Source organism: Pleurodeles waltl, chromosome 2_2 (genome assembly GCF_031143425.1).
Source record: "Pleurodeles waltl isolate 20211129_DDA chromosome 2_2, aPleWal1.hap1.20221129, whole genome shotgun sequence".
NCBI lineage: Eukaryota > Metazoa > Chordata > Amphibia > Caudata > Salamandridae > Pleurodeles > Pleurodeles waltl.
This window is the reverse complement of record NC_090439.1, coordinates 291,484,169-291,628,347: the sequence shown is the minus strand read 5'-3', so window position 1 is coordinate 291,628,347 and position 144,179 is coordinate 291,484,169. Positions and strand designations below refer to the sequence as shown.

General features: G+C 42.6%; 1 protein-coding gene across 3 annotated transcripts; it reads left to right on the top strand.

The window, feature by feature from the left end:
• Positions 1 to 27,085: 27,085 nt before the first annotated feature.
• On the top strand, positions 27,086 to 136,718 carry NDUFS6 (NADH:ubiquinone oxidoreductase subunit S6). Of its 3 annotated transcripts, XM_069219718.1 has the most exons (5): positions 27,499 to 27,739; positions 44,698 to 44,754; positions 59,128 to 59,181; positions 129,098 to 129,220; positions 136,574 to 136,718. In XM_069219718.1, the coding sequence occupies exons 1-5, from the start codon at positions 27,590 to 27,592 to the stop codon at positions 136,640 to 136,642; spliced, it is 453 nt and encodes a 150-aa protein (XP_069075819.1). In that variant the 5' UTR covers positions 27,499 to 27,589; the 3' UTR covers positions 136,643 to 136,718. The 3 variants fall into 3 exon arrangements, with proteins under 3 accessions (XP_069075822.1, XP_069075819.1, XP_069075820.1); XM_069219721.1 differs by lacking the exons at positions 27,499 to 27,739; positions 44,698 to 44,754 and adding an exon at positions 27,086 to 27,214; XM_069219719.1 differs by lacking the exon at positions 44,698 to 44,754 and having other exon boundaries at positions 27,505 to 27,739.
• The last annotated feature ends 7,461 nt before the right edge of the window (positions 136,719 to 144,179 follow it).

The window sequence follows — 144,179 nt, the reverse complement described above, 5'->3', positions numbered from 1 at the left end:
TGCGCTTCCCGCGGGCTTAGTTAATACAAACATAAACTCGGGGGCACTGGATTACTCCATAGACAAAGGTGTTACCAGTGCTAAATTTAAACTGGTGGTTGCCGGTGATGCCCAATGGCATTTATTCTTCCTCATCAGACATGCAGCAAGAGAGATACAAGCACAAAAGGTGAGAGGAAGAAAGACAGAAAACAGTGTCAAAGGAAGTAGAGCTGAGAAACAGCATTTAGGAGTGAGATAAATAGAAAGGCAGTGTCTGGTGGTGAATTAGAGGCATGAGGTGGAATCAAATCTATACAGACATCCTATTTGGCACCCCAACATTTAATAACCAGGCCGAAGGCTTTTGAGTAAAACTTTAGGCCTTAACAGTTTCTCTTTAACATATTTAGCACTAGTGTTACCAACATGTTCAAATAGAATACATTTGGCAGGAACTGTGGTCTCCAGGTGACAAAGCAAGTGGCCATTTGACTTGGTGGGCAGCGTGTTATTCTAAATTTGTACCCGAAAGAAGATTTGAAAGAGCTTCAGCCTAGTGGTGTTAGCATGAGATACATAAGAATTTATGAAGAGAGTCTATGTATGTATGTACGACAGTGCTGTCTATGCATTATCTCTCAGGGTTGTCCTTTGTTAGCTGATTATGTAGAGAATGGGAGAAATGCCACTTTTCAGGATATATTTTATTTTTGTTTATTGTTGTTTTCTTCTTCTAATGAGCTGTGCACAGATGATAGCCTTGGAGTACATAGCATAATTTTGGGTGGAGATGCATGCTATCTGCAGACACAGAGGGAAGGTAATTTATCCATTGGTACTATGGGTTAACATTTCTGTAATACTGAATTAATCATTTGCATGTTACTTATTTGTATATTGTCTTTTACCATTAATAAAACCTCAAAGTTTTAAGGGTTGCATGCACAGCGACAAAACACAATCAAATTACAGCTCTGGGTGCTATGTACAACATCAAAACAATACTGAAGTAGACACCATGATGAATGCACTATTCCATCGATAGCAATGCCAATGCATGACATGCTTCCTGTCTGCAAAAACGCTTTGGCTCTAAATTAGGGGTATATACTGTCACATCAATGCAACAACAACACACTTTCTCCCTTGCTATGCAACATGTCTGCAAATTTTCAGACTCTGCAATGACAGCAAAACAATTTTCAGGAAGAACTTTGCTACTCACAAAATACGCTTTATTTGTAGGCCTCATTTGAGACAGCGCATACACTGATGCTTGTGAGATATTTTGTTAATTTTAAATAAAAAGGGGCTTGAAACCCTCCCAATGCTTATCATTCATCAGCTTTATTGTCACTCATATTTGCTGGCTCCTGATTGGTAAGCAAGTGACTGGTTTTATTTTCTCTTTGTTTGTTTTTTCTTCCCTGGTGCACGGGCCAAGTACTGATTGCTTTCCTCTTTATTAGTGTCCTTCCACTGTTTGCAGATCTTTTTCCTTCCCCCTTTGTTTTTGACATGTGTCGTTGCGTGCCTATCATCGCTTGTCCAACTTCCATGTCTATGCTTGCTCCATTCCTGTTGCTTTCCCCACCACCGCATAGTTGACCCCTCCCACCTATTGTTCTTTGCCCTGTCCTACCCACCCCATCCCACCTTCACCCATTGCTGCCTGCCCTTCTCACCCGCACCCCCCACCACAAGGCAAAACATTAACAAAGCCAAATAGCTCTTGCCTATGCAACAGCTATTTGGCTCTATCGGTGGGTTTTTAGCCATGTTGTAGAGCAGCATGGCTACTGTGCAGTATGGTTGAAAGACAAAAAAACGGTATGCCATGGTCAGCTTTGACTGTCATAGTATTTTTTATTTGATTTCAGCAATGCTGAACAGCAGTCACACTCTTTTACAATACAAAAACAACATTGACAAAGCCAATGCAAGCAAGGCCTATTGGATTTGCCACTGCTTGTTTACTCTTGGGATAACATGAGGATGTCTAGATAATGCATTTCATCATGTTCAGTTATTATAATTCCCCACTGTCTGAATACGTCTCTCTTTTTGAATATTCATAGTTCACAATATCCTCTGAAAGCCAGGTAACTATAGTAGATTTAACAGTACACCTTGACAATCCATTTGAATTTAACAACCCAGAGTGAGCCATTAACAGTTTTGCAATGTTTCCCAGATTGAGGATGTCATGCATTTCCTTAGATTAATATTTTGGATGGAAAAGAAATTCATTCTTTGGCATTCACATATTTTCCCATATGTTGTATGTGGGGGTCTTTGAGATTTCTTGATCGCTTTCCAACAATTGTTTCCATTTTCTCTTTTTTCTTTGTTGACGGGGAAGGAGATCAATTTGTTCCTTGTTGAAAGTTTTTCCAATTACTTTAATTTGGTCTTCCTCTTTCACCACTATTTGTGACATATTGTTGTAACTTAAACCTTGTTTGTGAACTCCGATCTTTCTAAGCCAAGCTCTTCTGCTTGCAAACCAGGTCTGGAGCTATTTTACTGGATACTTCTAGATGCATTAATTCAACTTGTTGAATTCCTTCCTTCTCTGGTCTTTCCTCTTCAGTAACTAGTTCACATTGTCAATTTCTCAGTCTCTACGTTTTACAGTATCTACTTGTTTATTTCTGGTAATTTACTAGACTCTTTACTCTCAAAAATTAGAAAAAAGCAATAGTGTTGGTGACATTTTCAGAACCATTAGTTGCTTTTTGTTATAAGCTTTTCTTAGTCTTTTCTGCTCCTTTTTGTTAAAGGGAGCAAGGACTCTCCTTCAGCCTGCCCTTGATCTTTTATTTTTGTTTGCTCATTAATGATGATTCGAACGATGGCGGAGATTTTAAGTCTTGAATCTCATGCATATTTATTGTGATGAGTTTGGGCTATATGCAATACTTCTGTAACAATGTTTCCTTATAGGTTTGCTTTGTGGAAATGTCTGCCTTTGGTGGCTTAAGATCGTCTTTATTTTGCTGACATAGGATCTTGACTTCAGATAGTAATGAGTCCAAGACTGGCTTTAATAATGCAAATTTATCTATTACTGGCAAAGAAGAAGTGCTGTGTTTAATTCAATTTTGTTTCCTATCTAGTGTTGAGGGAGTCCAAACTTTGAGCCAATCCCAAAAACAAAAATTGTTAGGGTTTTTAATAGATCCACTTGTATTTCTAGTTTGTTTGATTAATAATTCGGGCCATGGTTGTTGCCTCTAGTGCATTAAGCAGCCTGTTCCAATGCGGTTTGTACTTATACTCTTGGTGTTCCATTGATTTTCATTTTGTTTTTCTGCCACTCAACATCAACATGTCCTTCATTGGTATTACTACTATTACTGTTTGTTTAAATACCTCTTTCGATTTTTTATTTTGTAAGTCTCTTACATATTGCATTCGTTATATCCAAATGATGCACCTCATCATTAACCAAATCTACTGGACTTCAGTGAGGCAACTTTTCATCATGTACGAGTTGTACAGTCATTGAACTTGACCATGCTCGAGCTCCTGATTCTAGTCCTGGAATTGACTTGTTTTTCATTCAACTCATATAGTTGACTATCATTTCTCAAGGAAGCAGCATACTATGACTGATGACTGCAGAGTATGTTCATATGGGTCAAAATTTTGACAAAAATTAACTCTGTGACAGTAATTGCAGTGACAGAAAGAATTACAATTTTACCTATAGTAACTGATTGATTGCATCAATCAGTGTGTCCCCATTTATCATTTCTTTATGGAAATGAATCCTTTATTTCACTTTACATTTCACTTATTGAGCCCTGGTCCACTTAGTTGTTCTTTACACTTCAATTGACTTCTATTTTTGAGCCACAGCCCACTTGATTATACTTTTTTCAAAAAATCATGTCAGCTAGCCAATTATTGTGTCTGAACTTGAAAAATAAAATACATTTGACACTTACGGCTGTCATCACTAAGATTTCAGTTCAATTGAATTAAGCAACTCACTTCTTAGCAATGCATACTCGGTGCCAACTCAGCAAGTCGACTAACTTAGTGTTTTTTTGTTATAAATTAACAGCTCAGCATCTAGATATGACCTATTATTGCTGATATCCCTCTGTTGTTAGAATAGGGGTGCTGGTTCTGGTGTGGGTTTTAAACACTTAAGGGCCCGGCAAGCTGCAGCTTTGCCACCTTCCTCCCTATGTGGATCTTTTGAACACCATCAGCATCCTCAAGAATAACTACTTAAACATCGCAGTTGCCAGTTCTGCCGCTACCCCGAGATAGGGCTCAAGGAATGCCAATCTGCCGCTTCTGTAGTGAACAGAGTGTAGCCAATCAATGAGGAACCAAGACACAAGTACTCGCAGTATGATTAGCGAGGCTGAGCTCACACTTTCTTCTTCTCCAGAAGCCTGCAGTACTGAGCCAGGCCATGCCAAGCCAAATGGATGAACGGACCAAACGAATACAAAACAGTTGCCTCTGCCTCTTTCTTCAGTCTCCAGGAACCTCCTACAAGTGTGGGTATTCTCATCCAGAAGTAAGAAATTTTAGTGCCCCAGAACAAAGTCATTTATTAAATGAAATAGTTACTGTATGTAGATGACTTTAACAATGTGTTACATACGATAAGCATTGGCGTGTTCATTTCTGCTGCTGCACAGGCATCTGCTCCAGTGCAATTAATCCACAAACTAGTAATGCAGTTATAGGTAAAGCGCCCACAAAGAGAGACAAAGAACCATTTTATACGCTCATAAAACAATCAATTAAGAGCACTCTTCCCTCTCAAACTATACTCCAAGGTCCTCTTGGTATGGTTCCACCTGTAGAGCATTGTGCTACACAGGGAACTATTTTTTACAAGTATTTATACTATCAGGCACAACTCTTTGGCAGTGTTACCAGAGGTACTGAAACAAATACAAAATGAACTTGGAGCTGCTCTGAAAGTCTATTCGGGTATTAAGCAGATACGTTATTTTGAAACAATCTATTTAACAATGCTTACCAACGTTCAAAGAAAGGTTTCATTCTACGCTGCATGGCAGTGTTTGGGTTCTGTACCCATGAAAGATCATGAACTATCTAAAATCATTTCAGAGGTATCCTTTAGGTACCTGTGTCTCAAAGACACAACTCAGAATGTAAAATGAGTCAGAGTTTGGTGAAGGAGAAAGCACCAGAAACAAAGAAAAAAAGAGAAAGCTAGACAGAAAGACAGGACTTGATTTCCTCCATAGCATATGTCCATAGGGTGGATACAATTCAAGATACTGTGAAAAAATGAAAATGCCAAAATCAGTATTAGTATTGTAATAACCATTCTTCCCATTCGTTGCAGGATTCTGGAGAGAGCAGATTAACTTACGTTTTCTAAGAATGATGAGTAGATCACATTACAGAGTGGGAAAGAGCAAATACGTGACGATGAGGCTAGAGTGAAGAAAAAAGAATGGCATTAGAAGCTCATTTCAACAAAAAGAAATTGAGTGGAATGACAATGGAAAAGAAGTAAACCTCGGAAATTGAAAATTCTTCTGCCAAACAAGACATGGGCTGCAGCACTTTTCGATAATGCATTGGAAGTTACCAAAGTTCACCAGACTCTAAACGTGCATCTCGTGGTTACTCAAACTGAACAATACATTCAGAATGAAACACAGGATAAACTAGTAAACTCCCCCGTTTATGATGTAGAACTATAAATAGAGATGGCTATACTGCACAAAATAAAAGCTGCATTCTGTCCCATTTAACAGATGCCTGACAACATTCTCACTGAGGATGATTGTCTCCATCATTTATAAGGGACCAGACCTCAAAAAATCATAAAAATTTTACTAGACCTGCAGGTCAAAAAGTTTGAATAATCTACTCGACCTAACTGTAACGTACCTGACTCAGAAACAGGTCTCAAATTGTGTGATCCTAGGCAAATATTGTATTTTACACTCGCCTTTTTCTTCATTCTGACAAGTGCACCTTTCAACATGTAAGTTCAGCATTTCTGCTGCAAAAAAAACAAAATCCTCTTTTGTTTGATTAAATATACTAAATGTTTGCTCCATGTATAATAAATCTATCACTAAAGGATGATGTGGTAGTGCACTGTCATTTACAAACAGTAAATTTCCAAGAAATGCCCAAAACCTTTCCCACTAACTTGCAGCTTTACTGGTAAAACTATAGGGTGTATTAACAATAATATGTGAAAATTGGGTTTCAGAAAACATTTATCATTTGCACATCACCAAGTAGTGTTCTGATTTTTTTTTTCCATCTCACACAAGTACAAAATATTGGTCTTTCGCAGCTACTGTAATATATTTTGAAATGTTTGTAAAGTTGACTTAGTTATATAAATGTTGTGTGTTAGGAAAAACCCGATACCAAAAGCCTTTCATTTCCCATAGGTCAGACAGTTCACCTTACAAAATCCTGGAACTCTGCAGCCACAACAAAAAGTATTTGCACTGCAAGATGACAAACTGACCTTTGACCTCGGTCTCTGAACACAGAGCAAATGTGACAAGTATAAGTTTAAAGGAATCTTAATTGCTAATTCTGACTGAACAGAACACCTCTTCTTTGTCCACTCAACAAAAAGGTCAAGTGGAATCTAAAAATAGCTCGACCTCGTGAAATAAAACTCGCCGTAGTGAGTGGTTGAGTAGATTTTTCGAGCCCTGGGGACGCACCTTATAAAAGATGGGGACCAATTATCCTTGCCATATATGATTCCCCTACAGGTGCAGAGCCATATGTGAAGAGCAAGGTGAGGGCCAGCCTGGGTCAACTGCATTTATAGGTTACGATGGTGCTTTGTCATGCTACCAAGAACACTCGCCTCTCGTCGTTTAGTCTGGACTGGTGATGAATTTAGTTAAGAAAGAATATAAAAAGATGCTGAATATTTCTTATGGCTTCCTTAGTCAAAATGGATCCCCTTAATTTACGTTATCTAACTGCTTTCTCTTTCCATCAGATTCCATTATGCCTACACAAGATTGGCCAAAGAATTTAAGAACAGCCCAGGTATTTTTGTGACATAAGTGACACTTATCTCAACATGAATATAAAATAAATGTTCACAAATCAAAGGTTGCATATCTTAATGTGATCTTCATTGGATATGAGCTGTTCAGGAAGGTTAAAGGATTGCTACCGGTCATTCTCAAAAAGTGTGCTACCTTAGAACCTCCAAATACATTGATAAAGTTGGCAAGCCTTACTAGGTTCTTGAACTTTGTTGAGCAAGTAAAGCCTTTATCTGACTTGATGACTAACAGTTTCTGAGAAGAACTGGATGGACATATATACAGGTATCTTACGTGAACTGCAGGCAGACAGGACAGAGAAAATACCTACAGACACGGCACACCAAGACTAACCTAGTAATTAGGATTCTTCCTATCTCTTCAGGCTAACCTGGTTTACAATGATGGACAGACAAAACCCACAGCCTACAGATCACATTTGTATGCTACTGCGGAGGAACAGTTTATCCCAGCTGAGAACATTTTTAATGCAGTTCCGATGGCCATTTTGAAGGAGCATTCTGAGAGAGGGAGAGCACAATATCATAGTTTTCCATAGGCCCGCACTTGAGGTGGCTACTCAAGCAACTTTCACTAATGATATTATCTACCATGGATGCCATGGGTTGCAATGCAAAATTCAAATGATATAAAATTTGAGTATAGTACTACACTTAAAGACACTGGAATTGCTATAGTGTAGGAAAGCAATACAACAGACTACAAAGATCTTACCAATACATGAGTATAAGAGCGTGTCCTATATAGACACCTTAGTGCAACCTACAACTGGAACTTAGCAAAACTACTCCAAGGTGCTTGCTGCAGTGCAGTGAATTTTTGAAGATGGCGATTCAAGGTGCTACGTACAGACAAACTAAAGTTTTAGTTGATTCCACTACGGAGGTATCGGAATTCAGTGCCCTCCTACTTGCCCTTGGAAAGCTGATCTGCTAGTTCTTACTTATAGTACTGGGTTAGGCATTTTAAATAAAAGGTTACAATGTAGGCTTACCACATTGGTGTCTGAATCGGTTCACAGATTCAAAATGTAAATTGATATGAGTAAAAACCTGTTGACGAAAGGTGGCGGCTCTTTAGGAAAGCTATCCTTGGTCTAAGTACAACATATGATGGCTAATAAAACATGAAAGATTTACTCTTAAGGAAACTATGTAGTTGATTTAGCTAAAAGGCAGTGGTACAAACCTTTAAGGTTACTTCTGTGACTCAATCACAAATGAAGATCAATGCAGACATAACTGTGGCAAAACACACAACGTGGAAAAGCCCCCTAGTGGTCTACATTTCAAGTATTCATACAACCTCACCCCTAACAAAATTCCTATCATATTTACACCTGGAATTGACATATAACTAATGAGAGATCTAGATTAGATCTAATTGGGGCATCTTATGTTGCTTGAAGATTTTAACCTACATAAGACTTATGGGGCAATATTTGTGACACATTTTATAAGATGTTTTTACACATACATGAAGTGGTCTGATATCGTTCCAATGAAGAAAAAAAAATAAAAAAACACAGATTGGGGTATCTCATGACAGACTGGCTTTGACTCATATAGGCATCAGTGCTACTGCATCAATGTTACAACAATATTGTTGGCTATATCTACCAAAGAATGCAAACAATTAGGTACAGCAATGTAATGTGTGTCAATTAATGAATCATTCTACTGCTGTAAGACCAGCACTTACTCCTGTCACAATATCTGATAAACCCTTTGGATTTGTATTACTCAACCATGTTGGCCTATTGTCATCAATCATTATAAATATATATTAACTGCAGTTGATTCTTGCTCCAGATTCCTTTGATGTTGTCATATAAGACAGCAACTGACTTGAGCAGTCAAAAAAAAGACAAGGAGCAAGTAGTAGCAACGGGAGCAGTTCATACATTTCAAGTACAATGGTCCTACTTTCTCTGCTCTGTTGAGTTAAATTTGTTCCATAACTTTTTAAAGCTCATAGAGCACTCAATACCTTGCCTAGAGTAATATTTGGTAGCCGAACACAGTACAATATGCTGTTTGGCATTCCATTGTAAATACCTAATCTTGATATCCGTAGAAACATGGAGATGCCGAAAACTGTTTAATCCGAGCCGGTCTCATGATGGAATTTGTTGCAAAGTATCCCAGAAGTGAAAGGAAAAAGTCTTAAATATGAAAGACTGACTCCTCCACTGAAGAGCAATTTCTGTTCAAAGTTGCCTCCCAAACGTGGGAGAGCTAGTCCAGGATCAAATCCTTTACAATCAAGCCTTTGAACCATCTCACAGAATACCTATGCCAGTTTGTGGGGTAAAAGGCCCACACAACATAATCCTGACACCATTACCTGATGCGAATAAACACCGGAAGGTGTCAATTACATCAAGAAGCACTATATGGCTGTTTTCAGCAGCCTGCCGCCAATACCAAAGTGCTTCTAGATTCGTCCCTCTCCCTATTCTAGTGTTGCCCCAAAAAGAACACGGCTGAGCTGAACTAATTGGCCCCACTCCAGGGACTCATGAGACTGCTCTGTTTCCAGCTTTACACCAATCACCAAGTACTGATCCAGACATTTTACAAGCAACAGCTTCAACAGCTGGTCTTGCGCCAACGTCAATTAAGATTACTACGCCTGCAACTTAATATGCGCCACCGAAAACATACATGAACAGGTCTTTTGATGAAAGAAAAATATCAATGTAAACGTATAGATTTGGCACTTATGTTAGGAAAGCCCAAAACAGTAATGCACTGGAAATTTGATAAACAGCAAGGACTGACACAACGGATCTCTGAGAAATGGGCAGAGGTTGAAAAATCAGTATTAAATAGAATGAGCCAAGGGAAACATACCCAAAATACATATGTGGACCACATGTCTTACAGAACTGGACAAACTGGAATTCAATAATAAACAGCAATCAAATCTGATACTCATGAAACAAAGTTAAATGGCTAAGAGTACAGTACACACAAAATAGTGACTGCCACTTGCTTTAGTTGAACCATGAGGTGAAGTGTGAGGTGCATTTCAACAATCTAGCTGTCACTATGCCCACATCTTCAGAGCGCATCTCTGCCATCTACAACTTGTTTTGGAACAGCCTGCTCCAAAGACTGCTTGTAGATAAAAAACACATGTAAGTGAGCTTTAGGTATTATTGTTTGAACAGTTTTGTCATTTGTGCAGAAGATATATTGACTGGAAACGGCAATGTATCCAAAAGAATGTTCAATGCAACACATAACATTGAACACTCAATGCCACACATCTGTAAGTAAACATGTATTTTTTTTAAAGTATTGTTTTTCCTCATAAACAAAACAGAACATAGAATTTATAGAGAAAAAGTTAATTTGTTGAAATAATTAAGTTTGGGTTCACGCAATGAAATACCAAAATAAAATGTTTTTAATAACAATGTTTATTTCTAATATTAAGAATAACTCAAAGATCAACAGATAACATTTGACATCAATGAAATATTATTTTAAATGTGCAAAGAAAACTGCGAGTCAAAATCACAACTGACGCTGCTTATGTCTTGGATGTGTTTTACAGATCACATGCAATCGTCCACCTCTTCGAACAATGAAACAATCTTTGCAGCGCTTCTTTATAGCAGACTTGACTTTCATTCCAGCAGTTGGATATACCACAGGAAGCAGGCTACTGGCAAGAAACTGGTGACTTGGCTGGGGAAGTCGCAAACAAGTAGCCATTGATTGGTTTGCCTTCACTGGAATAGCAGATAAGTGATGAAAGGAAAATACAGCGAAGGAGGGAGGAGCTGCAGCGCCCCTCCTCAAGAGTGACATTGGACTCATAAATGCCACAACTGCCTTCTTCAGTAAAACAGAGGCCATGGTTTTTGCTCCTATAGGAAGAAAATAATATAGATTTAATTTTGCGGATGACTAATTTGACTTCATATTTCCCTAAACTGAGATTGCCTTAGAGAACTTGTGATGCAGCTGACAAAAGAATGAAGAAACCGAAAAATGCAACATAAATTCGCAACTGGTGCTCCGACAATCTGATGGCAGACAGGGTTGTTTGGCTGACATGATACAAAATATAAAGAGTTGTTTGGGTGACATGGGTAGAGCAAACTACAGTGGACTGTAATTGAATGTTTTACTACAACAAAAAGCATCAATCAAAATGCAAAACTTGAGCATGCAAATGTTATCTCAGATGTGCAGCTCTCAAAAAAGAAAGGTATAGTTTATAAGCCACAACGCAACACAATTCCCCTCCAACTCTACATCTGAAAGCAATATTTTATTTATGCCCACAAGTGGCACCTCTTAATACACACTCACCAACACTGCATGCTCAAAATAAATGTTTAACATGTTGTTTAAAGTAATATATTCTTATTTATTTGAACATCTACTATATTATTAAGCCTTTCTTTTACATTATTCATATGCTGTTAAAAACAAAAATTCAGCAAATGTTTAAATCATATTTTCAACACATATACTATATATAAAACTGTTGATGCTGTGTTTGGGTGTGTTAGCTGGTCTACACCACCTTTCTCAGGGCACATAGATAATAAAAAATCAATTCTGAATTACCATATAATCTCTACTTTACTTCTTAAATTTAATGTGCACATATATATATTCTTTCTTTCCAGGGTTTAAGAATCATTCACCATTTTTGAAGGGATAGTACTACACATTCAGGATTTAAAAGCCCTAACAGGTTTGTATTTGTGTTGAGAGGTTCTAAATGTTACAAAGCTAATGCAGGTCTAAGAACACTTCAGATCTAACATGATTATTTGGGTTATTTTATCTGGATCTTTAATAGTCTTAAGCCATTTTCAAATTTCCTCATAGCTTTCAATAGAACCACAGTTCCAAACAGGGCACTCTGTATTTCACTCAAGTACTTGCTTGAACAGTCTTATAAAATCATATATCAGAGTCAAATCCCCCCCGACCAGTTCTACAAGATGGTATAAAATATGGAGGCACTTAATCCCTTCTAAAGACATAAAGCTTTTAGTCTAGTTTGCGCCAATGGCACCCACTGAAAATGTGCATGTATTCTGCAAGGCACAAATATGAATCCTTGAATGTTTTAAATCAGTCTTGTTTAGGTTGATAACATTGGTTTGTTTGGGTAGTTTTACATATTTATTATTGTTGAAAACATTAACTTTTTATTCTGTGCTGTAGAAATGAGGAATAGTGTAGTTATCAAATTGTTATATAACTGTCAGGTAGCGTGAACCATTTATTCCTCATAGGCCTTGCATTCTGGCAGACTGCAGCTAAGCATGGTGCAGTGAAATCAAAGTATTTAAACCCCCCTGAAAGTGTCCCAGTGTCAGCACACAGCACTTGGCCATGTCTGGCAAGGTTCAGTGTGACTGGCCCAGATTTCAGTTGAGGCTCCGGAGTAGCTGTTGGAACTGTAATACTGTAGGTGTACACTCCATTCTAGCACTGCTTATACACAAATGATTACTTTAAGCACAATCTATAAATTAAATATGTAAATGCTCTTAATTGTGTGTCAGGAATTATTTAAAAAAAGTATAGTTTTTGGTGTGAAAAAATAAAATACACCACACAGAAAATGATTTTTTTCTTAAAAATAAAACACAGCACAAATATTATCTAGAATTTACATACCTTTCTTGGTGAACTTCATCATGACAGTTAGCACTGCACTGGGAATTAGGCCATTCCATATGGGTATATTTATAAAAGTGTGAAGTATAATAAAGAGCCCATGCCTTTTGTGAAGAACAGAAACATAACTACAACATGGACCCTATCTGCCTTTTCAGATGCTTTCTAGTTTTGACTGAATCTTGTCTTCTTAAGGCTAATTCCAGTAGGTGTCCTGATGCCACAAACCCCTCGATTCTCCATGGTGCAATCATGTTTACAGCCACACATTCAGCCTAGACAAGACCTGGCCCACAGTCGCTCTGCAGATCAACTCCCTGAGTGACAGGCACTCTGCAATAGTGTGCCACTTCATATCTTCTGCGACAGTAGCAAGGACTGTCGACAGGATTGGTTGTGCAGTCTACAGTGCTCTTCAAGTAGGTAGCGGTACAGTAAAAAGTGATGCAAGAGGCGAACACAAACTGAAAGAGAGTGAAAAGCTGGTGTTGAGGGAGAAGAGGTTGAATAAAGAGGTGGGGTTGATTGGTGTGAGATATGACATGAAGGACACCAGGAGAGATAAGGATAACACTGGGAGGCATGCTATTGAGAAAAGTAAATAAAAAGCCTGGGTATCTCTGGAGAGTTGAATAAGAAAGCCTGGGGAAGCAGACAATAAAACAAATAGTGGAGTAGCTGTCATACAAGTTCTGCCTCCTACAGGTTAGGCATTAAGTGCATCAATGTATCTGCTTCAATTATGAGCTTCCAACATAAAGGTCATAGATTCTGTTTGAAAACTTGTTTCTGGTTGGGAGAGGTATGCACCCTATCCAAGCAGGAACCACAATCCTAGTCATGGTAAGTCAGATACACACCATAAACTAATCTTAGCTCACCCTCGGTAGCTTGATACAGGGCAGTCAGGCTTAACTTAAAAAGCAATGTGTAAAGTATTTGTGCAACACTTAAAACTGTGCAACACTTCAAACAGTAGCACAGTGAAAACACCATAAAAAGGCTCCACACCAAGTTACAAAAGCAGATTCTATTTTTTTATAAATAAAACAAGACCAAAATGCCCAAAAACAATAAATAGTAACTGAATATGATTTTTTAAAGAAAATATGTGAAAATAGCATGTAGATGCAATAAACGCCTATTGTTGTTTCTGGGCGCACTGGATTGGGACAAAGTCAAGAGCTCAGGCCACCCGCAACGGAGAGCAGGCTGGCTACAAGACCCATGCAGGGCCTGCTGAGCAAACTTATCTTACTCCTTGTTGCAGCATGAGATGTGTTGATGATTCTCACTCAGTTGGCATGTTACTCTGATTTCTCCATGGAACTGTGGTGATGGGTCAATTCTGCTGAACGAAGCACAGGTTTGGAGTTCAATGCACTGAGTTAGTCCACGCTGGAGGGGGCGATGCACCGATCTTCTCCACACAGGAACAGCAATGCATTGGTCCCGAAGCTGTGGTTCCAGAGACAATGTGGCGGTTCCGAGTGTGATGTCCTAGGTTATTCCACGCAACAGCAAAGATGCGCTGTTTCCGATGAAGATGAATGGTTTGTGGTAGTTGTAGCACTTTATACTCACTTCCAAGGGCCCCGGACTGGGTTGGCACAACTTGGTAGAGCAAGACTTGCAGTAGCAATGTCCAGGTGCTGTTTGTAGGTTGAAGAGAAGTATTTGATGTCCCTGAGGCTTCAATACAGGAGGCAAGTCCGCAACCCCTTGGAGCCACTTTGGTTTTAGGGATGTAGAGATAATAGTCTAGTCCTTAAAACCTGCTGACGCAGATATGCTGATTAAAATTATTAATTAGAGTTTATGTATTTATGAATAATAATAATAATAATCTGTAGAGAAAATTATCTAGAAAGAAAAAAAAATTGCACGTTTGAAAAATTTGCCCACGAAGAGTGATTAGCAGAGTTCACGAATTATAGTAAAATGACTGAAAATATGTAATAATAATGAAGCGATATGTCATACTGAGAGATGTAACGTATGTTTTGCATTATATTGTAGAGATAACTTAGCCGCAATGTTATGGCCTAGTTTTGCCAGGCCTCATGCAGAAGCTGAATAATCGTGTGATGTAGAAAAGCTGATGTGTTGAACTGACCCTGAACCACTCGCATTAATAAAATATGCTTAGCTAGAATTTTCTGCAATGAACCGACGGACAGGAGATGAGAGAATCAAATTTGTATCAAACCAAGTGTAAAGCAGACGAGATATACTTTCCAAGGACTCTAACAATAGAGACAGTGACTGGAGAAGAAGATGCAACATTTTCGATACCTGATGAGCCGGATGAGGAGGACATCGTATAGTGAACCAATCGACACCCTGAGAACAATGAAATATTAGAATTCATAGATTTGTAAAATAAAAGTCATTGGCTGGCGTCATATAGGGTGATTAATTTACCAATTAGGAATTAGGGGATGGACTGAGTAACTTTAATATAATGTCATGACAAGGGGGGAAAACTTAAGATCTACAGGGAGAACTGATGCGGATGTTAGATGTCGGAGGTTAGGCGTGGATATTCGAAGAGATTCAAGATTCTGTCATTGGGCTCAAGCTCTTAAGAGCCTGATGTGATGCTGATCGATTGATGTCCTAGAAACGAAGTTTGACTTTGTTGCTGATCCATTCCGTGGATAGGTAGCTATGACAATGTGACTTAATAACTTTTGTGCCTTTTCTATCTAGGTACCAACTGCACTGTCTAAATAGTTTTTCTCTTAGCTAGATGTTTTTCCAAACTCATGTTATAAACTGTTATTTGCATGAAGTCCCACATGCTAATGCTAATTAGGGTTAGGAAGAGTTCCTATTTTGAGACGCTGACATATACGGTGACAAATGATTGATGGACTGTTTTGCTGAACTCTGCTACTAATGTTGATATATTCATCTTTGTTGGCTTATGCTGAAGCATTAGAGCTTATATTTTCTCAAGTTCTGATTAGGTTATGTTATTGGTGGTCACTAATGAATTAATCTTGAACTTATTGAATAAAGTTTGAATTAACCTTATGAGTTAGTATTGTAACAAATAGGGAAATAAAATTGATAAAACGTATATTGAGTTGTGGTCATTCATAAAATGTTGACAGATTTTACTAATGATAAATGTTTTCCTTAGTGGTCATTGATTTGTATATGGATGTACATTGGTCACACCGTAGCTAGGATACTTCATGCGAATCAAAAGGTTCATCATACGCGTGCCCTTGTAAGTTTACTTAGTAAGGATCAGGCGCGCTCACACACTCTTAGGTAAGAAAGGCTGCAGGCAGCAGGGCAGGCACAGCAGAGGAGGCATCCACCAAAGTCCATCAAAGTGACAGTCCCTTCAGCAGCCCAGCAGTCTTTCTTCCTGACAGAATGTCCTCAGGTCCAGAAATATAATGAAGTGGTGGTGTCTGAGGTCCAGTACTTATACCCAGTTGTCCCTTTGAAGTGAGGGAGACTTGAAAGAGGAGCCTTTGAACTGCACAGGTTCCCTGTCCTACCTACCCTGGCTCTAGACTCACTAGTGGGGGTATGCAGCCCTTTGTGTGGGGACAAGCACAGCCTATTCAGGTTTAAGTGTCAGCTCCTTCCCAGTATGGCCCATCAGGATGTTGATGGCCTATCAGTCACACCTAAGCTCCCTTTGTGTGTGACTGCCTGGAGGAAATTCACAAAGCCCAGCTGTCATGCACCTCAGATGTGCATTCAGAGGCAGACAGGAGGTACAGAATGGTTAAAGTAAGAAAAGGCCAACTTTCTAAAAGCTGGCATTTTAAGAATTACAATTTAAAATCCGACTTCATCATAAATTGAAATTTTGAATTGTGATTCCAGACACACAAAGCTTGGTGATCCCATCTCTTCTCAATTGCAAATTACACCTATTAAATTTTATAAGGTAATCCCAATGCTCACCTATGGGAGAGACAGGCCTTGCAGTAGTGAAAAACAGGTTTTACGAGTTTTTCACTACATAAACATGTAAAACTAAAAAGTACATGTCCAGTATATTAAATGCACTGCACCCTGCCCGTGGGCTGTCCAGGGCCCACTTTAGGGGTGACTCATTAGTACTAAAAAGGTAGAATTGGGTATGGCGAGAGGGTTAACTTGCCTGGTCAACATGGCAGTTTAAAACTGCCCACACATGCTCTGCAATGGCAGGCCTTAGACATGTTGAAAGGGCTACTGAAGTGGGTGGCACAAATAATGCTGCATGCCCAAAAGTAGCATTTAATTTACAGGTCCTTAGTACATGCAGTGCACTTTACTAGGGACTTATAAGTAAATTAAGTATGTCTATTGTGGATAAGCTAATATGACCATATTTAAGTAGGGTGCACATGCACTTTAGCTGTGGTAAAAGTGCCAGGAGTCCTAAAACCAGCACAAATTAAGTCAGCAAAGCAGGAGGTCAGAAAGCAACAAAAAAAAAAGAAAGGGAGAAACACGCCAAGGATGACAGGCCTAATAGGTTCCAAGGACAGTAAGCTTGCTCAGTAGCTTGTTGCACATGCTACTGAAATAGAAAAAGAAGAAAGAGATTAATAAGAAGAGAGGAAGAGAGACAGTGCATTCTCAATGACAGCTGTACCTCAAAGTTACATTGAGGGTTCTATAGGTGCATTGGTCCTATGAAGCATAACCAGCATGAGCAATGCATGTTGTTTTCTTTTTTGAAAAATGAAACACTGTTAGCAAGATGGAGGTGTACACAAAGAAGTAGCAAGACGTCATCTTCAATAGAGCACTGGGGCTCATGCCCCAGCAATATTTTCAGGTTAGGGGCAGCAATTGTGCCCTGTCAAGGTCTGAGTGACTCCATAGCCCTGGGCTTTGCTCTTGGAGAGAGTATGGTGTTACAAGTCAATAAAAAGAGATGTGCACAGCAAGGGAGTAACAAATGGAGGGGTGGTACCGCTGTACGAGTTGCTGCAATCGCAGAAAGCAGAGAAGCAGTGTCAGAGGGGGCAGAGTATGAGGAAAGAGGGCAGAATGACTAGGTGGCAGACAGGGCAGTGTGTGAGAAAATGAATAGTGATTTAGCAGAAGGGATAGACAGCAGATGGGCAATGTGTAAGCAGGGGACTGCTAGCAGCAGGGGCAAGGAGATGATGGCAGTGTGTGAGCAGAAGGAGCATGGGTAGCGTGTTCATAGAAGGGACACGCAGCAGATAGGCAGTGTATGAGCAAAGGATATTGTGTGAGCAGATGGGGCAGTGTGTGAGCATAAAGAGCATACAACAGAAGGTGTGGAATGTGCATTTTTGGCAGAGTAAGAGGAGATGTAGTAGGGAACAGAAAAAGCCAGCTGTGAACAGAAGAGAAGGGAGCAGGTGACGCAGTGGATAATTGTGAGAAGAGAGGCAGGAAGTATATGGGGAAGTCAGTGTGATCTTTTGTTTCCTTACTGCATACCTATAAGTACTAATTGGATTTTAGAATATTAATTCTTAAAACTGGACCAAATTAAATAAATATCACAAGTAGATAAAACACCCTCTCTCTGGACCACACCAATAATCTAGCTAACCTGGCTCCCACGGAGGTACCACGTTTATGGGTTGCGAATGTGTACAACCCACAAATAGCTAAGCTTCCACTGATGCTGCCCATTCTGTACCTTTGCTCTATGTTAGGGAAGCTGGTGAACACCTTTTCACTATACAAGGCCAAGAAGATTTCCACTGTCAGGAGGGAGAAGAGAAACGTGCCAGAGTACTGTGGAATTGAAGAGAGAGGGGAGTGAAGAGTTCAATGTGTGGAAGTGACACATTTGCGGTAGGAGGCACCACTTTCTTGGTACAAGCCGCCAAGCTCTGGAACTCATCAACAGATAGCATATGAAGCATCCACAAGCATATACACTTCATAAGGCTGTTTCTAAGATAACTACGCAAAAACAACAAGTGATGGACGGAATGCTGAACATTGTCAAACACTCACCCCCAGTCATAGATCTGGGTTTAATCCATCGTTTTTTTGCTCACCATGCCACCCCAGCTTGAACCCAGCCATATGCAAATCAGTCTTGACCCTGTTCCTCATGGGAACAGTCCAGACCGAACTGCCAAGCCAGGTCCTCACTGGACCGGAAACAAGCATCCTGGGACCGGTTTCGGAGTTTCACCCCTCATCAGCCAGGCTAGCTTGAATCCAGTGGCATGGGAAGCACGGGACCCACGTCTGGGCATACCCTTCCCACTTAGGGCGACAAAGCAAAAACAACAAGTGATGGACGGAATGCTGAACATTGTCAAACACTCACCCCCAGTCATAGATCTGGGTTTAATGCATCGTTTTTTTGCTCACCATGCCACCCCAGCTTGAACCCAGCCATATGCAAATCAGTCTTGACCCTGTTCCTCATGGGAACAGTCCAGACCGAACTGCCAAGCCAGGTCCTCACTGGACCAGAAACAAGCATCCTGGGACCGGTTTCGGAGTTTCACCCCTCATCAGCCAGGCTAGCTTGAATCCAGTGGCATGGGAAGCACGGGACCCACGTCTGGGCATACCCTTCCCACTTAGGGCGACAAAGCAAAAACAACAAGTGATGGACGGAATGCTGAACATTGTCAAACACTCACCCCCAGTCATAGATCTGGGTTTAATCCATCGTTTTTTTGCTCGCCATGCCACCCCAGCTTGAACCCAGCCATATGCAAATCAGTCTTGACCCTGTTCCTCATGGGAACAGTCCAGACCGAACTGCCAAGCCAGGTCCTCACTGGACCGGAAACAAGCATCCTGGGACCGGTTTCGGAGTTTCACCCCTCATCAGCCAGGCTAGCTTGAATCCAGTGGCATGGGAAGCACGGGACCCACGTCTGGGCATACCCTTCCCACTTAGGGCGACAAAGCAAAAACAACAAGTGATGGACGGAATGCTGAACATTGTCAAACACTCACCCCCAGTCATAGATCTGGGTTTAATCCATCGTTTTTTTGCTCACCATGCCACCCCAGCTTGAACCCAGCCATATGCAAATCGGTCTTGACCCTGTTCCTCATGGGAACAGTCCAGACCGAACTGCCAAGCCAGGTCCTCACTGGACCGGAAACAAGCATCCTGGGACCGGTTTCGGAGTTTCACCCCTCATCAGCCAGGCTAGCTTGAATCCAGTGGCATGGGAAGCACGGGACCCACGTCTGGGCATACCCTTCCCACTTAGGGCGACAAAGCAAAAACAACAAGTGATGGACGGAATGCTGAACATTGTCAAACACTCACCCCCAGTCATAGATCTGGGTTTAATCCATCGTTTTTTTGCTCACCATGCCACCCCAGCTTGAACCCAGCCATATGCAAATCAGTCTTGACCCTGTTCCTCATGGGAACAGTCCAGACCGAACTGCCAAGCCAGGTCCTCACTGGACCGGAAACAAGCATTCTGGGACCGGTTTCGGAGTTTCACCCCTCATCAGCCAGGCTAGCTTGAATCCAGTGGCATGGGAAGCACGGGACCCACGTCTGGGCATACCCTTCCCACTTAGGGCGACAAAGCAAAAACAACAAGTGATGGACGGAATGCTGAACATTGTCAAACACTCACCCCCAGTCATAGATCTGGGTTTAATCCATCGTTTTTTTGCTCACCATGCCACCCCAGCTTGAACCCAGCCATAAGCAAATCAGTCTTGACCCTGTTCCTCATGGGAACAATCCAGACCGAACTGCCAAGCCAGGTCCTCACTGGACCAGAAACAAGCATCCTGGGACCGGTTTCGGAGTTTCACTCCTCATCAGCCAGGCTAGCTTGAATCCAGTGGCATGGGAAGCACGGGACCCACGTCTGAGCATACCCTTCCCACTTAGGGCGACAAAGCAAAAACAACAAGTGATGGACAGAATGCTGAACATTGTCAAACACTCACCCCCAGTCATAGATCTGGGTTTAATCCATTGTTTTCTTGCTCACCATGCCACCCCAGCTTGAACCCAGCCATATGCAAATCAGTCTTGACCCTGTTCCTCATGGGAACAGTCCAGACCGAACTGCCAAGCCAGGTCCTCACTGGACCGGAAACAAGCATCCTGGGACCGGTTTCGGAGTTTCACCCCTCATCAGCCAGGCTAGCTTGAATCCAGTGGCATGGGAAGCACGGGACCCACGTCTGGGCATACCCTTCCCACTTAGGGCGACAAAGCAAAAACAACAAGTGATGGACGGAATGCTGAACATTGTCAAACACTCACCCCCAGTCATAGATCTGGGTTTAATCCATCGTTTTTTTTCTCACCATGCCACCCCAGCTTGAACCCAGCCATATGCAAATCAGTCTTGACCCTGTTCCTCATGGGAACAGTCCAGACCGAACTGCCAAGCCAGGTCCCAGGATGCTTGTTTCCAGTCCAGGGAAGACCTGGCCTAGCAGTTCGGGCTGGACTGTTCCCATGGGGAACAGGGTCAAGACTGATTTGCATATGGCTGGGTCCAAACTGGAATGGCATGGGCAGCAAAAAAACGATGGATTTAGGCCCAGATCACTGTACTGGGGGTGAATGTTTGACAATGTTCAGCATTCCGTCCATCACTTGTTGTTTTTGCTTTGTCGCCCTAAGTGGGAAGGGTATGCCCAGACGTGGGTCCCGTGCTTCCCATGCCACTGGATTCAAGCTAGCCTGGCTGATGAGGGGTGAAACCCCGAAACCGGTTCCAGGATGCTTGTTTCCAGTCCAGGGAAGACCTGGCCTAGCAGTTCGGGCTGGACTGTTCCCATGGGGAACAGGGTCAAGACTGATTTGCATATGGCTGGGTCCAAACTGGAATGGCATGGGCAGCAAAAAAACGATGGAATTAGGCCCAGATCACTGTACTGGGGTGAATGTTTGACAATGTTCAGCATTCCGTCCATCACTTGTTGTTTTTGCTTTGTCGCCCTAAGTGGGAAGGGTATGCCCAGACGTGGGTCCCGTGCTTCCCATGCCACTGGATTCAAGCTAGCCTGGCTGATGAGGGGTGAAACCCCGAAACCGGTCCTAGGATGCTTGTTTCCAGTCCAGGGAAGACCTGGCCTAGCAGTTCGGGCTGGACTGTTCCCATGGGGAACAGGCTCAAGACTGATTTGCATATGGCTGGGTCCAAACTGGAATGGCATGGGCAGCAAAAAAACGATGGATTTAGGCCCAGATCACTGTACTGGGGGTGAATGTTTGACAATGTTCAGCATTCCGTCCATCACTTGTTGTCACTTGTTGTTTTTACTTTGTCGCCCTAAGTGGGAAGGGTATGCCCAGACGTGGGTCCCGTGCTTCCCATGCCACTGGATTCAAGCTAGCCTGGCTGATGAGGGGTGAAACCCCGAAACCGGTCCCAGGATGCTTGTTTCCAGTCCAGGGAAGACCTGGCCTAGCAGTTCGGGCTGGACTGTTCCCATGGGGAACAGGGTCAAGACTGATTTGCATATGGCTGGGTCCAAACTGGAATGGCATGGGCAGCAAAAAAACGATGGATTTAGGCCCAGATCACTGTATTGGGGTTGAATGTTTGACAATGTTCAGCATTCCGTCCATCACTTGTTCTTTTTGCTTTGCCGCCCTAAGTGGGAAGGGTATGCCCAGACGTGGGTCCCGTGCTTCCCATGCCACTGGATTCAAGCTAGCCTGGCTGATGAGGGGTGAAACCCCGAAACCGGTCCCAGGATGCTTGTTTCCAGTCCAGGGAAGACCTGGCCTAGCAGTTCGGGCTGGACTGTTCCATGGGGAACAGGGTCAAGACTGATTTGCATATGGCTGGGTCCAAACTGGAATGGCATGGGCAGCGAAAAATTGATGGATTTAGGCCCAGATCACTGTACTGGGGGTGAATGTTTGACAATGTTCAGCATTCCGTCCATCACTTGTTGTTTTTGCTTTGTCGCCCTAAGTGGGAAGGGTATGCCCAGACGTGGGTCCTGTGCTTCCCATGCCACTGGATTCAAGCTAGCCTGGCTGATGAGGGGTGAAACCCCGAAACCGGTCCCAGGATGCTTGTTTCCAGTCCAGGCAAGACCTGGCCTAGCAGTTCGGGCTGGACTGTTCCCATGGGGAACAGGGTCAAGACTGATTTGCATATGGCTGGGTCCAAACTGGAATGGCATGGGCAGCAAAAAAACGATGGATTTAGGCCCAGATCACTGTACTGGGGGTGAATGTTTGACAATGTTCAGCATTCCGTCCATCACTTGTTGTTTTTGCTTTGTCGCCCTAAGTGGGAAGGGTATGCCCAGACGTGGGTCCCGTGCTTCCCATGCCACTGGATTCAAGCTAGCCTGGCTGATGAGGGGTGAAACCCCGAAACCGGTCCCAGGATGCTTGTTTCCAGTCCAGGGAAGACCTGGCCTAGCAGTTCGGGCTGGACTGTTCCCATGGGGAACAGGGTCAAGACTGATTTGCATATGGCTGGGTCCAAACTGGAATGGCATGGGCAGCAAAAAAACGATGGATTTAGGCCCAGATCACTGTACTGGGGGTGAATGTTTGACAATGTTCAGCATTCCGTCCATCACTTGTTGTTTTTGCTTTGTCGCCCTAAGTGGGAAGGGTATGCCCAGACGTGGGTCCCGTGCTTCCCATGCCACTGGATTCAAGCTAGCCTGGCTGATGAGGGGTGAAACCCCGAAACCGGTCCCAGGATGCTTGTTTCCAGTCCAGGGAAGACCTGGCCTAGCAGTTCGGGCTGGACTGTTCCCATGGGGAACAGGGTCAAGACTGATTTGCATATGGCTGGGTCCAAACTGGAATGGCATGGGCAGCAAAAAAACGATGGATTTAGGCCCAGATCACTGTACTGGGGGTGAATGTTTGACAATGTTCAGCATTCCCCTAAGTGGGAAGGGTATGCCCAGACGTGGGTCCCGTGCTTCCCATGCCACTGGATTCAAGCTAGCCTGGCTGATGAGGGGTGAAACTCCGAAACCGGTCCCAGGATGCTTGTTTCCAGTCCAGGGAAGACCTGGCCTAGCAGTTCGGGCTGGACTGTTCCCATGGGGAACAGGGTCAAGACTGATTTGCATATGGCTGGGTCCAAAGTGGAATGGCATGGGCAGCAAAAAAACAATGGATTTAGGCCCAGATCACTGTACTGGGGGTGAATGTTTGACAATGTTCCGTCCATCACTTGTTGTTTTTGCTTTGCCGCCCTAAGTGGGAAGGGTATGCCCAGACGTGGGTCCCGTGCTTCCCATGCCACTGGATTCAAGCTAGCCTGGCTGATGAGGGGTGAAACCCTGAAACCGGTCCCAGGATGCTTGTTTCCAGTCCAGGGAAGACCTGGCCTAGCAGTTCGGGCTGGACTGTTCCCATGGGGAACAGGGTCAAGACTGATTTGCATATGGCTGGGTCCAAACTGGAATGGCATGGGCAGCAAAAAAACGATGGATTTAGGCCCAGATCACTGTACTGGGGGTGAATGTTTGACAATGTTCAGCATTCCGTCCATCACTTGTTGTTTTTGCTTTGTCGCCCTAAGTGGGAAGGGTATGCCCAGACGTGGGTCCCGTGCTTCCCATGCCACTGGATTCAAGCTAGCCTGGCTGATGAGGGGTGAAACCCCGAAACCGGTCCCAGGATGCTTGTTTCCAGTCCAGGGAAGACCTGGCCTAGCAGTTCGGGCTGGACTGTTCCCATGGGGAACAGGGTCAAGACTGATTTGCATATGGCTGGGTCCAAACTGGAATGGCATGGGCAGCAAAAAAACGATGGATTTAGGCCCAGATCACTGTACTGGGGGTGAATGTTTGACAATGTTCAGCATTCCGTCCATCACTTGTTGTTTTTGCTTTGTCGCCCTAAGTGGGAAGGGTATGCCCAGACGTGGGTCCCGTGCTTCCCATGCCACTGGATTCAAGCTAGCCTGGCTGATGAGGGGTGAAACCCCGAAACCGGTCCCAGGATGCTTGTTTCCAGTCCAGGGAAGACCTGGCCTAGCAGTTCGGGCTGGACTGTTCCCATGGGGAACAGGGTCAAGACTGATTTGCATATGGCTGGGTCCAAACTGGAATGGCATGGGCAGCAAAAAAACGATGGATTTAGGCCCAGATCACTGTACTGGGGGTGAATGTTTGACAATGTTCAGCATTCCGTCCATCACTTGTTGTTTTTGCTCTAAGATAACTACACCACCACACATCCTGGAATAAGAACCGGAAAGACAGTCACACCTTCAAGCTCAATCTTCAGCTTACAACCCAGAGATTGGAACCAACCCAATCAGCAAACTACTTTTGATATGCCGGTAAGCTACCGACCTATAGTTAACTCAGGAATTATATAGTTAAGTAATTTCACACATAACATTTCTGACCCACATTAATACTAATACCATAACACTCAGCGACACTTAACTTACACCTCTTACATTCACTTGTACTCTCCCTCACCAAGGACCCCGCCAGCGCCAAGACCAACCTACAAGAGGGTATGAAGGACGTCGCAGATTGGATGAGGCTCAGCCGCCTAAAGCTGAACTCTGAAAAAACGGAAGTCCTCATCCTCGGCAACACCCCGTCCGCCTGGGACGACTCCTGGTGGCCCACGGCCCTCGGCACCGCACCGACCCCCGCAGACCACGCCCGCAACCTCGGCTTCATCTTGGACCCTCTTCTCACCATGACCAAGCAAGTCAACGCCGTGTCCTCCGCCTGCTTCCTCACTCTCCGCATGCTCCGTAAGATCTTCCGCTGGATCCCCGCCGACACCAGAAAAACCGTGACCCACGCCCTCGTCACGAGCCGCCTGGACTACGGCAACACCCTCTACGCCGGGACCACAGCCAAACTCCAAAACCGCCTGCAACGCATCCAAAACGCCTCGGCCCGCCTCATCCTCGACGTACCCCGCAACAGCCACATCTCCGCACACCTGAGACACCTGCATTGGCTCCCAGTCAGCAAAAGGATCACCTTCCGTCTTCTCACCCACGCACACAAAGCCCTCCACAACAAGGGACCGGAATACCTCAACAGACGCCTCAGCTTCTACGTCCCCACCCGCCCCCTCCGCTCCGCTGGCCTCGCACTTGCTGCCGTCCCTCGCACCCGCCGCTCCACGGCGGGTGGGAGATCTTTCTCCTTCCTGGCGGCCAAGACCTGGAACTCCCTCCCCACCAGCCTCAGGACCACCCAGGACCACTCCGCTTTCCGGAGACTCCTAAAGACTTGGCTGTTCGAGCAGCGATAACCCCCCCTTTCCCCCCTAGCGCCTTGAGACCCGCACGGGTGAGTAGCGTGCTTTATAAATGTTAATGATTTGATTTGATTTGACATAAGACATACCTGTCACAGGGTTGCATATAACCAGCACTGTAAAACCAATAAACCGGCCATCACCAAATGAAGAGGCATGGAACAACTGAAGAGATTATATGTCCAACCATGCCAGCTCAGGATCACAACAAAAAAAAACAAATTTCAGACTGGACATTCTATTATAGTAACCCGTTACGCAGACTATAATAAATTCCATAAATAAATGAACCTGCAGAGGCTACCAAAGCTCCCATTGCACTGACAGCCACAAACTGCACACCAGTCTGTCACATCTCATCATCCCCCACACTGCTATGCCCTGCATCCTATAACAAGAGATCCGCACTTTGATGGTCATCACACATAACATAGAACACTTTCCACATAGGATCAAAAAACGGAGACTACATCCAACCATACACCCTACACTTTGTAGCTTAGTATAGCACTTCAGGGATCCATATACTGGTAGTAAACGGTACATAAATGCTACACTATAATAGAATCCAATAAAGGGGTAGAGAAGCAACGAACTATTGAGTGGATGACAATACGTTAAACACCCAGGGTAGGGGTTGAGTGAGTGCATGATCCGGAGAATAGGAAGGAACCATGATCCAAGAGGTTGGGAACAGCACAGGTTCCAACACTTGAGCAACCAGGAACGGGGGTGGGAGGGATTTCTGGATGCCAAGTGAGTCCCCTTTCACAACAATTAATTCAATGTTACTCGCCATATAACAAACAACTCATATTCATTTTAAGATGAAAATCCATATATTCCTTTGTAGAACGTAGAAAACTGCAGAGCGACACACAACAATGATAAAAGGCCTAACCTCTAATGCCCTTAGATAGTCTCGAAGCGGACTAATAAACCCGTATCGGAATTTAAACTCACCTCTGCCCAACAGGGTCGAGCTTTTCTTTTCACGAATTCTTCCAGAAAACTGGACGGAAATAGTTTGTTCCGCACCAACGTATAAAATATGTGCTTCCTCTCGACCCCGGACGCGCTGATACGAAGAGACTACGCTGCCAGCCTAAGGTAGGTTTTCTTTACAACCAACATGGCCGCCAAAAGCCTTCTAGCATTACTGCGGTCTAGTCCTTCAGGAGGGCTTCATTTAGTCTAGCCCTTGAAAATCAGAAATGAAAGACGTACAAAGAGAAACAGCCTTTGAAGACTCCGACATTGGTAAACGAGTCAACGAGGCTTCTTATCGGTCTATTTTCAATTCACGTAGAACCGTATCAAAAGGCAGCGTAAGGAAAATGATCTATTATTTTAAAGATGATTATTCTGTAATACTGCTTTTATCAAATACCATCATTTAGTAAAGGTTTTTGTATATTTTCAAGAAAAATAGGTAGGCACAATTTAAACAAATTGGCGCTTTCCTGCTATTTAAAAGTCAACAATTAACGATTTGTAATACATCTACACAGAAACGACGGCTCTCTTAACTGACTACCGTGTATTGTATGGGCAGTGGCTTCAGTTGCTATTGGGTTTTCAATAATATTGTCCGCTTAGTGTTCGTGTAGCTTTTCGCACATGCGCTCGCAGCAATTCTCCATTCACTCTTTTCCCACTGCTATTCAGGTCACCTATCCGGCCTTCAGAGGCAGTGGGTTAGAATGTCTACAATCGTGCGCCCCGCTTTACGCGGAGTCTTTGCCCGAAGATCCCTCCCATCCGTTTCTCCACTTGCAAACTTCCCTGGGTCTCGCCGGCTATATGGGGTGCAGGTCAGCTCCAGTGGTGAGAAGGTCACTCACACCGGGCAGGTAATAACAGTACTTACATACGTAAGTCCGACCCTATAAGGTATCCCTGTCAAGCACCACGTACTTAAAAGGCCACTGGCTAGAGAGTGCAACTAAAGTTTAAAACTCTCAATTGGTTTGACCGATCAAGGGGAACTTTGTCTTTTTGTTTTTAATTTCGTGGCAGTGCTCAAAAAGTCGTGTAGTATCTATTCAAATGTTTTATGAATTACCTGTATATAGTAGTCAGTGGTGTTGCAGCATTTATATAGCACCTACTACTCCATTGTGGGGCACTTACGTACCTGGCTTCACGGGCAGCAGGCTACGCTTTGTAGGGTGTGTGGTTGGAAAGGCGTTGTATTTGTTTTTGAGCATGTTTGCTGAGTACCAGCCCTATTTTAATTTGCAGGGGTAATTGCACTTTTCAGCTCTGCTGCCATACATTTAATGAGATCCTACTTTTAATCCTCAGGAGCAAATAGGTACTCTAAATCGAGAGTACCAGCACTCATGTAATTCCATTTAAAGCTCTGCCTATAAGGGAACTTTTTCCATATGGTTCATGATGACCACTGAGGTGTAGATATCGTTGTCTGGGACGCAGCACTTAGTAGTGTGGTGGATGAAAAGGTGTGAGCGATATATGTGCAGTTTATGGTTCTCAGTAAGCTGGCAGCTTTCGGCAACTCAACAGGTCAGTTTATGAGATTTTGTATGAGCATAGTTTACTTAGCTAGCTACTGCACTGGTTGTCCAATCAGCAGACATGGTTGGAGAGAGATGGACTTTGTGACTGTCATTCCATATCTGAATGTTATTGTGAGATGTTGAGAAGCAGATATAGTATGTAGTTATTTGCGACCGTAGCGATAGACTAGATTAGAGTTCTCTGATTACCCAGCAGAATGTGACAGATCATTTTAGCTGTTCCTTGCTTGTTCAGTTGATAGTGGCAGATCTAATGGCTTTCACAGTACTAAGTTATGGACAAGACCCATAGCAGTTATGTCTTATGTGAGTAGAGGAGGATTAAACTGTAATTGGCTGCCGGCTAGTGAGTCTATTGTATTGTATTGTATTGAAATAGTATTTATATAGCGCTTACTACCCCTGACGAGTCATCGAAACGCTTTTCGGCGAGTAGCACGCTACTCCAGAACCCAAAAGGAATTAGTGTTGTATTAGTATAGGGAAATATGAATAAAGTTTTACTATTATTATGCGTTAATTTGAGCCGCGGACATGTGAGTTTGTTAGTTGGATTGACTGGAGTAACGGAAGGGTGGAGGAGAGAAGAATCCATAAGTGTTAATTGGGAGTATATGATAATAGGATTTAGGCTTGGGATGAGTAAAGGGGGATGGAGGAAGGAAGAGTCTGTGGAAAGGGTTAGGGGGATCGTAGTAGCAGGGTGAGATAAATGAGGGAGAATTTAGTAGGGTTGCTTGGGCGATCCTGGTAGTAAAGTGAGGTTTGGGTGAGTTGTGGAAGAGGAGGGAAGAGCTTAGGCATGGTTATTTAGGAGATGAAAGTAGTAGAATGGATTTGGGATGAGTCAGAGTGGAAATGGAGGATAGATTGATAGAGACATGACATATGGTGACGGGTAGACAAAGTGTGATATAACATGAGAGCAGGGATTCATAGGTATCTAGTACAACAACTTATCTAGGAGTTATGCAATGACCTATGAACATGTTAAGCACAGAATAACATACACATACATACATACACACACACACTCATATATGCACACATATATGTACATCCATATACATATTTAAACCATGAGTAAATATACATTAGTTAAACAGGTTTAAAGAGTATGTGTGCTGTTTATTGTTATGACATAGTAGCGATACATATTTTCTAAAGAACTATTTATAACTAGAATATACACATAATCAGATAAAAAATATTTATCAACATAGGCATATGCAGTCCCTGGCTGTTTGAATATGGTGGTTATGAAGGAAAGAGACAAATCTTGAGTAGTTTTCTGAAGAAAAGGTAGTTATCTGTGGCTCTTATAGTTGGGGGTAATGAGCTCCATAGTTTGGCTGCTTGAACGGAGAAGGGTGTAGGGGTGGTGTTCTAAGGCGGGGTGCTAATCTTGAGCAGAAGTTTCTTTGTTGATTGTATTTGGTTATTTTGTTTCTGATAAAAAGCAGTCCTGTTCCATGTATAGCATTGTGGGTGATACAAAGCATCTTAAAGTTGCATCTTCTGGCAACGGGTAACCAGTGTAGTGCTCTTAAGGCAGGGGAGATGTTGGCTTGTGGCTTTACATGTAATAGTTGCCTGGCTGCGGAGTTCTGAATATGTTGTAGTTTTTTCATAATACATAGAGATGATCCATGGTAGAGGCCATTGGCATAATCCAGTTTGGATAGCACAAGCGAGATAGTAGCTCGCACCTTTTGTGGAAACCCGAGGTGGGGTAAGATGCGTTGTAGAGTCTTCAAGGTGATGAAGCTTGTTTGTGCTAATTTGTCCACTTGGGCATTCATTGTTAACTTGGAGTCCATGCTGATTCTAAGGTTTTTAACTTCCTTGGATAATTGAGGTGGTGGTCCGAGATCGTCAGGCCAGACGCACAGTGGGTCATAATTTTTCCATTCACCACGTATGAGTATTTCTGTTTTGGAGGCATTTAGTTTGAGATGGCTCCAAGTCATCCACTGATCAACGGCTCTGAGGCAACTGAAGATTTGTGAGTTTTCAATGTTTTTGGGGCATTCTAATTTAAGTAGTATTTGTGTGTCATCTGCATAGTTGTAGCATGTGAGGTGAAAATCATTGATCAGTTCTGGTGATGATATCATGTAGATGTTGAAAAGCAAAGGTGAGATGATTGATCCTTGGGGGATGCCTGCTTTTGTGAGGTAGGGTTTGGACGAGAGGGGGCGAATAGATGATATTAGTTATTTTTTGAAGGTAGGATGTAATCCAGTCAAGAGCAGTCCCTTCTATGCCGGCTTCGTGGAGTCTTTGAATTAGTATGTCATGGTCAACTGTATCAAAGACAGCCGAGATGTCCGAGAGAAGTAGTGCAGCAACTCCATTGCTGTCGACTGTGTTTTTAAGATCATCCCATATTGCTCTGAGTGCAGATTCAGTGCCTCTTCCTGGGCTGAACCCAGTTTGGAAGTCTGAAAGTATAGAATTGTCTTCAATGAATTGTGACATCTGGGCGAATGCTGTTCTTTCTATCAGTTTGTCCAGGAAAGGTCCATTTGTGATTGGTTTGTAGTTGTTGGGGTCTTGCGGGTCTAGGTTTGTTTTCTTTAATAACGGTCATATGTATACCTTTTTCAGGTCTTCAGGAAAAGTTCCTGTAGTTAAAGAGTTGTTGATGATTCTTCTTACAGGTGTGGCAGCAGAAGTAGATAAAAGAACGTTCTTGAATATGTGTGGTGGGCAAGGGTCAGAAGGGCAACCCGAAGGTCTGCTTGCTTTGACCAAATTCATGAATTCACCTTGGGATATTTGTTTGAAGGTCTGTAAAGGTTGGGTTGGTTTATTCTTAGAGGGTATTTTAGGAAAGGGGTTGGTGCTGATGGTTTTCTTCTGTTTTAAATAGGAGTCCAATGTGTCTGCCTTGGTTGTTAAATGAGTTGCCTGTTTGTTTGTGAAATCTTGAGTAATGGGATGACTTCCTTCCATGCATGTAGGTTTTCGAAATCCATTGTGAATTTGATAAAATTATTTGGTTGCAGATTTAGCATTTTGAATTCTGTCTGAGAAGTACCTTTTTTTTTTAGCTTTTCTGATTGATGATTTGTATGTTCTGTTAAGTTTGTGTAGCTGCAGTTTGTCTTGACTGTTGTTTGTTTTGAGCCAGGTCCGCTGCAACTTTCTGATTTGTTGCTTTATCTTTTTAAGTTCTGTGTTTCTCCAAGGTGTTCGTTTTCTTTTGTCCTGTTTAGTTTTTCTGAGTGGTATTAGGATATCAAAAGCGTCCGGTGCCCACTCATAAAGTTTTGGAACACAATTAATTGTATCTAGATCTGTGTTGGCTGTTAGTTGTGTTTCTAAGTCATCACAATTGAGTTTGCTCCAAGGTCGATAGGTGCATGTATGTAAGTAGTTGTGGGGTGTGTTAATTTGTGGAGTTTTATGTTGGAAATTTATCAGATGGCGTTCTGACCATGTGATTGGCGTGATGCTATGAACACTAACTAGTTCTGGCTTAGCAAAAATGACATCTAGGATGTGACCGGCGATGTGTTTGGGATTGTGTACAATCTGATTTATGTTCAATGTGACTAGGCCAGTGGTGATAGCTTTTGGATGGGGCAAATTGAATTTGTCAAACCAAATGTTTAGGTCTCCAAGAATGCATAGGTTTGAGTATAATGTAATAAGGTTTGAGACTGTATCTAGAAAAGCATCTGGGAATGTTGAATTGTTAGGTGAAGGTCTGTAAAGGAGGAGAAAGTTACAGGAGGAAGTTGGAGTAGGGTGGCATCCGTTGAGGAGGACTTCACAACCTTTTATGGAAATGTTGTCCGTTTTACTGAGATTTATTGCCTGTTTGAATATAATAGCTAGTCCACCTCCTCTGTTGCCTATACGGTTTTGTGTGATGGTTTGATAGTCTGGAGGAAGGGCTTCGTACAACACTGGGGCCATGTCATCTCCCAACCATGATTCTGTTATGAATAGTAAGTCAGGTTGTGTGTCTGTGAGCAGGTCGTAGATGTGGTGCTTGTTTTTTTTACAGTGACCGAGCATTTATGAGCTGGCAGTTTAGGAAAAGTATATTAGTGGCAGTGTTGTTTTGCTTAGGAGAAGGGTAAGCAGTATAATTTGAGCTTGTAGCAGGTGTGTTGTTGTGATAACTGTGTGAGGGTCACAATAGTCTTGTTTTTCAATATAGTGTTCCTCTTCCAGCAGGTTAAGGAGGCATTTTGTTGGGTCTGTGTGTGTGGGTGGTGGACTTGGTGGCTGAGAGGGACATGAAGAGTGTACTGGTTTTTTTGTAGGGTAGCCTTATTATGTAATAGACAAGGGGATGCAAAATTGTTAAGAGTGGCATGTTGTTTATTTTGTTTGTGTCTGTTTAGTGGATGGAGTATGGGTTAGGGGTGCTGGAAGAGCATGTGGATAGTCATGTAAGGCTCTAAATTATGCAGTGGATGAGAGGCGGGTGAATGAAAGTTGTTGGGGTGCTTGTGGTAGGTGTTTGTGAAGAGTGAGAATGTAGGGGTAAAGATTGGATGGGATTTGTATTCTTTGTGTAGTCATGAGGGTAGTAGTGGGTGTGACGATAAGTATAATAAAAGTTTGTGTTCATTTGATGTGCTGATGTGTGTGGTCTGTATTGTTTTTGTGGAATAGTGAGAGGGGATATTGATGTAGTTGTTTTTGGTGAGGGATTTGTATGTGAGTTAGTGCTGGTGAGTGGAATCAAAGTATTACAGGGGGTGTTGATGTGTTTTGGAGATGAATGTATGAGGTGTGTAAGAGGTGATGGATGTGTGTCAGGGGAGTTTGTGTTAGTTGTGATGTCTTGAAGAGGTAATATGTGTGGTGGAGTGTGAGGGTTGTATGGATGAGCGTAATTGGTGAAGAGAGGGGAAGGGTGTTTGTAGATGGTGTGTTGGAAGGCTGGGTTTGGAAATTGTTATGATGAAAGGTGGTCTGTGTGGAGCAAATAGAGGATAGTGTGTTGTTTTGTATGAACAGGGAGTGTGTAACTGGAAGGCTGAAAGTAATGCATAGTGTGGTTTTGTGTTGTGTGGGTGATGGCAGGATGTGTTAGTGGGAGTGGACAGAGTAGTGTTCGCTGTGAGAATGAAGGTGTTTGACTGTTGTAGTTGTGGTGTATATGTGTCGTATAAGGGGTATCATGTTGGATGATGGGATATTGCAATCTGTCTGCGGTCAGTTTGTGATGCAGGAGTTGGATGTCTTTGCAGATAATGGGGGTCATTCTGACCCTGGCGGTAAAATCCGCCAGGGCCAACGACCGCGGGAGCACCGCCAACAAGCTGGCGGTGCTCCCATGGGCATTCTGACCGCGGCGGTACAGCCGCGGTCAGAAACGGAAAACCGGCGGTGTACCGCCGGTTTCCCGCTGCCCTGGGGAATCCTCGCTGTGCCGCCATGGGGATTCCGACCCCCATACCGCCATCCTGTTCCTGGCGGTTTTGGCCGCCAGTAACAGGATGGCGGTATGGGGTGTCGTGGGGCCCCTGGGGGCCCCTGCAGTGCCCATGCCAATGGCATGGGCACTGCAGGGGCCCCCGTAACAGGGCCCCACAAAGATTTTCAGTGTCTGCCATGCAGACACTGAAAATCGCGACGGGTGCAACTGCACCCGTCGCACCCCTTCCACTCCGCCGGCTCCATTCGGAGCCGGCATCCTCATGGAAGGGTGTTTCCCGCTGGGCTGGCGGGCGGCCTTCTGGGGGTCGCCCGCCAGCCCAGCGGGAAACCCAGAATACCCGCGGCGGTCTTTTGACCGCGCAGCGGTATTCTGGCGGTCCCAGCCAGGCCGACGGCTTCCGCCGCCGGCCGGGTCAGAATGACCCCCAATGTGTTTACATGTTGATGTATGTGTAGGATGTAAAGTCCTTTTTGGTAAATGTTAAATTGGGCAGCATTTCTGGCCCTAGGCCCTACCAGTCCTCAACAGGCCCAAACAGGCAACTGCCCTTGTCCTCTCCACCCTTAGCCTCAATGCCCGGGCTGAGACGCCCTGAGCCCTAGGCTTAAATAGCCCTACTGGCCAATAGAAACCTAGTCCTAACCCTAATCAATCAGATTTGTAACCCTAATTCAAATAACCCAGGCCTAATCAACAATCATACCCCTAATCCTGACAACCAATCACAACCCCAACCCTAGAACCAGGAACCAAACAGAATCTCAGCCCTACTACCAATCACAAGCCCAGCCCTAGAACCAGGAAACCAATCAGAATCTCAGCCCTACTACCAATCACAAGCCCAACCCTAGAACCAGGAAACCAATCAGAATCTCCACCCTACTCCCAATCACAAGCCCAGCCCTAGAACCAGGAACCAATCAGAATCTCAACCCTTCTACCATTAATAAGCCCAACTCTAATTCCTAAACTATTAGGAAGACCAGTCCCCAACAGCCTATCACAACACCATATGCAACAACCAATAGAAACTTATGTATAAGGGCCGAGTTAACTGAAGCCCAGTCCCTGTAAGAAGGGAGGAGGCAGCTGTTGCTCTATTCAGAATCTCCTTGGATACAGACAGGCTGAATCCACACTTCCAAGCTAGCAGATTCTACTTTCCAGGTAAGGGAGAGATTGTTTAAAAAAAAAAAAAACACTGAAATACTGCTGTCGCGCACTCTGAAATGTGGCTTTTTTTAAGGCAAAAAACAGGGGATGCAGACAGTTTCTAAACACAATTTAAATCACAGAAATAGATTAAGCAGCAGTCTCCTAAACACACTCTGCAAGATGTTTGTAGCCTTTTTACTTAGAAAAGAGGGTGGGGGCTTTTATGCAGTCTTGTGCCATAAACTAGAAGGGAAATTTCACACAGTCACTGCTAAAAAATACCACTTTAAAAGGCCAAGCTGCCTGAAACACAGAAAGGCTGCAGTAAACACGGTGTATGGTATTAGTTTTAACGTGGGCCAGAAGGGTTAGGTTTGAACTGACATTACTATATTTTACTCATGCTCTTCCTAGCTTACCTGGATTTGGAAATTAGTTTGCTGGTTGGGTTGCTCCCAGTCTGTAGGCTGTAAACCAACCTTGAAGATAAGATCATCATTCCAGGTTCTGCCCCGGAGGTGTGGAATGATGTAATTATCTTGGAAGTAGCCACGTTTTCAACTGTCTTCTGAACTGTATATGCTCCATGGCGCGTCAAACCTTGGCTGGTAGTAAAGTTAAGAACTTGGTGGCTTGTTTTGAGAAAGCAGGTTTTCCTCTGTTACTCGTATGACAAGGTGGAAGCAAATGTTTGTGCAAGCCTGGAGCGTAGTATCCTGTTTTGTTCATATTGCTTGAATTTATTTAAATTGTAGGTAATGTCAGGGCCACTGGAATTATGCAACTCTGTGACTGCGTCGTTTCTGCATAACTATGGATTTGCCGCATTTGCCACACCGTTCTTCATCTGCTGCATGATTTACAGAGTTACCAAAAAATGTTTCTAGCTCAAAAGAATGAACATTTACTAAAAATGTGGCAACGTGTTGCTATGCAGCGGAAGGCCCCTTGCAAAAGTCAGCAGGACTCTTGAATTACCTGTCACTGTATTTGTTTGCTAAACTTTCGAATGAGACAGATTCTATGCCCAGACAGTGTTAACACGTGCAAAAGACAAAACAACGCTGTAATACTATCACAAATTCTGCTTCATTATGCCACTTAATTGGCCTTTTCTTCTAGCATAATTCAATTAACCCTGCCACATAATGTGGTTGTCTTCTGTCTCTTAATTCAAGTGGCCCTGGGTATAGTGGTCCATTTCCTTGGGAGGGTCAATGAACAATGCAGAGTGCCTTAGACATTGCTTTTCTGGCTATCGGTATCCAGTGGAGTGATTGCAAGACTGGAGTCATAAACATGCATAACACCAGTCAAGCATGTTGATGGTGTAGAAAGCATAAAATAATAGTTTGAGGGGTATTCACATTCAGGAGTTTCCTACACCTCAGCCTGTGAGCATGTTGACCAGACCTAACAGTTGTGATACATTTAAAAAAAAAAAATCATGATAAATCATTTCCGTCTTCCGATTTAGGTACACCATAGAGGTGGACGTTATCTTGTCTCCCCCATCTTCAAACTCAATTACTTTCTGTTTGAGATTCCAAATATCTGTCCCCAGTCCGTGGCCTCTTGTATCTTTGTTTCCAAAACAGAAAGCCTAATATCTACTTTAGGAAACTGCCTCTTTTTGACATGGTTGCCCCCCCCCCCCTTCATTTTTGCCTGGTATCTGATGTGATTTCGACTGAAAGTGTACTGGGTTCCTGCTAACCAGGTCCCCAGTGCCAGATCTCTTTCCCTAAACTGCACAGTTGTTTCCCTAATTGGCGACATCTTTAGCACCTTCCGTAAGTCCCTAGTAAATGGCACCCTTGGTACCTAGGGCCTGGGGTACTAAATAGGTCCCTAAGGGCAGCAGCACGAATTGTACCACCGTAAGGGACCCTTCACCCAGCACACAACAGGCTGTCATTGTAGGCTGCGTGTCTTGGTACAGACCAAAGTGAAAACATGACTTGGCACATAGCCTGTGTGCCATGTCCCCTAACACTGCATGCAATATATGTAAGTCACCCTACTAGTAGGCCTTACAGTCCTAAACAGGGTGCATTATATTGCATGTCAGGGCATATCTGCGTGAGTAGATATGCCCCTGCTATGTCTTTGTCGAATCTCTGACATAGTAACTGATATGGGAAGCCATTTTAAATACATGTGCTGAACACAGGTCAATTCGAATTCCCCAGGTACATGATGGTTTTACTGAAGTTAAGAATGCCTGGTATCAAACATCTGATATTGGTGAACCCACACTGATGCCCATGTTCAATTTAGCAGTACATGCACCCAGAGGGAACGTTAGAGGTGCCCCCTGAAATCCTACCAGCCTTTGGTGTGCTCGCTGACCAGTGTCTGCCAGCCTGCACCTGAGACACTGTTCTGGGCCACTAGGGTGAGAACCCTCTACTCTCAGGAGGTCCAGAACAAAAGCATGTCTGGGAAGAAGGTGGAACACATCCTCCCACAGGGATACCTGCTAATTAGCCTTACTAATGCGGCAAGGCTCAAAGGGCAGCCACATTTGAATTGTGGATCTGGCTCCCCTCACCGGAGAGGAAGCCACCCCTCCTGCCCAGAGCCCATTTGGCACCTGGATAGATGGGAAAATTAGCTAATCAGGTATGCGTGCTGCCCCCAGGATAGTACCACCCCTAAGGTGAGCTTCTGCGAGGTGGATATGATTTTTCAGAAGTAGCTATCTTGGTGATGGCAGACTTGGGAATTCTGGGACAGGGTTATGCCCACTTCCCTGAACAAGTGGTTGTAGACGGGGTTGTAGTGACCCCAATGGTCAGTAGCCCATTGGCTACTACCCTACATGCCCCTAACACTCTGAATGCAGTATTTAGGGGAGCCCCTGCCATCAAAGAAACAGATCCTGATGACTTAAGAAGACCAAGGACATTGAATAGCCACAACAGCAGAAGAGGAGAAAAGAAGCAGCTGACCTGGTACCAACTCCGCCGGCCTGTTTGCATCACTCAATTAAATCTGTACCAAAGTTGACTCGTCGTCCACATGCCTCGAAAAATTATAAAAATGTTACTAAACCTGCAGGTCAAGTAACTTGTGTAATCTACTCAACCTAACTGTAATGTACTTGACCCATAAATGGGTCTCAAAATGTGTGATCCTAGGAAATTAGTTTAGAGTTGCCTTTTTCTTCATTCTCACAAACAACTGCACCTTCAAATATGTGAGCTCAGCATTTTAGCTGCACAAAAAACTCTTTTGTTTGATTAAATAGACAACATTTCGCTCCATGTATAATAATAATCTAGCCCACATACAGGGCATAAATGATCCATGACTTGCCTCCTAGTTTACTAACAGCATTGCAATAAAGACAGGAGTGTTTCTCGGATTATGTTTAAACATTCACTTTTACTAAATATATTTACTAAAGCATACTGTCTTTTACAGACAGTATATTTCCAGGAATTGTCTAAAGACCTTCCCACTAATTTGCAGGTTTACAGATAAAACCATATAGAGTATTAACAAAAATCTGTGAAAATTGGGTTTCAGAAAACATATTTATCTTTTGCACATCACTAAGTAAAGAGTTCTGATTTTGTTTTTGTCCTTTTTAGATTATTGTTTTCATCACACATAAGTACACAAAATGGGCTTTCTTCACTACTGATATATATTTTGAAATGTTTGTACAGTTAATTTACTGTGAAATTAAACACTGTATAGTGTCAGGTTTTTCGTAACAAACAACATTTAAATAACTCTTTTCACAGCAGGTCAGGGAAGTTCACTTTACAAAATCCTGGAAATCTGCAGTGAGAAGGGAAATTAATTGCAAGACATACTGACGTTTGACCGCTGTCTCTCAACACAGATGTGACAGCATAACAAGATTTAAAGCGGTCTATATTGCTCCTTTACTTTCTGACTGAACAGAATACCTGCTCATTGTCAACTCTTCAGAAGGGCGAGGAGGTCCTAAAAATAGCTCGATGTGATAAAAAAACATGACTCTTCATAGGGAGTGATCGAGTACATTTTCGAAGCCTGCTCCAGCTGTGACTCCAAAAACCAACGAGGACTGCCTGACTTCAATAAAGACTCAAGACCTCTGGTGAACAGCGGAACTGTTCTCCAAAGAAGGGACTCTGAAGCCTCTGGAACTGTCAAAAGCTGACACCTGAAGTCACCACTCTACCTGCCGTCCCTGACCTGAGGTGAAGTGGACCACTGGTGCCAACAAGGTTCTCCAGCTCCCCAGAGTCCGCGTCAATCGCGGTTTCACCCTTCCTGGTCTCCCCGAAGATGCCTGCAACCTCTGCACACGAGCCCCATCTCCCACGACTTCTGTGGTGAGAGAAACCAGATGCCTAAAACAGCCACTGCGCCCTCTTGCCTCAGGCCCGAGTTGAAGTGGGCCCCTGATGTCAATGAAGTCCTCCAGTTCTCCCGAGCTCAAGTCCACTGTGGTTTTACCCTTCCTGGACTGCAAAATGATGCCTGCAAACTCAGACCACATGGCTCCTCAACTGTAAGTGTTCCCGGACACAGAAACCCGACACCAAAGGACACCTCTGCACCCATCACCCCTTACCTGTGGAGAAGAGAACCAAAGGTGCACCTTCGTCCCTAAGCACCCCACATTTGTAACCTACCTGTTGGTTGACCTCAGCTGGCCTCCTGGCCAGAGCCTTTTTTCACAGAGACAGATCTTCTTTGAAATACATTGGGCACCCAACGCCATACTGCACCTCTGCCCCAGTGCCGCCGGAGTGACCTGCTGGTATGATACTGACCCTTGCCCAATATTCACCATAAGTTTTGGAGATTGGTCCTGTAAGTCGTCAAGCAGTACCTGAATGCAGAACCTGTTTTTCCTCCCATAGGATAACATTGTTGAACTCAGAAATTGCACTGTCCACTTTTTAAAGTGAAAAGAATTCTTATTTAAAAAAGTACTTAACTGAACAAATGTTTTCTGATGCCTAAACATATAGAAGGATATTTGCTGTTTTTATAAATTGGTGTGGATCTCCTTTTTGAGTCATGTGTCTCATTTATTAACTATTGTTTGTGTTGGTAAATGTCTCGCCCTCCTCCTTGTTAAGCTTAAGGCTTCTGTACTACACTACCCCTAAAAAGAGCACTTTAGGGTTGCATAGCAATCCCTGTCTACTCACTGGGGAATCCATGGACCCTTTACACTAATCATATACCACATAAAGGGCCAGCTTCCTACATCTGTGGACGCAAGTTTTTTGTCAAAAGGTTGACATTTGTGCTCACATGGATTTTAGTTCTCGCATGGTCTCTGAGATTCATTCCACTGTTGCAGTAGAGGTCCTAATGCTTTGTAGATCCTGCATAAACATATCCAAAGTGGTGGTGCCATTTCTTGTTACGCGGGCTTGCTCTGTTTTTTCTTTTTAAAAATGTTTACCCCTTTATGATGGTTAATGCTTCGGAGAAAAACAATTGTTTGGGAAGTTTTGTTCCACATGTATGTGCATGGGGTTGTATAGGGACCACATCCAGAAAGCTGGAATGTCACTTACCAAAAATCATTTGTTGTCCAATAAAGGCAGCAGGGTGACCTCTAACTTTGTGCAAAGTCACAGAATAAAACCAATAATGATAAGAAGGGTTCCATGAAAAAATAGTCCACATTCCAATGTGGCCGCCATACTGAAGTACACAATGAGAAAATCAAAGGCCAATTGTAGGTTATTTCATTCACTTTTTAAAGTAAGTAAGATGTAGGGAGAGTTCCTTGAATGGGGGATGTGTTGCCTTAGGTACTTCCCTGCCATTCCCAGGCAAAGGGAACATGAAGTGTTCCGTTCCCAAAAGCCAAAACAAATACTCAAATCCAAAATGGTGTCTATAGTTAAACTCACAATAAGAAAATCCAGTGTCTATTTCAGGCCTTTCTGTATTCCAGTGTGATAATAAATTAGAAATAGGAGGACTCCTGAAGCAGCGAGTCCGTCCTTCAATATCACTGTAAACCTAACTGTCCCCTCAGAGGAAATACAGCTCCAGATGGTTGTTGGGGTGGCTTCTCAGCACAATAACCATCACACAGCATTGGCACCACTGCAGATTCCAATAGTAGGTAGATAACAAAACTTTGGTCAGTCTGTAAGAGCAGCTTGATTGCTGTGAACAAATGATCAATAATAGTTATAGATGTGATCTAGCCTGTAGCTCTTGCCCAGAAGTCTGAAGGCTCATTTCGATATACCTGATCTGAACTGTGTAACTATGGGAGTGGCTTGTTGGCATAAGAAACATGCAAAGCATCGATACCCCCACTAGAACAGTTGCCTGAAGGTAGGATTCTTTATAGGAAAAGTTACTTTGCCAATGCCTGGTTCTTTCTGATGCTGGGTCTTGATTGCGGATGCGGCCTTTTCCGCAGTGCAGGCCTCCGTTATCCTGTAATAAGTCTAAAAGCTGAGGCTCCTCAGAAACAGATAGGTTTGTCCTGCAGTATTCCAGATAAGTTGTATGCTCTGTGAAATAGGAAGAGGGTCCAAATCTAGCATAGTCAACCGGGAGCTTCCTCGTCCGGTTCTATATAGGAAGCAGCCATCATTCGCCAAGGCCCAACTCCACCCTATTGTCCTTTTTTTGCAATGTGAGTCAAGATGACAAAAACTGAACTAATCCTTCCACAAAATATGCGGCATAATGGCACACTGCTTGTACTTTATTGCTTTAAAATCTTATCAACTTTTCTGCAAAAAAAAACAAAAAAAAAATGCATAAACTCGTTGCCCATTACTGCATCATTCATGTGGCCAAGACTATAGCTGTTCTGGTGCATGACTATATATTTTTTTTGTCTGTAGATATGGAGAATAAACAACTGGTAACCAAATTAAGGGCCGATAATGTCAGAGAGGGATACAAATGACAATGAAGTGTGGCACGTCTGTGTTAGCGCATTTGAAGAGGCAGTATGTCAATTTAGTGAAACTGGATTTCTATGCAAGATTAATTTTTCATAAGGGTACCAAATCCAAAGTTTTGCCATGCTCCGTCATCTGTTTTTTAGTTCCTTACCACAGACACGGATGAAATCTCAGTTGTCCTGTCTTTTGTTGAAGTTATTTTTTGGCAGTGCAATTGAGAAAATTGTTAACATATTTCCGGATTTTGGAGAATTGTGAAAGGTACAAGATTAATACAGATAAGACTGAGCTGCAGGTAAGAAATATCTAAAAGGGGTGAGTGATTCAGTGTTCTAAAATAGCAATAAATACAGAACAAGATACCTTGTATTACAGATATCACAGAAATGTGAAGATTTGTATCAAGATAACTCCACCATGGCTGGTTCCATGCCCAGCTGTGAAAGGTCGAGGGTTATGTGTAGGGCTAGATACCCCACCATGTAAAAAATAAAAATCCTAGCTGCAGAAACGTCAACTAAAAAACATGCTGGTCTTGGGGTGAGAGGAATTTCCTTCACAGGGGCTGTGGTGCTTTGTGGACACATCCTTGGACACCTGCTGCTGCTAGAGGGACTCAGAGCCCCATAATCACCTACGGACTCCTACAGTGGAAGGGGGCAGGGCTGCGCGCATCGTCACTCCTCAAAGCTTACCAGCTGATCCCGCTGCGCCAGATACATCTGTGAACACCTGCTTCTGCTAGAGAAACTCTGAGACTCATAATTGTCTACGGATGCCCGCAGTGAAAGGGGATGGGGGGATGCCCACATCGCTGTGCTACAAAGTGCACTAGCTGATCCTTCTGCGCGAGATATATCCTTGGACACCTGCTGCTAGCGGAACTCAGAGTCCAATAATCACTTACCGACGCCAGCAGTGGAAGGGGGCGGGGTTGCCCACATCGCCGCTCTACAAAGGGCACCAGCTGTTCCTGCTACTCCTGGGCCAAGACAAGCCCATCTTAGCCCGTCATGTCCCTTCATAGCCCAACAGAGGCCAGGCTGGGCCTCCTGTCTTGGTTTCTGGCTTTCTGGTCTTTGGATTTTTTATTGCATTAGTGCCCTTTGTGGGCTCTGATGGACTGGTTTGTGCCTCTATCTGAAAAACCTTTTCCCGAATTAAGTCTTTGTGAGCCGTGAGTTTATTTTACTTTCTGCCTTTGATACTGAAATAGTGAAGCTATGGTTACAAGGAAGGCAACCCTCGCAAGAAGTACAGATTCTTTGTAGAAAAGCCCATGCACGACTATTGACAATGTTTTGATGAGGGCTGTGGACCTGGTGGCAAATGAAATAAAGTTAGCTGAGTGGCACCTTTCACTGTCGGGAGATCCTCAAGTAGACCTACCTGTGGTTAGCCCTATAACAAGTTCTGAAAGAACAGAAGTCCAATCCCCAATTCATGCTTTCAGTTCTCCCAGTGATGCAGCAGGTCCTTCTTTAAGGAGGAGGAGGTTATCTATTACGGTTCCTTTGGAGAGACCAGTCAGCTAAGAAATCTGTTCTCACCCTGAGCCTCCTGAGCCCCTTAAATGCAGGCCCGCTTCCTAAGAGAAGGAAAAGAGTGTTAACTTCCAAGCAGCCTAAGTCTAAACAAGGGCAAAGTTCTGTTGGTATACCTGATGCACATTTCATTTCAGTCTCTTCAGCTGATCCATGGATGGTTCTAAAGGGCTATTTTACTGAGCCATTGTATATCAAATTGCGTCCTTTTTTTGACTACCTTGATGCTATTGAGGTCAATCTCAAAGCAAATTGGCAAACTAGATTGGGGGCATTACAGAGCTGAGGGAACAGTCTTCTGTCAAAATGAGCACGCTTCACCCTTAGCGCAGTCCCCTGCCTCTTTGGCCCACCCAGCCCCTGTACCTGTGAGAAGGTTCCCCATAAGTGTCACTAATCCAAATGTAAGAAATGGCCCAGGAATTGCAAATGTACTTTCTTCTTCAAATACATTATCATGTCCAGAACAATCTTCTTCTCAAGAAGCTTTGCCTGTGATTACAGAAACCGGTTTCATATCTGCTCTGGGGGTGCAGGGTGAAGGTGGTGCTGCTATATCAGTTATGCCAGTAGTTGACGACCTACCGCTTACCTCCAGCCCATACGTTGTAATTTTAGCAAACGTTCCTAGATTGCCTACAGGTTCGATTGAAACAACTTGATCTCTCAGAAATAAGGTTATTTTCTGGTTAAATGGTGCAGTAAATCTTCATTGGGATCTGAGTAAAGAGATCCTTTTTGTCTGACGAGTGAATGGAATTGGGCGATTGCAAAAGGATTATTTGGGTGACGCTGTCATCATAAACTTTCGTAAACCTAAAACAGTTGGAGACATTCTGGCCCAAGTTAACACCAGTAGGGTCATATTGAGCCCAGTGAAGATTCTGCCACTTGCATATTGTTATAGCCATCTGGGTCAAGCCACTTCACAGGTTATTTCAGTGAATCGGGCAACTCAACATTGTAATATTTTCAATCAAACTACCCTTTGCCACTGAGGATCAGGTATATGGCACTGTCCGGTATGTATGAAAATGACTGAGTGTGCCCAAGAAAGGATAATGGGACCTAATCTTCACCGAAGTGGGGGAGAGCTCTCTTGAGCCAACTGCTTAAGCCGTTTCTAGGTTAGGTCGAAATTCCCAATCTCCACCTATTAAAGGATTACAATTTCTTTCTTCAAATATAGCGGGGATTCAGCATAAACTTTAAGATGAGGATTGGTTATCTTTCATTGATAATTTTGACATATTTTGTTGGCAGGAGACCTGGGCTTCTGAAAATATTGTACAACTGCAGTTCCATCTGCTGCTGGCAGAGGTAAGAAGGGTTTGGCCACTTTCGTGACATGTTAAGTAAATAACCTGGAAGTCAAAATTACGGCATCAAATCCATGTTATCAAATCTTACATTTTCAGCGTAATATACTTTTAATTAATTTTTATTTTAATTTCTTCTTAGGACATTCAATATGTATCTTTGAAGAGTTGGGCAAGCAAATTTTTGAGTGTTTTGAAACGGGTGAAACGTATTCATCGGTCAGATGGGCAGGAGACTTTAACATCTCTAAATGCCCATACGACCTGGGGCGGGTGTATGGTTTCACTGTCGCCCAAGACGCTGACTTGGGCCCTTCTATACACTCACCATATGACGATGCACTTAATAAATTAAGTATAACATTGAATTTAACCTTTTCCTCAGATTTACATGGGGCTAGCTAAGGTAATCTGCCCAGTTTCACAGGTAGAGGTAAAGGCTATTAACAAGGGTGCTGGTTGAACTTCTCCTGGATTATGAGGTATGTTCACTTCCTTTTAGTGACCATAATCCTTTGTGTTTAATATTTAAACCAACTTGGTTTGAAACCAAATCTGATAAGCCTACATGTCCTGTTAGCTATATAGCAAACAAGCAGGTGCTTCTAAAGTGGGGCGCAGTTGACCTAAGTAGGTTTTTAACAATTTGGTCACTACAAAAAGCTTTTGGATTTTCTCTCTTATGTAAATAATTCCACCAAAATCCATATAGGGTGATTTCAAGTGCTTTTCGAGCGGGCTTGTTTCAAATAGATCTTCCACAGGAAGATGTGGTTACTCATGGTTTAGCCATGAGTGTACCACAGCCTAATATCTTTAAAAGTAGCCACCAATTCCCTCCCATGTAATATCAATGATATCAAAACGGCAAGGCTAAATTATAGAGATGGTCTTTGGCACAGAAAGGATGATATTAGAAGTAGGGCTTTGAAGGACATTTCAAAAGCAGCTGATTTAAAAGATCCTAGTTTATTCTGGTAGATAGTCTGCAGAGGTCGTGTGCCATATTCCCACACAAGAATGGGTTAATCATTTTACTTCTGTTTTTAATTTGAATAGGAGCGTACTGAAGATAGTCTCAATCCCTGCCCCCTGGAAGAAGCTTGGATAATGAATCTTATAGTTTTACTATCAGTAACCAATGCTATTTTGTATGCCAAAAGTGGAAAAAACCCTGGGACAGCCGGGGTCCCAAGTGATGTGTTTAAAGCAAATATAGTGTTTTAGGCTCCCTTGGTCACCAGTGTATTGAGGGCTGCAGCAAAGTATAGTCTGAGTGCCCCGTGGAGAGAGTCCATCATCGTTTCTATTATTAAAAATGATGTGCGGAACTCTCCTGTGTGCTGTTAACACATTTTGCTGATCGACTCAACAGCAAAGATTCTAGGCTGTGTAATTTTGGGTAGATTAGAATTGTGGGTAGAGGCCAATTCTTTGTTCAGCCCAGCCGAGTATGGTTTCCACCCTGGCCTGGGCACTGTAGAGCAGGCCCTAAATCTGACACATAGCTTTTTTGGACCTCTCCTGTGCCTTTGATCTTGTGGATAGGAAAATATTATGCCATTTGACGAGTCAGACTGGGATTGATACTCTATTGGACCGAATTAGGATCTTACACTGGGACATCTCAACCAGGGTGCGTTATTCACATTCCAGTCAATGTACTGTTCCAATAAGGGTGGCTGGGGGAGTTAGGCAAGCTATAAACTAGCTCCTTTTCTCTTTTTAATTTATATAAATTCTCTGGAATCACTCCTAAAACACATGTAGTGAAGACATTCCTAGAATTGGCACCCTGGCAGGCCCTATGCTTCTTTGCTCTGATGATGCTGTTCTTTTAGCTTGTACAGCAAATGGACTCCCAAAACAGCTACAATCCTTTACTGTGTCATACAAAGAATTTCTAGAAGTTTTAAATCAAAAGTTTGTTTTTATTGAAGTGAGATCTGTCAGCAAAGTGTCTATTTTTAATTATTTGGGAATTTTACTGGGCTCAAATGGATGTTGGGACAGATTATTGGCCAATCAGGAACAAAAGAGTGAGGTACTTGGCAATGCCATTTTTAGGTTTGCATAAAGGCTGGGCCAAAAGCCAGTACCGGAGTTGGCTCAGCTGTATAAAAGCAAATGTGTAGCAATGGGTACATATGGTGCAGGAGTCTGGGGATACGCTGTAACAGGAAAACTTCAGGCAGTAGAAAATACTTTTCTGTGCAGGCTCCTGGCTATCACTAGAGCCAATGCAAGTTTTATTATACATATGGAACTTGGACTTAATTTTATAGAGGACCAAAGGAATCTTGCAGCACTTCACTTATGGTTAGGAATATGGAACGCACCGAATACAAAACCCTTGCGGACTATGCAAGTGTGTAAAAAATGTCTGCTATTCCGTGGCTATCCTATGTAAAAAAAAGTACTGGGCTGCAGACACCTTTTTGACAGTCTAGACCCTATTGGCCCCAAGTCCAAAACGCTCCCCAAAGAAGCTCACGAGTCGTATAGAGATGTAATGAGACTCATGAGCATTCTGGATATGTCTTCAGTAACAAGATACATGTAAATAACCATAACCTCAATCAACATCCATCAGTCAGTATTTGTAGAGCGCGACCTGTCACCTGTGATGGTATCCAGGCACTAGGCGCAAGTCTCAATCAAAGAGCCAGGTCTTAAGCTCTCTCCTAAATTTGGTCAGCGTAAGTGGTGTGTGGAGGTGGAGGGCGTTTGAGGCCTTGGCAGTGAGAAAGGAGAAAGAGCAAACTCTGTTGGAGTTGTGGGCTGTCTTAGGTAGGTCGAGGATCAATCTGACAGCCACGTTCTGTATTGACTGGAGCCTTTGCTTGAGTTCGTTCTTGGTGGCCGCATAGAGTGCGTTCCCTTAGTCAAAGCGGCTCATAATTAGGGCATGAGTAACTGCCTTCTTTGTGTTGATGGGGAGCCACGTAAAGATTTTTTGGAGCATACGAAGTGTGTGGAAGCAGGCCCAGGTGACAGAGTTGATCTGCCATTTCATGGAGAGTTCTCTGCTGAGGATGATGGCGAGTTTGCGGGCTTGGTCTTTTGGCGTGGAAGTGGAGTTGAGCCCCGATAGCAACCAGGAATCATTCCAGAGGGCGGTGTTTTTACTGAAGATGAGAACTTCCATCCTGCCAGTGTTCAGCTTTAAGCAGTTGTCCTTCATGGAGTTGTGGAACTATGTCATGGTAGCGGTGGGGCGGCAGATAGCGATAGGACGAATTGTGTGTCATCGACATAGGAGATTATGTTGATGTTGTGCGATATGTGAGGACTTTCATGTAGATGTTGAAGAGTGTGGGGCCGAGGGATGAGCCCTGGGGAATGCTGCAGAAGTTGTGTTTGGCTTACTATTTGAAGGGGAGGAGGACGACTTTCTGAGTGTGTCCCATGAGGAAAGATGCCATATATCTAAGCACATCAACAGTTATTCTTGACTGGTGCAGGCGGTGGATAAGTGTGTGGTGGAATACTGTGTCAAAGGCAGCAGAGAGGTCAAGCAGGATAAGGGCGGCGGATTCTCCTTTGTTGAGTATTGCACGAACGTCATCTCAGGCCGCAATGAGAGCTGTCTTGGTGCTGTGCTTAGATCTAAAACCTGACTGGGGTGAGTCAAGTAGGTTGTTTCTCTCCAGGTGTTCGGTGAGTTGGAGGTTGCCTGCCTTCTACAGGATTTTCAAGGGGAAAGGGAGCAGTGAGGTGGGTCAGTAGTTTTGTAGTTCCTTGGGGTCAGCAGAGGGATTCTTGGGAAGGGGTCTGAGGCGTCTGATTTTGGCATGTTTCCAGATATCGGGAAAGGTGGCTGAGGTGAATAAAGTGTTGATGATGGTGGTGAGTTTGATCTCACCTCTTCCGAGGTTGAAGAGTCTGTGGGGGCAGGGATTAGTGAGGGTCTCTGTTTTTGCTGCTTTGATCTGTCAGTGGTATATGTTGAGGGCTGATTTATAAGTGGCTCTGTTGGTTTATTTCTTGCTGATGCGCCAGCTTTTCTCAAGTTGTTTGAATCTGCGTTTGGTTTTGCTGACTTCCGGGGTGTACCACATGACTTGCTTGGGTGGTTTATGGGCTTTGGCTGGTTTAGTGGGAGTGATTTGGACAGCGGTTTTAGTGATCTAGCCATTGAAGTTTTGTACTGCTTGTTGCAGGTTGGGGGGAGGGGTAGTTGGGACGAGTGGTGCTGAGGGCTTTGGTTCATTGTTGCTACGAGACCTTGGCCCAGCTGCTGAAGGGTGCTCTTTGGAGGCTAAGGGTGGCGCAGATGTATCCGGATATGGTGAAGTGTACGATGGAGTGGTTCGACCAAGTGAAGTCTGATGTGTGGGTGTAGCTATGTCTGTTGCTGGGTGAAAAAATGGTGGTCTGTAGGCCAGGGTTCCTTTTATGGTGGTGTTATTGCTGATGTGGACCTGGAAGTTCATGTGTTGCATGACTGCGGTAGTCTGGTAATCGGTGATTGTGCAGGTGATCACCTCCTAGTACATGACAGAGATGCTGCCTCCATGTTTGTTGGAGCGATCGTGGTGTTTCATCTTGCAGCCGGAGAGGTTGCTGTCTCGATGTCCGGTGAGGAGGCTGGGGTGAGCCAGGTTTCACTGATGATTACGTTGGAGTGAGGGAGGAGACGGTGTCCCAGATTTCGGTGGCGTTTTTGCAGAGCGATCTGGCATTGAGTAAGATGCAACTGAGTTGGCCCGGCATGGTCTGTGCTGTCGACCGGATAGCGGATGCTGCGGTGGTACTCGATTCTGGCGAGTAGGAGAAGCCGCAGTTGCGGCAGTTGAAGGGTCCTGCTATGGAGCAGGGTGACGCTAGGTAGCAGTTGTTGTCGCGACCGGGGTCTAGGGTGCGGAGATTGGCTGTGGACTATCTGAGGGGGTCTGAAGGTCCAGGGTTCCTGGCGCTGGGAACGGTCCAGGTGCAGATGGGCTTGCTTTTGGGGTGCCTTTGGCATACCTGAGCTGCGGCCTCTGTTAAATAGATTGTGGGAGGGGTGGCGGGAATGCGCGGGTAAGTTCGAAACCAGGAGCGCGGCAAATCGGTACACTGATGGCAATGCTGCTACAAAACTCCTGGAGATAGGGGACCTTGGTGCAGCAAAGGAACACCTGGCCAGGGACCTGTCAAGAGGCAGGTCTCAGCCTCGCTGGGATCTGGCTTTGGGCAGAGAGCGTGGCACTGGGGAGAGCTGGGAGGACCTGCTCACTGGAGCTGCGGGGTGACCTCCATTAAATTGGTCATGGGATGTGGAGAAAGGGCGCTGGGAGGCGGGTGAGAACGCATAGGAACCAGGAGCGCAGTAAGGATGGGAAACCAGGAGCTCAGGGGAGCGGTACCCCGAGGGTAATGCTGGGAATAGGAGACATTGGTGCAGCAAAGGAACACCTGGGCAGGGACCCATCAGGAGGTAGGTCAGAGCCTGGTTGAGACCCAGTGCTGGGCAGAGAGCCATCTGGCTTGGAACCATACTTAAAATGGATAGTTACACCTCATTATAGATTCTGTCTTGCAAGGCTTAGACGTAACACAGTGTATTTTAGTGGCCTTTTCGCATTGCAGCTCCCTGGCACTCCTCCCGTGTTGCCCCTGTGATGTTGTCACCGCCCAATCAACTACATATTTTTATGCTCCTTTGTACACTATATGAGTGTTTACGTAAGCATTTTTGTTGCGCCCAGTTCTTTTAACGAGACACTTTACTTCTTATAAAGATGGTTTAAATTATCTGCAGTCCCTTTCTTCCATCGAAATTTGTACTGCTGTTCTTAATTATATTATTGCTGCTATAAAATTAAGAAACAGTTACACACTATAGGCAGAGCTGAGTACAACTTGTTAAAATGTTGTATCTTGTTTACAATTGTTTGTTTAAGTGTTTTTTAGCGGTTTCTATTTTTTATTTGTTTATTGAATCTGAGGCTTTTATATATTTTGGTTTTAAACTAGCTTTTATGGTCAATATTATTGTCCGAATAAAGATTGTTTTGACTTGACCTTGTGGTGAAAGCCAGATATCCCTGGAAGCCACAAAGCCAATCCACTTGCTTTCAACCAAGGCCACTGGCATTGGGTCATGGAATGTGGGGACTACATATGAGACCGGCAAAACAGTCCAAGTGGCAGAGATGAAAAAAATGCAACCTAGCCTAGCTTGGTGTCAGCAAGACCAGATGGACACAGTCCAGACAGAAGACGCTGGCTCCAGGAGGAATGCTGCTGTATTCTGGACCCAAGGAAGAGCACCCTCCACACGTTTAAGGAGTAGCACTGATTTTAATGCCAGCAGCTGACAGGGCTCTGATTGGATGGGAAGCCCATGGCCCCAAAATGATCACAGCAACTTTTTGCAAAAATAAAAAGAGGACTGATATGAATGTTAACAGTGCTGTGCACCTACAAATGAAAGCAAAGAAGAGGAACAAGAGCAGTTGTCCATCCTTGAGAAATATATTGAGAGAGACATCACCATAAATGATGAGGGACCACAGTGGCGAGATTGGAAGCTACAACGCTGGGTATGATGAAGTCATAGGCAACCATGACCTTGGCGACATGAACAAGAAGGGCGAAAGGCTCCCAGATCTCTGTGCCCTGAACAGTCTGGTGATACGCAGTACTGTATTCCCACATAAAAGAATCCATAAGGCAACATGACTGTCACCAGACCATTCAACAGAGAATCAGATTGACCATGTCTGCATTGCCAATACGTTCGAGGTCCCTGCAGGATGTGAGAGTGATGATAGAAGCATATGTGGCTTCAGACCACCACTTTGTCATAGCCAGACTAAAGCTGCAGCTGAAGAAAGCATGTATTGAACCGACAAATCAACACCAGTGATATAACACCCCCTCCTTAAAGATGCAGGACTGAATACTCAGCCACCCTCAGTAACAAGTTTTATGCCCTGCAAGAGCTAGAGGATGAAGGAGACCCAGAGGAAAGTCAGTGAGAGAATATCAAAGAAACAGTGACATCAACCAGGAGGTACTGGGTCCCAAGAAACACTAATATGAAGAATGGATCTCCATCAAGACTGCAAAATCCAAGAGAGAAAGGAAAAGAAAGCTGCAGTCAATACCATACGAACAAGAGCAGAAAAAACAAAGCTCAAGGCGAGTACACCAAAATCAACAAGGAAGCAAAGAGAATCTTAAAAGCAGACAAGTGAAGATTCATCAGTGGTCTTGCCACAGAAGGCCAGGAAGCAGCAAACCATGGAAACTTGAAAGAATTCTACAACACAACAAGGAAACTACGTCAGATACAGCAAATCAGAAAGACCTGTTAAAAACAAGGCTGGATAGACAATCATTGGTAATGAAGGCCAACAGTGAAGAAGAATGGAGCGCTTTGAAGAACTTCTGAAACAGCCTGTGTACAGTTTCCCCCAGACATACAACCAGCTGACAAGGACTTGCCAATCGAATGCAGCAGACATCTAAGGAAGAAATACTGCAAGCCATCCAACATTTGAGAAAATGGGAAGGCAGCAGAACCTGACAGCATTCCTGCAGAGACACTGAAGCCAGACATTGGCACACCAGTAGACATGCCCTACCCATGTTCGGAAGGATCTGGGAAGTTCGGTCTTGGGAGTGCACCTTGGGATGTGGTGAATCTCTAACGTGCTCTTTCAACACGGACTGGTAAAGCCAGCGTTTGAACAACAACTTACAATATGGGAGGGAAGAGTTTCTAGAATTCTCCTCTCCAGCTTATTTAAGAGGGAAACTTGACGACTGGGGTTTGATCAATCTCATCGGAGAGGGACGCCTTTGCCCGATTCATTCCCATTGAGGGTGGTTCTCTCTTTTGGCAGTCATCTAGGTTCTCGACTTGAAGTTAGCAAAGAAATGATGCACCTACCTCGCCCCATGGTAATGCATTTTTAATTCTTATTTTTAGCTTTGCGTTGTGAATTAATGTATGATCAATGGATATGTAGATATATTATCCATGAATAAAGTAGTGTAATTTCTTTGTTTCAATGATCATTATTATTCTACTGCTTTGATTATTTACAGAAGTTTATTCATGTTTCTGCATTTGACCTGCACGCTTTCCCTAAACAAACCATGGGAAAGTGCTTTAATAAATTTATTACTCAGACTGAGAGTGCTAAATTGTTGGCATTCCTTTCATTTGGTCTTGTCTCAGTCTGAAGGAAAGCAAAACACCAACTATTAGAAGGCATTTGACTGCGTGGACAGAGAGACCCTTAGGAAACCCCTCCGCTACAACGTTGTGCCAGATAAACTCTCAAAAAACATCAGGAACTCTTACGAGGGAATGACCTGCATGACAGTCCAAGGAGGACAACTAACAAAAGTCTTCCAAGTGAGGTCTGGAGTGGGCCAGGGTTGCTTTCTCTCGCCTTTTCTCTTTCTGTTTGCTATAGACAAGATCATCAAGACTGGTTGAACGCAGCTCGACGATCTGGACTTTGCAGACCACCTGGCTCTACTCTTCAATACCCATTTACAAAAAAAAAGAGAAGCTTGCCAGTGTTTCAGTAAAACAAAAACAGTAATCTGAGATCATAACAATTTATTAATAAACCCTGGATAAATAGTATGTTTTTTTTTTTTATCAATGGTTCGGGAGGACTAATTCTAACATTAATGACCTAATTTTGACTTAACTATATTATTATTGTTCTTTCTTTACTAACTGGCACATTGGTAACCTGTTTGAAAACATAAAAACTCTCTGGTATACTTTAATAAAGGCACTAGGGTTTTCTGTCCTTGCATCCATCTACTTTTTACTCTTTATTCATCTATTGTTTTGGTGGATTCTTCTCCTTTTCATGCTTTACCAGAGAAGTTACTGGACAACCGTGGGATTTGATGAAATTAGGTTTTAGGATTAGGTTATTAATGATAGTGGATTGGGATCCCACATAAGTGTCACTTGGAATGATCTATGTCTAATTTATGCTTCTACTATACGGGTGTGGAATTTAATAAAATATCTACTTGTGAATGGGACAGGTTGCTTCTTAAATCCACTTGTCCTGTAAAAGAACCTACTTGTCCCATTGGTGTCATGTAGTGTGGCGACAAATTATGGCAGCAATCTCATTATGTAAGAGCTCTGATAATAGCCTTTCTGATTATGCCAGGGCTAACAGTATAGTAGGGCATGAATACTAGCAATTCCAGGCCCTACTATGGTGGTTTTATTATTTTGCCACCTTTCTGCAGATCTACATATTGTGGCTGAAAGACGCAGAAAGCAATAGTTCCGGGTTGGAATGCCTTTGAGTCTGTGCAAACCTACTAACTTGCATGTTTTAATGATTTTCACCACATCTTCTTTAATCTTTTCATATACTGAGAAAGTTTGGAAATGTAATCCTGACAAGGGCAGAAGTAGAAGTTCTTCCAGGGTTTGGAAAATGTGGTTGGAGAGAAAGTGAACTTGTAAACTCTCACTAGATTTTCACATGAACAAATCCACACATGCATATTTGCTTGTGCTAAAACACACTACACAAATATTTTCTAGGAATACAATGTCTTGGTCTACTTCTGTAAATTCTTGGGAATTCATGAAAGACAGATACCATGGGTGCACGTTTGGACTTTCTTTAAGAATTGGACCTCTAATTAGGTCTGGCATTAACCAATACATTATGTTTTTATTAAATGTTCCTCTCTCTCTCTGTCTATCTATTGTCTGGCTTTACTGTGAGTGATGGCATTCTGCTCTTCCACAAGGTACATATTGGCACACAGAGTAGTTGTGTTCAGTGCCAGGAACTACTGTGGCATACAGTAGTGTAATGAAACTGGAGGGGGCCCCTGCAAAGACCATGGAAACCTCCCTCCTCCCCCCCCCCGGACTCACTTAGGCCAGGTGCTGTGCTGAGGGAGGCCCCCTATAGCTCCAGGCCCCCCTACAGCTCCAGGCCCCCCTACTCTGAAGGGATGCAGTGGCCTTTGTTAATCCACTGGTGGCAATGTTTGCTTTTTGAGACCAAAAAACATCTTTTGCCATTTTTTGTTACTATGGTGCGGGCCTGGCAGCTCCCACAACAATAAAGTGTTACAAAAGCCATGTCAAAAAAAGGCACACATTGACAAAACCAAAAGGCGGGCAACCAATGTTGGATCAGTGGCTTTGCCAGTGCTTGTTTATTTTCATGTTTCCCATAATCTTGTTGAAAATGGTTACACTGATTTTTCTATTGTGAATATTTTTGAAAATACTAGGGTGCATCAACACATTTTACTAAATGATGCTTCAAATAAATAGTACCTACAATTTCACAGTAGCCTCACTTTCTTTCCTACTTGCCTTTTTTTCCTCAACATTTTATTTTGAAAGTAAAGAATTATCACTCTTGCTTACAAGCTTCTGCAAACATTTGCATCTTATCAAAATTGGATAGCATTCTGGGAGCATTATAAGTAGCCTCATATTGTTAAACTTTTCAAACGTTTGTACACACTTTTTTTTAAAATGGAACCACAGTTACTAGTGCAGTGTAACCTTAAAACTTTTATTTAGAGCGCTCACCCTAATAACAAAGGCTTTGCATGAATTAGCCATAAATACAAGTTCGAACAGCATTAACATATGGACACATATTACCTCAACTGCAGACAGTTCCCCTCCCTGTAAACTGGCAGCCAAAGGGTGTGTGCTGTAGGGGTTTGGGCCTACTTGCCCCAAGGACCAAATACACATGCAAACATGTTGTCCTTGACCCCAAACAATATTTCCTGGGTGTCAGGCTATAGGAATTCCACACCCCTGCTATAGCTGTATGAGGACCAGAAAAATGATTCATTCTATCCTATGGAAGGATGCAACTGGCATTACGTAACTAGTAAAAGACTGCTTTGAGATGTCCTTCCACTGAGCAACCTGGCTTGGGTGTAATTTCAGTGGGTTCACTTTTCGAGAATCCATGGCATACAGGGGACCCAAAATTAACTGCCTAGGAAGAGCCATTGCTTTAAATAGATATTCCCCAGCATTTTCCAGGGCACTCGTAATTGAGGCCTAAATAGTGTGTTGTGGTATTTCAATAGTGAGGGACCGTGGTTGTCCAGGTGGCTATTGCATTTGAACAAACCACCTTTTAGCCATGAAGCCATTATTAAAGCATAATCCCTACTGGAGTCCTGCCCTGGGAATATGATGTATGTGTGTTTATGTAGGTATAAAGTCAATGGTCCATCTCATCCTTCCTCGAAAATGCCCGGTTTAGCTGTTAGGCAGTGTGTAATCAATAGGGGTATGGACCAGTTTACCCCAAGTCCAAAATGAAAATCGGGAACCCACTTTAAAGATATCGGCGTTATTATGGTATTTCAGTTCATATTCAAGAAATAATGCATTTTATTTGCAGGTTCAGTTTTGGTGCATTTATTAATTTTGTGCATTGAAGATTTCTTAGGGAGTACAAGAAGAGACAGCCGACACTTGTTTCGCCCCCTTGTGGAGAATTCACCTGGGGCTTTTTCAAGGCAAAACGTTGTTCATCAAGGGGAGTCCATTTTTAAATCAAATAGTCTGATTTGTGGCGAGAGGTCCTGGGATTGAACCTACGATCGGTTACACGGCGTCCTTGTCGGCCACCATATTAAGTGAGTGGGTTCTCGATTTTCTCGGATTTTCATATATATATATATGTCACTTGAAAAAACAAAGGTTACAGGAACGTTATAGTTAGGCTCACATTTTAAAATGTATGAAGTACAAAACCGTAGAATTTCCTTGTCCTCCAGCTAAGGCCTGATGCCAACCCACCTATGAGCATCCAAACTTGCAACATACATGGCTTTCACCCGTGCACAGGGGAGATTGCACGCAAGACCTGGCCTGCAGCCAGATTCTGTGGCCAACACCCCCCCCTACCCCCCCACCACCCAACCCCATGCTGTGCCGTGCGCGACGGGAGTTGCTGCAGCCTCTCAGGGTGTGACAATATGCTATGTGACTAACAGTCCACAATGTGCCCCCACAACATGCACATTCAACCCAAGTGCCCACCCCTACCAGTATACTCTCTGCTGTCATTAACACAGCTCTCATTTACAATGCAGGCTATTATTTTTGTCACATTTTTGAGTGCCCATGGTTTACACATTATTGAGTAGTGGTTATCTATGCCGAAGTCATTTTAAGGTAGCATATCTTGCTAGTGTGGAAACAAATTAAAAATATATCTACTGCTATTGTAAGGTTTTATATGAATGTATAGCTCTCAAGCAGTGTTTTCCCAATGCATATAAATGTATCTGGTGGGTCTCTATTAGTTCCTTAATCAGTCAATCAAATAGGATTTGTAAAGAGCAACTAATCACTCTCAAGGGTATCCAGGCTCTTGCAGGTCTCAGCAGCACATTCTAATTGCCAGATCATAAGGGCTGTACTGAATTCTGGATGAGAAGTGATGATCTGTAAATGAGTGGGGTCAATGTTTGTGTAAAGGTTTGTGTCCGTGGGTCAGCGGCTTGAATATGCGCTTCTTCTGCACGGGGAGCCAGTGGAGTTGTGTGGTGTGATGTGGAGTCACGGGGGAAGGTCGAGGTTGAGTTTGACTGCAGTGTTCTTTATGGTCTGAAGTCTTGCGATGCGATTCCTATGTAGAGGGCATTGCCGTAGTCTAGTCTACTCGTGATGAGGGCCTGTGTCGCGGTGCGTCTCGTTAGCATGGGTTGCCACTTGAAGATCTTCATAAGCATGCGCAGAGTGAAGAAGCCGACAGAGGATATGATGTTAATCTGTGATTCCAGTGCGAGCCTGTTGTCAGTGATGATTCTGAGGTTTCTGGCGTGTTCAGGAGTGGGTGCGGGTCCTAGTTCTAAAGACCACCAGGAGTTGTTCCATGTGTTGCTGCTCTTGCTGAAGATCAGTACTTCATTCTTGTCTGTGTTTAGCTGCAGGCAGTTTTCTTTTATCCATTCGGCGAGGCTTATCATGCATCTGTGGAAGTTGGTTTTGGTGGTGGCGGTGTCGTTGGTGAACAAGAGGATGAGTTGGTTGTTGTTTGCATAAGAGATTATGTTGGGGCTGTGGGATCTGGTGATGATGGCTAGATGGGTCATATATGCGTTGAAAAGTGTGGGGGCTGAGGGATGATCCTTGGAGACCCCGCCGGTGATGTCTTTTGGTTCAGAGCTGAAAGGAGGTAGGTAAATCCTTTGGGCTCTTCCGGTGAGGAATTATGTGATCCATCTGAGTGCGTCCCCTTGGATGCTGATGTGGTAGATGTCTTCTGATCAGCATGTGGTGGAATATGGTATCATCTAGTTCCTTTAGTTCTCTCAGGCTCATATGGATGGGTCTTTGAGATTAGGACTGGTAAGTAGTTCTGTTGTATGTTATTCTCTATAACCCGCTTCCTAACAATATTCACAATGTAACATAGGTTAGTTCATGATGTTTTGTGCTACTCTTTGACATAATTGTTTCAGACTTAAGTAATAGCAACTGTATCATTTTTTATACCTGTGTAGTTTAAATTCCATCACTAATGCTGTAGTAGCAAGAATTGTGAGCATATTCTTACTGAGGTTCTCACAGAAAGCAGTTTACCTAAAAAAAATGTGTATTTAACTTCATCAAATCCAATGTGAAGGGTCTAAGATAGTGTAAGTTTCCATTCTGACAGCAACACAATAGATAGTTGAACAAAATCCACTCTTCACCCCAGTTAACCAGCCACTGCTGTAAAGTGAAAGGTAAGGGAAAATCAATCTGGAATACTTCATTTCTAAATTCCTCCCTGCCCTCTGTAACACTAATGTGTTCCCTCATCTTTCCCCAGAACCTAATGAATATCTTCAAAATAAGATAGTAAAACCAAAGCAAAACCTACAAAAAATATACAATAAATTTGATGCTTGAAGAAATAAAATGGCGTTAATGCCTAGACAAAATTAAAGGTAAACTAGAAAATTTCAGACCAACCTATTAACATTGGGAAACCTAGAAAAAGACAAAATAAACATCAATATAGTGTTCTATCACTGAGTAAATGTCTTCTAAGTCATGATTTGCTACTCAATGATGGAGGCTCTTCTCCGACTTGTAAAATGAAATTCAAGTCCATTGACTTTGTGGTTTAAAAATAGGTTGGTCAACTGACTTGCGCTCGTGCTTTTGTGTCATTAATCATAATATATTTTAGGTTGTATTGTGTATCCTTTAAAAATGATTAAAATGTTACTAGAAAAGCTTTTGACAAGTGGTATTCAAAGTCCACCTTAATGAAACTTGCAATTTGATCTAAATGTGTTTGTTGTCCAACACTGGTTTCAACTTTTCTTCAGGTTTGTGGTGCAGATGGTTACCGTAAAGTACTGTCTAACATTGGTTTTATCTTTTTGTTTTTAGGCTTTTGACGCAGATGATTACCGGAAAGTACGATTTGTTGCCCGTCAGAAAGAAGTAAGATCAACGGTGGCTTTGATTTTTCAAAAATATGTTAAAGCACACATCACATTTGTCCAACGCCTTTTTTTCACTAGGTTTAACAATATCAAATTCCACATTGTGACATGCATTGCTGAACAAACAATTATGGTTCAGTAATATTTTCTTTGCTTACGTCAAAGATTAATGTTTCAAATCATTTTTCCATTTGCTGGTTGGAAATTGAATACCCACCACTAGAGGATCTCCACGCTGCTAGTACTAGTTCTGATGGTGGTAATTTGTGGCCTCGTAGTCTTCGGCTGCATACCGTTCGGCTGCTCTTCACTTCCTTCTGTCACTTTATTCCACATTGCAAACGTCTTCCACTGTGTACTGTGTGCTGAAGTAGCAATGTAGTTAGAACTACACGTGGCTCCCCTGTACTGGTTGGGAGAGTGATGAGAGAAAACCATGGTTAACTTTCAGTACAGGTACACTGGGGGAGAGCAGCAGATGAAAGTACAATTTAAGTGATAAAAATGTGTCTGAATATGAACACAAAACAATTACTCTGATCTGGCAGGAGGAAAACTTCAACAGTGTAAAGACCTGCCTCAATCTCCTACAGTGGCCTCCCGTATTCTTTGTCGAGCATGGCGTCTGGTGCAATTAGATTACCGCTGCAGTGTGCATCTAGAAATGCCCTAATGCACACTTAATTCTTGTGATGATCCTTCTGGGTTTACTGAGGACCTGTCACGAGCTGAACCCATGGGTTCCTAAGTTGGGGATTGCCAGTGGTTTTCAATCGGTTGACAACGAAACAGTATACAGTTATGACCATTTGGGTTAGGATTTTATCTCTCTTCCTGAAGATTAAGCTGAGCCCTAATTCTCACTACTCGTTAGACTGATGCCAAAGATACCCAGTCCCATTTACCTCTGTGACTATTACATACGGCTCACGCTACTGTGGTCCATAGGCTTAGGAGTCAAAAACAGCAACTAAGAACTGGCATTTCAGTAAGCCCATTCGGTTGTAACTATTTTTCAACTCTGGCTGTAGCGGCTTAATATGACTTTTAAGTACTCTAGCTATCATCTTAGGTGTGTTGTTGCCCAGGAATTACTGTGTTAACGCGTCCCTTTATGTCAATTTTATACACATTAGGACTCGTTTTAGGCCGATGAATCTTTTGACCCAGTGGTGAGACACCGTAGAACGAGATAACTGATCAATATGTCAAGCAATATGTCAATGACGGTATCAACATATATCACCACAATATACTTTACTTTGGATAAAGACATTTATTAAACTGTCGGCACAACCATGACCTTTCAGCCATGAATAACCACACCTTTATTGGAGTTTTGTGAATTTTATTCCCTATTGATTACAATCTAATAATAGAAGTGTCAATCTCAAAACCAAGCAGCATAAGAGCAAAGTCACAACACAACAGCTATGATAAGACTTCAATAATGCAAAGATCACAAACATAAGAGCACCAACATAAGATATGCATAGATCAGCGTGCATAGAATATCATATACGTCTCAGTTCAGCATAGCACAATGTCAGTCACGTCTATTTGCGTCAGTCAAAGTGATCACCTAGCCTAACCACTGATTAGCATCAGCATGTTGGACTTCATGCAAAATAATTTTGAACACAAATTTGGAAAACATCTGACTATGGTCTCTATCCAAAAATACAGCAGTTGGTACCTAGAAAGGAAAAGCAAGCAGACAAATTACAATAGCATTGTCATAATTACTCTCCTCGGAATAAGTCAGCATACAGGATCAGTCTTCGTCTTCAGGACATCAGTTAGGTCGCCAACAGTTTATTTCATCTAAGGGACGGGGGACACTTCCCTCATAAGGAGGAGAAGTGTAAAAGGGCAGTCTATGGATGAGGATGGTTTTGTCTAAGTCTCAAATCACCAAACAGAGTGACAGAGTTTCTGGATGCAATCAATATCATTTCCTACCTAATTCTAACGACCCTTCTGTGTCATGAGTTTTTATCCCTTTTCACAATACCTTCTATTGGATATTCACTATACCCCACTATATTTAGCCTATCAAATTATACATTAGGTAATCCAAATTGTCACCCCACGATAATTTATAACGCTTTGATTGGTCTTCATAATTGACGTCTTCGTAGGTGGCACATCCGGGGTTACTTCATCCTTTGGCACGTTCTTCAGGTCAAAAGTTCTCTTTTCCATGGTTAAATGTCCTTGAATATTTCTACTTTTGTTGCAAAACGTATAAAACTTATACTAAGGCAGCTAGCATGCGGATGGGAACAGGGCAAATCTTGCAACATAAAACAAAGGAAAAGAAACACATGCTGGGTCATGGCCTTTTACGAGTCAGCACACTAGAAAACAGAAAATATGCTTTAATATGAGAGTTACACGGCTAAAACTTCAACTCACGCTAACTTAAGGCTTTTGGGTTTTAATACAAATGCAATATTCGTAAGTGTTAATATATTCAATTAGTCATGTTGCAAGCAATTATTTCTTATAATCGACATTAGTTTATGAGCACAATAGTAACTTCAGGCTTATAATCATGTTCAAAATACATTTAAGCAACTTATATTTATGATCGTTTTCCATATGAGGCATTGTTATGTATTAATATAAGCATTTTGCATTTAATATATGTAATATCTAGACTACGCTCTCTCAACTGGAGCATGTGTTTGGGAGAAGTCAAGATGTGTGGAGTTAAAAGTCTGGCGAGCAGATGCTGATGGCCCCGTGCTGTCTCCTACCCCCTTAGCCATTAACACATCTGACTGCTCATTTGTAGTTTGACTACGTCAATGGGAAGCAAGAAAAACATTCACCCATATTCAGCTATCAATCATGCGTAATTTCTTATATTCTTTCTATATTATTTACTTTATTGACACATATACAATGTTTTAAATGTTATATTAAAATGTATTTGAGCTTTTTTTTTTTTTATAAAATTCTGAAATTCATGAAAAACACTGTATTATTTGTGATTGGTTTCTTAGTATAGTTTTTTTTAAACAATATTAACAATCCTAAATAAACATTTTATACAGTTGTTAAAAAATCCATCATAATCAGTACAGCATCAGCCAGCATTGTCATACAAATCTATCATGGTCAATACAGGCACAGCCAACACATGTTCTGTGGCAGACACACTGCTTCTTCATGGCAGAAATTAGAATTATTTGTAACAAAGATAAGTACCACTAGTTATAATTACAGTTCTAATGCACAATAATATTTGATAGAGTAAGCGTATTGGAGACTGCTACTTAATCTCCCATACGCTTACTCTGTGCAATACTATCAGATTTTAGAATTCAAAGCTCTCTGGGTGCAGGAGGTGCACAGTGTCACTGGCCGACTTTGAACACGTTATGTGGATATGTCAGGTAGTACAAACCTTTTGGGGGAAGATACTACAGGAGGTGCAAAAGATGAACTAACAGTATGTCACTGAATACGAGAACTGTTTCAACTCCCGACTGTTTTTCCCAGCTGGGACTAGTTGTTGCCACACGCCGTGTCGCTATTCATTGGGCAAGCCCCGCACCACCAACAAGGAGTAAATGGAGAGCTGATTTATTGGATTGGGCGGTAGCTAAGGAGTGTCAGCTCGGATTGGCCGCTCACAAAATAATGCAGAGATGGATCTAGAGATCTGGGGCGCAGTGGTAGACCTGGAACAAGATGGTGGGGTGGTGAATGGTGGCTCTGCCTGGAACTCACCAGAGACGTCAGCGACAGCCACATAAACAGTAGTTGAGGATTGAGACGAATACCGGCTGACCCACAACAACCCCCATCCCCTGTCTCCATCTTTTTGTTCAAGACAGAGGTCTTCGGAGGCTAGAGAGGTATGAGATGTGCACAGACTGAGAGCTGGATGGTGGATCAGAAGATGCAGCACTACTGACCGCTCCAAGCCCCCTCGCAAAATGCTCTAACAAGTCAAAGTTTTAAAAACAAAACTTATAAATGTTAATTACTGGTCCAAGTTTCATGTAATGGAGAAGTAGCAGACTAACATAACAGTTCTTGGCAATATCTCAAACATTAACTTACCAAAGCTCACATCCATTATTATTAATTTTAGGGACACATTTAGATAGGCTGTTTTTAGTGTTGGTAGCCTTGGATGTTAGGTCCTTCAATCATCATCATCTCCTTGTGGATAGTTAGCTTGCACCACATTTGTATATTTATAAGCTGTTTATGATCTTGTGATTCTTAGGTATCAAATGCTTCAATCATCATGTCCTTAAGGGCAGTAAATTTAAAACCATTGTTATCAGTCAAGGAAATATTCTTAAGCAGAATTTCTCTCTAGTATATTCCCACCAAAATCCATAAAGGTGTGGATCTTCCATATGTAGCAAATATTTGCATCTGTGTCCTATAGTCCCGCTTTGTTCATCGTTTTATGTTGTAGGCCAAAGGCTTGTTTGTACATCAGTCTTTCAAGTCACAATTCGTATATAGCTAGTCTCTCTAGTAATGCAAATAGCATCTCACCTCAGAATTAATGTAGGAATTTTCTGTTCTCAACTGTTCTTAAAGTAAAATTCACTTAATTCTGTCTGGTCCTATACCAGTCTTCTTAATTTTCCTCCTCTTATTCTCCCTACCTCCGTTTTCTGTGGTGCATGGTTTTCCAGCAGCCTCAACACCAGCTTCTTACCATAGTGCCATGCTCATCTGGTACAGGGGTTTTTCCTGACCTCTACTTGCATGATTGTTTGACCTCTAGTGCTCTTGAAAATGGCTACTGAGCCATGTGTTTACATCTACATGTCCCTGGAAACAGGTGCACAAAGATAGGAATTGCAGAAAAGGGCACAGCTGTGCTCTAGTACTTTAAACAAGTGAAGCTTGTTTATCGCTCTGTATTTGTGATAATTCATTCTTCAATCTACTGATGCTTACATTTCTGCCTGCTTTCCTTTTAGGCATGACAGCTTTTTGAATCCACTTAACTGGAGAGCTTGCAGGAAGTTTAGAAATATTTCTGAATACAATTAGCTTTTTGTCTCTTGTTATTGATCGCCAAGTATCACTGAAAGTTGTCATTGACTTTAGAAAAACCACTGTTCTTGTATAGTCTCTCTGGATTTTTTTTACTTTTGCTGAACCATATTTTTGCTCGCTGTAGAACTCTGTGCACTTTCCCCTACTCGTCAGTAGAAAAATGCATGTGCCCCCTTTTAACATTGTTGAATTAGTATACTCTTAAATGGCAGATTTAACTTGTATGCTAGGACCTGTAAGTTAATTTCCACTAGCGGACTACAGCAACTATTGTACCATCCACTATAGTGGTACAGTAAACATAGTTTCAGGCTTACCATTGTTGCCTTACTGGAGCCTTTTAAAAACTGCAGTTTGACCTGTGAAAATATACCATTTTGATAGGTCTAAAACTTCCTTTTAAATATTAAGTTACATTGAGTAGGTCTTATAGCCCAGAAGGCAGGGTACATGGAATTTAAATGTTGGACATGTAGAAAGTCTGTTAAATATGTCCTTACAGTGACTAGCACTCAAAAGTTATTTTCACTGTAGCAAGGCTGGCAGTCCCATAGAGAAAACAAAGAGATGCACTATTACAATTAATAATGCTTTCTTTGGCTAGGAAACAGCTAGAAATGTCATTCTTGGAGTCTTTGTAATATTTATTAAAAGAGCAATTCACTAGTGAAGTCAGATTTTCAATTAATATTAAGGCATATGTGCTTTTAGATAGTTAGCTTGTCCCTTCCTAAAGTCTCTTGAGGCCAGTTTGCATTAGCCTCTAGCTACAGCACTCTGAGTGCTTAAGCCCTGAATGAGGTTTGAAAACTGCTCTCAGAGCAGAGACAACAGCCTAGGCGAGGAGAGGTGTTTCTGTCCCTCTGGCAGGATTACTATTTGAGTAGTGCCCAGGAACTTAATTTTACAACGGCATTGTCTGTCACAGGCAGATTGTCAGATGACACCTGGACAGTCCCCTTCCTTTATTCCCCATGTCAGACAGGCTCCAGTCCCAGTGGGGAGGGAGCTGCCCCCAGAACTGGTTTGAAGTAAACCCAGGAGAGGAGGGGTTTCTCATTTCCCTGGAGTGGGCACAGAGGCTCTTCACAAGGGGAGAAGGGTTTCACCATCATGGATTTAGGCCCGGAGAGGCACTGTGATATTGTTTGGTATAGGGCAGACAGGAAATGCTGCAGGCGTTGGAAGTTGGTTGGGTAAATCTTGGGACCTTTTATGCCATTGGTTAGGGAGGAGCCAAGAATCACCAGCCCCTCAAGCTGGTGCCAGGCATAAGTGTGAAATCCCCCAAACCCTCCTCAAAACACATATTGGGCCTGAGGAAAATAGGAAGAAGCCTGAACCTGCTGACTGAGACCTGAGAAGATGCCTGATGAAGTAGACCTCCTTTCTCCTCTGCCCAGGACAAAGAAGTGGACTCCAAAGGTCATAAGGCTGACATTTTGTTCAAGACAATCCATTTCTCCAACTAGATTTGCCCTTAACCAATTCCTGAGGGTCTGGAACCATTGGCTGTGTCTTGCTAGACTTCTATTACCCCTGAGACTTAAAAACCTTTCGGCCAAAGATCTCCTTAAGAACTCTACAAAACTACCAAGCCAATACGACCAAGGTGTGTTGCAGCTGGGCTGAAGATTTAGGTTTCTCTCAGTTTGAGCTTAACTACAGCAGCAAATCGGATTCCGTGGTGCTCGTGCAGCCATCTTTGTCTACAGTCTGCCCAATGGAAAAATTTGAGCTTTGAAAAAGTGATTACATTAAAAAGAAGATGTCTTAATGCACCAAAAGTATCCATTCATTTTGGACCTTGTGTGGAGGTGAAATTCAAATTTCTCTCACTCTGAGCCTTACTGCCAAAAACACAACAGCTTCAGCCGGACTTTTTCCGAAAACTACCTGACCTCGTGGAGCCTTCACCTGCAGACTGCTGCCTTGCCCCACTGAAGATTTTGGACTTACAGTTTTGAAACGAATTTCCAAGGTAAAATTTAATATCGGGTCTAATCTGAATTATGTATCCGACCCACGCTCCATCCCAGTCTGCTTCAAATTACTCCTAGGTCCCAGTCTTCCATGACCAATTGACTGTGCTTGGTCCTAAAGCTTTTTGGCACTATTTGTATTTAAAACTTCAAAAAAATCTTATCTCCATTTACCCTTACTGAATTTTTGTAGTTGGTGTCATTTCATTTGTTAGAATTTACTCTCATTTTCTAACTTGATTTGGGATTTTTCTTATGTTGTGTTTCAACTTTATTGCTATTTTGGTATTGCATAAATGCTTCAAATATTGCCTTAAGTTAAGCCTGCACGCTCTGGGCCATAGCTATCAGGGGATTGTGCTCGGATTAGTTTAGTGACTTTAGTGGTTCACCTTGAAGAGGATTGTACCTATTGCTTAAGGTGGGTCAATATCACCTTACCTACTAACTGCTAACCCAATTTCTTAAGTATTTCTTATATTTATTTTTTCCACAACAGTTCAATTTTTAGACATCTGAGAAACATGTTTTTAAGGTTACCTTTTTCTTTAGCACACCTCCAACATTTGTCTGTTGTATATAGATTTAACTTTCTCATTTTTAGGGCACCTAGTAAAGTCTGAAGCAGAGATTTTTGTTGCATCATTTCAGTGGGCATGTGTAGCAGACAGTGTTGTATATAGGTGATAGGTATGTGTTACATTCTGAAGTTGTAATTTCGTAATCAGATTCTGCAGACCAGCCACATCTGCGTCATGCTTGTTTGACCATTTTTTCATTGTTTATAATTGAAGTGGAACATAAATTCGTATTTCATTTGAATATGCATTGTTTTAATTTCTGTAATTCGGTCTATCTGATTCAATTTAGCTAAATTTATTTAATATTTCAGAGAAGGTTGTGGGTTGACTTCCTTTCAGAAAGTGCCAAATTTGGTTTATACCTTCATAGTTCAATTTTATACTAATAGAATAATTTGTGTTCTAATTTAACTTTTGATTTGTTTCAAATTGGTGAGGATTCTGCTTTTCTTAGTGCCCTTCCACTCCTATGCCATTCTTATGATTTATGTTGCGAAGTACTTGCCAATTTTCCATTAAATGTGGAACCTCACAGTTTTTACAGTGATGTTTTTGCTATCATTCAAGATCGTTGCATTTAATTTTGGAACATTCTGCTTCTCTGAGGATGACATTTTCATAGTATGTTTGCTATTTGGTAGACCAAAGCCCCCTCTTGCTGTTGGACTTTGTAGGTGAGACAATGAGATTTAAACTTTTTCGTATTCTTGCAACAGCTCAGAACTTATTGTGTCTAAGGGCAAAAAATGTTTCACAGGTTTAATTGGGCTCATTCGCCAAGATTTATTTGGTTCGTGCTTCTTCTTTCATCACCCTTATCTGAGAGTTTAAGTCCATATCTGTCAACTTTCGTTTGTATTTTGTTATTTTCCACATATCTAAAGCTGTGCACTGTTTCATCCTCGTTAACTACAACCAGATGCTATTTCAAATATATCTAAGGGTCGTTGGTTCACTTAGCTTGATATGTATGGATCAGAGGTAATTAATAATATGTAATCTGTTTAAAAGCAATGTTTTAATAGTTTATTTTCCATATTTTATTCTTTTGAATTTCTTTGTCTTTCTTAGTACAGTCACTGGAATCTTTAATTCTGCATTGACTTGAAGAGGAGAAAAAATGGATGCCCCTTTTCAGTAGTCTTTTGCATCTTATTGTACTTCAGAAGAGATTGATATTATCCCATTTAACCTAACCTGCCCAGATGAATCTGTGCTTAGGGAGCACAGATTGTTCACAAACCTGTTTTCATATCATACCTGTACAAGCACTACTAATAAAAAAGGCTTGTATTACATTTTTAGAAACCATTACTGCAAAAATGGAAACTACAATACGTAGGAAGCTGGCTCTTTACATGATATATCAAAATGAGATACATTGTGCAAAGAGTCCAGGGGTTCCCTTACTAGTGGGCAAGGGCTTGCTCTAGTGATCCTAAAATGCTCTTTTTAGGGGGTAGTGTGGTTGAGCAGCCTTATGCTTATCAGAGAGGAGTTTTAGACACCTGCAAATACACACACAGTCCTAAAATGAAACACTACTCAAGAAGAAGATCCACACCAATTTACAAAAATAACAAGTATGATTATATATGTTTCAATCAATACGATCAGGTAAGTATGTTTTGCAAGAATAATACTTTCAGGTTTTAAACGTCGACACAGTGCATTTTTCAAAAGCAGCAATGTGGAGAGAAAAACAAGTACTGCATTCAGGTATAGTACAGCGAGTTACGGGGGCAGCCGTGTGCACAAGTGTTGTGCGCTATCGAGTGCTCAGTGTTCGTCAATGAAGGTCGGTCCGGTTGGATAGAGGCTCCTGGTTTGGACAGGGAGTACAGTCAAGGAGAACCAACAGGTGAGTTCATGTCTTTAGATGCTCGGGAATGGATTCTCCAGAGGCGACTGGTGCCGAGGTGTCCTGAGGCACCGGGTTTTCTCCACCGGGAGCACTCGTGGTTGAGGGGGGCTGTGGGCAGAGGCTGCAGCTAGCAGCAGTAAGTCCACAGTGGGAAAGTCCAAGGTGGGCTCTGTTTCTGAAGAGCTGGGAGACCAGGTTGGCACCATTGGCCCACTTCAACTCGGGCCACGCAGCACAGGTGCAGTGGTGCTTTCTTGTGTCTCTTGGGGTGCTTGCAAGATGCAGGGAAGCAGCTCCACAGGAGTTCTTGGGTCTTTGTTGAGGGCAGGAAGACCTCCCAGGCTTTTGGAGGCATAGCATCTTTCAGGGCGAGTCAACTTTGGTGTAAATTGGCAGGAAGAGCTGACAGTGCTGGGGCAAAGTCAGTTGCTTCTTCCTCAGGCTTTGCTTTTGCGGCTCTTAGGTGTCCGTAGTTTTTCTGGTGCTAGGGTCTCCCCTAAATACTGAATTTTAGGGCATTAGGGGAGTGTAGGATAGTATCAAATGGGCTACTCACCCTTGGGGTCACTACGCCTCTATATGACCACTTCCTGAGGTACTGGAGGTACTCTTGGCAATTGACTCCCTTAAGAAAGCTAAGGCCCAGGGGGGAGAGTGGGGGGGGGTAGGACTGCCAGTACAACTGCTCCAAGACACTCTATCTAAAGGCTCTGGCGCGGGAAGTGCTTCTGGGCTCCATGCGGGAGGTCCTAGTCGACCCGGTACCAAAGCCTGGGAAAGAGCCGCTGGGTGTGATTTCCTTACGCCTCCCTCTCTATGCTAAATGTGGATCAAAAAATACTCAGCCATGTTCTGGCAGCACGCTTGCTTCAATGTCTCCTGAAACTGGTCAATATTGACCAGCAAGGTTTCATTCCTCATAGGAATACCATATGTAATTTGCTGCAGCTGGCTCACATCCTCCATGACCCTTGCTTAGATCCAGATCAATATGTCTTAGCCTTCCTAGTCATAGAATAGGCTTTTGCCTCCATGTGCTGGAAGTATATATTTGGCACGTATTAGAGAAAATGGGGGTGGAACACAAGTTTGTCATCTGGATTCAACTGTTATAAACGCAACAAACTGCATGTGTGCGGACTCGGAACTATGTTTCTGACAAGTTTCTTTTGCAGAGAGGTACGTGACACGGTGGCCCCTTTTCCCCTGCTGTTTGCAATGGCAATGGAGCTTGTGGCATGAAGACTGTTTCAGGTACTGCATGGTGGGGGGGAGGGGTCCAGGTGGGCCAGATGGTACATGTTGTGTCATTATACACGGAGAAAGCAATGAGATATCTGCGTCAGCAGGCCACTTCAGTCCAGATCATTCTAAATGTCATCAGGGAATTCGGGGAGCTGTCGGGACTACACGTAAACCAGTCAAAATCTGTACTGTTTCCAAAAGGACACCTAAAAGGACCAGATGTCAATTTATTACCGGAGGCAGGACTGCCTTGGAGAACAAATAGCGTACTATATCTTGGGCTACAAATTGTGCACTTAGTGCATCAATGCCATACACTGAACCTGGGAAGGATCATTACCAACCTTCGTCCTTCTTTTAAGTTCTGGAAAACCTTGAAGCGCTCCCTGATGAGTAAAATAGCACTGATAAAAAATGGTGATGCTACCCCGCTGCCCTTTAAGTGCTGCAGGGCACTATGTATGAGATCCCTTTTAGAGTGTTGCATTGGCTCTCATTGTACCAATGAGGCTGCTGGATTTTGGACGGCAACATCACCTGAATTATGGGGAACTGAGTCTGATCCATCCCCATCTGACAACTGTCGACCCAATCTTTTTCCGGCCAGGTAGCAGAACCTCACCTGTGCCAAAGAGCAGGAGTGCTCTGTGGCAGCTGGGCGCACAACATTGTGACCTCTCTTAGATCTTATCCCTTTCTCCCAGTTACATTCGCCTCACACATGAAAAGACAAACAGAAGCAGAAAATGGTTCAGTAAGTTTTATTGAATGAGCCGTATTCTAGATAAAAGGGCACGGACTGAAATAATTATGATGATAAAACATACTAAAAACAGAACAGTGACAAGAAAAGTGAATAAACAAGAAAATTCCCACCAAACCGTCACTATGCGAGATGTAGGATTCCTGCCTACGCCACTAATGTTCTATGTTAGAACACAGCTGGTTACACCCTAAACCGCCCTTCAGGACCCCCAGAAAAGACGTCATTCCCCATACCTGAGTATGGCAGTAGTGCAGAAGCCTGTTGTCTATTGAGACACCTTCCCTCTGTAGACCAGGGAACCGGCAGTCTCAGCAAGCAGCTGTAGCGAAGTCAAACAGCATGCAATGGCAGTCATCTGGCTGGATCCTCCCTCTAACATATAGGGGGCAGAGTGATGTTTTTATAATAAAACAGCTAGTGTTCTGAGAAAAGTGTCAGCATGTAAAAATACATATGTTTCTGTGAAATGTTAGAGATGCGATGTACCACTTTGTGCCGGCACCCTATCTTGTCGCAGCCTTGAACAAAGCACAGAGTGAAAGAATGTTGTGGTAAGAAATGTAACTGCATTCCTAGGAAAAAGAATATAGCAAGTTAGAGGAAAATAAAACATCAACACAAATGTGACAGTTTCTAAAAGAATAAAATGGAATAAAATGAAAGGTAACTAGGTAAAGGGCACTGGCACCAGGTCTATTTGCTTAAATAACGTGCCCAAAAAAACAACTAAAATGGCTTCACTACAAGAGTATTCTGAGAATTCAATCAGCTCCTTGTTGCACTGCTGTGGTCAAGGAAACGATGCAGAGTGGGACTCTCCACACTTAAGTTAGACTGGGACAAAGGATGGATGGAGGTCCCGATTCTTGAAATGTATTGTTTATCGGCCCAGATACTGCATGCAGTTGATTGGTTCGATGATGGGGACAATTATGAAAATACCCTACTTACAGGCATATATAGAGATACTGCTTCAGAGACTCTCCTGCTGTGCAGCAATGGAGTTCCTGAGTCACCTGCCCCATGTTGTATGATTATTATGCGAATTGTAGGAGACAACGGTGCAGGATGTTTTCCGCAGTGCCCTCTCTGTGCCAGAGTTAGAGATCTGGGTGGTCAGACCTTTTGCGCTAATTGCTCAGACCATGGCCACCGATTGGTGGCAAAACGGTGGGTGTAACACACTGAATGACCTTTATCCAGGCTCCTGGTTTATCACTATGCAGGACTCCTTTGAGACGTTTGGCCTGAAGCAGTGACAGTTTCCTCAATATAAATAAATTGCTGTCAGGGACAAAGAAATATGGCCTATGTTCCCCGAAGCACTGAACCCACACAGACATTGGTCGCTCTGTTGTCCATGGCGTGAGGAGAGGTCTTATAACACGCCTATATTGAGCACTATGGATTGATAGACCGATCCCACCCTTGAAATTGGAGGAGACTTGTCAGCCTTTTAACAAGCACCCTATAACTGCCCGGACGTGGACTAGGGTACATAGAGGAGTGTGTGAGGTGTCAATTGATACACAATTCTAGCTTATTCAATTTAATATCATCTGTATTGCTTACCTCTCCCCTAAGCAGTTATGTACTATATATCCAACTAGAGATGTGGGATGTGGGCGCTGTGAAAACGTATCTGCAGATTTCTTCCATTTGGTGAAGAGCTTTTGGGAGGAGGTGTTGGAATAGCTTCAAAGGGCCACAGGTTTGGCGATCTCCTTTGAGATTAAACAACACCTCTACGGTTTGCTTTCCCAAAGACAAAATGGGAAGCTATGTAGGAAATGTGCGCTACTGATTGTAACTTTGGCTGAGCCGTGCATAGCTATTAGATGAGTCTTTGACCCCCAGCTGCTGGTAGACTGGCAGCGTGATTTGGTTGAATAGGTGGAGGCAGAGGAGGTCCATATGAGTAAGGCGCGACTGGATAAGAAACTGGTGGATGACCTGATTTCCTGGGGAGCTATAACACACAACCTAACAGAGCCTCAGGCTGATATCTCCACGAGTGGAGAGGCTGGCGCGAACCGTGGGGATACTGCTGACGCAGATGACTTGGGTGATACAATGGGTGAGAGGGCCTGCTCTGAGGGGCGGGGGATGGGACTGGGCCAACCACACACGATGGCTATGAAAATACATAGAAGGGCCTCTTAGCTAGCCCATGAGCCTTCCTGAATAGCAGTCTGAGTAATGGAGCATTGGAGGTGGGGGGAAAAGAAGGTGGAGGTTGTTTTGTCTGTTGTTTATCTTATTATGCAGTTTGCTGCATACGTGATATGTATTGTGCTGCTGCAATAGCAGTTCTGATCTAAAACACTCCGGTGCAATATCTGTTAAGGTTTCTGTAACCCTTTGATTGCATCCTAACCTGTACTAATGCCTGTAATTTATTTTGCATTATATATAACAGACATTCTAATTAAAACAAGTTTGAAAAAGCCAGCAAATCAGCTAGATAGAATATCAAACATCACCCTAGTCGGGCAGAATGGTATTAAAATAAAATGGACTTGAGTTGATCCCTCTAGCATTATCTAAGAGTTAATAACTGGAAATCTAGGTATTGTTTTAACGTGCCTTGATGATGCAGTTGACAATGAGTAGATTATAAAAACACCCTGTCTACATTTCTAAAGCTATCAGCCAACTTCTGACTGGGGAAATTAAGAGTAAATGACGCAGGTAAAGGATGGTTTAATCATACATGCACTTGTGCTCGCAGTGATCTTATTTAGTTGCCTCATTGCCATCCTAGGGATCCTGCTGCTTTCCAGGTTAGTAGAATCTGGTATAACAGGGTATACAAGAATAGGAGAAAAGAGCTACAAGAGAATGCCTCCGCAAAATTAAGTCATGCTGCTGAGACCAAGGATAGTGCATTATTCTGGAAGACAATAAATACCCTCTCTAGAGAAATAATTCTGCACCTAATCTTGATAGCTTGATGCCTGTGGCAGCATTTTTCTTCACTTTTCTCACTATCTTTAAGATCAGATATATAAGTTGTGGTTCCTATGGTATTACCTTCAACCTGTATTGTTTTCACCATAGAGGAGGTGACAAGAGCTTTGGACAAATGTCCAGTGGGAAAGGCTCTCGGTCCCGACAGTATCCTGGTGAACACCCATGAATATCTTTTTGCCCTGTGGGCACCCCTGCTAACTAAGGTCCTAAATGCTACTGGTGCTGCATTTATACCATCATCCTTCTCGGAATCATTAATCGTTCTAATCTTTAGTAAAAGCTAAAAAAGTGATCCAAAGTGTTACCGACCCATTTCCCTGCCTTGACTCTTCAGCCAAATTACTAAGAAGGGTCATCCTAGACAGATTAGAACAGTGGCCTGAAGATGACAATATTCTGACCAGTGAACAATATAGTTTTAAGAGAGGGATGGGGACTGTGGAACAGTGCCTCAACCAGAACCCTTTGTTGGAGAAGTACACAAAGGCAAAGGAAGGTAGTTTATGTGTTTCATGGACCTTAGTTGCGCTTTTGATATGGTAAAGTAATTTGGAAGTGCATTGATTAATCCGAAGGACATAATTTCACTGCTAACCTATATGTATAGCAATTTGTTGTCGAGAGTGCGGTATGGGCCACTGGGGGAACTAACACAATAGTCGGGCCACTGGAATTATGCGATTGTTCAACGGTTTTCACATAATTAAGTATTTGCTGCATTTGCCACATAATCTATCTTCTGAATAATCTGAAGATTTTAACAAACAAAAAATGGGTTTATATCTCAAATGGTTTAAAAGTTACTAAAAGTGCAGTGACATGTTGCCACACAGTGGAAGGCCCATTCTACAATTTGACTGGTCACCTTTCTGTTGCTTGTTGCTGTAATTGGATATTAAATTAGTACTAATGAGGTGCAACTAATGCTCGGATAGTGATTTACAAGTGTAAAAATGGCAAAATAATGAAGTAATGCTACTGCAATATGTGCCACATTATGCCACATAATTTGCTTTTTCTTGCTGCATAATTTACTCAACCTTGCTGCATAATTTGGTCCTCCCCTGCCACATAATTCCAGTGGCCTTGACAATAGTTTAGGATAGGAAGAGGAGTGTGTCAAGAATATGATTGCTGCTAAATTCATTTTCACTATTGCAAGGACCATCTCTCCCATAGGGTAACATGGGAATTACCTTGAAATATCAAGGGTCTCAAATTCACAAATTAAGTATACATCTTTTGGTCAAGTTGGTTTTTGAATTTTGACTTTGAAAATTGCCACTTTCAAAAAGTGGGCATTTTCTTTCTTAACCACTCTGTGCCTCTGCCTGTCTGCTGAATACACGTCTGGGTCAGGATGACAGTTGGGCTGCTTGTGCATTCACTCTAGACAGTCATACAAAGGGAGTTGAGGTGTGCCCTACATATCCTGATGGCCCAACAGGCAGATGGGTCCTCCTGAGCTACAGTGGTGGGAGAAGCTGACACTTGCACCTGAATAGGGCTGTGCCTGTCCTCACATAAAGCAGTCTCCAACCCCCTGGAGTGTGTCTAGGGCCAGTTCAGGGAAAGGCACGGTCTTGTGCACTACGAAGACTTCTCTTTGAAGTATGCCTCCTTCAAAGACAGAAATGGGTATAAGTACTGGACCTCTGACACCACAGTTAGAATCCTTCTGAACTGAGGAAATTCTGCCAGAAATAGTTGGATGCTGTAGGAGGGACTGCTACTCTGCCTGTTGCTTTGTTGTGCTGGCCTGCCTCTGAGATGAGCCTAACTGCTTGAGCCAAGCTACGAAGGGGGTTTCGTAGCTGCGTGAATCCCTTACCCGGACTAGAGTGAGAGTCCCTGCTTAAACATGGTGCAAACCACTGCCAACCAGAGACCCCATTTCTAACAAAAGGCAAGAGAATAAGTTTTTGAGAAGGCTCCTTGCAGTACCACATTCAATCCCAGAGACTGTAATACACATGGATGGATATTATAACCAGTGGTTCCCAACCTGTGGTCCACGTACCCCCAGTGGTCTGTGACACATTCCCAGGAGGTCCGCAGGCCTGGGATGGCAGGAAGGCACTACCCCTGCTGGGGCCTCTGAACAGAAATATGTGCGTTTTTAATGTATTACTTCATTTGTGCAGCACTTTTAAGAGCACTGCAAAGTTCCTTGTACAACCAGCAGCTTTCCGGCAAAAATAAATGCGTCAGGATAACTCTGGTGATTAATATACCTGCTGGAGAGAGATGGAAATTTTGTCTAGTGGCAGTTTTGACTCATCTAAGGTAGTGCAGATGGTTAATATGCCTGTTGCAACGAACGTGTATCGGGAAAAGAAATGTATTTTATGTGCATAGCACAGTGAGTTACTGCTTTTGTCACAAAGATTCTTTTGTTACTATGCTGTTAGTATGTTACAGTCGTAATCTAGCACAGTGAGCTATGAACTGTCATCAAAGAGCTGCTTGCAAACTGCATGGCACGAATTAAAAAGTTTGTTTTTTCTCTAGGCTTTCTTTATCCTTATGCTGCTAAAAAAGGATTTCTTGCGTAGAAATAAATATTATTATTAAAGTCAGCGCTAAGCACTGTTATGTTCTGAATCCTGAGTTTGTGTTTCTCCAGACCAAGCACTCTTAGAAAATGCCTACCAGTGTGGATGACATGTGAATTCTGCACCTTGTAGCCCCCTATAAAGTGCTTCAACACCTTACACTGGTATGAGAGGTTCTATAAAACAAATGGATTACATGTGACAGAGAGGCTATGGAGGTATGAGAAGCTCTTATGGTTTTAGTTCCTTTCCCTACCACATATTTGTGTGATAAACCTTTCTCAGATATTATGTACCTTAAAAAAATAAAAACAGAAAGTGCTTGGGAAATGTAGAATCAGACCTGAGGATTCAGCTTTCCTAAATAAAACCAAATATTGAAAAGTTAGTCGCCCGGATGCAGCGTCAACCTTCCCATCAAACTTTTTTAATTTTTGCATATTTTTTCAATATAAAAATAATTATATCCTTAGTAATTCGCGTATTTGCTTGGTGTGTACTTGTGTACTTCTTGTGAATTACTGTTTTAATGTTGAAAATTTAAATCGTACAAATGGCTTGGGTGTCCCCGGCTAGCAGTAGTTATTCAGTGGGGGTCCTCAGGAGTCAGAAGGTTGGGAACCACTGGACTAAACCATCGCTTTTACAGCATTTAGTCTGGTCTGAAACTGAGACTTAGTTTAGCAAAATAAGCCTTAGAAACCGTCTAGCATTAGACCCAGCTCTGAACCTTCCTTGGATAACCTGTACTAGAAATATTTTAAAGGGTTTTGATACTTCAGAAAGGAACCACTGGAAGATGTCGAAAAATATTGTACAGTTCTCGAAAAGGGATCAGTTATATGCTACGTTGTAAATATTCAGGGTTTCAATCTTATATAAGTGTGTTCTGTAAAGTGCATCATATATCTCTTAACTCAATTTAGTTTCTCTATATTCCACCTTCTTGTTGCATTCCCTAATAGGGGCACTTGGGGGTCCTAATATTTTGAAATGTCCATGAAACAATAGATCCACTCAGTCCACACTGCACTTAACACTTTTTTTAAATGTTGTCTTGTTAATAGGAAACAATATTTGAAACCATTATTTTAAGAGAGAAATTGTTTGATTATTGCAAGGCATTCCAGTATGTGATGGATTTAACAGATTCCACTCTATGTTATGCTGTAGCAAAGTTCTTTCTTTATGATCTACGTGCAAAGAAAGCGCTGTCACATTTGGAAATGGGAAATGCCTAGCTTTTGTAATTCTATTTTTATATATGATGTGGGACATTTGTAGCTCAGTTTTAGTATAACCCATTATCCTGTTTGGGGTTGTTTGGGTTCTATAAATTTGAAATGCCCATCTGTCAACATAGTTATACATCATCTTTGTTTATAGCACTTTATTTTAAATTCCTTCCGTATTTAGGAATAATCTTTATTATTTTAACAGCGACCTTATTGATTATCGGAAGACATTTTAATAGTTGATTGTTTAAAAAGATGTTAACGTTGTATTAAAACCTCTTATTAATGCCATATGTGTGAGAAAGGTTGGACAAGTATGGTTTCCAGATGAATTCAGTTGCTGCCCCTCTATATATACATGATGTGGTTTATACATACTTATCTGCAGAGATTTCGATCCTGTTACTATATATTTATGACATTGATACCATTTTTTATGATGCAACATAGTTTTTACTGACTGTAGACTGTTGTTTTTATGATTTTATGTTTATATGACATGGAGCGTTTATGGTTTTTCTTGTCATAAACCAAATAAAGATTGAAAATTAATGAATAAAGATTATGCAAAGACAAGGAACAAATGTAACCTCTTTCTGTGGGCTTTCATCTTCATATGTCTGTCAAGGCTAGTTAGTACATTAGTTTCTTGACACGGCTTTTGCTGTGAATCCTCTTGTCTGTCACAGTGCATGCTTTATCCAGATAGTTGTCAAGCTTAAAGTTGAAGTCTCCAGCAATGGACATTGTCTGCATGAAGTGACACCAGTTTGTGCTTAAATTATCTGACATTACCCCAAGATCTCTTCAGTGAGAAAATACATTTGATTGGATCAGGCTTTCATAATTTATGCAAGTGTCAATAATTACATATCTCCCTTACTTGGCTTTAATTGTTTTCTTGATGTTTTTAATTTTATTTTTTTCACTCAGGGACATCCTAAATAACATACTTAAGCTACTATTTCTTAAGGTATGGCAACTGTGTATTTCCTCACTAATCCAGAGTTGTTTAGGTTTCTCAGCCACTACCTGTCAGGTCTCCTTTGAAAAGGATACATCTGGGTGTTTTGTTCTGAGATAATTCCAGATTGTACTCTATTTATTTCTTTTGTTCTGCCCATAAACATTCACCTGAATGTATGCAAATATATGGATTTTTCTTCTGCTTTGTGTTCACTGAGTTTATCTTGGTGCCTTACTAGCATAAGGAATACAATTCTGGGTGCAGTGCATAATTTGCTAGTGTGGTCAATCAGTTTCTGTACTTGTACTATGTTCTTTGATTCTTTCTGTACAACTATGGTGTTAACCATCTAGAAATTGTGAGTAGTAATTACTAAACTTTGCTTATACACAATTTTTATGGGCGAGAGAAAAGCGCTCAGTCCATTCAGTAATCTCTCTTTGGGCTTCAAACCACACCCAGGTCACGTCAGTCACTTACATTGGTTCGTGGGCTTGCCTTTTAAAATCTGCTTGCTTTCATTTGTGAAAGGTATGCATACGTCATGCCTTTTCTGGTGTTTAGCCCACCTACACAGCACCGTTAAACTACTAGAAACCTACGAGGCTCGATGTTTTGAGCCTGGGGTCCGGACTACTTTACCTGTTTATTTTCCACGCAGCACCATCACGCTGCATTTTACATAGTGCGATCGCGCTGCGTTTTTTTTTCTTTACACCGCTAATAGCTCCAACTCGAGCAAATGCGAGACACGTTGCATTGAAAATGCTTGTTATACTTGGGATAACGGTTATAAAATACAGGTGGGGATAATGTGGCCACAATAAAATAATGTCTGGTATATTAATACACGTTTATTGTTTAAGAAATTTTATATTTAAAATATAAAAGTGTGTATGGTAATACTATATTCTGTAAATGCAATCTGTTTTTCTAAATAATTTCTAGGGGGTGTCTATATGCAAATATACCAAAGACGTCTAACTAACTGGTGAACAGTTGACTTCTATGCAAGTTTGCATTTTCAGAGATATCTACTTCAAAAATATTAGTATACAAGATTGTTACTAAGAAGGCCCTTACCCCAGTCTATGAGCACTATTATTACCAAATTGTCAAGGAAAAATCCTTTCCTTCCTATTAGAGGTAACATGAAACTATGCAGTATATTCACAAGTGTAGTTGAAGTGAGTGTAATTGTTCAAATAGTACAGCTGTTCCTTGTTGTGGCAATATCATTATGTGCTTTGATGTACTTTTAGATTCTGTGGCCAATGCTCATATTAGTAAAGTTTAGTTATATACCGATGCAACTATAAAAGGTTTGTTAAATGGAGTAGTAGGGTGCTTTCTATTGAATAAAAAAGCTCTTCCTTTAAAATGGTATCTTTTTATTCCTGTGCATGTTCCTGAGAGTCATACCTGTATTCATTTTCATGTAATGAAGCCAGTTGGCCCCAAGTCAAGGTTGGACGCTGTGAGTGAATAATCTGAATAATCACTACAGGTTTCAATCTTTTTATTGCATCAGTTTCTCTTTATTCTGATCTAATCTACTGTTAGTTCCATAGCCTTCTGCAGTTCCCTTTCATCTTGTTCTCCATGTCCTCAAATAACTGCACCTACTTGTTTCTATTTTCTATTAGAGTAGAGTATTGTTTGTTGCACTGCCTGATGCCACCTTCATGAAGGCAAAGTGACGCTTTTAGTTTAGTCCCAGTGGTTCATAGTGTTTCATTTATCCATCCTCTGTATATTTTTCCATGGTTTGTGCCTTCCCTCTATTAAGTGACTTATAAAACTTGTAACTTTATTTCATTATTGTTGTGTTGAAGTTGATTAAAATATCTGGCTACCAGTGACATTGTCTGTTGTTTTCAAATACTACTTTTATGTTCACTTCATCTGTGTAGATGAGAGCATTTTGAATGACAAATATATATAAATCCACATGAGCACTTAATTTAATATATGTAACTTTTGGTAGCATTGTAATAGAAAGGATTTTCCAGTCGGTGGATAGTTCACTTTACCGGATTGTTTAATGTTATTGCAGCGAAAACCATTTAAGAATGAGTTTGTTCTCATTTTGAGTGTGCGTAGAAAATAAAGCTCTATTACTTTCACCTATCTAACGCTGGTTTTTAAGGTCGAGCCTGCGAGTGCATGCACTAGCGCAAGCGTGTCGCTTGCAAGACTGTGTTGTGTATAGTAAAGGCCTTGGAAGCCCGCCTGTCGCTTAACATTTGTTGGCTTGCGTGGCACTCTTCTTTACAGTGTCCTAATTTGTCACTGCAGGCCGATCATCATTTCCTTTCCTCTGTGTGGAGCAGGGACCAAGCACTGATTGATTCAACCTAGTCAGTGCCTATCGTCGGCTCCTGACATTATTGGGGTATTATTTTGTTATTTTTAACTTATAGTGCCCTGCAAACAGAAGCCAGCAGGAAAAACAAAATTGCTAAGTTTTGTATTTTTTTTTTTTAGCTAACTTTCTTTTATTTTGCCAAGTTGTCCTTTATCACATAGCACTCATGTTTTTTTTGTTTTTACTTGTGCGCATTGTTGGTGATTTTCTTGCTCCATATATTGCAAAGCAACATTGTTTCTTTTTCATGTGTAATTTCTGAAATATTGCTTTAACACCTAATTTTATGACAAGACCGGAGGCTCCTATTATGCGTTCTTTTCTTGCTTTAATTGAAACAGCAGCAAGTGAAGAAACTACAAATCCCATGGGCGTAGAGAACACGAGCCAATGGGAAACAATTTGAAGTCCATAAACAATAACCAGTAACATTAATGTAAGGTATTATGACGTAACTGGACTGCGAACAGCCCTCTTTTCTTGCTGCTCGCAGCCAGTTAAGTCATTTTCTTTTTTTCTCCGTGTTATTCTGTTATATATTGTAAATACTGTTTAATATTTTGCACTGTTGCTATGCGCGCTACATGAATTATTGTCTCCTTTCTCTTCGCTACACAGTCAGCAAGTTGCCGCATGTTTGTTTAGTTAATTTATTTAATTTGGGGCCTCGCACGCTTCTTTCACACACGCGCGCTGCATTGCTACGGCGGTTTCTCTGGCTCCTCAAGCATTCAGCCGTTATTTTGGCTCGCGCTTGAGGAGATAGGAGTTTGCTGCCTACGCGAGTGTCAGTCAGCTGTTTTGCAGCGCGTCTGAAGTGTTTTTCCCTTACCGACTGGGCTCCTCGTCCTGACGTGTTCCCCGGCCTTCTCTCGACTACTTGTGAGACGCTTCAGGTTACACCCCGGGGTGGGGCTTATTGAATTATACAACTCCCAATCCTTGTACATTAACCCTCAAGCACCCATTCTGACTAGTTTGTTTGTTTTTGCTTTGTCCTTTAGTTCTGCTTAGTAAAGATGGAGTCTGGTAGTTCCACTTCACTTCAGGTTGGCCAGGAGGAAGTGTCTGCCAATAAACAAGACATTAATATGTTTATTCAGAATTCAGTACAACAAGCTGTCAATTCTTCTATTAATAAATTATCAAAAAATCTAGAATGTTCTGTTTTAAAGATGTTAAACAAGACTTTATCTGCCCAGTCTGCAGGGGATTGCAGACAGCGCCTTTCTCCCAGGTCAAAAAAAGTACAAAAATCGGCACTAAAGATTTGTGAGGTTCCCTCACCCATGCCAGAGGACGCGGTTCCTCAAAAGACTCCAAGTAAGGCAAATAAAATTTCAGAAGGTACAGCTCAAAAGCGCAAGGCCAAAACTAAGTATGTAATATCCCCCTTAATTATTTCCTCTATTCCTGACACCGATGACGATGTACCTGACGCAGATTCAGATGTTGATCCATCTGACCATGAGGATGTTGACTCCTCACCCATTCCTAAAAAGTCTAAACTTTCCTCCTCTGACGCAGGCACCTCAAACCCACTTCTAGATTGCGAAGGTGTGCCTATGTTTGACCCCTCCTTTATTTTACATCCCAATTCGACTGAATGGTATCCAGCAACTCATGTTCGAGAATATGTGTCAGCCAAATTATTTAGTTCATTGGACAAACAAACTCGAGCCAAGCTCAGATCAGAGTGTCCTCGTCCCTCTTTGGTGTACAAATCTTCCACTACCCCTGTTATAGACCAACCCATTTTAACATTCTTCACTAAGTTTGGCAAAGATCCTAGAAAAGGGATCGATAAAGCCTGGTCCTCATGCCAGGACAAAAGATAGGATATCATTGGTCCTCTTACGCGGATTTTTGACATGGCTGAATCGGCCAGGATTGATGGGTCTTTTATTGATCCCAAAGAACTGTCCTTATGGGTCCAGAGGTCATTTTGCCTTCTAGGAAATGCTAATTCGGCCATTTCTCAGGAAAGACGCAAAGGCATTCTTCTTAAATTAGATCCCAAACTGGTCCACCTTGCCACTCTCCAACCTCAGATAAAAACAGAGGGTTTTTTGTTTGGTGATAATTTTATTAAAGAAATAGGTAAATACGTTGCCACCTTCACATCGATCGAGAAGGCTCAGCAGTCTCTAAAGAAAGTATTTCATCAACGGGTTTTTGTCAGGGCCGGCAGAGGCAGGAGCCGCCTTGCCGGCCGCCCCTACTACAATCAAGGCTTCCGTGGCAATTTCAACGCAGGATACCAAGAATTCAGACCTCAGTTTTACCCACAAAGGACCAGAGGGTTTCGCTCCAGGGGCTTCAAAAATACCAGAAATACCAACCAAACAGGTAAATCTTTTCCTTTCTCATGTCTCCGTGGGCGGCCGTCTTTGTCATTTTCTACCAAATTGGTTATTTATTACCTCAGATCCTTGGGTTCTAAGCACTGTTCAGGGTTATATAATAGAATTCTATTCAATCCCAGTACAATGCATCGCCCCTCCTCTTCCTCATTTCTCTACAGACATGTCCGCTCTTATTTCCTCTGAGGTTCAGTCCCTTCTCCAGAAGCAAGCTATTGCTCTCACCCACCCAGATCCTGCAGGCTTCACCAGCTCCATTTTCTTGGTTCAAAAGAAGAAGAAGAAGATGCGGCCGGTTATCAATCTCAGGTTTTTCAACCAGTTTGTTGTGTACCGCCACTTCAAGATGGAAACCATCCTCCATCTTAGGGATTCCCTTTTGCAGAACGATTGGATGGTTCGTTTGGATTTGCAGGACGCCTATTTGTTCGTCCCGATACATCCAGAACACAGGAAGTTTCTCCAATTCCAATGGCTCGATCAATTCTTCCACTTTACATCGCTACCTTTCGGTCTTTCCTCAGCGCCATGGTGTTTCACCAAACTCATGAGGCCAGTGGTGGCACACCTCAGAGCTCGGGGTGTAAGGCTCCTCATCTATCTAGACGATATTCTTCTCATGAGTCAATCGCCACAATTGCTCACAACGCACCTCAATCTAACCTGTACTCTCCTATTGGATTTGGGATTCATTATCAACAAGGAGAAATCTCTTCTTCTTCCTACCCAAAGTATAAAATTCTTAGGTTTTCTAATAAACTCAGTTTCGGCCACCATACTTCTCCCTCCTGCAAAAATAAAATCTATAAAGTCAGAGATTCTCCAAGTTTTACGTCATTCGTCCATTTCCTTAAGAACTCGCATCGTCGGTCTCCTCTCCTCTTCCATACAGGCCATATTTCCAGGTCCCTTGCATTACCGGGCTCTTCAGCGCCTAAAGATGCAACATTTACGCAAAGGGCTTTCTTATGCAGACGTTATTCCTCTAGACTACGATTCCCGTACAGAGTTGCAATGGTGGACAGACCATTTAGATGCCTGGAACGGGAGAACTATCTTTCCATCAGCCCCAGATCTTGTATTAGAGTCAGATGCAAGCCTAACCGGCTGGGGGGCCCGTTGTGGTCCAATCTCGACTGGAGGTTCATGTTCGTTAGAGGAGTCCAAGTTGCATATCAATTGTTTAGAGATGCTTGCAGGCTCCTTTGCAATCAGAAGCCTCGCAAAGAACAAGGGCCCTCATTCTGACCTTGGCGGGCGGCGGAGGCCGCCCGCCAAAGTCCCGCCGTCAGGTTACCGTTCCGCGGTCGAAAGACCGCGGCGGTAATTCTGACTTTCCCGCTGGGCTGGCGGGCGGTCGCCTTCAGACCGCCAGCCAGCCCAGCGGGAAAGAGGCTTCCACGATGAAGCCGGCTCGGAATCGAGCCGGCGGAGTGGAAGCTGTGCGACGGGTGCAGTTGCACCCGTCGCGTATTTCACTGTCTGCGCAGCAGACAGTGAAATACATGTAGGGGCCCTCTTACGGGGGCCCCTGCAATGCCCATGCCAGTGGCATGGGCACTGCAGGGGCCCCCAGGGGCCCCGCGACCCCCCCTACCGCCATCCGGATCTCGGCGGTCCGACCGCCGGGATCTGGATGGCGGTAGGGGGGGTCGGAATCCCCGCGGCGGTGCAGCAAGCTGCGCCGCCGCGGAGGATTCAATGGGGCCGCGGTACACTGGCGGGACCCCGCCAGTGGTGCCGGTCCGACCGCGGCTTTACCGCCGCGGTCGGAATCCCCATTGGAGCACCGCCGGCCTGTCGGCGGTGCTCCCGCAGTCCTCCGCCCTGGCGGTCAAAGACCGCCAGGGTCAGAATGACCACCAAGGTCTGTTGCGCTATCCTTCTCAGGATGGACAATATTTCAGCGCTCCGTTACATGAACCATCTCGGAGGTACAAGATCCAAACCCCTAGCAGAATTAGCAAAGAGCTTTTGGGAATTTTGCCTTACAAACCAAATTTCGGTTCATGCAGAATATCTTCCCGGGAACTCTCAACTCTGTCCCCGATTGGCACTCTCGTCATCTCCACGACTCAAACGATTGGATGCTCCATCCCACGATCTTCCATTTTCTTCAGAACAAATGGGGGCCCATGACGATCGACTTGTTCGCTTCTCGTCTCAACACACAACTCCCTCAATTCTTCAGTTGGCGTCCGGATCCTTTGGCCCTGGCCTCCGATGCATTCCTTCAAGATTGGTCCAAGTTCCTTTCATACGCTTTTCCCCCCTTTGTTATGATCAGCAGAGTGTTAGCTCAGGTCCGTCGTCAGCAAGCTACTTTAATTCTTATCGCCCCTTTCTGGCAATCCCAGATTTGGTTTCCAACTCTTCTGGAATTATCCATAGATTTTCCTTTTCTCATCCCTTCTTTCCCAGACCTTCTTTTGGATCCCCCGCAAAATGCCCGCACAACCTCATTCTCAACAACGTCCTCTCCCTTTCAGCATTGAAAATTTCCGGAGTTCCCAGCACTTCCCTCTCATTTCGTCACAGGCTTCGGAATACATCAGACAGTCTTGGGCTCCTGGAACAACAAAGGCTTACAAATCAGCTTAAGCTTTATGGCATAGCTGGTGTCTGGGAAAACACATCGATTCCTTTTCAGCAGATGTCACCTTTATAGTGAATTTCCTTGCCGCTGAGGCAGGAAAGGGCAAAGCATATCGTACTATTAATCTGTACAGGTCAGCTATTTCTTCTAATCACCAGTTTGTCAACGGAAAACCGGTGGGTGAACACCTACTTATTTGTCGTCTTTTAAAGGGAGTAAAGTTCGCCAATCCTCTGTTCCCTAAGTACAGATTTTTATAGGATGTTAATGTAGTTCTGAATTTTTTCGTCGCATGGCCCAACAATTCTTCTCTTTCTTTGAAGATGTTGTCGGCTAAACTCACCATGTTGTTGTGCCTTATTTCTATTAAACGAATTTCTGATGTCAAAGCTTTAGATATCTCCGCAAGACAGTTTACTCCGTCTGGTGTGCTTTTTACTGTGTCTCGAAGAACAAAAACAAATTTACAGTCTGTTTTTTACCCATATTTTCCGGATCATCCTAAATTGTGTTGCACAATGTTTAAAAGCTTATGAACTCATGACTGCTCATCTAAGAACGTCGTCTACTACTCAATTGCTTATCTCCTTCAGGAAACCTTATAAGCCGGTGTCTTCGGCCACCTTGGCTCGCTGAGTTAAGTGGATTATGTCTTTGGCTGGGATTGACACTTTCACTTTTGGAGCTCACTCTTCCAGAGGTGCTATGGCTTCCTTTTGGACGGGTTCCCGTCTTGAGGACATTCTTAGATCTGCAGATTGGTCTAATGATAATGTTTTTAGAGTATTTTATTGTAAACCAGTAGATAATGTTTCTTCGAATGTCATTAATTTGCTTTAAACTCGCATAATAGGAGCCTCTGGTCTTGTCATAAAACGTAGATTTTCCTAGTTTTAATGATGGAAAGACTTACTTTTATTAAAGACACAGAGGTGAGTATTATCCCACCCTGGTTGTAGTAACTATTTCTGTTTTATTTCTCCGATCCCCTTAGTGTCAACATCGTCGGTTCAACCTGCTACCTAAACCTTAGAGTCATAGTGTGGATGCTCCATCAACATCTTCCATATCTCCTTATCCTCTTCTCTGCCAGGCAGATCACCAGTGTGCTTTTCTCCACCATCAGTTTCCTGGACTTATGAACTTTTGCTCCGAGTTGTTATCTTTTATTATGGCTGTTCTCATTTTGGCTTTTATTTTTCCTTTATTTCGTACTAGCTGAATGTCAAGCGCAAGAAAAGAGGGCTGTTCACAGTCCAGTTACGTCATAATACCTTACATTATTGTTATTGGTTATTGTTTATGGACTTCAAATTGTTTCCCATTGGCTTGTGTTCTCTACGCCCATGGGATTTGTAGTTTCTTCACTTGCTGCTGTTTCAATTAAAGCAAGAAAAGAACGCATAATACTCGCCTCCATGTCTTTAATAAAATTAAGACTTTCCGTCATTAAAACTAGGAAAATCTACATTGTACAGTACACCCCAGTCCACCCCACTCCAATCTGCCCACTACATTCCACCCCACTCCAGCCCAAACCACTCACCCCAATCTAATCTGCCCTACTCTAGTTCACCCCCCTCCAATCCAGAACAATCTGTTCCACTCCAATCCAAAACAATATGCTCCACTCCAATCCAAAACAATCTTCCTCACTCCAATCTGCCCTACTGCATTTCAAAACAATCTGCCCCACTCCAATGTCCAAAAATCTGTCCTACTCCTAACTGCCCCACTCCAGTCCAAAACAATATGCCCCACTCCAGTTCAATCCACCTCACCTCACCCAAATCCAATCCACCCCACTTCCTCCCAATCCAATCCACCCCAAAACAATCTGCACAACTCCTATTCATTTCAGTCTGCCCCACTCCAATCTGCCCTATTGTAATCCAAAACAGTCTGCCCCTCTCCAGTCCCAAACAACACACTCCAGTCCAAAACAATCTGCCCAACTCGTACTCCAGTCCACCTCATGCCAGTCCAGTCCACCCCACTTCATCACAACTCACCCCACTCTAATCCACCACTATCTACCCCACTACAGGTCAGTTCAGCCCAGTCCAATCTCCCCAATGCTATCCACCCCACCCCAACACAATCCACCCCACCCCAACACAATCCACCCCACCCCAATCCACTCCAGGCCAATCCACCCCACTCAAGGCCCGTCCACCCCAACCATGGCCCATCCACCCCACTCCAGTCCGATCCACCACACTCTAATCCATCCCGCCCCACTCATTTTAGTCCAACCCACCCTACTTCATTCCAGCCCACCCCACTCCAACACTTTCCATCCACTCCAAGCCATCCCACTCCAATCAGGTCCACTGCCACGCAATCCACCTCACACCAGTCGACACACACCAACCCAATACATTCCAATCCAATACAATCCACTTTAATCCACCACACTCTAGTCGAATCTAGTCCACATCAATCCACCATACTCCAGTCCAGTCAACGCCACTCCAAATCACCTCATTCTACCCCACTCCAATCCAGTTCACCCCTCTTCTGTTAATCCACCCCACAGCAATCCAGTCCACCTCACACCAATCCAGTCCACCCCACTCTATCCAACCCACTCTAATCCAGTCCAATCCACCACAATTCACTCCACTCCAATCTACCCGTCTAATCCACCACACTAAATCCAATCCACCCCAATCCAATTCACCCCACCCAGTATACTCCGCTCTACCCTAATCCACTCCGCTCTACCCAAATCCACCCCACTCACTCCAATCCACCCTACTCAGTACAATCCACCCCAATCCAGTCCACCCCACAACTCCAATTTAATTCACCCCACGCCAATCCAATCCACCTTATCTCAGTGCAGTCCTCCTCACTTCAATCCATCCACCCCAATCCAACCCACTTCAATCCAGTCCACCCCACCCCACCCTACCCCAGTCCAATCCAGTGTACCCCACCCCATTTCAATCCACCCCACTCCATTCCACCCCACTCTACCCCATTCCAGTCCACCCCACTCCAATCCATCCAGTCTACCCCACTCCTATCCACCCCACTCCATTCCACCCTAATCCAATCCATCCCTTGCCAATCCACTCCAGTCCACCTCACCTACTCCAATCCACCTGAATCCAATCCATCCACTCCAGTCCACCCCACCTCACTACACCCAACCCCATTTCAACCTACTGCACTCCACCCTTATTCCAGTCCACCACAATCCAATCTAACACACTCCCATTCTAATCCATCCCTCTGCAGCCTGCCAGACCCCAACCCAATACCCCCACCCCATTTCAACCCACCTCACTACAATCCACCAGACTCCACCTCACTCACTCCAGTCCACCACATTCTATCCGAAACTAGTCCACCCCACTCCAATCCATCCGGCCCACCCCACTCCATTCCACCCCACTCCAGTCCAGTGACTCCAGTCCACCCCACTCCATCCCAATCTAATCCACCCATTCCACCCCACTCCGCCCACTCCAGTCGTACCCACCTCAGCCCTAACACTCCAATCCAAACAACACACCCCAATCCAATCTAATCAACCCCACTCCAATCCACTTCAATCCACCTCATCCTATTTCAATCCATCCCAGTCAAATCCAGTCTATGCCACATCAGTCCACCCTATTCAATCCACCCCATGCTACCCCAATCCAGTCCACCCCACTACCTCAGACCACTCCATCCTATTCCACCCTACTCCACTCTGTGACACACTCTGCCACTGAACAACTGAACTATGTTCCCTTCTATGACGCTCTCCTCCCCTACTCAGCTCTGCCACACTCCAACAAATCCACACTAGAACACCCTACTCCCCCACTCCATGCCACTAACTTTAAGCCAAGCTGAACAGCAGTCTTACTGATGTACCACATGGCAAAACACATTGCCAAAGCCAATAGCTCCTGTATAGGTGAGACCTATTGGCTTTCCAATGCTTGTTACATTCTTGATGTTGTTACATCTGTGATATGCAAATCTTGGTTTCTCCTTAAAAAGTTTTGATTTACTTGCTTTACTTATTGGCGAATACTTTGATACATAGATTATTTGATTGCTTTCTTGATTTGAGATATTTTTGTAAACATCATTGTTCTTAGTATAGTTTCCATTCTCAGTGCTGCTCCCTTTATTTCTTCTGCGTGATCTCTGAAGTAAAAATGTTCTACCATCAATTGTTGTACTCCGTAATCTTCATTACTTTAAATTGCTCTTTTTACCTTGTTATTTCGAAATATGATAGTGACAGATTTTTGATTTAGGGTAAAAACTTGCATATTATAATAATGTGATTCTATATGTAGCTATGGAAAACTATTAGGTTTTTATTCCATCAGTGTCTCCCTCTTACCTCACACTAAGGTAGTCAATGGCGGCATTGAAGGGTGAATTTTCTTTATATTTGTTTCTTATAAAAATAATCTTCGGTTTTGCTAATCAATTTTTCTTCTATGCAATTTATATTAAAAATACGTCCTCTATATCTGATGTGCATCTTAGGTTCAGTTCATTGTGGTCCTATGAGAGCTTAATAGTTTTTAAATTGTTACATATGTTTGCAAACGATTAGGCCGTGCTTAAGGCCTTTGATGTGCCTTGTGGATATATCATTAAGAATGATAACCTCACTCATAATTGTATTACAGTAGCATATGCACGAGTTACAATAGAAATATTTGATTTAGTGTTTTTTAATCACTAATTGAATTCCCCTTGTTGATTTGTAAGCCCTCCCCTTAGGGTATGGAGAGGTATGCTGGTGTTACATATAGTGTGCAAAATTGTACATTTTGTCCAAATAATTTGAGCTCTAAGTTGTATAAAAATCATTGTATCCTTGTTTCATCAGCGATTGTAATATGGTATTGATGTACATATTCTGAGGCGGTAATATAGAATTTACCGATGCTAATACTGGTTGCTGTGGGATTTGCATACATTTCTGTGGATGTTTTAATGAGATAAATGTTTGACACTATTGTTTAGTTTGTGATAGGTCAGCTTTTGTTGTGATCGATATCCATCCGTTTAATTGTGCTGTATCCGATATATGCTGAATTATTTGATATCCATCTGTTGTAATCAAATTCAGTTATAGATAGGGACTAGTATTCCCCAAGTGTTTCATTCTTTGTTGTTGAGGAGCGCAAAGCAAATTTAGACTTAATCAGTTTCCATGAGCCTCACTTTTTCGTCATATGCAGGCAGTGGTGTAACGAAACTTGAGGAGGCCCCCGTGCACAGTACATGGAGGGGCCCCACCTCCGGACTCACGCAGGAACTCTCAGGCCAGGGTGCTGTGCTGAGGGGGCCCCCTGAAGCTCAGTGTATGCAGGGGAGCGAGGGCAGATTTGCTTATTTTGACAGACGGTGATGCCCTCCTTCAGGCAATGGTAGATTCCCTTGTGGTCACTGCAGTGCCCACTGAACACACTCGGATAACAGAGAGAACGTTTACAACTCTGCAAGTAGTGATAGTGAGGGAGCTAATTTGTAATTTGAAAAAGTTGCAGAGGTCTTCGTACCAGCATTTGGGTAATTGCAGTTATAAGACAAGTGGGTTCCCCTCGACTCTCCCAGCAAATGAAGACCTCTCAAAGTACTTAATGTACTACTGGTAATAACAACCACAGCCATACGATAAAAGTAAAATGATTTCTCTGGAATCATGCTCACTGTGACACCATGATCACTCCTAGTAATATGGTGGACTTGGCACAAACGGGGGAAAGCTCTGGCAATACACAAGCCCTGGCACAATGATGGTCATTTCTGATCAAAGGTAGACCCTGGCACCACAGTTGTAATCTCTGGTAACATGTTGACCTTGGCTTACTGGTGGTAATTCATGGCATGATGTCAGTGTAAGACTCCACTTACCACTAACCTTTGGTCTTAATGTTGCTGCAGGAAATACAGGGAACCCACCAGTCTACTTACCCATCACAAATACGTCCCAGAATGTGCTTGAAACGTGTGGGGAAGAGGGATAGTGATAGGACAGAAGGCACAGAAGAGATGTGTTGAACTTGGCCCTCTCTGTAGGATCAGCACTAAGCTTTTTACCTTCACCCTTTCAGTTTTGTGAACTCGTTTTTATTGACAATAGGGCTCTATGCTCTTTAGCACGGCTAATGAGTGCTAAAGTGATTTTGCTCACTCGCCTAAACATAGGAAAATTGGCTTAAACTCAGTTCACATATTTAATATACTTACAAGCCCCTAGTAATGTGGCCCTACATGTACCCAAGACCTGTAAATTAAATGCTACTAGTGGTCCTGTAGCATCTATTGTGTCACCCACTTAAGTAGTCATTTAAAACGTGTTTCAGTCCTGCCATTGCAGCCTGTGTGCAGTTTTAAACTGCCAATTTGACTTGACCAAAAAATCCTCTTTGCCAGGCCTTAATCTTCCTTTTTTAGGGGAGAGCGCAAAGCGCTCCTTCCCTCTTCTAAGCTCTCTTTAGGGGGATTTTAACCACGCCCATGTTATGTCAGTCACTTTCATTGGTTCGTGGGCTTCCTTTTAAAATCCGCTTGTTTTCATTCGTGAAAGGCATGCATACATCATGCCTTTTTCGGTGTTTAGCCCTCCTCGAGAGCACCGGTAAACTACTGGAAACATACAAGGCTCTATGTTCTCCGTATGGTTTCTGGACTACTTTTTCTCTTTTTATTTCGTGGTGCGATCACGTTTGTTTTTAGTTTTTTTGTTTTCATTTAATTTAGCAAGAAAAGTCAGTTAAGGAGTTTACAACACTAATAGCTCTAACTCAAAGTAATGTGAGACCCGTTGCATTGCAAATGCTTATAATACATATGTCACCCCTAAGGTAGTCCCTAAACTGTCCTTAGGGCCAGGTGCAGTGTATTTAAAAAGCTTGGCATCTACATTTAAGTTTTACATGTCCTGGCAAGAAAAAACTCTCAATTTTGTTTTTATTACTGCAAGGCCTACATCTCCCATTCGATAACATTGAGGTGCCATTTTATATTTAATAAGTGGTAACTTGTGTTTGGGATAAGGTAAAAAAGGTAGAATCGTCTTCTTTGGCCTCTAAGGAATTGTAATTTAAAATCATCTTTAATGACAAAGTCGATTTTTAAATCGCAATTCTGAAAAAGCCAGTTTTTGAAAGATGGCATTTTCTTGAATTAACCATTTGATGCCTGTGACCTCGGCCACCTAGGTGTCATTGGCAGTTAACCTTTGTGTATTCCTCCCAGTCAGTGTAACAGATGGGCACTAGATGTTGTCAGAAGGGGAGGGACGGAGCTGTGCACAGCCCTACTTGCATTTCAAATGAGCTGTCTCAGCTCACTCACAAAGAACCTTAAACCAGCCTTCTGTCACCCCGACATCCTGGGATAAGGGCAGGAAGAAAGGAAATTCCACATCCATATGTGGGAGCAAAAGTTTCTTCCAATTCAAAGCTGGCACCAGGTATGAGTATGGGACTCTCAGACCCCCTCTTCAGTTCACTTTTGGGCTTCTGGCGGCCCTCAGAGTAGTAGTGCCCTGCTGCCTGAGCCGTGCTATGTGCCTCAAAGGACTGGCTTGCTGCCTGCCCTGTGCTCTCAAAGGACTGCCTTCGTGCTAAAGACCTGCTTCTGTAGCTGAACTAAGGACTTCCAGAGTGACTCTCAGGACAAGTTTGCTGGCCTCCTATTCAGAGTTTCAAGGACCTAGCAACTTGAACCCTGCACCTGGACCCTGCCTGAAGTGTGTCTCACCCTCCAAGTGGTGCCCACCCAATCCTTGACCCTTGGAAGTGGTGCTTAAGGTAGCCAAACGACCGATATCCAAAACTTGAAGCTTAAAAAGAAATCTCACCAACAAGACAAGAGACTGGGACCTACCTGCTCGCCGACTCACCCAAGATGTATTGCCCAACGCCTGACTTCGCTGTAGCTGTCACTATGTTCTTCTCCAACATGGAAATTCCTCTTTCGGAGCTCCTCACAGAAGAGGTATCCAGCCTCATAGTGCTCTCGTCGGCTATAGCCTGCAGCCTTATCTCTCCGAGATCTTCGACTTTCAAAAAAGTGATAAAGTCTGAGCAAAGGAATCTTTGCTGCGACCTTGTCCAGTGGCTCCACTATGATGATGACTCCTCCTCAGACATCGCCACCTGCCTTGCTCCACTGAACTTTGCCTTCTCAGACATTTTTCTTCAAAATTTCTTCAGATTCTGAAGGTAAGCCAAGACCAGGCCCAATCCACTCTGGTAGCCAAATCATGCACCATTGCAGTCAGCCTTAACTTTCAACTTTGCACTAGTCCCAAGTGGCCAGATAACCTTGGTTGGCGCTTAGTTTTTACTTTGTTCTTTTGGGTGCTATTTTTCACTTTAAATTTTAAAAATTAATAACTCCTGTGCTACTGATTGGACTCGCTGTTTTGGTGTCATTTTATTAATGAAAGTTTACTCTATTTTTCTAAATTGGTATGGGAGTTTTCTTGTGTTGTGTTTTCACTTTATTACTATTAGCGTGGTGTATAATTACTTTACACATTGCCTCTAACTTAAGCCTGACTGTTTTTGTGCCCCACTACCAGAGGGCTAAGCACAGGTTAATTTAGTGATTTTTATGCTTCATGGTGACAAAAATTGTGGCTGTTCCTTGAGAAGGATTTTAACCCCATCAATCAAAAATTCAATTTCTCACAGGACGTAGTTTGGTTTTAGTCACACAGCTAGTTTGGTCACATAGAGACTCACTCAGAAGTTCTGGTGTCTATCACGATTGAAGGCTCTTAAATACTTAAAGAACACAGGACTATTGTAAGTCTCTGTTCTTGCGTCAATTTTGATAGCATGATGTTTCTTCTTTTGTATGGATTTCACATGAATAGTAGCAATCTACAGAAACTGGAAAAATTGCTAAATATCCCTTAAGCATCAGGTGCATTATAGTACAAAATCAGTGTATCTTTGGAACAGTATCTTTACTTTGCAAGAGCCAAAGGAATTTGCTGTTCTGATGTTATACACACAATTGTTAAAGCTTCACAGCTTGAGGTACAACACAGAAATAGGTTCACGCCACATTTGTATGCACATGGGGCTGTTCTAGAATGCAACAATAGTTTCACACTCAAACAAATAAATCTGACTCTCCCTAAATGATCACTAACCTGCGACCTCTGAAGATATCTCTGGAAGAGGTCGAAGATTTTCACATATGAAAGGAAATTATTTGATGTGATGCTGCAGAAGCTATTCTAAGATGCACCGGAAGCAAAAAACTTCTGAGACCATTAACTTTGCGTCTGGCTTGAAGGATGCCTCAGCTGGAGAGCCAGGAACATAGGTGAAGACAGCAGCCAAGTAGAAGAGCATAGGTGAAGAGCAGAGCCAAAGCAAAGACTTCCGCTCATTAACAGGAAGCAGAGCCAAGTTTCGTGGCCATACTGTCACAACCTAAGGGATGCCTGCATGGAGACAGGCTTAGCTGTGCTGGTGATGGAGGGGGGGGTGGACATCACAACTGGGGAGTGCTTATATGGCAGCCACAATACTGAGCGGCATGACTCCTGTTGCACCAGCGTGGATAACATCCTGAGTGGCAATGCCCTGAACAAGGGTTTAAAGAAGCTGCTAATAAAGTATTGGACCAGAGGTGAGTTGAAGTACGGGCAAGCACCTGTGGCAAGCTGAAAGCCAGTCCTGACATAGTGATGGTAACTCCTGGTAAACTGCGATAAATAGCACAAAGGTGATAATCCCTAGAATCAAACTGGCCCTGTTTTGGTAATCCCCAGCAACATGCTCAATGTGGCACAATGTTGGTAATTCTTGGATAATGGCAGCCTTGCCACAATGGTACTAATCCCTGGTAACACGCACAAAGTGAGTACTTCAGGTAAAATGGTGGACTTGGATCAACGGTAGGATTTCCTGCCTACATGGTGGTCCTGGCACTATGGTATTAGTTATTGGTAAAATACACAAATGGCACAATGGCATGTAATTTCTGGCAACATGCTGGCCCTTGCACAATGGTTTTAAAACCTGGCAACGTGCAGACACCGGCACAACGGTAGTGAGCCCTGAAAACATCCTGGCCCTGGCTCGTTGGTGATGTATTTTTAGGTAACCTCTAAGAAGCCCAAGACGAATGTCTTTGTCATTGCCTTGGGTTTGAGGAAAAGTCTGGACAAGGCGATAGCTATTGAATTTGTAAATGTGTGTATCTTTTTTTGAGGCCATACCCCTGTGCTAAACATGTGCAGCATGCTTTCACATTTACTTTAAAAGACCACAGTTTGTGTGAAGATCAAAGTGTGAGTAAATGAACTGAAGATAGGGACAAGAGAAATACGTAGCTTTTGCCCTCGTCCCCTTACATCTGGCGGCCTTTTCACCAGGGCGATCCATCAGTTTAGTCCATGTGCGTGGCATGCTCCTAGACAGCCGCTTCTGCACAGCCAATTAATGGTGACAGAAGAAGCCCACAATGGAGAGATCATGACAAGCGTGTAGGGAAAATTCCCTTCATTATGAGGTGCTCTCAAAATGAGAAAGGTCACTTGGTAAAAAATTAAACATTTTCCTTCCAGGCTTGTTATTTAACGTTTTGATTTTTCATATCCTCTGTTCATTTTTTGTCATCTTACCGTAGAAACAATTAGATCTATTCTCTATAGGTTTTGTGCACAATGCGCCTTATATAATTTGAGGTACATTGACTGTATTCCTCTAGGGAATTGAATGGGAAATCTCGTTCCTTTAAAACGCACCCGGTGATTCTTGACCTGTTTTATTAAAGAACATCTCCTATGCCTGGAGTCCTCTTGGCCATTCTTGAGCGAAACTACATCCTTTACCAAAGGGTCGTGGTCTCTTATTTACAGTTGGTTGGTGTGAAAAAAACGTCTCTTCCCATACCATTTTTTTGCTCAGATACGGTATTTGCGAAAGTGCCAACGTATGTTTTGGGTAATAGGTATATTTTTTGCAAAAAAAGTGTCACATTTTGCACACCTTTAGATAATGGTAACATATTTGCCTAACTGCAGGCCTTATATGACAAATATTGTTTGTTAAATGTTTACAATTTTTACAGCAATAACATTTCGTTATTTAATAAATGAAAGTCGTTAGTTAAATCCAAAAGGTTTGCGCGCAGCTTGCTATTCTAGAATCGAAGCGACCGGACCTCTTCCCTGGGGCGTCTGATTTCCAGACACTGTCAAAAGTGAATCTTTGTGTGCCTGACTTACCTTGACATCGTGTATCAGGCTCTTCAACGGAAAGCTGGCACCCATAAGTCTCATTGACTCTGGGATGGCTTGATCGACCATTGATGGCCTTGGTCATGAGAAAGTTGAAGCCAGATACAGTATAGTAGTCATTGTGTGCACTAAAGAGCTAATGTCCAGTCAGAGTTTGTACCTTAAAAAAGGACTAAGAGCTTAATGATGCTTTAAAAATGTAAGACAGACAAAATAAAATCCAACAAAAAATCCAGATGTCCCTTTTTGCAGTCTCTCTACAAACAGATTCAGCGGTCTGTCGCAGATAGCATTACATAAAATACATACAATATTATTGTGTTTAATACATAAAATACATAAAATATTAAACACAGGACATTGATCTTAGACATTCCCTCTTCTTCCAATGAGTGATAGCAGCTTTGTATATGTAAGTGTTTAGAGTACCCACTTTTTCTCACATTTGGGTTCTTGTATCACTTTACTTGTACTTGTTCTTCTGTAAAAATTGGAGAGAAGCTGGATCTGTCATTTGTGATAGTAGTGCCTCTGCAGATTCTTTACTGTTTTCCATTCGTTTTGGCCTCCGCTATACCTACAATGTGTGTATTGTAGTAACTGCAGGTTATTCAGTGGTGTTTTATGCCAGCCCATTTCGGCGGCTGCAGTTAAGTCTGAGTGGCTTTTCATGTGGCAAGACTTTCATGGTCCCAGAACTATGTATCTGAAATATGGACTGACTCAACCTGCCAGCTCATTATTCGTTACTTAATATCTGACAGTGGCATTCAGTCTGGGCACATGAGATTTGAATCACAAATGTTTTTTTCAAACGCCGTTAGCAGCACTCCATACTTTATTTCTGCTGCAGTAGGGGAGGACTACAGCGTCCAGCCTGCTTCTGTCCAGAAGGAGGGGCAAGTTTGTGACCAGAGCTTTTAAGCGCACTTTTCCACCGGGGCGCAGGATGCCGTTACCTGCACTCAGCACTGTTTGTTGGTGCTGCTGCTGCAGCAGGAGAGGTCTACAGTGCCCAGTCTGCATCTGTCTAGGAGGAGGCGCAAGTTTGTGACCTGTGTTTTAAAGAACAGTTGTACACCATGTCAAGGGACGCGCCCGAGCACGTGCCTGGACGCAGACCGAGCCAACATCTGGCCGGTCTGCACCCGTTTCCGGTCGGGCGGACAAGGTAACGCAGCGACTACCTCGTTCAAGGCTGTCATTGGCTGCTGTTTCCCTGGAGCTTCTAGGTGAGTGCTATCTTTACAGTACATCATGGACAAACGCCAGGCTACACGCCCTGTTACAGCATCGCTTAGAATAACTACGATAGATAGCATGCTTGAGAGAGCTGCAGTGGTGACAACAAATGAAATTGCGCTAACTGAATGCAGACTATCTATGGAGCACTGGACAGCATCTGCTAGTGTGAGCAGTAGCTTCAGTGTGTCTAATGGTGGTTCAGTGTTAATAGGGGAGGGGGACTGCAACCTCCTAGTCTCACCACATTGAAGAACAGTGGGCCTTTGACCTGGTTACAGCCACAGTGTGTGATGCATGATGATCAATCGAATTTGGGCCTACTGCTCTACGAGGAACTGTGTGAAAAATGTACTGCTATGTTGCAGGAGCAATTGAGACCAATCACTGATTGTTTGGACTCATAGAGTCAGCTGTCAGGTTTCTCCAGACTATGTACAGATGTTACAAGTGGGACCTGCTCCCATCGAAACATTAATGCCCACAATCATTGTTATGAGTGCCATAGAACTGTATGGGATAACCCTTCCTTAGCAGTGGCTGAGCGAAATGTGGTGGCCCGGTCATTTCTTGTGAGCTATCACCCTCTGAAACAGTTATAACACCTGCAGGTGTCTCTTGTTCTGTCTCGAACGTCAAATCACTTTCCAATCGAATGGGCAAACGAGATTCAGGCATCTTTACAAATATGCAATAAGGCAAAGAACTGCATATGCCCCAAACAATGTAACACTAGATTTACCCCCAGCAGCGTGTCCATATGTGTTGGTTCTAGCTGGCGTTCTCCCTTTGAGGCGTAATCAATCCGAATCATGGGACCAAGTGCGCAATAGGGTTTTCCACCGTTTGGGTAGGTACATAAACTTAAATGCAACAGAGTCCAGTGAGATCGTAATGTTATGTAGAGTTGGATGGGTTGGTTCTTTAAGTAAAAACATAAAGGGGACTACATTGTGGTACATTTTAGACATCCTGCCTCTGTGAGATATCTACTTAGGCCAAATGTGGAGAGCTATCAAGTCACCACAAAGATTGTCTCATTAGTCTTGTATTTTTTTTTTATAAACCAATGCCTCCCTCTATACACAGTTATCCTCAGCCTAAGCCATCTCTGGAGCTCAAGAATAGGTTTTTACCCCATCTGACCTCACTGATATAGAGTGACTGGGAGACATGTGGTAATAAGTAGGTAGGAGCCAACCAAGTTATGGTTTTATCTCTTAGCTTTAATTGTCAAAATGCTAATTCTAATCCACATGTACCCCTTTTTAGAATACTAAATTGGAATGTAGAAGGTCTGCGCTCCAAGGTACACCTTTTGGATTGGCAGCTGTTTATAAGAAGTTACAATATCTTGTTGTTGTTCCAGAAAACCTGGGACCCTCAGCTTGTGACGTTTGATGGGTTTCAGTGCTTTAGGGTGCTAGCTGTCCCGTCCTGGTCAGGTGGTGCATCAGGGGGTCTCTCCATCTGGATAAATCTGTTGACCTGGGGCCATACTTTGGTTGTGCTTTTCTAGGGAGAGCCGTGTTTATATCTTGTCAACTTTGACAACAATGATTTTGATAATATTCTAAATGTGAGGGTCCCTGATTTGTTAAAAAATATTGACTCCTTTCTCAGCAAGGTCCCTAATAGGGGTCGTCAGGTGCATCTGTGCCTAGCAGATTTTTTCAGTGCCAGGCTGATTTAGTATTCCAAGTCACAAAATGGAAGGTGTCGATCTGAGAGGGAAGGAGCTAGGGGCTTATCTTTCACCACTTGATTTGAACAGCATCATGGATGTGATTGGCATTAGTGACCGTGGGCTGCTTACTGATAGGGGTAGAGGAAGCTCATCTGTAATTGATTATATTTTTATTTCTAGCAGCCTAATTAATTTAGTGCAGTATGGAACAACCATCCTCTCACACTTTGGTAATCATAATCCCGTAGAAGAGGCTCTGACTGTATTATTGAAGGTCACATATAATGATGATGAGATTAGTAAACTTCAGCCATCACCAGATAACCTCAGATTGGTCTGGAAACTGCAGAATCCATCACAATTCCTGGAAATTATAACAAAGAAGAAGCAGATGTTGGTTATGAGCTGCCTGACTGGTGAGGGGACTCAGGAGGGGCTTGTCTGTTCTTTTGTTGCTCTTTGTTCAAACATTGAAAAAGCTTTCATAAAACCTCTCAGACTCGTACACACTGCACCAAGGTGGTTCAATCATGCCAACCGATTGTTACGTAGGGCATTTGCTGCTAATCCAAGGGACCTCCCTACAGTAGCTGATTTGCGTAAGCAGTATAAAGTGGTTACTGCAAAGAGATGGAAGTAGTTCATTACTCGGCAATGGAATGTACTACCTCAAGCAGCCACTAGCAGGGACAGCAAATACTTCTGGACTGTCGTAACTGCTATGAGAACTATAAATCACACAGTGACTTCAATCAGCTGTCACATTACCAGTGATGCATGGGAGGCCAATTTCTCCAAAATATGTTCTGCTACAGCAACGATTACTTAGCCTAGTTTGAACATTGGTAGCCCTTGAACGGGTGACCCCGTATGAAGTTGTCGATTCTATCCAACCGAGTGTTAGTGCGAAGGCTCCCTGCCCGGATAGAGTTCCTATTGATTTGTGAAAGTGTTAAATAGAATTTTGGGTTCTGTTTTAACTAATGTTTTTAACAAACCTGCACATTTGCTGGTACCGAATTCTTGGTCCACTTCAACTATTGTTCCAATATTTAAAAGAGGTGACCGGTCACAGACAAGTTTCTATCGTCCCATTTCACTTATTGGTACTTATGCTAGTTAGAGTTATATGTAACAGGATTTAAGGAGTGGGCGATAGAAAAGGCAATTTCACATCACTCCCAGTACGGATTTAGAAAGCATAAAGCACAACTGAGTAATGTTTTTGAGTTTAAATGTAATCATTGGCAAGTATACAATAGCTACGCAGACACCACTGTATCTTGCATTTATGGATTTGACTTCAGCGTCCGATTGTGTAAATCGTTCAAAGCTCTGACAGCTTATTCTTCCTAAGGCTAAGGATGAAGCACTTGTACACTTTCTAGCATATCTGTAAGAGAATATGAAAGCTAGAAAAAGGTTTGGCCCTAATGGTGAAGTTTCCAATGAGATAAAAATCTTTTAAGGTGTGTGGCAAATGCTGGGTGTTGGCACCCTTACTATTTATATTGTATATCAATGAGCTTAACCATTTTTTATACATCATCACCCTTGATATGCCAAAGTTAAAAGGTTCCCTACTTCCTACACTACAATGTGCGAATGATGCAGTGTTGTTGACTCACACCCCGAAAGGATTCCGTGTGTAGGGGCACTCCTTTGTCCAATTTATGACTGCTTTTGACTTGCAAGCTAATTTTGCAAAGCATATATCATGGTATGTGGCCATGCTGTGTATCCAGCTTTCAACCCTTGCTGTTGGTTCAAATTGTTTTTACCAAGCGCTAGCACTTTTTAGGGTCGAGCCTGCGTTGCATGCGCTCAGGCATGCGTATCGCAGCAAGACTCTTTTGTATTTAGAAAAGGTCTCGGAGCCCTGTCAACTTCACGTCAGTGTTTTTTATTGGTTCGTGGGCTTCCCTAATAAAATCTGCTTGCTTTCATTAGTTGAAGGCACGCATATGTCATGCCTTTTCCGGTGGCTAGCCCTCCTCGAGCGCAGCGACCAAGTACAGAAAACATGCGAGGCTCGCTGTTTTCCATCGGGCTCGTGGACTTTTTTTTTTCTAATTTACGAGCGCGATCTCGCTTGGCAGAAGTCGAGCGCTTTACATACTTGATTTCACTTTTTCGGGTTATGTACATAAATGCACTTTTGCCCGATAGGTGAAAAGTCGGGTTAAGAGTTTACAACGCGATCAGCTCTAACATGAGCAAACGCGAGACCCGTTGCATTGTAAAAATGCTTGTTCTTTTTTAGGGATCACTTTCGACGCAGCTGGTTCATGGACAACCCAATATTACCCTTTGCAGACAGAAACTATCCAGAGCCAGGGGGAGGGTTGGGGGGGGGTCCGCGGGGGACGGCCCTTTCTCCTTTATTACAGATTTATGTGACTCAGTGTGTCCCTGTTGCAAAGCAGCTATCCAGGTGGAGGGAAATCGCTTCTTTAGGAAGGCTTTATCTCTGCCCCTTTAGCCTCCTCTCACCTTCTGGTGCCACAAGGAATTGGGTTTTGACTTGTACAGGTGTTCACATCAGTTCCGCCCACCACTCCTGTGGTTATTCATCTGGAGAACTGATGAGGCTTCTCTTACTACGGACATTGTCTTGTCTCACTATTCTGTGGATAGCATATGTGGAGGACATTTTTCAGGAGATCAGGCTGCCTCATGCTTTTTCTGAAGCAGGCTCTAGTGGTATCACAAATAAAAGCATTTACAAGTGCTATTATAGCAAATTATAGCCATTATAGCAAATTCGATTCGATTATTATTTAATCAAGCCCAATCCCATAGATTAAATAGGGACATGCTTAAACCTTCTGTTGCGTCTTGCTTGCACCTGACCTTCGACAGACTACCGTCTAAGTATTTGTTTAGTGTACATATGAAGCTGGGAAGTTGTTTATTTTTCCGCTTCAGGTTGGACACATGGACACAATTAAGTATTGATTCTGTATTCTGTTGGGTTATCAAAAGGATCTCAGCACCAGCCCAAGCCCCTTTGATGGCAGATCTGGACAAACAATTTGCGCTTTACCTTTTTCTGTGAATATTATTAAAAGGATACTAAACAATTTTTAATCCCTCTTTTGAAGCTTTGAAATTTTAGGCAGTGCCGCCCGTCTGTCTAATTTCTGCAACAACTGATTGATGATTGGTCCTGTTTTTATGTTGGCTCTTTGTTGAGAGCCGCTTTGCTGTCATGAAGGACGATGTACTTTGAGTAATATATCATTCTTTTATCCTGATATGTCTGTGCTTACATGTTTCATTGTATTATACTGTACTTTTAATTATGAGATTTCTTGCTATGCTTTTTTAAATTGTATTCAAATGAATATATATTTCATGTTTTTTTCTAGGATTATGTACTTTTATGGTTATTTCTGCTTTTGAATAAAGTGATTGAGAATCATTTTAGTGAGTGAAGAGCTTTAGATTACAGAATCCTTTTTTGCTGCACAATACTTAAGACCAAAACCCAACACCACTAAATAGACCCTGTGCCACAGCATTTTCAAACTACTTGCTCTGTCCATATATTCATTGAAACTACAATTCGATAGACGTTTTGTGCCTTTGGCTTGTCATTTGCACGGTGACCTACGCCCAGTGACCTGCTTAATTTGTGGTTCCTGCCTCCAGGGCATATCCTCCAGACTACCATGTAAGGCCCTAGCAGGAGGCAGCACCTTTTAAACTACCCATAGTGTGGGCTATCCCTTACATCTCCCAATATTTCTGTGAATTTTACCACATCACTCCTCGCCGATTCCCGCAGAGGGAACCAACTACAGGAACACAGGCCTCGCCAACGTCTCTCAACCTGCACTACAAGGGGCTCAAGCAGGCCTCTTTGCCAAAGGCCTGGAGTCAGTGGGTCGTTCCAGCTACCACCAACTACATCTGCTAACTTTCCCACTCAATGGGATCCATTGCAAGCAAACTTCAAATCTTCTGTGCCTCCATATCACACAACAACACGCTTTCTCATTTAATTTTCATATCTCCTGGAAGCGTTGTCTATTAATTTCTCTAAGCAGTTTGGGAAGTTATTCAGCAGTCACCATTTTAGGATTTGTAAGATTGCAAGTGGCGTCGGTCTGAGAAAGCCTCATGGTGGAGTGGCCATCTTTGAGCTCGGCTGTCTGAATCTCCTGGATTTTGAAGTTACTTCTGTAGGATATCACTCACAGATGCCGGCTTCTTTTCAGCATGCCTTTATCCTTGTGCGTATCTGTGCCCTCTCTACTTCTTTTTTCCCACAAATGGGGTGAATTGAAAACTGCTTATTTTACACTCAGCATTTTTCCTTGCATAGAGCCTAACCCAGTACAGTGACTGTTTGGATATCTCTGTTGTTATCTTGCCTTCACCAGCATCTTCCTTCAAAATAGTTAGTTGTGCCATAATGCTCTGCTGTTAGGTCACACATGTTTTGCCACTGGTTGTTTGCAGCAGCTGACCCACATTATCCATCTTGTGCTTGAGTAACAGTGGTACGCTTGACTCTTGCAATCTATGCTTCTGTTGATACAGGTTGTACCTGAACCTCCAGGCTTGCATTCAAAGGAAGGTTGCAACAATAATCTTATGAGATAATGAATTTCATCACCAATAAGAAAAGTGTAGGGTCTCTGTCACCGGCAGTATTACAGAGTACTTTTGCTATCTGTGAAGTAGAAAGCTACCCCCCCCACACCCCCAGGAAACTATCCATTATTTATGGCTATCACCCTTTTCGACCAAACACAAGTGGGGATTTTGAGTAGTTAAGAATCAGTTAAAGTACCTAGTTGCAATACATTTGTTCTCTCTACTTGATAATGTCTTCCAGGCAGACCCTGTTGTCACAATCCAGGGAAAGGGTGTGAAGTTCTACACCTGAGCCAGAGGCTGTTGCACCCAGCCCAGCTTTTCTTTATGAGCACGGAGGCCACAAGTCATCTATGTTAGAATAATTCCATCAGTGGGGTGCAGATCAGGAGACCAAGTCTACATTGCTTTGACATCTCTAGTGAGTAACAGCCGAAAGTGAAGTCCAGCTCCACCAGAAGGTGGTCTCCATTGCAGTTCATGTCCGGGCAGTAAAACCTATGTTCGGTGGCATGTGTGCTGCAGATACACATGCTGTGCATAGTCCGCCGTCTGGTGTTGGGTCGGAGTGTTACAAGTTGTGTTTCTTCGAAGAAGTCTTTTCGAGTCACGAGACCGAGGGACTCCTCCTACTTTGGTTCCATTGCGCATGGGCGTCGACTCCATCTTAGATTGTTTTTTTTCCGCCATCGGGTTCGGACGTGTTACTTTTCGCTCCGTGTTTCGGGTCGGAAAGTTAGACGGAATCAACGGAAAATTCGTCGGTATTGTTTCGTTCGGTATCGGGTTAGATTAGAATCGACACCGAATCTTGAAGAGCTCCGGTAGCCCTTTGGGGTAATTTCGATCCCCCGTCGGGGCCTGGTCGGCCCGACCGCGTGCAAGATCGAGACTGATGGAACGGACCCCGTTCCGATTCTGTCCTAAATGTCACAGTAAATATCCCTATACAGACCAACATTTGGTCTGTAACTTGTGCCTGTCACCCGAGCACAAAGAAGAAACGTGTGAGGCCTGTCGAGCGTTTCGGTCAAGAAAAACGCTCCGAGACCGAAGAGCCAGAAGGTTGCAGATGGCGTCCACGCCGACAGGACAACAACGGTTCGAGGACGAGGGAGAAGAAGAAACATTCTCCATCCACGAATCGGATTCCGAAGAATTCGACGTCGAAGAAACCCTGAGTAAGACGTCGAAACAAGCATCACACAGAAAAACAGACAAGGCCCAGGGGACTCCACTGCCGACAGGCCATGGCTCAACCCATAAAGTAGGTGACCGTCCATCGGCACCGAAAAAGGGCGAGCTGGTGCTGAGATCGTCCGACTCAGGTCGAGACACAGGCACGCAGCAATCTCAGGACCGAGAAACTTCCGCAGAAAAGGGTCGACACCGAGGCAGCGGCACCGAAGCTGCTCGGCACAGAGATAGCGGCACAGAAGATGGTCGACGCCAAGAAGGTTCGACACCGAAAAAGAGGAAAACCTCTTCGGAGCCGAAAACAACAAAAGACACGGTTTCGGTGCCAAAACGCCCAGCAATCGAACCGAAAGCCAGTTCCTACTCAGAGGAACAATCACTGTCCTCCCAACTTCAAAAATACAGATTTGAGGAGGAATTACAAACAACAGCTGTAGATCTTTATACAAAGTGGTACAGGGAAGATCAGCACCCTTCCCCCAATCAGAAGAAAAAGGAAACTAGATTTCCAACAACAAGAAAAAACACCACAAGCAAAAGTGGTGAAGAAGGTAACTCCACCACCGGCAACTCATATATCACCGGCACAGACTCCGTCACAATCACCAGCTCATACCACCATGAGCCAAGATGACCAGGACGCATGGGATCTCTATGACGCCCCAGTATCGGACAATAGCCCTGAGTCGTACCCCACTAAGCCCTCACCACCTGAGGACAGTACAGCGTATGCTCAGGTGGTAGCTAGGGCAGCAGAGTTTCATAACGTTTCGCTACATTCAGAGCCTATCGAGGATGACTTCCTTTTTAACACCCTGTCCTCCACCCATAGCAATTATCACAGCCTTCCTATGCTCCCGGGAATGCTAAGGCACGCTAAACAAATCTTTAAGGAGCCAGTTAAAAGCAGAGCAATAACCCCAAGGGTGGAGAAGAAATACAAGGCACCACCCACAGACCCTGCTTTTATTACATCACAACTGACACCAGATTCAGTTGTCGTAGGAGCAGCTCGTAAAAGAGCCAACTCGCACACATCAGGCGACGCACCACCTCCTGACAAGGAGAGCCGAAAGTTTGATGCGGCCGGGAAAAGGGTTGCAGTACAAGCTGCAAATCAGTGGCGCATCGCCAACTCGCAGGCACTCCTAGCGCGATATGACAGAGCCCATTGGGACGAGATGCAGCATCTCATCGAGCACCTCCCCAAAGAATTCCAACAACGGGCAAAACAAGTGGTGGAAGAGGGACAAAACATATCCAACAACCAAATCCGTTCTTCTATGGATGCAGCAGATACAGCTGCAAGAACTATAACTACTGCTGTAACGATAAGGAGGCACGCATGGCTGCGCACATCCGGCTTCAAACCTGAGATACAACAGGCAGTGCTCAATATGCCGTTCAATGAACAACAATTGTTTGGACCAGAAGTGGACACTGCAGTTGAAAAATTGAAGAAAGACACTGACACAGCTAAAGCCATGGGCGCACTCTATTCCCCGCAGGGCAGAGGCACATTTGGCACATTTCGCAAAACTACTTTCAGAGGAGGGTTTCGAGGTCAAGCCACACAAGCCAGCACCTCACAAACAACACCATCTACCTACCAGGGACAGTATCAAAGGGGAGGCTTTCGGGGCCAATACAGAGGGGGCCAATTCCCAAGAAACCGGGGAAAATTTCAAGGGCCCAAAACCCCTCAAAACAAGCAGTGACTCACAAGTCACTCAACCCCTTCACACAACACCATTGGGGGGAAGACTATGCCAGTTCTACAATTCTTGGGAGGAGATAACAACAGACACTTGGGTCTTAGCAATTATCCAACATGGTTATTGCATAGAATTTCTCCAACTCCCTCCAAACTTCCCACCGAAAACACACAAGATGTCCAAACAGCATATAGACCTTCTAGGACTAGAAGTTCAAGCATTACTGCAAAAAGACGCAATAGAATTAGTGCCAAAAACACAAAAGAACACAGGAGTTTACTCACTGTACTTTCTAATACCGAAAAAGGACAAAAGTCTGAGACCAATATTGGATCTCAGAACACTAAACACCTACATCAAATCAGACCACTTTCACATGGTCACGTTACAAGACGTAATACCACTACTGAAACAGCAAGACTACATGACAACGTTAGATCTAAAAGACGCGTATTTCCATATACCGATACATCCCTCGCACAGGAAATACCTAAGGTTCGTATTCGAAGGAATACATTACCAATTCAAAGTGTTGCCATTCGGAATAACGACAGCACCAAGAGTCTTTACAAAATGTCTAGCAGTAGTAGCTGCACATATCAGGAAGCAGCAAATACACGTGTTCCCGTACCTAGACGATTGGTTAATCAAAACCAACTCGCTAACAAAGTGTTTACACCACACAGATTATGTTATACAAACCCTTTACAAACTGGGTTTCTCCATCAACTATACAAAGTCACACCTTTTGCCGTGTCAAACACAGCAATACTTTGGAGCGACAATCAACACAACAAAAGGGATAGCCACTCCAAGTCCACAAAGGGTTCAAAATTTTCACAAGGTGATACAAGCTATGTATCCAACACAAAAGATACACGCAAAGATGGTCTTAAAACTCCTAGGCATGATGTCCTCATGCATAGCCATTGTCCCAAACGCAAGATTGCACATGCGGCCCTTACAACAGTGTCTAGCATCACAATGGTCACATGCACAGGGTCACCTTCTAGATCTGGTGTTGATAGACCGCCAAACATACATCTCGCTTCTATGGTGGAACAGTACAAATTTAAACAAAGGGCGGCCTTTCCAAGACCCAGTGCCACAATACGTGATAACAACAGATGCTTCCATGACAGGGTGGGGAGCACACCTCAATCAACACAGCATCCAAGGACAATGGGACGTACATCAAAGAAAGTTTCATATAAATCACCTAGAATTGTTAGCAGTATTTCTAGCGTTGAAAGCATTCCAACCAATGATAACCCACAAATACATTCTTGTCAAAACAGACAACATGACGACAATGTATTATTTAAACAAACAGGGGGGAACACACTCGACACAGTTGTGTCTCCTCACACAAAAAATATGGCATTGGGCAATTCACAACCACGTTCGCCTAATAGCACAGTTTATTCCAGGGATCCAGAACCAGCTAGCAGACAATCTCTCTTGGGATCACCAACAGGTCCACGAATGGGAAATTCACCCCCAAATCCTGAACACTTACTTCCAAATGTGGGGAACACCTCAAATAGATCTATTTGCAACAAAAGAAAACGCAAAATGCCAAAACTTCGCATCCAGGTACCCACACCAGCAATCTCAAGGCAATGCTCTATGGATGAATTGGTCAGGGATATTTGCATACGCTTTTCCCCCTCTCCCTCTCCTTCCATATCTAGTAAATAGATTGAGTCAAAACAAACTCAAACTCATTCTAATAGCACCAACATGGGCAAGACAACCTTGGTATACAACACTACTAGACCTGTCAGTAGTACCTCATGTCAAACTACCCAACAAGCCAGATCTGTTAACACAACACAAGCAACAAATCAGGCATCCAAACCCAGCATCGCTGAATCTAGCAATTTGGCTCCTGAAATCCTAGAATTTGGACACTTAAACCTCACACAGGAATGTATGGAGGTCTGTACTGCCATTTGATGGAGTTTGTTTTGACCAATGACTTTGTGTTTCACCACTGCGCATATTAGTTGCTCAATGTTCACCAGTAGCACATGGTATGTTTTGTTCAGTTGAGCCGCCTATGGGCTTTGACATGGCATTAGCCATTACTTTCTGTATTCAGTTTAGCCGCCTATGGGCTTTGACATTGCATTAGTCATTACATTCTGTATTGTGCCTATTGGCTTTGACATGGCATTAGCCATTACTTTCTGTATTCAGTTTAGCCGCCTATGGGCTTTGACATTGCATTAGCCATTACATTCTGTATTCTGCCTATTGGCTTTGACATGCTGTATCCAGTCTAGCCGCCTATTGGCTTTGACATTGCATTCCTATTGGCTTTGACATGATGTATTCAGTTTAGCTGCCTATTGACTTTGACATGCTATTAGATATTCTGCCTATTGGCTTTGACATGATATCATATGTTACACTTTGTATTCAGCTCCGCTGCCTATTGGCTTTGACATGATCTTATACATTGCATTTTGTATTCAGCTCAGCTGCCTATTGGCTTTGACATGATATTATACATTGCATTTTATATTCAGCTCAGCTGCCTATGGGCTTTGACATGATATTATACATTGCATTTTGTATTCAGCTTAGATGCTTATTGGCTTTGACATGACACTAGACATTGCATTTGATATTTAGGTTAGCTGCCTATTGCCTTTAACATGACATTGCATTTGATATTTAGGTTAGCTGCCCATTGCCTTTAACGTGGAGTTAGACATTGCAGTTGAGAATCCAAGCTGTATTTTTCCAAGCTGTGTTTTTGCACCAGAGAACCAAGATGTTTTTCTCACAGTAGACTAGACATGATAAGAGAGAGTACATGGGTGTTGTTCTCTCTGCTTGAGCTTGGGAACAGGAGTAGTCTTGGAGACCTGGCCAGTCTCCAAAAGGCTTGCTCAGTTTCCCAGGTCTGAGAGGAGGGGGCACACCTTTGTAACGAATGTAACAGGCTGCAGAGGGTCAGATTCGAATCTGCCGGACCTCGTGCTGGAGCTTGGCGCAGGCTGCCAGCAATCCCGTGTGGGTAGATGAATCTCTCTTTCTCGCGGCTGACAGGGGTCATCAGCTTGCAGACCTTAGAAAGATGAAGCTGTAGATAGTTCCCACACGGTGAAGTATTTGTTTTGCTTTGCATTCAATATCTTATAAATATAACCTGCTGTGTATATTGCAAACTGATATATTTTGTTTGATTAACGCGGACTTGAAAGCTACTAATTCGTCATACATAAAATATTGTGGTTGGGGAAGAATTAACAACAATAAAAGTCTTCTTTGACCTCAGAAGTGCATTTCTGTTGTGTTATGTTAGTGCTTTAAAACTAGATAAGAGGAAAGCACTACAATTGGTACCAGAAGTGGGGTACGTCATTAAGAGGTGATTAAGAGGGTGTTGACGAGTTGGTAGATTTCTAAGTGCACGCTTTAAAAGTGTAATTGTTTCTGTTGTTTGGAGAATTACAGAAATTGTTCTGTTTGGAGAATCACAATAGCACGGCAGACCATGTCTGAGAATACATGTGTTGATGAACTGCCTGATGGTGCTAAGAAAAACTGTGAATTGTTTTCTGTTTGGGGAATTACAGAAGAAAATGCATGTGTAGCTAAAATGCCTGATAATGCTTTGAGAAATAATTTCTGTTGTACATATGTAGAAAACGTGTGTTTTGGAAGTAATGATGACAGAAAGGTCTGGATACCTTTATCTGCTTACAGAGAAATGCAGGAGAAATGTAGGAAGTTGGAACATGAAAATAGGAATTTACGTGAGCAAATTAGCCCGACTGAAAGTTATAAAAGGGCTGTTTTTGAAGAATCTTTCTTGTCCCATTCCAGTAATGAGGGGGTTAAGACAGCTCCGAGCTGCACTGAGTTTTCGTGTGAGCCAGGGTTTTTGGCAGCCAAAATGCATTCCTTAACTGATAAGATGGACGAGAGAGACCAGAATGTGATTTACGAGTTACCGTTGCAAAATGCACAAGTAAAACGAAGGATTTTAGAGCAAGACACCCCGAGTTTCATTAGCTTGTTTGATTTTTGGAAACAGAATAGCCCTCATTTGAGTGAAATCCTAACACTTTTGTATATGGTCACTGTGAAAAATTATATGCAGCTGCGCGCTTGTGATTTGGCAAATGAAATAATGCAGACTTTAGGTTTCTGCGCAGTGCAAGAAGGAAATACTTATGTACATGTAACTCAAGAACAAGGAAAGAAAATAGTGCCCCTAGCTAGAATCATACAATGGATCTGGTACTTGCAAGACAGGGCTAGAGTACCACAGATAAAAGAATTACCAATGAAATTGTGTGCACCATTTGAATTCGTGTCCACTGAAGATAAAAAGCATGTTTGTTTTACTAATGATTCATTGACTGAAATGTTGTTTTCTGGCACAGGAGAAGGAACAGCGTTGTATAATGTGTGTCAGATTTTAAAGCAAGAGCTACGTGAGATGTGTCATTTTTACGCTGATTTTTGGTTCATTGCTAATGTTTTAGCACCTAACTGGTTCAATTACCTTGCAGATGTTAATGAGAAAAATTCAGAGAGAGAAGTGTACACCCAGAATTCTGCCTTAGTGGGGATGGCTAAGTGGGTGCCCCAGAAATGTGAACAGCTGAGAAAAAAAGCCACTTACAGGTGGGCAGAGATGAGAGAGATGCACATTCCCCTAGATTTGATAAAAACTGTGCAGCACGCACAAAAGCAATCTGTCATGCAAGCAGTCACAGAGCAGTTGGGGAGAGGAAAGTTACCAGAAAAGAAATGGCAAATTGAGCAGGTTTTAGGGAGAGTGATTGTTGCAAATTACCAAGGAAAAATCGAAATTATGCTGATACCTAGAAAATAATCTGATTCATTCATACAAATTGGAGACAGAATGGCCCAAATTGACAAAAGTGCAGTGAATGGAGGTTTGTTAAAGAAGGAGTCTGCCCCAGCCCTTCTGACAGTGCAAGAAAAGGGAAGCTGTGGCGCAGCAGATAAAAACCTCAGTGCTGATGTGTGGGCTGAAGCCCCAAGTGATCCTCCAGAACCTGCAGAAATTATAACAAAGGGCCCCCAAAACGTCCTGCTGATTATAAAACAGGGAAAGAAAGAGGAAGGGTGCAGTTTAAATGAAAAATGTTATTTGCAAGAAAAGTCATACTTGTTTCTTTTGCAGATCCTACCACGTTTCGCCACTGTCCCTGAGTGTGCTGTGTGGTCCCCCTTCCGGTGTGTGCGTGTGGGGTCGGGGAAGGGACCGAATCCCCAACCTGAACCTGGCTGAGTAAAGTGCCAGCACCATGGATCCATTTTGCGCAAACTGCGCCTTCAGTTCAAGTTCAACTTGTTTGATTGCATTCTTCCACTGGAACTAAGCTGTGGTTTTTTTTTTTTCCCTCTCATATGGAACTCTGACTTTTGCTTATCTTCCAGAAAACCTTTCAGGTGGACCGTGCACCTTTACATGAGCAGAACTCATGCCACATCAAATTGCTAACACTGTTGAATTAGAGACTCATTCAGAGTACAAATTGCTCAGTCTTTTCTGTATAGATGTATCTGATGTGAAAGGTTATGAGATCAATGTGTTAATTCACTTCTATTGCTTTACAGGGATTGCTTTGACTTGCTGATAATGTTTTTTTTTTTGTGCTGATGTTTTTTGTTTTTGTTTGAAACAAGAGATATGTGAAACAAAAATTCATTGGTCAAAGGGCGGAATGTACTGCCATTTGATGGAGTTTGTTTTGACCAATGACTTTGTGTTTCACCACTGCGCATATTAGTTGCTCAATGTTCACCAGTAGCACATGGTATGTTTTGTTCAGTTGAGCCGCTTATGGGCTTTGACATGGCATTAGCCATTACTTTCTGTATTCAGTTTAGCCGCCTATGGGCTTTGACATTGCATTAGTCATTACATTCTGTATTGTGCCTATTGGCTTTGACATGGCATTAGCCATTACTTTCTGTATTCAGTTTAGCCGCCTATGGGCTTTGACATTGCATTAGCCATTACATTCTGTATTCTGCCTATTGGCTTTGACATGCTGTATCCAGTCTAGCCGCCTATTGGCTTTGACATTGCATTCCTATTGGCTTTGACATGATGTATTCAGTTTAGCTGCCTATTGACTTTGACATGCTATTAGATATTCTGCCTATTGGCTTTGACATGATATCATATGTTACACTTTGTATTCAGCTCTGCTGCCTATTGGCTTTGACATGATCTTATACATTGCATTTTGTATTCAGCTCAGCTGCCTATGGGCTTTGACATGATCTTATACATTGCATTTTGTATTCAGCTCAGCTGCCTATGGGCTTTGACATGATATTATACATTGCATTTTGTATTCAGCTTAGATGCTTATTGGCTTTGACATGACACTAGACATTGCATTTGATATTTAGGTTAGCTGCCTATTGCCTTTAACATGACATTGCATTTGATATTTAGGTTAGCTGCCCATTGCCTTTAACGTGGAGTTAGACATTGCAGTTGAGAATCCAAGCTGTATTTTTCCAAGCTGTGTTTTTGCACCAGAGAACCAAGATGTTTTTCTCACAGTAGACTAGACATGATAAGAGAGAGTACGTGGGTGTTGTTCTCTCTGCTTGAGCTTGGGAACAGGAGTAGTCTTGGAGACCTGGCCAGTCTCCAAAAGGCTTGCTCAGTTTCCCAGGTCTGAGAGGAGGGGGCACACCTTTGTAACGAATGTAACAGGCTGCAGAGGGTCAGATTCGAATCTGCCGGACCTCGTGCTGGAGCTTGGCGCAGGCTGCCAGCAATCCCGTGTGGGTAGATGAATCTCTCTTTCTCGCGGCTGACAGGGGTCATCAGCTTGCAGACCTTAGAAAGATGAAGCTGTAGATAGTTCCCACACTGTGAAGTATTTGTTTTGCTTTGCATTCAATATCTTATAAATATAACCTGCTGTGTATATTGCAAACTGATATATTTTGTTTGATTAACGCGGACTTGAAAGCTACTAATTCGTCATACATAAAATATTGTGGTTGGGGAAGAATTAACAACAATAAAAGTCTTCTTTGACCTCAGAAGTGCATTTCTGTTGTGTTATGTTAGTGCTTTAAAACTAGATAAGAGGAAAGCACTACAAGGTCATAAGACAAGCTAGAAGACCATCCACTAGACACTGCTATGCAAGTAAATGGAAAAGATTTGTTTGCTACTGCCATAATAATCAAGTTCAACCATTGCATGCCTCTCCAAAAGATGTTGTAGAGTATTTACTACATTTGCAAAAGTCAAATCTAGCTTTCTCTTCCATAAAGATACATCTCGCAGCAATATCTGCATACCTGCAAATTACTCATTCAACTTCCCTATTTAGAATACCTGTCATTAAAGCATTTATGGAAGGCCTAAAAAGAATTATACCACCAAGGACACCACCTGTTCCTTCATGGAACCTCAATATTGTCTTAACAAGACTCATGGGTCTGCCTTTCGAACCCATGCATTCTTGCGAAATGCAATATCTAACGTGGAAAGTTGCATTTCTCATTGCCATTACATCTCTAAGAAGAGTAAGTGAAATTCAGGCATTTACTATACAAGAACCATTTATTCAAATACACAAAAATAAGGTAGTTCTAAGAACCAACCCAAAATTCTTACCAAAGGTCATCTCACCGTTCCACTTAAATCAAACAGTAGAATTGCCAGTGTTCTTTCCACAGCCAGACTCAATAGCTGAAAGAGCACTACATACATTAGACATCAAAAGAGCACTAATGTACTACATTGACAGAACAAAACTAATTAGGAAAACAAAACAACTATTTATTGCATTTCAAAAACCTCATACAGGAAATCCAATATCAAAACAAGGTATAGCTAGATGGATAGTTAGGTGCATCCAAACCTGCTATCTTAAAGCAAAGAGACAGCTGCCTATTACACCAAAGGCACACTCAACCAGAAAGAAAGGTGCTACCATGGCCTTTCTAGGAAATATTCCAGTGAACGAAATATGTAAGGCAGCAACATGGTCTACGCCTCACAGATTTACTAAGCACTACTGTGTAGACGTGCTATCTGCACAACAAGCCACAGTAGGTCAAGCTGTACTAAGAACTTTATTTCAAACTACTTCCACTCCTACAGGCTGAACCACCGCTTTTGGGGAGATAACTGCTTACTAGTCTATGCACAGCATGTGTATCTGCAGCACACATGCCACCGAACTGAAAATGTCACTTACCCAGTGTACATCTGTTTGTGGCATTAGTCGCTGCAGATTCACATGCGCCCACCCTCCTCCCCGGGAGCCTGTAGCCGTTTAGAAGTAGATCTTGAACATTTGTACATTTGTAAATATATTACATTAAACCTTAATTTTGTACATACGTATTTGTTCCATTGCATGGGCACTATTATTAGCATACACAACTCCTACCTCACCCTCTGCGGGGAAAACAATCTAAGATGGAGTCGACGCCCATGCGCAATGGAACCAAAGTAGGAGGAGTCCCTCGGTCTCGTGACTCGAAAAGACTTCTTCGAAGAAAAACAACTTGTAACACTCCGACCCAACACCAGACGGCGGACTATGCACAGCATGTGAATCTGCAGCGACTAATGCCACGAACAGATGTACACTGGGTAAGTGACATTTTCAATCCTGATGCCCCACTCCTGCAGTGCAGCCCAGTTGCATGTTGGTCTCATCTGATAAACAAAAGGTGCAGGAAGTGGGTACATTTAGAAGTGCTACCTTCTGTGACTGCATTAGGGAGTAAATTACTCCACCACAGACTTTGGCAGTCCATTTCCTAGAGGAACAAGAGTTGGCATGGTTCTCCACGGCACAGCTATGGGCTCTCTGACGTTGTTCCTGGTAGCGATAGTCAGTCTCCTCAAGACACAGTCCCACTTGGATTCTACCCTGGCTGTAGACACCATCAAGTATAGATAGGACTGACCAGCACAGACAAGAAGTAACCCCTCCTAGGTTTTATCATATCCTGCTGCAGTTTTGTCTCCATGTTGTCCTCCATACTTACCTCAGGTTACTTCCTGAATGCTCTGAGTGCAAAAATGTAATGTTACCGATGCCCCATTGTCCCTGGTCCCAGTGCAGATTCTGCTTTCTGTGGTGCATATTCTGAGGCCAAATGACCATCTATTGTCGTCCTACCTTTACTAAAACCGCTGGTCCTATTTCAAGCCCCCACTTCAGTCTTGACCGCAATTCTTTGCCCTTCAGGAATAGACAATTATTTTGTGTCTTAGAGACAGTGACCATAAAAAGCTGCATTCAAGTTGGTGTTACTCTGTCCTTATAACAGCTTGGGAAGTGCAGTCCATCAAACACCTGAGACCCCTGCTTGGGAGCAATGGTGTCTGTGTCTTAGTGGCCACAACAGTACCCAGCGAATTCCAGCTCTGGCCATAGAACCTTGTGTTCTGAAGTCTGCTCAGACTATTTGAGAAACATCTTTCGCCAAGCCTACAATCTCCCAAGTTAAAGAACAGAAATGAGTGGGCTTCCATGGAATGCCCAATCTTCATGTTCAGGATCCCTCCGGCACAGGCTTTGGTGGTGACGATCACATCCCTCAAGGCCAAGACTATGTCCTTTCAAGTAAACAAACAGGCCAAATTTTGTGGAGTCATGGGAAGATGATATACTAATCCGAGGGTCTCTCTCTGACGGAACCCAAGAGGTACCTTTTTGTTGTGAAATCAACATTATTAAGGCTTCAATATGCTAAAGGCATTCACATCCTCTGAGAGGGTACCAGCTCACTTTTTGATCAGTGCAACCAGAAGACTCTTGGTTATATAGTCCTCTTATACAAATGGCATCCAGAAAAAGAGTGGTACTTTATGTCTAGCCTCATGTGTTCCCTGGAAACCCGTCTGGTGGAACATTGAGACTAAATGTGGGATGATCACCGGGGGCTCATTCCAATCCACACGTTTGTGGTGTAGCCTTGGAATGATGGGCTTATATTCCCAACCTTTTGGTAGAATGTCACTTTTGCTTGAGTTGTGTTTATTTTGGATGTACCACTGACTCTTCTTTAGAGTATGTTTTGGGGACACATTTATGAGGACTTATCATAAGTGCCTTATTGGATAAATCTGCTGCACATAAAGAAATGGGAGCTCGATGGAATCTTCTTGTCTTTGAAGGCCTTCCCATCAGTACTGAGATCGAGAGTGGTAATGGTCCTCACAGACACCACAACAAAACCTTGTCTACATAAAAAATGAGGTTCAAACTTTCTGCAGCTGTGCCAGATAGCAGTTACTTTGTTGTAGTTGATGTTATAACTTGACATGTTTTTTCCTTTTGAGAGAATCACAAACACACAGGTGAGACCTTGGATTCTGTACCCATATATGGCGTAAGAAGCTCATCTGCATCATTTCTGCAACCTTGGATTGTCTTCTCTTTTGTTTGCATGGTTGGATTGATATTTAGCTCAAGAAACTGCCAGCAGATTCTCTGCCACACAACACGCACAGGCCTGTGTGGCCTTTATCTGTCCATGTAGCCCCTCCACTTCAAAACCAGACATACAGGCCTGTGCACCACTGGATTTAGTGGGGGTGAGCAGAGTCAGCACTGTTGCTATCAACGAATGTGAGCAAGCATGCACACCAGCAGACATGACACTCCACCTCAGGCTGCAGTGGTGAAAGCCATCTTTAACCATTTAAAGGTACAATGTACATTCAAGAATGATGGGCCCCAGAGTAAATTTAACCGATACCTCAGTAGCTAAACAGATAGCTTAGTATTAGTATATTATTAGCCTTGGAAAGGTGAAGACAGATTGTTCTCATCTGCCCTGGGCATCTTAAAGTGTTTCACACCGATCTTGTTATATCATTGTAAAAAATGGGAGGAGCGTACAGTTGTGATTGGCTATCTTCCCTCCCGCCACAACCCCCCAGTGATTGTGTTTGCTGTCCCGCCCCCACTCAACCTTCATGTGTAGTATTTAGCTGTGTTTAATGATTACAGTATTTGCACACTCCAAGTAAAAGTAGTGGTGGAAAAATGATGTATTAAGTGTTCCAAGTCCCGATCCGGTTCCACCTCTCTTAATAAATCTCTGTTCTCTCCGTCTCGCTATCAACGGGGTAAAGTGCTAAAAGAAGTTGAGTTGGTGCTTAGGTTGGGCTTTGTATGTAAGAAATATTCCAGGGCCACAGAGGTAAAATGTTTTCATTGTCACAATTTGAGCCCAGTAACCCATAATTGCCCTGGCACTCCAGCAGGTATTCCCACATTCTTCAGTTACTGACAACCTTGACACTCAATAAACATTCACAAAACCTGGGTGCTGGACTATCAGCAGAATTTTTTAGCCCCTGGGTGCAGAGCCCTAATCGCCCACCAGAGACTGGACAGTTACACGCCAAAACTAAGAAACATTAACTCTAGCGGCATAGATGCACATAATTTGATCTACAATAATATGTGAATTATTATTGGATCATATGTCATGTATCCACACATTTATAAAACTCAATAATCCTTCCTACCATTTACTTCAGTGTTGTTATATATCAGTAAGTTGTTTGTGGATACTTCTATTAAATCACATTGCATCAATAAATGGACGGCCCAAAACAGTTGGGTCCCTCCTGAGGTGGTTCAATTTCCATTCTTTCTACCGTTTGTCTAATATTCACACACTGAACATCCAATTTAATTAGGCAGGTAATTCTTGCATCAGATTTCCTTTTCAGATATCCACATGGACTCCTCCGTAGTAGTAGTCGAGGCGTTTAGGCCAATCAGTTTTTGGCCTCTTCAGGATTATACAAGGGAGTGTGACCCTGCTGTTGTCGCCCCCAGTTTATAACGGTCAAACCTTTCTCTTGTGGTTTATTTTTTAGGCCGCCGTTTATTGATGTAAATATATGAGGACAGTGTATCTCTATCAACAAATAAAATATTGACGTATAGCAACATTGAAGGAAGTGTCCGGATGGATTAATACGTTTGATAAATGTGTGGATAAACGATTATATTGTCCATTATTAATTCAAGTGTTGCTGTATGTACTTCCACCAAAGTTAATGTTTCTTAGTTTTTGCGGGCTACCTACTGAGGCAAGAACTGAGCTGGACCTGTAAATGAACCTGTCGCCAGGACTACTGTCATTTGAGACTATTATGTACCCGAACACTATCTTTCCTCTTTAGCTCTCACTGTTTGGTGCCTCTCATGCTTACAGAATTCTATCACCCTTTAGTCCAATAATTTTATAGACTAAACATAATCATTTCCAATTCACATATATTCAGTTGTATTATTATGATTGTCAAAGATAATTTCTGAATACATGAAGAGGGGTTTTGTCACCCAAGATTTGTTTGCCTGGAGTATCTATTTGTACACTGTTGGGTGACTTTATTTTGCATGAAGCTAAAATCCTGCTTGCCAGTGCGGGTATAAAAAGGATATAGTAATATTTCAAGGAAAGGATTTCTCTGCAGCAGCAAGCATACCTTACGTTTGATACAGCAGTAGGATCTGATTGTTTAAGATCTCTTGTATATCATTGGAATGCGCGTTTGGCGTAAATTGGCACTTTTAAAACTATCGTTTTCATACCCAGCTTAAATTGTACATATGATCTCATTGGTTGCCTCAAATTGCACTTTCTTGTTTAAAGTAGTGGGTCATGGCTTTCAATGATTTTAATTATGGTTGTGTGAATATATAATACGTGAATTATAGCGCTGTTTCTGTTAAGATAATATTTTTTTCTGACCTATCATTCATCCAGGGTAAACTGTGTTGTGTGTGCTGGAAATAGGTTTTCTGTATATCTGTTTCTTTTCTTTACCGTGGCGAGGAGGTTCGTGTCCTTTTTCCAGCTCTGTAATTGAATTTCCGATCCCAAGCATTAATAATAAGGTCATGCTTGCCCTTTGGTGGGCTGGCTGAAGTAAATGACAGCAGCGTAACCCTTTGTCATTCAGAAGTGTCAAGGCATCACATGCGAGTCCCAAGTAGGTGGCTGGGTCTTTTTAGCTGCCACATTGGTGCCTTGATGTCTGCAACAGTAACCTGTGAGGTATTCATGTTGTCACTCATTGAGACATCACATTACTTTCCGGAGAAACACAGTCTGTGTGGTTAGAGGTTTCCATCAGCGCCAACTGGTGCGAGCGGTGTATTATTTCACTTCACCACGCACTTTACGAATATCACCATAAGGGGAAGTAACACGAGGCAATCCGTCTGTCAACAGACCTCATCTGCTAGCAGCCACGAGTACTGCATACTTGGTGAATGTAGATATGGCGTTCTTTTATGCAACTTAATGGATTCCACATTTTCCATGCTTTTATTTTCCGCAATGTGGATTGCTGTTGTTTCGATATATGTTCACATTCACTTTCATGTGGGTTTTTTTCGTGATAGAGTGACCCTCTGTTTCTTTTACCCCGTTTATCCTCTAAAAATTGCCCTTTAACTTTTTGACTTCTCACCTATACATTAGCTTGCCAACGGGGCTGACTATTCCACTAGAGCTAATTACAGATTATAAGTGGTGCATTGTTCCTACAGTACATTTTGTACAGCGGTTGAGTAGTGGGAAGGCTGCCAATTGGACATCAGCTCATCATCTTATTTTTCCTTTTCAAATATATATTATTTTGAACTTAAACGTAAATTCACGCAGTTTCAGTACTGTGGATGAGGTTAAGAAATACACACATTACCATACAGCAAAACGGATACTCTGCCAACATTATAAGATACCCACAGGAAATTTATAAATAAATTAAAGCGCGTTTTCTTTGCATTTGTTTATGTTTATTACGTTTTCAGTGCTAAAGCTATTTGCATTTAACTCTTTGTAGAAGTGTTATTTTTTTATCAATAATGTAAAGGAAAGTGTAAATGGAAAAGTGGGCGCTGAAGTTGGTCGCTGCGCTGCTTCTGAAGCTTCCAAACAGACCCATCACAGTGTGGGTTGCCATTTTGTGTGGAGGCCGTGAGTGCTGTACTCTGTAGATGGTAGAATACAGAAGAGGAACTGACGGGCACAGAAGTGTGCTTTTTCATGCATTGCTTGGTTTTAAAATTGAGAATTAGGCACACAGAACACATTCATTTTAATGTAGTTTGAATACAATGATTTGATGACAGTCATGCATGCACTTATCTAATCATACAATCAACAATCCATGTTTTCACTCGCCCACTCAGCCACGCATGTACTCCGTCTCATTTTCACAAATCACTCAGCCCTCTATCCATTCATTCATCCACCTTTGCAGCCTGCCCCTTGCCAATTAATTCAGCCATGTATTCACTGTCGTTCACTCATCCAAACTTAGACTCATTCCGTTCACCTATTCACTTAACTCCACATACAAAATAACTACTCATTGAAAAAGCTAATTTTGATTAACTTGACTAGTTTATTGTGCGTTTTCGTGTTCCCTTTGTCTTGATTAGAGGTATCCCTAATGAAAGTGATTTACCAAAGTACACCTTTAGCGCTTTCATAGCCTTGTCACCTCCGGGCCTTTTGTACTGCAGAGGAAAGCTGGAATTTAAGTTTCCTCTTCAGCTGAAGGCTCTAGAGCAGAGGTCTCCAAACTTTTTAATGCTGCGCCCCCCCACTTGAAAAATAATAATCATTGGGCCCCCCTCAGAATTTTTCACAATTATTTTATAAACATGGCAATGTCTAAATAGGTCTAAACCTATTTAAACATTGCAGTTAAGTACTGTTACCTTTTTTTAAACTGCAATAACATGCTTCTGCTTAAAACAAAGGCCTGTTATCTGTATAATATTTATTTTGGCCAGAGTCTGGGGCCCCCCCCCCTGGGATCACTTCAGGCCCCCCTAGTGGGGCCCGCCCCCCAGTTTGAAGACCTCTGCTCTAGAGTGATTTCAAGTTAAATGATTTCTTGTATAGCTTTCTGTTGCTCTCCAGCTGGGTTTCAGCTGTAGAATAAGGTAGGTTTCACTTGGATATTTTTGAAGTTTAATGTAATCTGAGTTTCCGATTCTGCACACCAGAAATCTGTCAATACATTTGTAGGTGGCCCATTGCAGGCAATGTTGCAAAAATCAGTGTGTCATTACAAATGTTCGGTTGATCCATCCAATATTAGTTTCAAAAGCGCAAAATGTGTTTTTAATCATGGAAAGTAAAGTTGATAGTTGACACATTGTATGACAGAGTTCAAGTAGTCGGGGGGGCAAGCATATTATCAGCATAAAAAGTAACACTAAGGCTTCTAGTTTCTCTTCTGTGGACAGGGGTGGGTACTTTCTTACAGGCCACCCTGAGGAAAAGGGTTTGGGTGTAGTTCCTTAGACACTAGGAATTTAGTTTTAGCTCTATCTTCATTGAATTAATTCACAGATTGCACCTTTTCACTCCAAGCGCTCACAGTTCTAAACACCTGAACAGCATTTCTTTGTTGCCATCCACACCTCTTGTCACTTCATCCACTCACCATACACTTCTGTTAAAATACCTCATTTGCTGCATCTGTTCACCACAATGCAGTTGCACAACGTATTTGAGATTATTTGTACTCGTCATTAACTCACACATTCTGTGGCCTCACATATACTCACATACATACTTCACTGAACTACGCCTCAAATATCACACTGTTTACAGTGCTTAGTGGAAAATCTTTGCACAGTTTTTTTTCACCCTTTATGCTGCAGGCGGCAGGTTTCATACGGATGTTGTATATAGTCCCACTATAGAGAGAAAAAGAGTCTTAACCTCCTCGTTAGAAGTATGGCCTGGCAATTGAGCTTAAACTTGGGCCCCCAGATCAGTGTGCCTCGTGTGTAAGACCTGTATCTATGGCAACACCAATCCTAGAAAACCTAGGTTATGTGTGAAATTAAGGAAGAAGGTTATTTATAAGTTCTTGGACCAGTCTATCAATAAGCGTTCTCACCATGGAAGCTGTTCATTTAGAAAGGATGATGTTGAGGATGCACACCTTGTCTGGAATGGTCTTAATAGCGTTGGGTCTGATCATTGCACAACAACAAGGAGGCACTGTCTGAAGAGATACCATATTAGATATTCCTGTCATCTACCATGGTATTTCTAGTAGAGAGACAAGCTGGGCGGAAAAAAGCTCTGTTCCTTGCTCGCCAAAGGTGGAATGACACAAAAGACAACTGATACAAAGTCTGGTGGCATGGGTTGCCTGAGATTTGATCTTCATCACCACACATCAAAAAGTGAAGTAAGATTTGGACTGATAACTTTTTTTTGGCATAATTCCATCCCCAGCCCCCCCCCCTTCATGCTTGAGGCCGATGATGCAAACATCATCACTGCAAAAACTGCTCATACGCATCTGGACTTGTAGGGGCTGCATAACATATCTGGCTGTTCTCAAAGCACTGCAAGCCACCAGGCATTGAAGGGTCTGCTTCCCACTTCTATTGCTCACAAGTCTGTTTGTCCTTTAGGTCTCCCTGGGGTGGCACTAACATAACTTTCTTTCTATAATATTGTGCAAGACAAAATGGCTCAAAGAAGGGGTGTGGAATTCCTATAGCCTGACACCCAGGACATATTATTTGGGGTCAAGGGCAAGAAGATTTAATGTTTACTTTGTCCTTAAGACAAGTAGGCCCAGCCACCTGCTGCACAAACCCTTTGGCTTGCAGTTTACAGTACCACTTTATGGAGCAGGGAAGGCAATTGTCTGCAGTTGTGGTAATAATTTTGTCCATATGTTAATGCTGTTTGAACTTGTGGTTACGATTCATTAATACAAGCCGTTATTATTGGGGTGCCTGCTGTAAATAAATGTTGAAAGCTTGGACTACACTACTGACAGTGGTTCTAGTAAAAAAAAAAAAAGTGTACCCACATTTGCAACATTTAACAATATGAGGCTACGTATAATACTCCCAGAATGTTCTCTGATGAAACAAAAATATTTGCAGAAGCTTGAAAGCAAGATTGATTATTTGCTTTCAAAATAAAATGTTCACAAAAAAAATCCAACCAGGAAAAAAAAAAAATTCTATTCTACTGTGAAATTTTAGGTACCATTTCTTATAAGCATCATTTAGTACGATTTATTGCTTCATGCAAGTTTTCCCCAAAAATACTCATAATGGAAAACCAGTGTTCTAAGTTTCAACAAGATTATGGGAAACATGAAAATGAACAAGCGTTGGCAAAGCTAATAGGTCCGAAATTAGTGGTCAGTCTTTTGGTTTTGTCAGTGCATGTCTTGTTTTGACATGGCTTTTGCAAACCTCTACTGATGTGGGAGCTGCTGAACACTCACCACTGTAACAAACATTGACAAAAAGCAAACATATTAAGCCCACATTAACACAGTAGTTGTTGGCGCTGAACAAAACCTCTTTGTGTGCCGAGATGGTCCTTGTGAATGAGAAGATTGCTATCACTCACACTGAAGCCAGTCAATAGCTGGATAGAGAGAGCAAGATGATCGATATTTTGATAGTGCGCCACTTTAAGTAAATCAACAAAGTCCAGTTACTCCATGTCGTCTCATTATCATCTTCATTTTATTTTTATTTTCTTGCACATAAAAACATCAGCCAACACGTTTCGTCCTTAACAAAGGACTTCTTCAGGGCTGTAATATGATAGCAAATGTGTTCTAAATATATTAACAAAATACATACATAACATGAATACTAATTAGAAACATAAAGCACGTACTACAACAATGACAAATACGTTTGATCTATTTATAAAACATACAGACAAGGGACACCATTAAACCAATGTGCTGAATTTAAAAAACAAACATATGAAAGATATAAACAACATATATTATTAAACCAAAATTCAAAACAGACATACACATAAAGAATATATATATATATATATATATATATATATATATATATATATATATATATATATATATATATATATATATATCCAACCAATAAAGCAAAAAGGTTAGTCAGCAAGAGAACAAAAAAAAAAAAGAACAAAAGTAACCAAAAATGAACTAATATATATATATATATATATATATATATATAACATCAACAATTACTATATACGAAAAAACATAACAATATACAAACGAAAAATCAACTGTTGATTATACAGAACTAAAAACATCCAGAAAAACCTGCAGCGCCTGCTGCAGGACAATACCCCATATTGAGGTGGTATCTATGACACAAATGATGGGTGTTTCCTCCCCTCCAAAGTGGTATTAATTACAAAAAATTTAATTGATCCTGCTTTTAGATATAAAATTGTGAAGATTAGATGAATCAAGGACTCATACCTTATGTGTATATAGTATTTGATATCAATTCTCACACTGTTTATTCAGGTCATCGATGCCCACAGAACATGATCTGAAAGTAGCACACTACTGATAAGGAGAGAAGAGAGAGCAAGATGGAATTTTAATAAAAACAAAATGTCTTGGTTAACATCAGACCTAAGTAGGGGCCTGTTAGACTTTTCATCCTTGGCGTGGTCTCCCTTAACTTTTTGCCTCTGTTTCCCAGGTTGTTGATGTGTGCTGGACTCTGTTTTTACTGCTTTTGTTACTCTGAGCACTTTACCACTGTTAACCAGTGCTAAAGTGCAAGTGATTCTATTCAAAATGTATATGTAATTGGTTCATCCATGATTGGCATATTTGATTTACTAGTAAGTCCCTAGTACAGTGCACTAGAAATGCCCATGGCCTGTAAATCAAATGCTACTAGTGGGCCTGCAGCACTGGTTGTGCCACCTACATTAGTAGCTCTGTAAACATGTCTCAGACCTGCCACTGCAGTGTCCCTGTGTGCAGTTTTGAACTGTAAATTTGTCTTGGCAAGTGTACCCACTTCCCAGGCCTAAACCTTCCCTTCCCCTTTATTACATGTAAGGCACCCCTAAGGTAGGCCCTAGATAGCCCCAAGGGCAGGGTGCAGTGTATGGTTAAGGTAGGACATATATAATGTGTTTTATATGCCCTAACAGTGAAATAATGCTAAATTAGTTTTTCACTGTTGCAAGGCCTGTCCCTCTCATAGGTTAACATGGGAGCTCCCTTTAAATATGATTAAAGTGTAGATTCCCTTTGGGAGTGGATACATATGTGGAGTTTGTGGTCTCTGAACTCACAATTTAAAAATACATATTTTAGAAAAGTTGATTTTAAGATTGTGCATTTGAAAATGCCACTTTTAGAAAGTGAGCATTTTCTTGCTTAAACCATTTTTGTGACTCTCCCTGTTTGTGTATTCGCTTTCTGGGTCAGTTTGACAATTGGGCTGGTTGCACCTTTCACTAGACAGTGACACAAAGGTAGCTGGGATGTAGCCTGCATATCCTGATTAGCCATCTGTGCTAGGAGGGAGGGGAGGAGTGGTCACTCACACCTGAAAGGGCTGTGCCTGCCCTCACACAATGCAGTCTCCAACCCCCTGGTGTGTGTCTAGGGCAAGGCAGGATTTCACAAAAAAGAGAGTCTTTTCTTTGAAGTAAGCCTATTTCAAAGGGCAAAATGTGTATAAGAAGGGCACCCAAAACCATAGACGTTAGATCACTTCTGGAAACAAAAAGGAACCTCTGCCTGGAGAAGAGCTGAGGAAGAATGGCTGCCTTGCCTGTGATGCTTTGTGGAGCCCTCCTGCACTTGCTGCTTCTGCCTGTGCTAGAGGACAAAGGCTAGACTTTGTGTTGCCTTCCTTCTTGTGAAGAACTCTCCCAGGGCTTGATTTAGAGCCTGCCTCCTGTTGTTTGAAGTCTCAGGGACAGTAAAGACTTCTCCCTGCCAGCACCTGGAGCCTCAGCTGAGACTCCTACTCTGCCAAGTAGTGCCCATCCAGTTACTGGGACCCTGAAAGGAGAAGCTGGTAGGCCAAGAGCGAGAAATCCACACACCGACCGCCATGTGGGGAAAAGATCGACGCAACTCCGATCTGCAGCTGAAAAATCGACGTGCCGCCTGCTTCGCGACCAGAAGATTGACGCCCGTTGCTGGAGAAACGACGCGCAGCCTCGCTGACGGAGGCTGGTGATATTGCAACCCGGGCTGTGTGGGTTTCGGATCATCGTGCAGCAGGATTTCAGATGCAAACCTCGCTGGGTATGTAAAAACGACACAAGGCCTGCCGGGACCCGAGAGTGCGGTTTGAATCGAAGCATCGCTCTCCTGCAGAGAGAAGAAACGATGCAAGCCGACTCGACTGGAGGAAAAACGATGCACGGTCTCACTCGTGAGTGATATAGACGAAACACAAGCCCTTTTTGATGCACACTCGCCCGTGCAGGATTATTTTCGACTCACCCAGGTACATTTCCAGGCTAACAGCGTTAGCGTTGTGTTTAAAATTACATGAAGACTCTTTTTGGTTTTTAATTGATATCTTGACTTGTGGATTTTTGTTGTTATGGTCTTGTTTTGTTTAGATAAATATTCTCTATTTGTCTAAACCTGTGTGGTGTCATTTTGTAGGGTTTTCATTAAGTTACTGTGTGTGTTGGTACAAATACTTTACACCTAGCACTCTGAAGTTAAGCCTGCCTTGTTGTGCTAAGCTACCAAGAGGGTGAGCGGGGGTTAGCTGAGGGTGATTCTCTTTTACCCTGACTAGAGCTGGGGTCCTTGCTTGGACAGGGGGTAACCTGACTGCCAACCAAAGGCCCTATTTCTAACATCAAATCTTAAAGAAAGCCACAAAAGTGCACCCCTGACATATTTCTTTGCATTAATGCAGATTAACGTCTTTCACAAACTTATAATAATTTTTAGAAGTAGGCTCCTGGGAAGTATTTATGAATTGCATTTTAGCACAAGCAAATATGGGTGGGTAGATTTACTCGTGAAAATCTGTTGAGTGTTTACAAGTTCACTTTCTTTCCAACTATTTTTCCCCCACCCATGAAAGAAACTTTACTTCTGCCCTTGTCAGGAGTACATTTCCAAACATGCAAGTTAGTAGGTTTGCACAGGCTCAAAAATGCATTCCAACCTCAGAACTTTTGCTTATCACTACCTCCAGCCCCAGTATTGTGGACCTGCGAAAATGTGGCAAAAAATGATATTGCTAGTAATATAGCCCTGCCATAGTCAAAGAGGCTATTATCAGAGCTCTTATATAATGAGATTGCTTCCATGATTTGTTGCCGCTGCACTACATGGCACGAAAGGGACAAGTAGATTTTTTAGATATCCGTCACACTTGTGATGGACTAATCCCCTCCGCCAAGGTCGTAATCGGGCCCTATATTTTTACACTTATGGTTGTGGATTAATTTAGTTGATTTAGCTCAGTGCATTGCCTGTTTTAGGCATATCTTTAAAGAGTGCAATAGCCAACACTGCAAAACCACTGACTGCAGAACTATGCTATCATATATTCCTTTCCTTAATTTAACACACGGAAAAGCTTTTTATGTGAATTCTTGTTGGTGGTTTTGCAGCAAAAATAAGGTCTACATTTTTCATTGCCACTCACTTAAAGGAGGCGGTAGGAGTACTCTCTTCTGTGTGTTATAATAATCCTCAATGGTTCATTGTTTGAACATTGCAACTTCCAAATTAAACCTGTTTGTGAAACACTTGATGGAGACTAAATATTGCATTGCTGAGCTTTAAAATACCAATATTAAAATGTGAAGTCATAAATCTTTATTTAAACATGAATGCTGATGTGAATCCACATCCTTGTCACTACAGGTTAATGAACAGTTTGCCATTGACTTGATAAAAGAGCAGCCTGTTTCAGAAGTTGACAGCAGAGTCGTGTCCTGTGATGGCGGTGGCGGAGCTTTGGGCCATCCAAAAGTGTTCATCAATTTGGTAATGTTTTTTGTTGTGTACAATGTTGTACGTCTTCATTCCCTTATATAGAGATGTATAGCGCAAATGGTTGTCATAACAACACATAAGGGGGCTTACATTAACGCAGTTCTGACATTTGTTTTGACAATGCTTTGACAAAGATGGTTTTAATTTTCGCACAAAAACTACAAACATTTTAAATGTACGTATTTAATTGCCAAGCTGGGCCATTGTATAGAGAGACAACCCAGCTGTCATAATTCAGATGTGAAAAATGCAGGACTGCCTTGAGCTGCGATAGGAGGCCTGGCTTTTGTATAATATTTGCCCACTCTTATTTCCCCCTTTCCTCTTTTTTTGTAGTCATTGATATTCAGTGTTTTCTCAGATCCTTGCAGTCCTAGAGAAAACCTAGCAATATCAAAGTTGAGATTGCAGGTATTCCCCTCTAATCAGGACATGGGGCGCTCGATCAGTGACAGACCGTTGGCTTACTAAGCCTTTCTGAAATAATGAAAACTCGATTCATATATGGGGAAATATTAACATAAGCAACAAAGTTATACATTGACTTTCACTTGCCTCACTGGGCACCCAAATTTCACACAATATGTAATGCTCGCTGTAACTAACTAGAGGTGAACGATGTCCAGTGTCGGGAATACAAGGATTACAATATTCCAGCAAGATACGTAGAAGTCTTTGAAACTCAGTTAGTAGTTGATAACTGATCGCAAACACCACTAAATTCACTAACATGTAAATTTGTGAGATAGCAAGTTAAGGAAGGAAACAGGAAGCCAGTCTCTGAGCTGTCTGTATGTAGTGCACAAGCCAGCTGGACCTTTACTTCTCATTTTTAGGGGACAATAACGTGGTTCAGAGATACCTTTTCCAGAAACCAAACTGTTTTAAGCTGGTGATGGGTCTATAGACACATCACGTTAGTCGGCACCTGGAAAATACAAAGTGGAAGATCCCACAGAGAACAGAGACCCAGTAGCATTGTTGGTCCAGAGAGGGAGTTTTTTCACCACTAACTGCTACGCTCCACTTGAGTGGTAGATGATATTTTCTTTAGCAGCCTTGTGCTCCCAGGTGGTGGATAGTGAGGGTTTCTTGTTACTCAGAGTGTAGGCCTCTGGACTTCTTGGGTTGTTTGGTGGCTTCTGCTGAGACATGAGGCACTTTGTTAGATCTTACTTGTGAGGGTAAATCTTAAAATAACTCACAATGTAACACTATGAATCAGTCAAAATGTTCCCATCACTTATTCATGCATAATTATTGATGAATTTAAAGAAGCTCCATCCATTGTAGTATTGGTCAGAGAAAATGTCACTGGTCATTGGCTATATAATTCAATTTTCTAGTGTTATAAACTATACAATGTATAGAGCTATGACCACTAGATTGATTGGTGAAGCTTCTTTAACTTTATAAAGTAATTATGGAAATTGTTTCATTGATTCATAGTGTTTCTTAGTGAGATGTTTTGATGTTTAATCCTACAAGGAAGACTTTACGCAGTCTGTCTGTGTAAATCTCCAGCTTACTTTGGGTGCGAAAGAGGCACTATTAAGTTTTGTTCTTCAGTGGCAAGAACACCAGTAGATCAAGCTTAAAGATCTTCAGCAGGGTATCAAGTTGAGACTTAGCTTTGAGAAAACGTGCAGCATTCAGATCCTTGTTCACGAAGCACCAAAAGCAGGATTCACACAGGTCTGAGTAGGCATAGATCTTCCCTGAACTGGTAATTGCGAATGGGGCTCAAGATGATACTTCCGGTCCTTGTAGGCTGGGCAGTAGCCCACATTGTATTTTTCTGGGGGGTTTTTAAGCGATTTATTGGGTTTTTACATACCTCAGATTAGGGTGGGGGTAGAACAGAAATCAGGCAAGTGTACAGCCATCAATACAGAATAAACAAATTATGGCATCTTGCAAAATTGCCCACCATCATAACTACCAACCCGTTCATCTATCAAACACTGGTTTCCTAGTCCCATATTGCTGAGAACTTATCAATTTTCTATTTAGTGTAACTTGAACCTTCCTCCCCCCCCCTTTACCACATGGATCAGCCCATATTTGATGGCTATTCCTAGGAACACTGTTTCTCCGCATGTACATTGAGTTTTCAGATACGTATTCTAGCTGAGGTTCCTTTGACAGCCCTTCCAAGGCCACCAGCTCCAGGACCTTGTTGAGACCAGAGTTCAGGGACCTAGTAGGCCCATCTGGAGTTGGCTGAGGGAGGGATGCTCCCCTTGACTGACTTTTTTTGAGGGCCTCAGGAGGTGTTCCTGCTGAGTCTGCTGTAGTAAATGACAGTAGTTTTCCCCAGTCACAGGGTTGGTCATGTTCCTCTCTGTAGTGTATGAGGTTGCATACCAACCATCCCATTGAACCACAATTTGGTGCTGTGCTGTTTCAGTCCTCTGTATTTATCCCTGTGTAATGCACTTCCCTGAACCTCTGCCTCAGAACAGGCTGTCCGCATGCCAGATCGCTATGGACAGGGGCCAAGAAGATTTCCTCCCCATCGTGTTGGCCAACAGAAGAAAGAGATCCGTGAACATTGTTACTTTATTCAGGGAGGATCTTGGGGTAGTGCTGATTAGACAAGCCTCAATGGTCATTCGTTTTGGTATGATTGACTTGCAACCCTGAGATACGACCAAAGTCTGTGAGGCTCTGTGATGTCAAGCCTCAGGACATACAGTAACATAACATCTGCATAAAGCAAGCTCACAAGTGTGTTGTAATCTAGAAGCAAATCCCAGGCTGGGCTTCTCCACCAAAGGTTGATGGCCAAGGACTTGATATCTTATACAAATAGTAAAGACAATAAAGTGTAGCCTCCTCTTGTGTCTCTTGCTATAGTATATGCCACCCTTATGTGCTGGCCTATTTTTGCTTTTGCTGTGGGTGCACTAAAGAGAAGCCTGTTCCATTTGAGCAATGGATGGGGCAACCCAGATCGGCCCAGGTTTTAATTAGGTATGACCACCTGAGAGTATCAAACGCCTCTTCAAGGTCCAGAGCTATACATACTGATCTCAGTTGTTTTCTGGGGGCTTGTTCCATAATTTTATATGGTCTCCTCGTTTTAAGAGATGTGTTTCTCCCTGGAATGAAACCATTCTTATCGTTATGAATCATCAGTTGGAGGAGCAGGTGCAACCCCCCTGCCAGAAATTTACTAAGGATTTTATAATCGGTGATTAGGTTAGAGATGGGCAGGTCGGATGAGGGCTCAACCAGCAATTGCCAGGGTTTCAGTATTGACTTTATTATTGTCTCATTGGTTATTTTGAGAAGATGCCTGACTCAATTACTGCCTCATACATTAATTTCTGCTTGGGCACTAATACTGATGCGAAGGCCATGTAGAATTGTGACAGTAGGCTGTGTGACCCTGGCCCCTTGCCCGTTAGCAGTTGTCAGATTGACTCCCTGATTTCCTGCTCCGAGATTGGAGCAAGTAAACTCTACCACTGGTTCCTAGGTGGTGCTGGGAATCTCATCTCCAGCAGAAAGGCATTGAGTGCCTCCTTGTCCATAGGGGATGAATTGGAGTAGAGCGCCTCTTAGTACTAACATCTGTGTGAGTGCTGACCTCTCAGCCCTTTTTTGTGTTTACCGATAGTATAGGCGAGTGCGATTGTTGGGGGTCTAACTAGCCACGCCAATGGGTGCCCAGCTCTGTCACCTTTAGAATGTGATCACGCAGCCTACGAGTGGTAGTCCTGACACCAGAGCCACTTCAGAAGCATTGCCTGGTTTTTGCATTCTTCCTGAAGTGGTGGTTCATCTACAGGATCATATGTGGCTGCTCGTTCGATAGATATACGGGTAGCCACCAGTGTTTTCAACTCTGCCTGGAGCATGTCCCAGATGTCCTTTGTGGAGTGTAGAAAAACCCCTCTGGATACTTTGTATGCCTCCCACTCCACCATGGGGGATGAGGCTGCATCCTCATGAGTTCTGAAATAGTCAATGATTGCGTTGAGCAGCGTATCTTTAATGATCATAATGGCTGGTGTTTCCATGCGGGGACAGAACTCAACACTAGTCCCCAATGGAACTTTATTTCAAGGAGAATATGATTGGATAGTGATTTTCCTATATAGTGGTATGGAGGACCCTTCCCCGGTCAGCCATTGAGGCAAATATATAGTCCTGGCAGGCATGTAGATTATAGGGCGGTGAGAAGGAAGAGTATTTCCTCCCATCTGAGGTTTCATGCTCTCCACTCGTCTGCCAGTGACCAGTCCTGCACCCAGTTCTGCAGAGTTTAGGCATTATGGGAAATAGGAGCGTAGGGTGGGGGGGGGGGGTTATTGGTCTCATAAGATATCTAGGAACGAGTTAAAGTCTCCTTCCAGTGGCCACGGTATTCCCGCCTCCTCTGCTAGTCTCTGCTAAGAAGGGTGGTTGGTCGACGTTGGGGGTATAGATGCTTCCAAGGACCAACGAGAATACATCCAGTCATCCTCTCAGCAGTACATACCGACCCTGTTGGTTGGATGTGAATGTCCTCTGTATGAAATGGGACTGACAGCTTAATCAATATTGCTGCCCCCTCGCAAAGGCTGTGTATGTAGTGCAATACAGTTGACCCTGCCATTTACGCCATACCATGTCACCCTCCCCGTTCGCCAGGTGGGTCTCCTGTAGGAAGACTATTTTGGCTCCCACTGTGGTAGTGGTGCCTGCACTATGTAGAACTTACTTAGGGGTGCCCATCCCCTGTATGAGTGCTAGTCATAAATTCCTGTGGACAGGCTTGGGTTAGATCTCTATTGCAGCCTTTGACCTGCACTGTGAGGTATACAGAGGACTAGTGTTGTGTGCCTGTGAATTGGGACTCGTAGTAGAGTGTTCCATCCAGGTGGTAACAAACTCCCTCCCATCAACAACTCCCAGTTTGGCTGAGGAACTGTTCCAAACCAATACCTTAACAGAAAAACTGACAAACTGATAAGAACAACGTAGTCATGTGTATCATGGGTATAGTGCATAGTGCTGCTTTCTGAGTGGTAGGGCTGCAAAATACACTCTGGTAGCCGGATCGTCAGTCCCATATTTTCAGAGAAACACCTGCCACAACCTACGGTTGCAACAGAGGCACATAAGAGTTCCTCTGCTGTTTGTGGTATCACTCTCGTCAAAATGCTGGGTGTGTCACTCAAGTCCGAGCTCAATAGGTCTTCACTGGACCCTTCAGGTTCCAATGGGGACTTCCAGAGTGGTGCCAAATTGTGATTATACCAGATCTGTTGTGGGGTAAGGGATGCCTTGTGAGCCTATTCTCTCCTCCTCCTCTTGGTGTGCCTGGGCTGAAGCAGTCTATGCCCACGAGGAAAGATCTCTGTGCTGTTCCTCTGATCTTCCATTTTGGCATGTTGATCGAGTCATGACCAAGCGTCCTCGGACAATGAGCAAAAGTGAGTCTTTTGGTCCACTATAACTTTTAATTTTGCCGGAAAGATCAAGTTATGTTAATCCTAGTTCACACAGACACTTCTTGACTGCCAAGTAGGAAGCCCATTGCCATTGTTCTGCCAGCGTAAAGTCTAGGAATATCATTAAGTTAGAGTTGTCCATTGTCTGCAGGCCTGCCAGCTGGGTGGTATGTAAAATGAGGTTCCGCTTTTGAAAATTCTCGATTCTTGCAGCTATCAGTCTTGGAGGAGCCCCCAGAGGCAGTTGCCTACCTAGAATTCGATGTGCTCTCTCTGCCTCACATTTTTCAGGTCAGACCACTACGTTGAGATGGTCCCTCTTGCCCATCCCTCGGCATCTTCAGTACTGCTTTTCAAAATCAATTGTGGTTAAAATTTGTGCTGTGCCACATTGGATGTGCATTTTCAAAGAGTGCATTTTCACCCATTTGGTTGAGGCAGAGTTTTCTCTCAAGGGGTTTCTAGCCATAGCTGGCCTTTCCCTCTTCTCAAAATTCACTTGGACCTGGTTCCTAGAAGTCATCTGTCATTTGCAGTCTCCAGTGATCAGCCCACATGGTCTGAAAGGTCCAAAAACAGAAGGTTAATTTAGGACATAATCTCTGGTTTGGTACTGATAAATTCTAATATGCTTCCTTTTGTAGAATTAGGAGACAGGAAATTTTAGAAGCAATCATGAGCTAAAAATAAATTAATTATTTTTCTACAAAGTACATGACGGTGGGATATTAAAATCCTACCAAAAAATAATAACTGAGAGCAATACCTAAAACCACAAATCTTCTAAGAAAGATGCACTATTGCTGGGCGTACTACAAATTACCTTAAAAAAATAATACATCTTAAGTGATTCAGATAATAACATCTGCAGATTCCCAAAAGACTGACTGCTGCATGTGCTCTTCAGCTATTCCCTTATTTGAATCAAATTATAGTTACGGTACTTTGAAGACCTAGTGTGGAACAGACCATACCAGAATTAAATCAATATAGAGAAAAAGACTAAAGGAAGGGAATTCATATGCCTAACACTCATGGTTTCTGTTTTCAGGTCTAAGTTCAACTTCACACTGATCTCAGGACTGCAGTCCTATAAATCAATAAAGATATATGTGAGGTACGCATCCACATAGGAACAATGTAAAACCTGGTCCCTCTCTTGGATTTCGGTCACTCTGAATAAACAAAAGACAATGGTGTGCAATTTTTATAAACCTCCAAAAAACACGAATTTACTGTAGTGCTTAGATTTGCACCGCGTTTGTATCTTTAGAAAGCTAAGTTGATGCTGAAAAACTGATCAGTCTATATTTTTATGGAATTCAGTTAGCAATGGTGTTGTTACACGCTAAATAAATGGAATAAATGGACGAAGGCACAAGTCCGCCTTTACAGTGTTTAAACAGGTTGTCATTACTAGGTGCACTGCCTCTGGTAATGTACTCCTGGGTCGTTACCTTCACATCTTGTTTTGATAAATAACATTCTGAAATGAATTAATTATTTAGGCCAAATTGTAGCTGTTGACCGCTCTTGCCTTCAGACCAGGCGAAAAGGCTAGGCACAAGCATGGCATTCGTGCTGTAGATTTTTTGTGAAATACCCCTTGATGGAAAGGTTAGGGACGTGCATTTCTGCGTTGTGACATGCAACCGAAAAACTAGGAATAATGCATCCCCCCCACCCCCTACTAAAATTGTCCGTTTATTTCTTTTACTCTGTAGGCACATGTGAAAATTTAGTTTTTAGTCGGATTGTTTAAAGTCTAATCAATGTTCACTGAGTGGGCATTATTAGTAATAATGAATGTATATTCGTGTACACTGGCGGCTGTTACTACTTTTTGTGTTAAAATGTGTAATGTTCTGTGTTCGGTAACGTTTTGACTTTTTTTTTGTAGGACAAAGATACAAAAACCGGAACGTGTGGCTACTGTGGATTGCAGTTTAAAAAGCATCCTCACCACTAGGCTTTAATGTCGGTCTCTGAATCTACAGCGATATAAACGTCGAGTAATTTATCATTAAAAACGTGTGTTTTTGGAACTAAGAAGTTTGAGAAGAATTATTTATAAAGGCAGTAGCAAGAAAAGTGAAGTTGATGCTTATATTTCACTGACACTGTTTTATGCTTGTTTCGCCCTAAGTTTATGTAGGATTAGCTTTAAAGGTGCACTCAGAAAAGACATGAGGCTTTACTCTTCGCACACCTTTACATGCAAGTCTTAAAATAATTATTTGGTTCTGTATGAATTTTTGCCTAAGTAAATGAGCCAGCTGCCAGAAGTTTTCACTAAATGAGAACTGAATTGAAGAACTTTAAAAAAACTTCGTAGTGACGTCATGCACCTTCTATCTATGACTCGAAGCTCCTCATCGAGTGTCCGAACTAGAGGCAAGAGCATTTGGTAAGGTGGCGCAGGTCCACAATCACACATGATAGCTACCACTTGACAGGCTAATAAAGAAGAACTCTAACACGTGTGTATGTGTGGGGGTAAGGGGGAATGGGGTGGGGGGGCGGTGTTCAGTTACTTTCTATGACTCTTCCTCCTAGAGACCACAACAATTTGGCAGTGCGCAAGTACAGACGTGATGGTTAGGGAATAACGCACCAAACACAACTGCCTCTAATAGGAAAGTAAGCAATGTTGACTGCTCTGACGTGCATTACTCACGTAGTGTTAAGCTTTGTGTCGGCAGAGAATGGGCTGGTGCAGCAGTGTGAGGAAAACGGTAAGGCTACACAAGGTGTGATCTGCTTCGGGAGCTTGTAACAGGCTTATGAATGCAGTGCTCTGGAAAGAAGCTGACACATAGCAACCTAATAGCAGAGCGTAGTTGTATTTAAAACCAACGATGGTCAAAGGTAATCTTTGCTTCTTTAGTTAGGGGAGGTGTTTGGGAATAGTTGTGTTTTTCGTCTGTGTTGTTCCAGCTGCTTTGTAAAGAAAATACAAAAATTAGGCTATTTCTTAGACTACAGCAATATGGACGCTGTAAGTGTAGGACCTTAGTAGAATCCCTCAAATAAGAGCGTTATGAAAAGAGTCCAGAGATAGTTTTCATTCTATGTGGTGTACTTAAAATGCATGCACTTCAAAATCTTACATGCTTGATAGCATTTTGTTGCATCTTCAAGAATACCGATAAGCCCGTGTATATGCACGTCTTTACTTTGTGAACAAAAACGCATTATATCCAACAAGACAATGTGACAGAAAAGTGAAACAAATGAACGTGTAAGGGTAATTAGTAGACAGCACCATGGATATCTTTGCCTGTCATAAAGATAAACAGCTTACACTTCTGTAAACAAAAGCCATAAAACAGCAATTAAAATGGAATTGTCAGTAAAGTGAATACACCAAGGAGCGCACATTAAATTTGACCTACAGGCTACATGTGATGCTGCTTCTGCAGTATAACAAAAGGACTGCTTGATGCCCTATCCCAAAACCTGTGGCAACACAAATGTGACAGTGTGATCAACCACCGAATGCACTGGGCATTATGTATAGCACATCCCAGGAATGACAAACCATGCAAACAACATGAAAGCCAGTGGGTGAAGTGGAATGAGGTAAAGCCCCTAGTTTATGTACTTTGAATAATTGATAACTTGAGGTTTTCCAATCTGGTTGATGTGATTTCATAGAAAAAGTGTCTCATGGATTACCATTACTGAGAAACCTTTTCACCTAAATAGTTGAATGGACATTTGCAAGATAAGTGGCATTTGCAATTTCATAGAAACAAATTCACAGAATGGTTTGTTCTGTTTTTAAATTGACATTTAAGTGTCAACGCAATTACTCCTAAAAAATGGTTATCTGTTGGTTTTCTGCAAAGTTCACACCGATTTTTTTTATCCCTAAGCTCCCTTTTTATGTAGGTATGAAACATTTGTATATATATGTATATATATATATTCACTGAAAAAAAATAAAGGTTACAGGGATATTTTAGTTGGGTTCTGAATTTACTTGTACAAAACCATAGACATTCAGCAGTTACAGTTAGAGTTATTTTAAGTAACTATAACTCGCACCCTAAGCCCCTAGGTAACTTTAACTTGCCCCCTTGCCATGCACAGTTTTCTTATCAATAATTTTATTGCAAATGTTGCAGTGATAATATCAAGATCTAATCAATGATATAATACATGTAGTAATTAGCTGTGCATGGCGAAGGACTGAGTTATAGTTACCTTAGGGTGCTAGTTGTATTTACTTAAAAGAACTCTAACTATAACTGCTGAATTTCTCTGGTTTTGTACGAGTAAATTCAGAACTTAACTATAAAGTCCCTGTAACCTTTTTTTTTTTTTTTCTGTGAATTTCGATGGTTTTTTAACATAAAACAGTTTTAATTACTGCAAGTTATTCCAACCCCCGCCACGCAAGGCCTTCAGCTGTGCACTGCAGGGGTTGGTCACAAGGCCTTGCCTGCAGTCAGGCCTTGCCTCAAAGCCCTTATAACCACCCAACCCCACGCACAGCCTTTGGCTGTGGGTAGCGCAGGTTGGCCACAGGACCTGTCTCTGTCAGTGGATCTGTGAGTGGGTTTGTGAGTTTTTGAATGGGTCTGAAAGTGGGTGTGTGAGTCTGAGTTGGTGTGATGGGGTGCATGAGAGGGTGTGTGTGAGTGGACACATGAGTCTCGGTTCATGTATGAGTGAATGAATTAGTGTATGAATGAGTCTTTGTTTTTTTCTTTCAAATTTTTCCATATTTTCAAATAATATGCGAAAATTCTTGAATATTTGTGAATATAGCACATGGTGACGCAAAATTATTTTATATCCATAGTTTGCACCTAAAACACACCTTTATCACACCCCTGGGGTCAGGTTACCTTCACCCTGACCCCTTATGCCCCTTTCAATATGTATTTTCACCCCTGGGGAACGTGTCCCGTGAAATAAAATGGCAGCCGCAATTTAGTAAGTCAGGTTGCAGTCACCCAATTACAACACTTATTTTTGCACGCGTATTCGCAAAAAAAAACGAATTTTGAAGATTATTTGTGGCCAGAGGTATATACAAATTATTTCCCCTTCAGTATCTCAAAAACAAATGAACAGATTCACACCAAATAAGCGAAAGTGTAATCTGCATACCGACAGCTATCTTTCTGTCAAGTTTGGTGTAATTCTGTCCAGTGGTTCGGCCTGTAGTCTTATCTAAAATGTTGCTATGGGAATTAATATGGGAATTGCAATGTTATTTGAGCCCCCTTTTTCTCTGCCCCTGCTTGATGGATCATCCCCAAACTTTCCATGCGCAACAAGAATCACCGCAACACTTTTTTTTGGAAGATGTGAAGATTCGTCAGAGGGTGCCAAAGATATAGGCAAGTCAAAAATGCTTTTTCTATGGAAACATGCTCCTAACTATAACTACCTAGTGGCGACCACCAGTAGGTAATATATGAATAAACTACTGTCAGTCACCGTTAGATAGTTATAGTTGGGACCTAGTTTCCATTGGAAAAGTGTTTTTTTTGTTTCGGCCATAAAAGCTTGATTTGACAAATTCTCACAACATTTTCAAAACTAGTTTGCCGCTCACTTTAGCTGCTGTCTTGAAAGTTCTGGGGTGCTTCTTCAAGCAGGCCTGAGGAAAAAAAAGGGGAGTCCTAAAACTCTTTTTTCCCCATGCAATATCCCATAGGGATTTGTAGACCTGAATGCCTAAGATTGACTTTACTTAAAATGTATTTCCATGATTTGGTTGCCTCCGGTGTGGTTTCATGGTTTTCTTTTTTTCATTAATTCACATAGATCAGTTTCAGACAGATAAAGATGTCTGTAGAGAGACTCAAGACGAAATTTAGATGAATTGCCCATCGTGCTTACTAGACAGTACGTGTACAGAGTGAGAATGGAAACCAGCAACTGCTGCAGTGGAAAAACACTGCAATAAAAAAAGAATAATAGAAAAAATGAATAAGACGGCCTCAGAAACTAGAACCGAGAGATTGAAAACTCTTGCATTCTCTGAAAAAGAAAACCAATGCATGGTTTATTGCATTCAATAAGAAAACGAGTAACTGGGTATACTGCTAGGCATATATTGAGAAATGAACTTAAATACAATATCATATAGTTGCCTCAGGGCTAACAGATAGATACAACAAACGTAAAAACCAGTGTTACCACAGTTGTTTTGGTAGTGCAAGAACCACCCATCTTGTGGAAGAAATGAGCATAATGTTTTTTCCAAGATACTTGAAAGCATTAGATGATTTGTACTTTAGACAAGGAAAAAAAGTTGTATTAAAGACAGCAGTTATCACAGAAGGCCAGAAAGCATTTACATTTCATAAAAAAGTATGAATGTGACAGTGCAATTAGTGATGTATATGTACAAAGATTAACATAATAATGTTTAACAAATAACATTTCTGATGGGAAGGCACACATTTTACTGTTGGCCCCAGAAAGCAGAAAGGCTAGATCAATTTATGACCACATTTGAAGAGTTAGAAGGAATGAGTGACTGAACAAAAATCATTTAAAGGGGGGAATAGAAGGAAATGTGGTGAGAACGTGTGAATAGGTCAACAAAGGAACCGCTTTGTTTGATATTTCCGCCTGGAGATTCCTCACCTATAAAACAATTTCAGGTGCCAGATTGGATCCAGAAAACTCCAAAACACTCAATTTGCTGGTTGAGGGCCCTAAACTCTGTTGATGCTCTAAGTAATGTCAGGGAGTGTCATCCAAACCATAAATTGCCACCCCAGTGTGACGAAGTCTGTTCCCTTTTTTTCCAAACCTTCGATCCAAATCTTTGCTATGAGAAATTGTCCTCACAAATCAGTTACTTGATAGTATCAAAAATGTCTCTTCCCAAGAAATGTGGTTTCATAGACACTAGCATACTTACAGATGTCCATTATGGACTCCCGTTCGGTCTTTCTTTAGTTCTCGCCTCAGCATACACCCTAATGCCATCAAAGAGCGGAGTACTAAGCTCTTCTTGACCAGAGTCCGAGAGGCCCAAAAAAACCACAAGCATCTGAGACACTGCTTCAGAGCCTGTTCATCCTTTTCAGCTGGCAAGAAAAAGTTGTCATCTTAGAAAAAAGGGGACCACGGAGTGAAATAAAGGAAAAAGGGACCCCCACCACTTGAAACAATATAATGCACAAAAACTCCAATTTCCCACCCCCCACAAAAATGTTCCTTTTCACAAATGGATGAATGCACCCACCACCAAGCTTCACTGCACAGGGGCCAACCAGTATATTCATCTGCTTCAAAAACGACTAGGGGTGTTTCGGCCAAAAAACCTAAGTGCATACTTTCTTAGCAAAATAAAGCATAAAATAGAAGTCACCTTGACATAAGGTTCCACCCTGTGCCATTGGATAACTATCCCGCTAGCTCCTGCTTTTCATCATAGGCAGAGCTCCTACATGGAGGGAAGGTACTCACAAAAGCGTGCCAAAAACCTTATTGTGACCCTCATTCAGTATCTTCATCTGACCCTGGGGAAAATTAATGAATCCCTGTTACTATCCCTGCTAAGAAAACCTTGCTGATGGTATATCAAGAGGCCCTCTAATATACAGTGTACACCTTAAATAACAAAAAAGTTAACATTGTGTCCAGAGAACTGTACCACTGATTTATTTAGTTGTTTAAACCCTGTCACTTAATTAAAAACACACACGTTCTGACCGAAAATTATGACAGGCCAACATGTTTCATTGCCACCATATCTTTAGGCAAATTTGTCAGGGCCAAAGGGCCAGGCAAGCACCCTTTTTACCACGAATGTCTCCCAGGCGTGTACATACCACAGGACACCAAAAAGAAAAACAATTACTGGGTTTGCTGCTGTCACCTGCTGTGCAGGTGGCTCTGCTGATAGGACAAAGATTTGTACAGTGAAGCTCAGTGGTGGGGCCATTCAACCATTTGTGAAAGGTAACATTTTCTTAGTGGTGTGGGAAATTCAAACACAGGCACAGGAATTCAAAGAAACACTCAAAAGTAAGCCTTCCCATTGCTCTCCAATTCCTACAGGGGCTTAGTACCTTGGAGCCAGAGTTAGTTGACTTGACATCATTGGACCTGCCTCTGTGTAGCCCTTCTCCACCACTGCACCCAAGGCAATCTTCCTCCCTGCCATAGCCCTTGGTTCCGATACCTCCACTGCACAAGGCTCCGGTGCCTTCATGGGCTTCCCTAGGTTCATATCCCCGGGGTCGGACCCAGCTGCGTTCCTTAACGCTATGTATTCTATCTTTGCGAAGGCCTTTACGAAGACTGGTGCCCTATTCTGGTCCAACAACCGCCTTCTCGGCTCCCCTGGTTTCTTCCTTTCCATCAGATTCCCTTCAGTGCCACTCCGTTGGAGACAGTAATATCTCCACATTGCTTCAATGCGGCACTCAGATACACTTCACCTCAACCAATACTGTGGATGGCGCCTCCCCCACCTTATTCGCATGCACCACATAAGACTCCCCCAGTGCCCAAGCCAAACCCCAACACATATCTCGCAAGGACGGCCAACATCTTTTGGAGGAGGAAGCATAGAGAAGCTGTCTTTATGACTTCTTTAGGACAGACTCTGACCCTTTTGAATACATTCTGTATGGAGACCCTGACCAAGATCCTCTGGAGTTTGAATGGTTGTCCTCTGCCCCTGACCTAGACATCTTCCAGGAGTTGGCTTTGGATTTCCCCACTGGACCACCAATGCCTGAGGTAGTAGAGTAGTTCTACACAGAATAATGCAGAAAGCCGAAGAGGTGCCCACCAAATACACTATAACCAATGTCCTCACTGAAGTCCTTTTGCCCTCACCTGTAACACCGGAACCTCTTCTCCTCTTTAATGAAGCATTTTTGGATCCTATTTTGGAGGCATGGGAAAAGCCTTCTTCCATTCCAGCCGTCAACTGTCTCATTGGTCACCGTTATCGACTAGATCCTGGTGATCCAGCATTCCTCTCAGCCCATCCATCGCAGAGCGCCTCGTCGTTCAAGCCTCCTGTTATGAAGCACAATCTAGAGACACCTTTTCAACAGTTCCATTAAATAGAGAATCTAAAAGAGCACAGGCTTGGGCTAAAAAGGCCTCTCCTGCAGGCTCCCAAATCACATAATGCCAACTGCCTTCTAGCCAGATACAACCATGTCTTGTTGGTCATGGCCCAGATGATCCTTCCACATGTGCCAGTTGACATGAAGGATCACTTTCAAGAGCTTCTCTCTGATGGTCAGAATACTTCCAGCCATATTATAAAATCCGTTCTTGACAGCATATTCAGTAGCATTGGCACTTCCATTACCATCCGGGGAAACTTGACTTTGAACCCTAAATTTCACCTTGGATGTCCAGGCCAGTGTTATGGACCTTCCTTTTGATGGGGCATGACTTTTTGGCAACAAGGCGGATCCCGCCTTTGAGCGATATAATACCTGCAAGGCGACCGCATACTTCCTTGAACTACAGCTCCTGTCTCTGATTAGGGACTGCGGCCATTT

Excerpts from the sequence above, each read along its gene's own strand:
- NDUFS6 (XM_069219718.1), top strand. The coding sequence starts at position 27,590 with ATGTCTACAATCGTGCGCCCCGCTTTACGCGGAGTCTTTGCCCGAAGA. Across the intron at positions 44,755-59,127 it reads TCCATCTGCTGCTGGCAGAG|GCTTTTGACGCAGATGATTA; the intron begins GTAAGAAGGGTT and ends TTTTGTTTTTAG. Across the intron at positions 59,182-129,097 it reads TTGTTGCCCGTCAGAAAGAA|GTTAATGAACAGTTTGCCAT; the intron begins GTAAGATCAACG and ends TTGTCACTACAG.